Source organism: Carettochelys insculpta, chromosome 6, assembly GCF_033958435.1.
Source record: "Carettochelys insculpta isolate YL-2023 chromosome 6, ASM3395843v1, whole genome shotgun sequence".
In the NCBI taxonomy this organism is placed as follows: Eukaryota; Metazoa; Chordata; order Testudines; family Carettochelyidae; genus Carettochelys; species Carettochelys insculpta.
This window is the reverse complement of record NC_134142.1, coordinates 16,739,416-16,861,311: the sequence shown is the minus strand read 5'-3', so window position 1 is coordinate 16,861,311 and position 121,896 is coordinate 16,739,416. Positions and strand designations below refer to the sequence as shown.

The following is a 121,896-nucleotide window of genomic DNA, read 5'->3' as shown; positions in this document are numbered from 1 at the left end:
TTGCCCAACAAGTAATTTGGAAGCCGACTGCATTTATCTATCATCACTGCAAGTACAGGCTTGAAATCCTTACCCATGCCATCTTCCTTCTTAGGTACTGAGCTTCTAGCTGCCCCATGTCCTCCCTGCAAGCCCCATATTTTTCCCCATCTTAAAACTAATGCCACTTGGACGCTGTGAGCTGCTAAGGACGTGGGTAAATGTACTGCTTCTGCAGCTTTCCTTGTGTTGTTAGGACTTGATTGGCCAGAAGGTGGTACTGATGCACAGCTAGATGAGTTTCTCCCTGAGCTAAACTAATGGTTCAAGCTTAGCTTAGTTGAGATTGCTGACTTGTGTTTCATTATTATCAGCCCACAACAGTGAAGAGATCCAAGTTTAGCCCTCATCCTGCTTGCCCAATTTGTTCACAGCATGAGCTCAGAAAAGCTTGTTGTAGGGTTTACATGCATTATCTTGCCATCTGGTTATGTCAAGTCTGCGTACACACAGCTTCCTATGATTTCTTCTGTGTTGGGACGGCAACCACTTCAACATGGGGCAGGGGAGGATGGGGAGAGGCAAGCAAGTGCTGTTTTCAGCAAACCTGGGTTTTTCCACATCAAAGGTACAGCACACACACAGAAAGATGTTAAGTAACAGCCAAGATGAATATGCTCTGTCAGAAGGGACCATATTTTACCAAGGTGGCATGAATGGAAATGATTGACCCATTGAATTGAACAAATGAACCATTTAAGAAACCAACAGCTTGAAATGTACAGAAATGCTGTGATTTGGAAGCTGACTGCAAATATCTGTCACCACTGCAAGCACAGGCATGAAAACCTTACCTGCTCCATCTTTCTTGCAGACGTATGCATCTTCAGTAACGGGTGATCAACCTCCAGTTACAGCCTTTTTCATACTAACCCTCCGCTAGGTCCCTGGCCTAAATCTCCAGACAGCAATAAGCCTTGCCAGCCAAAAATTAAACTCCTATTTCCTTTTATATTGAACCTGAAAGCAACAGTACCAGTCACACAATCAATTTGATTTTACAACCAAAAGAACACTATTCCTGCATTTCAGCTGACTGTGCCAGAAGGGCTTGTTACCAACTGGTGTGTCTCTCTCAATGCAATAACCAGGTCTGAGCAATAAAAAAAACCTGGAGACAAATGCAATAAAGCTGGACCATGGTCTGACCTTTTTAATAGCTGGCTGTTTATGAGCAACAAGCCAGAGCTCAAAGCCCTGAAACATAATTACATCATTTGCAAGGCTGGGGGGCGTTTTCACTGCCCAGATAAACAGCCGGTGGCTCAGCTTTAAAGATGCAGAAATCTCCTAGCTGGCAAATTGCTGTTTCCATCACACATTGTAAAGAGACGAATGGTTCCTTGATGTAAACAGGAGGAGTGAGTCTCCTAGTTGTACTTTTATTCATTTTATACAAAATGCACTAAAGTGGCACTGGGAAGTGAATACGCCCAGGCCTCAAATCTGCACCATGGAATAGGGGTTACACACCTTTATGGGCAATGTTCACTAAACACCTGTTGATCAAATTATTGCTTGAACAATGGTTGTAAAGATTTTTGAACAATGGTTCCTGCAGTTAAGCCAAGCTGTGGAGGGAGGTGGATGCATGTTCTCCACCATACCTGTCCTCACCTGCATTGAGTGCCAACTACCCGTTCCAGCCTTTCCTCCCTTCCACAACCACTCACGCTAGGGAGATCACCCACTGGCCAGCGCAGTTATAGCCACAAATTCAGAATCAAGCCATGTCAGGCACAGAGGTGGGTCTGCTTCCATACCTCTCCCAGCCCCAGCCCCGCAAAGCAAAAGTGAAAGCGCCAACCAGATTGTAACATCTCAGGAGGGCAATCTCCCTGGTCAGCACTCTATTGATTAGCCACTGCTGGGAAAACTGGCAGAGTATTAATTTTCCTGCTGTGTCTGTGATAGCAGCCCTCCTTGCCAGCAGCCTGCAATGGCAGATCCCCCCAACCCACTGATGGTGCTAGGGCAGCGTCTGTTCTTTTCAAGACGAGAAGCTTGCGTTGCATTCTGCGTGAACCGAACAGTACAATCCATGCATGCATCCGTGGATAGTTCTCTGAAGACATCCACGCAGTGTGCAGCGGCAGTTAGTAAAGCAAATAGGATGTTAGGAATTATTAAAAAAGGGATAGATAATAAGACAAAAGATATCATACTTCCCCTATATAAAACTATGGTACGCCCACATCTTGAGTACTGTGTGCAGATGTGGTCTCCTCACCTCAAAAAAGATATATTGGCATTAGAAAAGGTTCAGAAAAGGGCGACTAAGGTGATTAGGGGTTTGGAACGGGTCCCATATGGGGAGAGGCTAGAGAGACTGGGACTTTTCAGTCTGGAAAAGAGGCGATTGAGGGGCGATATGATAGAGGTATATAAAATCATGAATGGTGTGGAGAAAGTGAATATAGAAAAATTATTTACCTTTTCCCATAACACAAGAACTAGGGGACACCAAATGAAATTGATGGGTAGTAGGTTCAAAACTAATAAAAGGAAATTTTTCTTCACACAGCACACAGTCAACCTGTGGAACTCCTTGCCCGAGGAGGCTGTGAAGGCCAGGACTCTATTAGGGTTTAAAAAAGAGCTCGATAAATTTTTGCAGGTTAGGTCCATAAATGGCTATTAGCCAGGGGGTAAAGTATGGTGCCCTAGCCTTCAGTACAAGGGCAGGAGATAAATCACTTGATCATTGTCTTCTGTTCTCCTTCTCTGGGGCACCTGGCATTGGCCACTGTCGGCAGACGGGATACTGGGCTGGATGGACCTTTGGTCTGACCCAGTATGGCCATTCTTATGTTCATGCAGTGTGCCTTGGCCTATGAATTTGAATGTTAAATCCAGTGAAAAATTGAATTGCAGAATGTTTTGCCATCCTTTCTCCTGCCTCCGACCTGTTCACGTCAGTGCATTCTGTTAATGATGCACAGCTGCTTTAGGGAAGCTGTCAAGGAGAATGTGGGAGCTCTATGCACTCAGGAAAGAGCGGGGGTGGGGGCTGAGTTTTTGTAGCAATGGGGAGATGATGCATCATTCCCTCTCCCTAGTGGGCAGGAATAGAGCTGCTCTGACACGCCGTGGGGGTTTGAACATTTTACTCCCCGCCCCCCCCCCGCCAGCCTCCTCAGCATTTCAGTAAGATCTCCCCCTACAGATCTGTCAGTGTGCCCAAAAACGACAGACACACGCCTCATCTGGAGCTTTCTGTTACACCCATCAGCAGTTTTAACTCTCGCTGCTGCTGTGTAAATTGTCAGATTTCAAGGTGCACATTCCTCTTTTGAGATCCACAGTTGATCATCTGCACAAACTGCCAACGCATGTCCAGCCACTGATCCAATGTGATGCCAGGACTAGCTCTACAGAGGTATAGCTGCCTAACCCAAAATTTAGATGCTCAAAGCTGAGCTCTGCTGCTGCCCAGCCCTGTAGGTGCCCACATTCCCTAGGCACTGAAATTTCCATCACTAACTTCCCCCAGACATCTCCCTTTCTGCTGCTGTGCCCTCACAAAGCTGCTCACCTCCTGGAGGTGCTGAGCAACTGTGCACCTCACTCACACAAACTCCAAGGAGAACCTCAATCCCGCCACCTCCCTGCTTGACTGCAGAGCTCAGTTCAATGGGCATTCTCTGAGCATGCCTAGGGATGGGGGTGCCATCTTACACTGTAGCACTCCTCCTTGGCTGTGAGACCCCCACTTCAAAGTCTATGCCTGACATGGAGCAGGGACCTGCACAGAGCAATCACCCCTCTCAGGAAAGGGCCAGAATCGCCATCCTGGAGGTATTCTGGAATGGGTTTCTCTCAATCTCTACTGTGAAAGGGGTCTGGGCGCTTTCCTCAGGTTCCATTCCCTGCTCCAATTAGTATTTAAAGTGGAACATTTGAATCTGGAACTTGGTCTCCCACATTGCAGGTGAATGCTCTTAGCACAGAGCTCTTGCTCAGAAAAGGGACATAAGGCATACCTCCCATGTCCTCCATTTTTTTGGTGAGAAATGAAGGACCTGGTTTAAGTGCTCCACCCCGGGAAAGAATTCACAGCTGTGAACACCAAGCAGAAATATGCCTCCATTCCACTCCAGCAGTAGGTGCCTTTGAGAGTGAGAGACAGCTCGTACCCAGTCAGAGCCAGCAGAACACGTCAGAGTTAGAGAGCTCCCTGAACAGCGTGCTAGTGTCAATGAATCCCCTCCTTAGGCTCCTAGCACCACCCATGCCTGGGAGAGCCCCAGAACCCAATTTGTGGATGAGAATTTCAGTAGGTGACCAGATGCCTAAACATAGCCTTTTAACGCCTCCTCTGTGGATCCAATCCTTGGTTCAGGTTGCCTGCAGACCAAGGTTGACAGCCTGGGATTAGTTTCTGCTCAGGGTTGTCTTTGCTACCCATACGGGCTAGAAATGTGAGGGGGGTGCTGACAAGAAGTGGGGAGGGGAGTTGAATTAAAGCTCATATTTTTCAGTGGGAATGGATCCTGCAGCCAACTGCACACCTCCAGAACAGTGGGAAATGTGCCCACTGTAAAGAAATCCTGTGCGCCCCCTGAAATGGCTGTCAGGCCTGAAATACTCACAGCTGGCAGAGTGCTGGGGGTGGGGGTTGGAGAGGCAAAGGGGAAGTGGGTGAAGTCTCACTAGTTAATAAAGGAATTTGGCTTGGGACTTTCTGGGAAAGTTCATTTTCTCAGCTGCACAAAGGTTTTCTCATTTTTAAAAGTGTTTAGTATGTAATACTGCGACTGAGCTGTCACTAATATAGACCAACCAGGTATCACATTTTAAAGTCCTACCCCCCCCAGAAGCTAGAGTAACAGCACGGATGGCACAAGAAGCCACCAGATACAGTGATCATTGACTGGTTTGTGTGCTTTTCTCCACTCTTTTCAAACCTAAGTCAAGTTCTCCCCCACTACTTGCACAAGTTATGCAGTGTATATAGTACCTTACAGCTCATTTGCTCACTGATTTGCCAGCAGTGCTGGCTCCTTCACCACCAGCAGGACCACACTGAGGACTGTCTCCAGAGGCCTCCTAAGAACAGGGTGCTGGCTAGCCCAGAGGGGTGCCCGAACTCTGCTGCCCAACTAGGGAAAATGAGATGGGACTGCAGCTACGCTCCAGGATCCACAGAGAACGGCCTACCTTTGCTTTGATGGGGTGCATGAAATACATCAGTTCCCAAGACACACTGCAGCACCATGCTCTCCAAGTCTACAGCCCTGCCTCACATGTGCCTCCTTTCTTGGAGTGTTTGGGGCAGGACAACAGCATGGGACGTCCTTCTCTCGCCACAGGAGAGGCAGTAGACCCTCCCTGACCTTGTGTGGTACCAGCAAGGACCCCGCACTTCTCTTTCCCTCACACCCCATGAGAAACAAGGATGGCAGCACTTACCTCAGTAACCAAGATATGGTTGCTTAAGTGAGTGGGCCAGGCCTACTGCACCGAGTTCTTTGCCTGGGGCGGTGTCCACAGGTCTCCTCAGGGCAGTGGGTCTTGGAGTTGCTGGTAGCAGCTCACACTTATCAGTTCTTTTGCCTCAGGCTCTGTGCAGGCATCCTTGCATCCATTAGTTGCCTTTTTTTTTTTTTAAATGAAAGCTGAGAGTCTGATATAATCACATGACTCCAGGAACTGGGGCCGTTGGCCAGGCCAATAATTCCTATGTGTTAACTCAGGAAGCAGCACTCTTACTGTACTAATTTATAACTATGAATGGTCCCAAATCATCTCTCCCAGAAACCTAAATTTGCTGCTATGAAAACCAAGAGAATACAGCAAAAAGAAATAAATAAAAGCCACAATTTGAAGATGAACATAGATGATTTCAAGATGAAGCTCACAGCAGCTTCCCTGACAGACACCAGTGGTCAGAAGTAATTACAGTACCTATGGATGACGTTAGCCGAGAATTGTTTCAATGAAAATATGGATTCCTGATGGCCGGGTTTGAAAAAAACGGGAAAATCAGACATACCAAATGCCCAGCTGGTGCAGATTGATGTAGCTCCTCATGCCACGAGAATCTGTCCTTATCCTTCCTCTAGGAAAGATTTCAGACTCATCACCTACTTCTGTATCATTTTGTCTCTGACAGCGTGTTCTGATAAAGCCACACAATCCTCTGAACCAGAACCAGGCAACACAACATCAAAACGCAAGCTGGAAATCCCAGAGCTGGTTGTATTAAAGAATTATGTTATGTTACTTGCAATACTTTTATAAAAATTGATGATCGTTTTGAGGAAAACCTAGCTGCTGGAGCTACTTTCCATTTACCCTAAATATCACATCCCTATATATTTTCTCTTGGATCAGGACAGTTTGATTCATATACGTGTATGTATTTGTGAAACAGTTCATGCCCTTTCATAAAAATGACCAGCAATGTCAAATTCAAACATTAGATCCCTGGATTTCATATAGCACTATAGCTCTGTTGATTACAATGGTGCTAAAGGGATTTATAACAACTGGGGACCTGGCCCAAATAGCTCATTTGTTTTAGCATCCTACTTACTGAACCATTTACTAGCCGTTTTCACCAGGATCATTTAAATTAACAAGCTCTTTTTTCTGCTTATTATTACCACAATACAATCATGCTTGGATGGTAAACTGTTGCAAGAGTCTCTGGAGCTGTTTTTGGTATGGTTTGAACCTGGATTCAGCAACCAAAATAGCCAGAAGAGCCCTTTTTTTTTTTTCAAATTCAGTAAAAACCTCAATAATTCAAGAGCTGCAATACATGCAAATGTGAGATGATCCTTAATAAAAAACATCAAGCCATATTTTTGTAACTGTCCTAAGAAGGGCGCACAAGCACTGATTTGTAATGCAATATATGTTTACTGCAGGATGCTTACAAACTTTTTACATATTTTATTTCCTCACACTTTACATGCGTATGTTTGTACCACTGCCTTCCTGACTGTCACACCTGAGCCCACTTTAATTATGCCAATTTTACTTCAAGTTTAGTTTCAGATTTTCTTTCTTAAAATGCATGTTGCCCTTCACAGCAGGAATGCCCCAGGCTTCCTTTTCCTTTCCAAGATTAAGACTTTATTAGCAACATGATCAAAACACAGATACAGGATCACATCCCACAATGCACTACACTTATTAAAGGGGTTGTTATCCAGTGTTTTGGGATCACATATTGTTTGCTATTTAGATCTAAACTGTTCATTGTTGGGCCTTTAGACTTCCTTTTATTGAAAATAATCAGGAGGGATGTGTGTGTGTTTTTTTTTTTTAAACTTTGCAATTGCAGCATTGGGAGCCACAAAGAAGTCTTTAAAGAGCTGCAAGGGGCTCCAGAGCCACAGGTTGCAGACCCCTGGTTTAGAACATTGGTGGACAACCTGCGGCTGATGGGCTGTATTCAGCCTATCAGGGTTCTGTGTGGCCTATGAGATTTTGTTTATCATTGTCCACTTGCAGGTTTGCCAGATTCCACAGGTTTCTGTACACATAGTTTTTTCCCTGACCGTATTACTAAAGTGACGTGCATGTACAGCAAGGGCACATGAAGAGAGATGAGTGCTGACTGCATGCAGCATTGACTGAGAGAGCAATTGTGTCCTCTGCATCCAGTCACAGCACTGTTACAGTTCAATGAACACCCACTTTGCAAATTCTAGGAACACAAGCGCAGTTAGCAAAACTATACTGTGCAGGAAACTGTCTTGGTTACAACCATCTTGAGGTGAAGGAGGGCTGCTCATGCAGCCCATTCTCTAACCTAGGTTGCCTATTGTTGGTTTAGATTAATGTGTTTAAATACTATTCTCTCTTTGTGGCTTATATTTTAAAAAGCTGTAGGAAAATGCAGTATCATGCCAAATGTTTTAAAATACCATTGGGCAACCTGTTGGACAACAAAGATGAGCTCTCCCTGCCAAAGCTCATGCTCAAAATGGGCAGGATGGTGGGGGCGGGGGGCGTGGAAATAAGAAGGACAGAATGCAAAGTGACTAGAGGGGAAAAAAATGCATCCATTGAGAAAAGCACCAAGCAGAAACCACTTCCATAATACAAATAGGCAGCAGACCACAGAATTCCTGATTCAGACTGGAGCAAGACAAGGAGGAAGTACTGTATCTGCTCCAAGTCAGACTGTAAGCATTAGAGGTTAAATTAGCATACTGATTTAACATCCAGTTAGATTACAGTCTTTTTTTTTTTTTTTTTAAACTTCACACAATACCTTATAGTTGTAGCTCTTGCATAGCCAGGCTGTCTATATGCTTATAGGTTTCATGGTGCCGTTACACCCACACAACTATAAAACTTACTCTTCTTTATTCGAGAGGCTGCCATTCTTTCTGTTCATAGTAAACTAACAATCCTTCTGTGGGGTCTTAACAGAGGGGACTGTGAAGCTTAATTCAGGTTTATAAAATTCTCTGTTTCGTGATGTCCTGGGATGAAAGTGCAAGGAAAAAAGAGCAGAAAAATTAGAGATACTTGTTATTATGTTATAGAATCCTCTTGTGAGAGATGGTAAATATCAGAAGAAAAGGTACTGGGGTTTGTTTGACCAGTAACACAGCATCTTAAACACTACTGTTGTTATGGGAAAAAAAGGGTCTGAAAAATAGGAGAATAGTGAGCCAATGCAGGTCTGTATAAATGGATGCAATCTGACTGATTTCACTAGTGTTGCACCTTCTTACACAAGGACTGAACTCAGCCTAGTATGTCAAACCCAACATGGCCTAATCAAATTATTAGTCCAAATGAAGCCACACAAATTATATCTAACACATTCAAAAATGGTTGACACATTCACCCCAGTAATGAAAAAGTTAAAACCTTAGTGTAAAAGACACATTTGCTTAGATAGTCTCAAAAGCTCTAGCAAAACCAGTTTCTACTCACTGTGTACGGATGCCTGGCTAGCTAGAAGTATTCCAGTCTGGACAGGTGATCTTTGTAGTAGATTACCTTTTCAGTGCAAACAGCACTATTTCCTGCAATAGCCACCTACTCAATCACAATGCAAGAAAACAAGAGGTATATTAATTTTTTCATTAAGTGCTTGTTAGTCATGTATCCAGCTATAACGGAAGGAAAGCTATACCACAAAAGGGTGGCTTACACAAACCTGGAACATGTATCAGTAATGAACACCCACAATCCCAGTGTTGGAGGAAAGCACGTTTGTCACTCCGATTGCAAATTTCATATAATTTTCTTTTAAATATCTACATTGGCCAGTTGGTCAACTGGTGTACATCAGCACGAAAGCCACCTGAAATCAATTTCAATGCAGCTCTGCTGACTCACACCAGTTGTCCCATGATGGAGTAACCTTTTATCCCTTTCACTGAACACGATATTCTCTTCCCCAGCCATAGCCACCAGACCTTCCAGGATTACACTGAGCTGCAGCTTTGCTCCCTCCAGGGCAAATCCATTAGCTTAAAAAGCCTCTTCCTATATCTGTACAGAGTTGGGAATGGGTGACAGGGGAGGGATCAGTTGAGGACTACCTGTTCTGTTCATTCCTTCTGGGGCACCTGGCACTGGCCACTGTCGGAAGACAGGTCACTGGGTTAGATGGACCTTTGATCTGACCCTGTACAGCCGTTCTTATGTTCTTACATGGCGTCTGAAACTGCGGCAAGAGTACCAATAGGTTACAATATTTGTAGGAAGCATTATAAAGCATGATCCAGATGAAAGCCGATCAAACACATTCATAGAAAGTTTAAACACATTTTCACGTCTCTGGATTTAAGACTTTTTCTGGAGCTCTACACCTATGGGCACACAGATGCATACCCTGGTGTTCATTGGTCATTTTCAGTGCGCGCCCTTGAGTGTGTATGAAATGACTGAGCAAGCACTATTTCCTGGGAAAGATTACTCTACTGCCCTGGGAAAGAAAAAAAAGATTCTTAAATTGCTTCTGCTCAATGCACAATTTCCAAGTGCGCTTACTATTTCCGCATCAGCTCAGAAATATGCAAAAGAATGCAAGTTCTCAGGAGAATATGGTTATTTATTTGGCTGCTGCACATAAGTTATAGCCCCATGACCCATATTCACTCTTTACAGATTACAATCAAAAGGCTACTTTTTAAAATGCTGATAATGAACAGGACAAATGACACACACACACACTTACTGTCTATATTATATAATATACAGAATAAAACAAAGCATTTTCTATTTTCTGCAAACCTGATTCAGGATTCAACTACAGTAGGTGTTTAAAGGTCTGCTCTGCAGGTTTTTTCTGATTGCTCTAATCGGAACAGGACTGAGCATGTCCACCTCAGAGCCACAGTCCCCAGCAGTTCAGAATACAATGCCAATGATAGTGTACTCCAGTGAAACTGCAAGGAGCAATCCAGTGGCATAATGCAGTGACACACAGTTGGGATGGATTTGTCTGCTGATGTTTGGAAGAACTCTGAAGCCTAAGAGTTTAAAAAATGCTGGCTGCACTCAAGGGCACTAGTAATTAAATAAAAAATGCTCAAGCTAAAACACACTCCTTGACTAGAGACCACTGCAATTCCAGGCGCTATTTTAACCCCGAGGCAAAACTGTACCACTAGTGCTCATTACTATTGATGCTCTATATTAAAAATTGTGCTAAAGCAAACGGTAGGCCTCACCGCAACAATGTTAGAAACAAAAGACGACGTCAGGAGAAGAGGTACGAGTAACTTGCTCACTTAGGCCCAAACCTGCACTACTGATGTAAGTCAGTTTTACCATTGGCCTTCATGGATCAGGTCAGGCCCTTCAGCTAGTAAAGCTAAACTGTTTCCTTGGCAACCTTAAGGGGCATGACTTCAATGCCATCTGAGACGCACAAGACAGCATGGGCAGTGGAACAGGCCACATTACGTGCTGCACTCAGTACCTGCCTCACCATATGCAATAATGGCACTGACATGTCAGTTGGGGACCGTAGTCTTCTTTTAAAACAGTATGCGCCTCTCGAGACATGGACCCGATCCTGCCAGAGTCTGAGCCTGCTCAACCTGCACTGAAGTCAAGGGGTCCAAACTTGTTTCCACTGAAATCCACGGCAAAACTCCAACTGCCCACGAGTGCAAGACCAGGCCCATCAGAGCTGAGAGTAAGCAGCAACCTCTGGGTCCTTTCACAGATACTGTATAATAAATAAAATGTAAACCACAGAAAAAATGTAAAGTATATCATGACATAAGAGAGTCCCCAAACTGCAAAAGAGGCACATTGAAACACGGCCACTAAAACAACTTACCTTTCCCACAGCTATCAACAATCACAATGTTTTAGAGTCCAATCCCCATGAGCCTATCAATGCTGAGTCCTTATTCTTGGATCCATTTTACATATACGCAACAACATACCCAGCATGCAGAAACACACTACACACAGATCCCAAACACCTGGGGAGCTAAGACTGTTTCTAGCCTTTCATCCTGTGGCTAACTGGAAGTTTAAATTGCTGCGGTTGAGTTGTACTGTATTTTGGGAACGTCTTGTCATTACAGAAAACTGTTGTGTTTACTATGGTCCAAAGCCATTTCACTAACCAGCTGCTCTATAGAGGACTGAATTGCCGCCTTAACGAGCGAAGCAGCAGTTTCTATCAGAAGCAGTTCATACTCTTGTGAAGTTCTGTGTTCCTGATCACTGAGACCTTCAGCAGGAGAAGAGACTTCAGCCTCTTTCTTGGGGCCACTGCCTGCAAACGAGCCCTCTGCGTGATTAGAAAGTTTACTGCAATTCAGGTTCTCGCTTATTTGTTTATCCCCTTTTTGGTTATGTTCACAGGAAATTGAGGCGAGATTCCAGTCATAGTCCAACTCCTCTTCATCAGGCTCATCTGCTTCAGTAACTGTAATCACAATGCCTGCTGTATTTGTGTGCTCGTTTTCTTCTAATTTCAATTGTTCATTTAAACAGCTCTGTGTGCCCCCTGCATCATCTTTCAATGAGGTCTGATTGAAACTCGTTATTCTCTCTCTGGAGTTACAGTCTTCACGAGCATTTATGTTCCTTTCAGACTCTTTCTTTTCAAGTTCATTGTCACAGATCTTATTTGTTTCTTGTACTTCTGTGGCTTCAGCTATGCTGTCTGGAAGGTCCTTAGAAACAGCACTGAGGGTGGCATTCAGATCAATTCCCTCATTTGCTGCAAGTGTCTGTTCAGGAGTTTCATGTTGGCTCTTCTGACATATGCTTTCCTGGACCGTTATAGCAGTTGCCTCTGAATTTGTTATTTCTGACTGAATGACACCCTGGGTGTGATCAACGTCTGGTCTGGACTCGTCCAAGAGTACATTCTTCCCAATGGAATTAAGTGAGTCCCTATCACTTTTATCAGAGGTTTGGCTGAAGGACTGATCCATGCTCAATTTTGCTGCCATTGATAAATTCTCTAGTTCGTCATTGGCTTTATTCAAAATGCCCATCATTTCATTTGCTTTAACACTGCAGTCTGACTCCTCTGTTATTTCAGAATGGCTAGATTTCTTCTTGCCTCTTGGGAACCGCATACAGGGAATTTTAAGCCGAGAACTAGCCCGATTCTTTGGAAAACTTCGCAAGCCAGCATCCTCAGCATTTAGTTCTAGGTGCACTTGAGAATCAGAGTGTTTCTTCTTCCTTGAAGATTTTGACCTTCTTCTGGTTGTCACTAGATGTTTTAGAGTTGCCCAGGTTCCCCCTGATGCCTGAGCTTGATGGGAAAGTTTCTCTTCTCCAGCAACTGCACTCGTGGCTTGGCTTGTATGTTTCAAGGTCAGAGTGTCTTCTTCACAGCCACCTTTCATGTCCAATGCCTCCTTGCAAGACTTCTTTCTTTTCTTAAAGCAAAACATTGTGAGTTTTTCTGCCTGTTCTTCAGTTGAAGAGCACAGTTTTGTTGCACTCTGAATTTCTGATGACCCTGTGTTTTCCATGTGAATTTCTTTAGCGGCCTTCTCCATATTTGCAGTCTGGTCTTTTACTTTCTTCATGTAATATTTTGCTTTTCTATTAACCCATCAGATAAATGAACTACAAGTAAGCTTAGAGTGTACTACTTTGAAATGTCATTCAAACACAGGAAACTGCTTTTGTGAACAAATGAGGTGCTATGCAAAACAGTGTTCCGATGGACCAGTTGCAGCACATTGATATTTCCCCTTTGATTTATTTATTTTTTTTCTTATCTCTGTTTTGAGAGAAATACTTTCTGGATAGATTTTTAAGCACACATTTTCCTGTATTTCCTTGAACAGGTTCAGTTTCATCTTAGGGATGGCCAACCTGAAATGCTCCTTGATGATATCATTTCAGCAATGGTTTGACTTTGGTTTGGTCTGATATTTTATCACATCAAGAACTGACCATTTTTCAATTTATGATGGGCATGCATCAAGAACTTCCATTTTCTAATATGTTCATTATTTCACATTCTTGGAACAACGGGGCTGAAGTGTTTAAATAAAAAACCACAGACGCACACACCAAGAGGCCTTATTTTGACTCCAGTGATAGGGTCAGCAGTTTTTCTGTCTTTCCTTCTCTGCATTTCACTTGGGTTTCAATTCATATTTTGCAAGGTTTGCCACATATGCTGAAAAGGATGGCATAGGCTCATCTCTCCAATCACTTCATGGGTATCTGCAACAGACCACACAAATGATGAAAAACAAGACAGTAAACATGGAAATGCAATTTGTTTCTCTCATGAACTGGGTAATTTTTCAAAGCTGAGAGTGTCATTTCTAAAATTCCATGCTCTGTATCCTGATACAAGTGTGTGTGCTATTCTATGCTCAGACATACCCTTCTAAACAGCTGAACTGTGTTTCAATATATGAAGGCAAAACAGGGGTTCAGGAATGCGGTGATAATTATATAGGAGGTCTACCACATGAATCTTGCTTATCTATGAATTTGTACATAGGCAGAAAGGGAAGGTTTCTTTTATGTTTCACTTACCCGAAAAATGCTTGTCCCCAAGAGAAACAATTCCCCACCTCTGACCCACATGCACTCATACTTTCCCCAAGGGAAATTCTGAAGTTGACCTATCAGATGGTTATATTCTTAATGCGCAAGATGAAAATATGCAGCTACTTAGGATATAACAAGAGGGATTTGGGAGTTAAACCAAACTGTATGAAGAAAGCTGATTCACAGCATGTGCATGTATTCCATGGCAACCCACTCTCACAGAACACATGTTCACCATAAAACGTATGTAATCCATCAGAACATCCCTGAATATAAATAGTCTCAGAGGGGGAGCTGTGTTAGTCTGTAGCTTCACAAAAAAGAAAAGATCTAAAGAAGCAGATCTTACCCACAAAACCTCATTACCTAATTAATAGATTTGTTAGCCTTTAAGGTGCAGCCTGAATATAAATATACATATGCACATGATAGCACACTGACATACCTCTTGGTGAGTACCTAGGATTCTCTCTTCTTGGACAACATTGGGCAATTCTTACTAAATATTTTCTTTTTTGTCCTACTTTAAAAATCACTATTTTTTGTTATAAAGTAAATTATTGGCTTTAGATGTTATCCAACATTATTTGCTGTGGTGTAGGATACAATAACATAACAATATAAGCAAAGAAACGTACCAATATTTTATTATGAATTCAAGTTATTGACCATGCAATCAATTCTTATGTGGACATAATGTTTTGCCACAATTATTTGTCAATCTTTGCTTTCCTAAACCAGGATCTTGTGTACCATGGAGACTACCTACAATCCAGTATATAGAATCTGTAATTGACTCAAATGCTGATTCTGAAAGTAAAATTAGACAAACATTCCTTAATCATCATTAGTTTTCCCCTGAGTCGACATCACCCTATTTCTGGTTGGAAAGATAAGGACATGGATTTGTCAGAAGAAAAGAGCCCAGAGAAGATTAGGTATGTTCTCCAATCTCTCTCTTCCTCTCTTTTTAAAAATAAAAGCAGGATGCCCTGGGATCACTTCATCTTCGGATCATTATTCAATTCTAGATCAAATGACACATTCAGCAACACATCTCACTGTGTTCACCTCTCGTACACTCCAGGTGCCTGGCTATTTCTTTCTTGAATGGATGCTAATTATTAGCAGTCTCCAGGCTACTGGTGTCTGAAATTGCAAAGAAGGACAACTACAATATGCCCAGATCCTTACGGAATTGAAGATATCATCAATAACTCCTTTTCTAAATTAATCTCCAGTAATTTTTTAAAATTGAAAAAAAATAGAAATGTTTAAATTTAAGGGGGAAAAAAAAAGCCCCAGGATGTCCATGCCAGCCAACAGATCAAGTCATAGGCACCCACTGCATAAATAATTTTGATTTAATTCTGGTTTCTTTATATGATCTCCAAGGGTTTTCTAAGCCATCCCATAGTATTTTCAATGGAAATGGAAACATTTCTGGTCATTTGCAAATACACAGTTTCCCAACATGTAGGATCACTTGACATTGGACTGGTGCTATGGCCAAAATTTTCCAAGAGTGGTTAAAAGCCCAGCTCCTACCTCATCATTCAGGCACTAAACAGGTGGGCTGACTTTGAAAGGTGCTGACCATACTCCAACCCGGTTATGATGAACAGATGTGATAGGGGTGCCCAGCACTTCTGAAAATCGGGTCCTTTACTTGAAAATCCTGCCTGTAGGTTGGTTTCTCTAACCTCAGGCCCCACGTTGGAAAATGTTGGCCTGTGTCTTTATAACGCTGCACTACTGGTCAAACTTTCAGCCCAAGCGTGCATCAGCGGTGACGTGCGCCTCTGCCCTCGGGAGCCGGGGAAAGGCTCGGGAGGGAGTGACGGCTAAGGGACAGTGAATTCCAGCCCCTTACGCGGGAGTCTCTTCACACCGATCTGGCCCCACAGGGACAGGGACTGAAAACTTTCGCCCGTGAGGAGCTCGAGCAGCCACCTGGTGGGACGGAGGAGGCTGTCACAAGACAGGTCACCTGTGTCCTCCACGTGCCGGCCCCGGGGACGGAAAATGCAGCCCGAGGCGAGGAAAACCCGCCGCGTGCGCGCTCCCACGCGCAGCCGGGCGGGCTGGCTGGTCACCCCCACCCGGCCAGCCTCCGCGGGGCTCGCCCTGGCGCCTCCCGGTGCAGGGACCTGAGCCTAGATGCGCTGCCCGCTTCTCCCTCTCGCAGGGGCGCAGCGGAGCCCCCCGCCGGCCAGGAGGTCCCAACCCCTCCACACACTGCCCCGGCCGCCGCGTGCAGACCGCGCTAGGAGGTTCTGCCGCGCCCCGCGGAGCCCGGGGTGCCGCCCCAGCCAGCCCCGGCTCGCCACGGGACCCCGAGGGACAGCGCACCCGCCCCAGCCCGCTCTCACCTGGCGTCCGCCGCCCGACCCGCTCCGAGCCGCGCAGCTCCGCAGAGCGCCAGCGGCAGCTGCCGCGGGGTGGGGCGGGGCCACAGCCAGGCCCGCCCCGGGGAGGGACACGCCCCCAAGGCGCACCCAGCTGGGGCGGGGCAGCAGCGTGGTCCGCCTGGGACTTGCTGCTCAGTCTCCTCCCCAGGCCGCACCGCAGCGCCTCGGACCAGCAAGTGCCGTGCAACCTGCTCCTACCCGAGCCGGCTTCCAGCCAGAACCGCCGCCGCCGGCTGCAGGCACGGCCCCACCTGCCCCGAGCGGGGAGAGCCCCCCGGCCCGGGGGCGGAGCTGCTCAGCACCCCCAGCGTGGCCGGCCTGTGCCAGTCCAGTGGGAATAGACTCTCCCGGGGCCGGGCGGGGGGACAAAGGGCGGTTCAGCGCTGCGGCACCGGGGCGGGTTGAATGATTGACAGAGTTCCAGCTCCCCTAGCTCTGCTCCATCTCCCTTAAGGCTAGCTGTGCTCGCGCAGGGCCACAGGAGCAAACTCCCTTACTCCTAAGGGGGAAGCACCAATACCAGGACCGGGAGGTGCAGCCGGTAAGTGCAATTTAACACCCCCCCCCCCTCCCAGGCACCTGAAATCAAACTCTGGGAGACTGACCGAAGGGCAGTTTATCTTCCCCTAGGGGAAGATAACACGCTGAGGCCTGGTCTACGCTAGGGAACAAAGTCAATTCAACACCGCAGGATCAACTTCATTTCCTAGTGAAGATGGGAGCACTTGGGGCTGATGCCAACTTCCTTTACTCCACTTCCTAGGGTGGAGCACTGGGTCAGGCGCTAGGTGAGAGCAGACAGATTGATTTTTACCATGTCTTCATACATGCAACATCAGCCTCCAGCAGCTTGGTCACAGCACATTCAATGCCATGTAAGTATAGGCATACCCTGAGTGCGAGGACCCCAGTGCCCAAACTTGGACTGGGTCCGGGTGAGCTGCAACAGCCCCTCCTTCCTCCATCCTCCAGCATCTAAGCTTCATGAGTACCTACAGCTGCTGCTGCCAGAGCTCCTGAGATAAGTTGCCCTACATTCCTATTTTCAGCCTCTGCACTATATGAAACCACACCCTGAGAGCTGTGAATTCCCCATTCATCTCAACCCAGGTTAACTGCTGATGAGAATTTAAAACACATGCTAGCAGGAGATAAGGAGAGAGAGGAGCATATTTCAAACAGCTGCACACACTGTGGTTGTCTAATGTGGACAAGGCTTAGAATTTTTTTTTTTTTTTTTGCCTCGTAGGCCCTGGGTTGTTATAGAATATTAGTAGGCTCAGGACCAAACCTGCCCCCTCCTTGGCTGAGAAGCTCACCTGGTAACATGATGGAGATGTAAAGCAAACAGAGCACTCATCATTGATGTATTTTTTCTTAAAATTCCATTTGCATTCAGTAGGCTCAGCAATGCATACTTGCCCAGTAGCCTCATACACACCAGGATTTCAAAGAAACTGTTACTGCTTAAGAAGAAACTTGAGTCCACCAATTTCTTGGGACTGATACCCTTCATACCTCTTCATGGTGAGACATGGGTTCAAATTACAACAGATTTTTATACCTTGTAGCTCAGTGATATCTGCTAAGGGTAAGTTTTATTGAGGAGGTGGCAAGAACAAAGGGAAAAGAGAACATAAGGCAACAAAAGCAGAGGATCACTAATTTAGGTACCACAAGAAGTCCTGTGGCACCTTACAGGCTAACATATTTTGGAGCATAAGCTTTCATGGGCAAAGACCTGCTCTGTCAGATCTGTTAATCTATAAGGTGCCACAGGACTTCTTGTTGTTTTTGAATATACAGACTAACTCAGCTACCTCTCTGATAATTTAAATACATCATGAATCTGGAAGTAATATGTCAGTCCTACTTAAATCAGGTTAAATACTGTTTCTGGAATACCATTCTCCCTCCAGCAGATTCAGAGCATGGTGATAATCCAAAGGGAATAATTTGCCAGAGGATCAAAGGTTGCCATGGATTCAGCATCAGTGGTTCAGGACAAGCTTTCTTGCTTCCATAAGGAGGCACGGTGATGCGGTGTGCTGTATGCTTGTGTCTGTTCCCACAAGGGGGAAGGTATTCAGGACATGGAACCCTATCTCAGTGCATGCTGCTGGCCAGCATTCAATCATGTTACAGAAGGATCTCTCCATATAATTTAAACACTTAGTGTAGCTAAGGGAATGATAACATTTAGTGCTTCAGATCCACAAATGCTCTATTGAGAATGAATGCCTCCATGTTCTCTCAGTAAAGAGACTCAAATGAGTCCTGTGGCACCTTAGGGACTAGTTTATTTGGGCATAAGCTTTTGTGCAAAACAAATTTGTTAGTCTTTAAGGCAGCACGGGCCTATGTTATTTTTGCTGAAACTAACACGGCAACCTCTCAGAGGCTTTGTTTTTGACCAGTCCTTTTTCCAAGAGGGACAGGGCAAGCTTCTGTTTTTTAAAGAAAGGCTGCACAAAAGCACCAGAAGGGTATGCGAGGGCTAGGATAGGAAAGAAAAGAGTGAAAGAAACAAGATGAAGTTGGCAGAATGGGAAACAGCACAGAGGAGATGCAAGAAGTGCAGCCATGAGATGAAAGATGTATGAAATGCAGAAACTGACACAAGATGGTCAGTTTGTAGCTCTGTGACAGCTCCAGAAGTGGCCGCTTCAGAATGCATTAGATGAAGTACCTAGCTGTGTGCACTGTTATATATGGGGAGTCAGTCTTCCTTGACCCCCTGCAAGCAGTTTGCTTATGCTCTAAAGCAGAGGTGGCTAACCAGTTAGGGGTGAAGACCTACAGATAGATTGCAAAGAGCCATATGGATAGAGTGCAAATAAACATTTATCAATCAATATGTCTATATAGAGAAAACATAATACATGGCTCAATGCCCCACCCGACTCGACTCTGCTCTAACTCGGTGCCAGCAACTCACTGGAGCCGCTGCTGTGCGCTTCTCCCACCAAGCACTCCATCACATTCACAGAGCAGCAGACGGCTCTCTCAGTGCACAGTTTGAGGAGGAGTCAAATTTAACAGCTAAAAGATCCACAGGTTGGCCACTCCTGCCCTAAAGTTTGACCAGCAATAGCTGTTCTCACTGGAATGATATTATATAAAAGGAACATTTAAATGCATCTCAGAGCTCTTACGACAATTTAGAATAACTTAGCTTCTCTCTTGTGACAGCCGTGTAATTGTTACATAAGTATTCTCCTCACTAGCTTACTATATATAGTGTATGTGTATTATGGATAAGACCATGTACTGGTGCATACACCTACATCAACTCTTCTCCCAATAAGAGCATGTCTAACGTATGTTCAGTCCAGATCTAACATAAGCAAATGGGTCTTGCAATTTTATGTGGAAACAATTATCCAAAAATATTTAGCTGCTTGCATGGGCAAGTTATTCTAGTCAACTGATAAATTAAAAGAACAGGTGCTCTCACTTCACTACAGCCGACTACAAGTACATCCCAATCCACTGAAAAATTTGGATGATTAATTTTCCCTACACGTGACATGCAGTACCCAGAAAAGAGAACTGGATTCAGCTTACAGATAGTGGTGCACTTCAGGTTCAATAGTATAACTGTACTGCAATAATCACTTATCAATACTGGCACTGCTGCTGTGTACAGTCCCCAGTTCACCATTAAAAAACCTTCTGCTTCATTAAACTCAATGGATACATTAAAACCCAGGGAACTCTAGAAGGATTTCAGCAATTTATTTGTGTTAATTACAAGTCTGGCATTTTCACATTATGAAATGACTTTTCTGGTCTATTGTGACAGATCCAGTTACAGACCATCTGATTCAGTGCTTGTGTGGTCTTTGCTCACCTAAAAATGGACTTTGAGAAGCATAAGTTGTTTCAACATCTACAAAACTCACCCTCTGACATTTATTAAAAAAAAAACGCACATGGAACAAATTGACCATCCCCAAGTCACCGCATGGAGATCCAGTCTCCAAAAAGGCAAAAGTCCATATGCTCCACTTCCATTCAACAATAACGACAGACAACACAGCGCATCCCAGGGCTTTTTAAAGAAGACTGGACAGCACGCAGGTGCCCTCAAGAAAAATTCAAAGCAGAAACCAGTGGCTTTAGGGGAAGAACAGAAACAAAGGTATTCTTCCCTACTGCCTACTTTTCACTGAATCAGGATGGTCTGATGAGACAGCATTTTCTCTTTTAGTGCTAGCAATGGAGAATAGAAGGAAATGCAGCGTAGGAAGATACAATGCTCATATTTTCTAAAATATATTTCAAAACAATCAATTAAAACCTGGACTCTGGTAAACACGAAACAAATTAAATGCCTGCAATTTTATTATTACATTTTAAAAAGTAAAAATCAGAGCTAGGAAGAGTATTAAAAACAGGTGGTATATTTTGCTCCCTCTGTTGTTATGAAACATAAGAGCAGTAAGTTCATGCAAGCAATATAATTAAAAACATCAGTGTATAAGACTTACAAGTTCTCAGCCTCACTGAACTAAAAGCTTGAAATAAAACATTTCTTTAAAATTAGATTAAAAAAAAATAAAGGTATTTCATTCATTTCCAATTGCTCCTTCCTCCCAGTCACGTCACACATTGCATTTTTTCAGCCATGTATTATTTTGGAATAAATCAGGGTATAACAGTCTGAATTACCCATCAAGTAATCTTCTGGTAGCTAGAAAGAGAAAAAGTGAAGAACTTACTTAACAGGTATACAGATACCAAAGACAACATATGGTTTCATACTTAGATGTGAGTGAATCCCTGAACTCAGGAACTAAAAATGTAACCCAAACACTCACAAGGCTCCTAGTCCAAGTAAGAGACTTACCTTTAGTTAGCATTTCTTTTCAAAACAGCCCATTCACCTGTTCTGACACTGGATCCAAGTCAATATCATAGAAACAGGGGCGAGTAGGAAGTCCTGGCATTGTACTCATCTAGCAGACAGAAAAGGTGCAAAAGACAGACACGTAAGTGTGTTAGTGGACAAAGCCTGGGACTGGGAATTATGAGGCGGCTTTGACTCTTCCACTGACTCAGTGTGACCACATGCAGATGATTTAACCCAAGATTCAACACAGCCCTTAAGTATGTGTTGAAATTTAAGCACGTGCCTAATTCTACTAAAGAAGGCACTCATACGCTTTCACACTAAGCTTTGCTGGATGAGGTGATAACTGTGCAGCAGTTTCCCTGTTACTACGATGGCGATCTCAGTACCTCACAGAAACGTTACGCGGCCTTCAAGTGTGCGCGTGCACGCATGCACATCAACCTGGATGTGTAAATTCTAGGTTCAGTTGGCTCTGATGGAGTGAGCAGATTAAAGAGTACAGCAAAGTGGTCGTCAGCAGAACATACTGCCCAAGGCCTACTCAGCATGGTTTGCCTTTCTTATTGCCATAGCTACAGTATTTGAACACACTAGCCCTGATCAAACTAACATGGTTACGTCTCCTCACGGTGGAATTTACACCTCTAGCTCAGAGTGTACACAAACACGATTAACGTTTCAGAATCACACCAAGAGCAAAAGATTAAAGGCACCAGGTGCCCAGTGCTGACTTTAAAAAAAAAAACAAAGAGATGGACTTTAAGACAGAAGCTGGGCTTGAACAGAGGAGGGGAGTGGAACGGAACACAGCTCCAATGGATGGAGCAGCCAATAGCACTTTAAACAGAATGGAGAGCGGTTCTAGGTCATACAGAGGTGCACTGGCTGAACAGAGTGGGGCGTCTTGCACTACACCTACCTAAACAATTCCTCCTTGAGCCAATGCCATCATTTGTTCAGTCACCACGCACCAACATGTCTAAATCCAAAGAGTGTAAGGACAAGCCACTGCTTCTCGTAGCCTGACCCTCTCTCCCTGACCGTCCATACCCAGTTACCCCCATATCAAGCGCAATAACTTGCATTTGATTCAAGTGTGTTACCCAAAAAGGCAGCCCATGCTGCCTGACAATATGAGGAGGTAGAGAAACCACCATTTCCCTTGGCAGTTTGCCCTACTGGTTAATCATCTCCAGTATTAAAAGTTCCCACCTCCTTTTTTAATTTGCATTGGTCTGACAGGCAAACACTGATTTTTATTACACCTCTCTGTGCTAGGTTAAAGACCTCTTGCTACTGTTTCTAATTCTAATTCTCATGGAAGTGTATGTGCACTGTAATCAAGTTAATTTTTCAACATCTTTTTAAAGAGTTAAACCTGAATTGTACATAGTATTCAAGTATCAATCACACCAATGACACACACAGGTAAATCACCAGCCTACTCATACTCACTACTAATCCTTTTCTGTACTCGAGGATTGCATTAGTTCATTTTGTGAAAGTGCTACACTGGGAGTTAAGATTGGCTTGTTTGTCCACTGTGGCCCAGAAATCCTTTCCAGAGAGGTACTGCTTTCAAGAACAGAGGTCAGCAAATTGGGGGGGTGAAATTTCCTAAGGGGGGCATAACACGATCCACTCCTGGGTCTCAGGCTCATTTCAACATTTTTAATGACATGGATGTTACTGTTTTTATGGGTGTGTATTCACATTTACATAACCATTTTTACATTCTACAGACTTATTTTCTTACATATGCTGAAAGGTTCTATTATATATGAACCTAACAAATTCCTGTTCAGTTGGAGTACATTAGATGCAGGGGGGGAAGGGGGAGGTAAGATGCTGAATTAGGAGTCATCAACAAAACATGGGCTCAACACCTGTTGGTGTCCGATGCCTCCCTCACTATTTCCTTCAGTCTTTCCCTGTCCAATGTGGAATGGCTTAGTTTCTGTAGACTAGCTCCGCACCAATCCACCCATTCTCTGAGGGGTCTGCCTCTCCTAGTTGTAGTTTTCTTTTGGTACCCAACTTATGAAACCAACCCCGCTCACTCGCTTGGTATCATGGACTTTGTTTATCTGGGCAACGTCCGAGCCAGCATCTTTTATCAGTGAGTGGTACTCACATGAGATGTCATTCGTATTGTTGTTTTATGATCAGTGCATCAAAGCTCATCTAACCATCCCTCCTCCTTTATCCAGCCTTGGGACTGGCATGGAACCCCTAGAGACTTCTTGGTGGAGTTCCCTGCTAAATGCAGGGATGAAAATTGAGGACGAAGGTAAAAAGTTTGCTCACCCCATTCTAGGACATGGCCCTCCATGCTGTGGGTCTGGCCTTGTTCCTAGATGTATTACATTGCCTTTGGCTGTATCAAAAACAGTTTGTTTGAATGAGCCCTCAGTTACCATGTAATATAGTCCACTGTGTATGACTGGCCCGGTCCTCACCATTATTTACCATTCTGCCAATGTGTGTGTCACCTGCAAACTATCTGCAGTCACTCACTTCCAGATCACCGGCTACAACGCTGAATACCGCTGGTCCTAGAACTCCTCTTATGAGAGCTCATTAGAAACGTCCCTATTTCATGAGGACTCCCCACTGATGGCTGCTTTTGAGCTAGATCAGCTACTCCATTTTTAATCATTTTAATTTGTTTATTAATACTGTGTAGAGCTATTTTTGTAAACTAACTGTCCTGCAGTACTAACTCAAACACCTTACAAATGTCTAAGTACAGGACAACTGTACGCTTGTCATTGATTGATAAACTTGTAATTTCAAGGAAGGACCTCTTGTGAAGGAAAAAACAGAAAACCCCATATATAGCTGAACAAGGTTAATCACAATCCTAAAAAATTACACTATACTGCAGTGTATATGGTATACAGGCCAGGCCCAGCCTGCCAAACCCCTTCCTCTGACCTAGCATTACCCTCCAGGCTGGGGCTGGATGAGTCTGTCCTGCGGCCCTACAGAGCGCTCAGGCAGCCTGCCTGTCTGCCCACTACAGCCCCAGCCAGCAACCTCCAGCAAATGTGCCTCTGCACACCCCTTGGGGGGCAGCAGGTCTCTGCATACTGCCCCCAAAGCCTCTGACCCATCCTTACTGCTCCCCTCCCTTTAGAAGAATGCAGACACACATTCGTCTGCCAACCGTAGCTGGCAGCTTTGGGCAGGGTAGGGCCATCGCATGAGTGCCCTGCTATGCCACTGGCCAGAAGCTGCCTATGGTAAGCACCAGCTGGCTAGGGCTACAGATGGGACCTTGCATCCTTTCCTATACCCCTGCTGCAGGCCAGAACGCTCTCCTGCTCCTCCTAAACCCTATCCCTGCCAGACCCTTGCCTCAAGTTAGAACCCCCACACTCACCCTGTCCCCAAACTCCATCAGACATCCTGGTTCCTCAGATCTTCATACAAGAGCTGCAGTGTGGTCTCTATCATGAAAGCACAATTCACATATGTAGATTGTTACATAACTGCACTCAAAGCCCAAAACTATATAAAAACTTCAGTGCTTACAAGTTCACTCAGTCCTACTTCATGTCCAGCTAACTGCTAAGAGAAACAAATTTGTTTACATTTGCAGGAGGTAATGCTGCCCACTTCTTATTTACAAGGTCACCTGAAAGTGAGATCAGGCATTCTACATGGCATTTTATAGCAGGCTTTGCAAGGTACTTACATGCCTGATATGCTACCATTTTGCTTTGGCTCTCATCACAGTACAGACTTTCATACTAATGATGGTTATTAAAAAAAATTAAGTTTGTGACTCAACTCTCTGGTGGAGAACTATATGTCTCCTGCTATGTTTTACTCACATTCTTCCACATATTTCATGTCCTAGAAGTGTTGGATGATAACCCAGCACGTTGTTCATTTTAAAACACACCTTCACTGCAGATTTGACAAAACACAGAAGAAGGTACCAGTGTGAGATTTATAAAGAAAGCTACAGCACTTGACTCAAGGTTAAAGAATCTGAAATGCCTTCTCAATTTGAGGTACAAAGAGAAGAACGTGCTTTCAAAAGTCTTAAAAAAAGAGCCAAGTATCAGAGGGGTAGCAGCGTTAGTCTGGATCCGTAACAGCAACGAAGGATCCTGTGGCACCTTATAGACTAACAGAAAAGTTTTGAGCATGAGCTTTCGTGAGCACAGACTCACTTCATCAGATGCTGGTCTTAAAAATCTGCAGGGCCAGGTATAAATAAGCCAGAGCAAAGGTGGGGATAACAGGGTTAGCTCAGTCAGCAAGGGTGAGGCTTACTACCAGCAGTTGATCTGGAGGTGTGAACACCAAGGAGGGGAAGCTGCTTCTGTATTTAGCCAGCCATTCGCAGTCTTTGTTTAAGCCTGAGCTGAGGGCATCGAATTTGCACATGAATTGTAGCTCAGAAATTTCTCTTTGGAGTCTGGTCCTGAAATTTCTTTGCTGTAGGATAGCTACTTTTAAGTCTGCTACTGTGTGGCCTGGGAGATTGAAGTGCTCTCCTACGGGTTTTTGTATATTGCCATTTCTAATATCTGATTTGTGTGCGTTTATTCTTTTATGTAGAGACTGTCCAGTTTGTCCGATGTATATAGCAGAGGGGCATTGCTGGCACATGATGGCAAATTATATTGGTAGATGTGCAGCTGAATGAACCCACGATGGTGTGGCTGATCTGGTCAGGTCCTGTAATGGTGTTGCTGGTGTAGATACGTGGGCAGAGCTGGCAACAAGGTTTGTTACATGGATGGGTCCCTGAGTTAGAGTGACTGTGGTGCGGTGTATAGTTGCTGGTTAGGATTTGCTTCAGGTTGGCAGGTTGTCTGTGGGCAAGGACTGGTCTGCCTCCCAAGGCCTGTGAAAGTGGGGGATCATTGTCCAGGATGGGTTGTAAATCCCTGATGATGCGCTGTAGAGGTTTTAGCTGAGGACTGTAGGTGATGGCTAGTGGTGTTCTGTTGGTTTCTCTCTTGGGCTTGTCCTGTAGTAAGAGGCTTCGTGGCACACGTCTGGCTCTGCTGATCTGTTTTTTCACTTCCTCAGGTGGATATTGCAGTTTCAAGAATGCCTGGTAGAGATCCTGTAGGTGTTTGTCTCTGTTGGAGCAAATGCTTGGTGTTCACACCTCCAGATCAACTGCTGGTAGTAAGCCTCACCTTTGCTGACTGAGCTAACCTTGTTATCCCCACCCTTGCTCTGGCTTATTTATACCTGGCCCTGCAGATTTCCAAGACCAGCATCTGATGAAGTGAGTCTGTGCTCACGAAAGCTCATGCTCAAAACTTTTCTGTTAGCCTATAAGGTGCCACAGGATCCTTCGTTGCTGTTAAGAGAGAGCAATACTCTGATGTGGAAACTACAAAACCTGCCCCCCCCCACCCAAAAAAAAAAAAAAAAAAATCAACCCACTGATGGTGGCATCTGATTCAGATGATAAAAATGAACACGTTGGTCCACTCTGCTTTGGATAGTTATCGAGCAGAACTTGTTAGCAGCATGGATGTTTGTATTCTGGAATGGTGGCTGAAGTGTGAAGGGCTATACAAACCTCTAGCACATCTGGCGTGTTAATATCTTGCAATGCTGGCTATAACAATCATAGAATCATAGAAGAGTAGGACTGGAAGGGACCTCAAGAGGCCATTGAGTCCAGCCCCCTGCCCTCATGGCAGGACCAAGCACTTTCTAGACCATCCCTGAAAGCCATCTATCTAACCTCTTCTTAAATATCTCCAGTGATGGAGATTCTAACACTTCCATTGGCAATTCGTTCCAGTGTTTGATCACCCTGACAGTTAGGAACTTTTTCCTAATGTCCAACCTGAACCTCCCTGCTGCAATTTAAGTCCATTGCCTCTTGTTCTATCCTCAGAGGCAAGGAAGAACAAGTTCCCTCCCTCTGCCTTAGGACACCCTTTTAGATACCTGAAAACTGCTATCATGTCCCCCCTCAATCTTCTCTTTTCCAAACTAAACAAGCCCAACTCTTTCAGCCTTTCTTCATAGGTCATGTTCTCTAGACCTTTGATCATTCTTGTTGCTCTCCTCTGGACCCTCTCCAATTTCTCCACATTCTTCCTGAACTGCGGTGCCCAGAACTGGACACAATACTCCAGCTGAGGCCTAACCAGCGCAGAGTAGAGCGGGAGAATGACTTCTCGTGTCTTGTTCACAACACACCTGTTAATGCATCCCAGAATCATGTTTGCTTGTTTTGCAACAGCATCACACTGTTGACTCATATTTAGCTTGTGGTCCACTGTAACCCCTAGATCCCTTTCTGCTGTACTCATTCCTAGGCAGTCCTTTCCCATTCTGTATGTGTGACACTGATTGTTCCTTCCCAAGTGGAGCACTTTGCATTTATCCTTATTAAACTTCATCCTGTTTACCTCAGCCCATTTCTCCAGATCCTTTTGAATTATGACCCTAACCTCCAAAGAAGTTGCAACCCCTCCTAGTTTGGTATCATTTGCAAACTTAATAAGTGTACTTTCTATGTCAATATCTAAATTGTTGAAGATATTGAATAGAACCGGTCCTAAAACAGACCCCTGCGGAACCCCACTAGTTATACTTTTCCAGCAGGATTGAAAACCATTAATAACTACTCCCTGGGTACGGTTATCCAGCCAGTTGTTCACCCACCTTATAGTAGCCCCATCTAAGTTGTATTTGCATAGTTTATTGATAAGTATATTATGTGAGACCGTGTCAAATGCTTTACTGAAGTCTAGGTATACCACATCCACCGCTTCTCCCTTATCCACAAGGCTCATTATTCTATCAAAGAAAGCTATTAGATTAGTTTGACATGATCTGTTTTTAACAATGCTATGCAAACATCTGTTTTCACTTTCAGTGACTTGGTAAAACAGAAGTGGACATGTTATTCCTAAAGAATATAAACACTTGTTTGAGTGGACAAGAAATAGGACTGAGTAGACTTGTAAGCTCTAAAGTTTTATGTTTAGTTTTGAATGAAATTATATTTTGTACATAATATTACACTTGTAATTTCAAGATAAAGAGATTGCACTACAGTACCTATTATGGAAGAAATAGGAAAATACTGTTTTGTTTTTAGTGAAAATATTTGTAATAAAAATATAAAGGGAGCACTGTACACTTCATATTCTTTGTTGCAAGAAATATTTGAAAAGACAGCAACAGCCAAAAATTAATAAGTGGTATTGTTTAGTAGTGCAATTCATTGCAATTAGTAGTGCAAATCACTTGAGAGCCCTAGAGAAAATTAAAAACTTTTCTTACAAATTTTTGTTCTTGTTTAAGATGATGTTAAAAGAGCAGCTTCATGTTTACTACAATATGTGAAAACAATAATGGGGTGTTTGAAAAAGGTTACAAACGAGGCAGGGGAAAACATTAGGTCACCAATCCTGCAATTGACGGTGCCTGCATGAACCCCGCTGCCCACTTGGAATGACACTGAAGGCAATGGGGCTTCACATAGCACAGATATTTGTGGCATCAGCATCTAAAATAATTCACTGCCTGATGCTCTAGAATTCAAGTAAATACTGTAGCTAACTTTCAACATGACAATCACTTGCTATCTCCTAAAAAGGATAACCATTGTTCCAGAAGAGGTCACCAATAGTGGCTTAATGCTAAGAAATTTACAAATCCTATCTTTTTCCCCTTAGGAGATACTAGTCTGATTTCATCCCAAAAATCAATTTAAGACTTTGCATCATCACACAGTATATTGTAATCTCATTTTAAGAGAATGATTCTCTCCACAAATGTTCATAATTAATACATTTTAGTTGCCATTGGGCTGCTCTCTGAACCAGATTTAAACGAAGGTGTGGGGGATAGTAACATATGGAATGAAAAACTGAAGACTACAGAGTGATTGCCATTGCTTAGTTACCAAAAAGCAAACCATACAGATGCAATGAATCCACTCACAAATTAAAAATAGCCCAAAAACAACAACAACAACAGAAGGCTCAACAATCAAGTACCTATTGCATATCACAGGGTAAAAATTTCAGAAGTATTTAGTAACCTGTTTTCAACAGTAATTTGTGGCACTTAGAAGCCTACATATCTCACTCCAAGTCCATGGGACTTCAGTTTCTAAATCTCACAGCTGCTTTTAAAAATTTCAGCCACAAAGTTCAGCCATGCAGTTGCCTAATAAGCCATGTGCAGGGGCTCAGGGTTGCCACACATGGAGCAACTGCCTTCCCTGGCTGTAACAGCTCCTTGATGGGAATGGAGGAGCATGCCTCTTCCCTGGCCCCAGCAGCAGGGAGCTGCTACAATCAGGGGAGAGGGCACTCCTTCAGCCCCAACAGCAGAGGTAGATTAAAAAAAGGGGTTTGGGGGCTGCAGCCCATAAAGCCCTTGTGTTCAGGGCCATCTCTGCCTGGTTTGGGGTCAGGAGGAGTGGTGGTGAAGGTGGCTTTGCTCAGCTGCAGCCACCTCACTGCAACTCCTGGGAAGCTCCGTCCCCGCAGCTCCCATTGGCCAGGAGTTGCAGCCCATAGTAATTAATTCAGCTTTAGGAATCAGTCAAGTTGAGCATGCCTGAGCCATGAAAAATTCAGTGAATTCTCATTCAAGACTAACCCAGAAAGGTCACAGTACAATGGTGACAATATTATCCCTCCAAAAAACAGAGAAACTCGTTTTCAACATGCATTTTTTTAAATTTCAGGGACTGTTTCTAGGTAAACAGATACTCCAACAAAAAAGGCATGAATTTAAAAAAGGAACATCCAGCTGTTTAGAGAAGCAGGCAAATTTTTGCTTGTCAGGAGTAACTGACTTTGTTTACTTTCCTATTCCATGTTGGAAAAAAATTTAAAGCATAACAAAGCTAGTTACAATGAAATGATTAAGATTCAAATTCAAGCCCACAGATCTAAAACATTACTCATCATTTCAACTGTATTAAAGTGATGTTTAATAGCACTAGCGTTGCATTTGAAAGGGAGGATTTCAATATTCAAAAATGACAACATCACCTACAATTTGGCACACTAGTGGCTTTACAACTCTAGTATAAACTTTCATCCTGACCTTCCGCAGCTTAACTGTTCTGGTGCTGGTCTCTACTAACTTGAGTGAATGGGCTCTTTTGCCAAATTATATTGTGTTTTTGCAATGTGGACACAGGTCAGATGAAGACCAAATTCATTTAACTTCTGACCCAGGCTAGATTTGAGCTCAGGTCTCTGGAAATTAAGCTACATTAATATTCTCACCAACACTTGCACACACAGCACTAGTTGGTCAGTGATATTCCACCCGGACAAATCAACCTTTGACTTCTGAGCCCACCACTCTTTGCTTCTTTTAAATTCATATGGTCTTAGAATAAAACTGTTAGCAAGCTGCTGTTGGCTACAGGTAAGAACATAAGACAATCATACTGAGTCAGACCAACAATCCATCTAGCTCAGCATCCTGTCTGATGATAGGGGCCAATGCCACTTGCTTCAGAGTGAATGAATCGAACAGGCAATCGTTGACTGATCCATCTCCTGTCATCCACCCCAGCTTTTGGCAATACCAAGACAAGTATTTAAGTAACAACACTAGCAGTGCAAAATTAAGTGAAGACGTTAAAGACTCTTTAGTCCTATAATGTGTTTTTCTATTTACAGCTGATAATTGACTTTACAGAGAGGGGCACCTCATTATCAAATGTGCATCTTTCTATTTGATATAGTTCTTCCTTACATGGGAGAGAATTCAACTATTACTGGCTTCCATGTAGCACTTGGACTTTCCCACGTCAAGGAAATGGCTATCAGCTTTCCCAATTAATTTTTATCCTTTATTTGGAAAATGGAACTTGCTTCCTCATTTGTGCATCACATTTGGTTTACTTCTCCTATCAACAGCAGCAATGATAGAGCATGAATCCACTGCTGCAAAGCTAAATGAGGAGTTTACCTTGCCTTTGATGAAGTCAGTATTTTAATAGGTTTCAGTTGTACAGAGTCCTTAGCTACAGCATTTCAAGGCACTTTCCAGTTAGAAACTTCAAGCCATACAACACCCTTGTGTGCTAAGTATTATCTCCATTTTTCAAATAGGGATGCCCAGAAAAGTTCAGAAGCTTGTCCAAGGCCAGTGTTACATAGCAAGGAAAGTAATAAATATCCAATTGCATCACTGACTATATTGTGTATACTGAGTACTACTTTTAAATAGACTAAATTACTTTGCAGTCCTATGGAAAAGTAATGACTGGTGTTTTAGGAGTAGTATATACAGCCACTGTGCTGGACAGACACTAATCACCCAAAGCCCTTTCAATGTAAGCGATGGGACAGCTAGGAGAGAATTCTGTTAGGGTCCTGGAACTTGGAAACTTATTTCTTCTCCAGGGCTTGTTACCCTAACAATACGTTGTATGGCCCTTCCTTTTTTCCATAGTTCATGAAAAAATTGGTATTGGTTAGTGGTAGGTGTGGGACTGGACTCATTTTCAATACTTGCTAAATCAGCACCACTCCAGCAGTGTTGATTTAATGGGTCTGGTGAAGACATGGTAAGTCGATGGGAAAGCATTCTCCCATCAACTTCAATATTTCACCTTCCTGACAGGCAAAAGATATATAGATGGGAGAGCATCTCCAGCTGGCACAGCATGGTGCTGACTCTGTTGTAAGTCTCTCTACACTATGGTGACTTAAAATTACATAACTTATGTAACTTAACTAGTGTGAATTAAAGCAATTTACATTGGTGGCGTAGACCAGGCCTCAGGGACCACACATAAGGCTAGTTAATCAGACACATTTATGTTGCTGCTTGATACTGGAATTATCTGGAGGAGCTGATGGGCCTATTTACTTGAGTGTATTTTAAACACCTGTCCAGGGCATCTAAGTGCACTGAATAGGCATGCCAATAAGAGCACTTCCTAGGTATACTATCAGTGCACACTGTAAATCTACATGGATAACACGTAGGAGATGCAAATTCCCTCTTGTAGTATACCTGCAAGAACCACCAATTTAACCAGCAAATAAAATGCAAATGCATTTTTTTCAAATGCTTCTCCTTTATGGAGCTGAAGCTTTACGTAGGACACTTACCGTTCCTACCAATGGATACAGGAATCCAGCACCTACACTGGCCCTGATGTCTCGGATAGGCAGGATAAAGCCTGTAGGCACTCCTTTCTTCTCTGGGTCATGAGACAATGACAGGTGAGTTTTAGCCATGCAGATTGGCAGGTTTCCAAATCCCTGGGGAAACAAAATATGACATTGGTTGTAAAGTGAAGAAGTAAAACTTTTGTCAATACAATCTGCTTTGCTTCTGCTGTTTTTTGGATTGACACACCAGGTCATCTCTCACTGTCTCCTCTCCCTACAATTTGAAACCTACCGTCAAATCACTTCTCTACCACCTCTACCTTTCCTCTGGTCTCCAGTCACTAAGGAAAAAATGTTGCCATGGCCAGATTCAATCAGAGAAGAGGCTAATGTTTTCTTAGGAATCCAATTTGCAACAGATTTTTATTTATTTATTTATATTTTTTAAACATTAATTTAGACTAACAGTTCTCAGCCCTCCGAAGTCTTCAGATTATCTGACCAATATAATGGCAGGATGTGAGGGAGCAGCAATTACACAGACATGATGTGAATGCACTGTGGAATATAAAAAGACATGGAAGAAATATGAAAGAGAGAGCAGCTATACAAATAATTTCACAAAATAATGTTCTCCAAAACCGACATCTTTCAAAACACTCTCAACACTGAGAAAAATATACGGCTTCAGCTTCAAAATCCTTAATAGACATTTATTCTCACAGCCTACTTGCAAGGGATGTCGTTATCACCAGCACCCTATTACAGAAGGGGAAAAAGACCAACTAGGTGGTATTATTTAAAAACACTGGGGGTGGCAGTATTTTGTACAGGATAAGTTCATACTCTGAACACCAAAGGCTCCAATTTGTGGGTGTATGGTTTGATTTCCACTGGGACTGCCCCCCACATGTTTTTAAAATGTGAATTTCATAACTGTATAGTGCAGATGTTTTCAAAGGAAAAGACAATGAATGGACAACAATGGCCTGGAGAACTCACCTGCTTGGTGTACACTACAACTTTCTGCTCTGCCTCTGGAGATAGCTCAATGTCTTCTGCCCCATAAATCTGCTGTGCAATAATTCTGATCTTCTCTACAATTGGGAGCTACAAAACAAAAAACAAGTCACTGATGGTGTCTGCCAAGAGGTATCACATCACAGAAGCTCTACAATTCCATGCTCATGTCAAGGGATGCTCAACCCTTGCATTACAGCAATTTCTAGTGGCAGATCCATAGAGCTCTACCTTAACTGAAGGTTTTCAAAACAGGTTTTGCTTATCACTTTACAGCTGTTTCTTTTGACAGCAGGAGCACAAGACTTGTGTATTGTTACCAGAAGAAAGAAAATATGCATAAATATTCTTTGTTGTGTTTACATGTTAACCATCCAACCTGGCTACAGCTTGGGAGGGGGTGGGGTGGTGGGAGAGAAGAGGGCGACTTTTGTAAAGAGGACATCTGAAGTAGTCCTAGGTACTCATGGTCAGGGAAACAGTATGTAAGAGCAAATAAGGAAGGATACTCAGCATCTGTTAAGGTGAACAAATTGATTCAAATACATCACATAGCATTTCACCAGATTTTTAGATGTCTGCTAGAGAAAGACCTGAAGAAAAAGTGTATAAGCTCTAAAGGTTGTCTGTCTCTCACCAACAGAAGTAGATCAGGTACAAGATATTACATGATCTTCTGCCTACAGAGCAAGTCACACTTGTTCAAGCCAGAACTGCGTGGTTAGCATTCAACACCAGATTTGAAGATCTACTGGGAGATGTGTAAGCCAGGCTCCTGGACCATTTAGTTGCTTTCACTGGAGCACTCTGCAATTTAGCATAAATCACCAGAGCCAGCTTTCAATGAAAGAATCAAACTTTGGCGCCTCAGTCAAGATTTTCCAAAAGTGGTGAGTGATTTTGATGCCCATTGTTCATGGGGTTGGTACTTTCTGGAAAAAAATTACACACACAAGGTTTGTCATGAGCACACCAAAAACGGATGTCAGTGAGGGACCCATCATCCACAAGAAAAGGGAGGGAGGCACATGTGTACACTATATATGAAATTCTCATCACATCAGTGTTTCTGGTAGGGTTCTCCAGGGCGTGTGCAAACACACAGTGACCCCCACCTTTTTCCTTCCTTCTTTCATTTTATTCCCCAGGCTCCTGACATATTCACATCCAGCAAGTTACTCTCCTTTTGGCTGACAAATGCCTGGGTCTCTCCTTGTAAGTCATTTGCTGCAGTGTGAAGCAGCAAAGGGAAAATGAAGGATAAAAAGCAAGTAGAACACGGAGATGTCCGACATTCTTAGAAGAGATACAGGAAACTCCAGAATGGGGAAGGTGTGGATGGAAAATAAACTATGAGAGCACATTACATCTACCATAATCTTGGTTACTTGACACATCCACCAACTCTATTTATAAACTCAATTTCTAATTGCTTGCATTATTTGTAATGTATCACTCAGCTTTCACTTATTTAGAACAGATGATTTTCAATCCTTATGAGACATGAAATGAGCATTTCATTGCTCTGCTGACTCAAGACAATAAAGTTCAAATCAAATTTGCCTTGAATATAAAATAAATTGCTCACATATTTGTTCTGTGGTCAGGAAGGCAGATTTCACTGAGCTCTGCCCCTTCTAATGCAAGAGAGACAATCTGAAGCTCTAAGAAAGGTTACAAGTTGAGCAAAACATTTCTCCAGGTCTCAGTTTCAGAGCATGGCCTGGAAAATGCATCTCCACCCCCTTGGATCCATGACTGTCTACAGCAGATGCATTTCATTACACCCATGGGAATTCAGTGCAGACAAGGAACATATTCCACTCAGTAGTGCAAACTGCAAGGAAAGGGACTTTACAAATTCACTATCCAGACTCAGAAGATCTAGGATCAAATGGAAGTCTCAGCTTTTAGGGTGATCTTCAGCGACTCAGAGCACGACCACTGATTGACAACTGCTGACAGAGCAAATAAATCTACATAACACCAACACGCTTTTGCAAAGTATCGCAGGACGCCAAGCATGGGTGTAATATTAATCTAAACTGCCCCTGTGCATTTCACTTTAATGGAAATGTTAAGTAAAATAAGCTTTCCCCTTATGTCAATGCAAATTCTCACCTGCACATCATAGAGAAACTTGAAGTTACTTGGTTCCTGTGAGGCTCTCTGAACTGCCTGAGCCAGAGCAACAGCTCCTTTCCCACCCTCTGCCCAGTGAGTGCACTTTACAGCATCATACGCTCCAGCTTCTTTTGCTAGTTGAATGACCAGTTGCAGCTCAGCCTCTGTATCAGTCCTGTAAAAACCACAACATACACACTGGTAGTACTCAGCTTATTTGTTTAAATCGTACAGCACTGATCTTCCCCCCAAAACATCCAAATATGCTGAACTAAGCAACTACAGAAGCCTGCAGACCCTTTGTAACAGTCAGGAAAGAGATTTTCACACAGGCGTTTTTAGACTTCCACTATCTCCGTGAAAGAAGCTGGTTCACAGCAGCACAGCCAGCTCTCCCCTACTCTGGAGCTACGTAAACAGAAATCTATGACTGACAGCAGCACCCTGTATGTTCAGCTGTTTCTGTCCTTTACAGAGGTCAGCATCACCAGCATAACTCTTGTGCTAGGAGGTAAGAGGCTACCATGAAAGCAAATACAGGTTGAACCACTCTAGTCCAGCACCCTCAGGACATGACTGCTGCCGAATGTGAGAATTTGCTGGATCACAAGAGGTAAATACTGTCTAGCACATTACCAACACTTCCACTGCTTACTGGGCTCTTTCATGTAAATTACAGCTAAACAGCAGCACAGAACACAGAGCCAGGACTGGTGGATGGAGACAAACTTTATGGGACCAGGGTAACTTGGCCACATGTATGATAAGAGGTCATTCAGCTAACTAAAGTCATGCTGAATTATGGATGTTGCCTGACAATCTGTACCATTACTGGGTCTATTGATAGAGATGGGATAGATATAATGCACTTCTCTCAGAAGCAAAACAAGACATTGTGCTACACATCATATTCATTTAGGTTGGCAAATCCTTAGCTGATCATTCAGTTTTAGAGTGGCTGCAACCTGCCACTGGAATCAGCTCAACACCAGTTCAAAGCTTGTTGCTTGTATAAAAATGGACAGTAACTCCAGTACTGCTTACTCTTCAGGACATCAGAAGCATCATCTAAATCACAATAATTTGGCTGGCAAGAATGAATTACTGGCTCAATAATCCACAATCATATTGTACAGTAGAGGAAAGAATCTAAGACTGACAAAGGAACTCTGAGTAATATTTACCAGACAATTTTGGTCAATGCAAGATATTTTTTGGTAGCAGTTTATCCATCAGTTGTAAACAAAACCTTTCACTTCACATTTGTGGAATGACTGCAAACACAGCTCTGACTTCAAACACAACCTCACTTACTTGAAAGCATTGACGGCAACTACTACAGGAGTACCAAAAGTTCGGGCATTCTGGATTTGTTTGCTTAAGTTACTACAACCTTTCGCCAAGAGCTGAAGATTCTGCAACAGTAAGAGTGAGAAACAAGATCCATTTTGTGAGGAGCAGTGTAACTTCAACTAGAAATCTGTGACTTAAATGGCAGATGGAACAGGTAACAACAGCATCAAAATGGAAATAAAGACTAAGAGGCAAATTTTCACACTGCAGCTTTCTATAAATACCTTTTTGCTGAAAGACAAATAAGTTTACTTAACGGAACAGAACGACCAAGTCTAACCAGAACGATAAAAAATCAAAAGGTTACAGGTGTAGCAGCTGAAGATAGCATCAGTTAGCTTTTGCTGCCAACTAGAAGTAGAAGGAATCAAGTTTCTGAAGTTCATTTCTTTTTAATCCATTCCCTGCATAAGCAGAGACAAACTCAGTAACTCCTACAGAAAGCCTCATTTTCATCCATGACACATTCTTGACAAGTGTTGAATGTCATTAGCACTGAATTTCGTGAAACTTTGAAGTTTGTTTTTAACAGCTTTGGGTTTATACATATTTACATTTTGGATAATTTCTGGATATCAGCAGGGGACTCAGGTCATTTGATTCCTAGCTGTGCAAAGGGAAATTCACACAGAAGCTCCACAAGCCAAGATGAGAGCCTCAGTCACACAAAGGGCCCATGCTAAAAAGCCAAGGTTACAAGTGCAGCAATGTAGACTTCGACCTATTTCCCTTCCACACTTGGAAAAACAATATTCCACTGATGCTCAGAAAGCTTGCAAAAAGAGTAATTACAAAGACATCTTGAATAGCTGAAGAGACAAGTGTTTCAGCAAGGCAATTAAGCTATACATGGCTTCAGCACTGAAGGAGTCAAAGGCAGAAGAATGGATATTATTACCATGAGGAAAGAAATCAAGCACTTGGATAATTACACAAGCTCAGGAGAAACCAAAAGTTCTGAACACTGGTCAGTTATAACAGCTTGAGAGGGCACAGCCAAATTGTCATTATAAAAATGAAATATTACAGGCTAAGATAAGAAACATTCTCTGACAGCAGCCGAAGTGGTGCACACTGGTTATTGATCATACATTGCATGACAATGGAAGCACTTGGTTAGCCGATGGTAACAACTGGATTAATAAATAACGATTACCTCTTCAGTGTATTCCTTTGGCAAGGGCACCCCAGCAGTTACCTGCAAAAAAACACAAAGTGACTCACAAATGCTAGCAATTTGCTCTGAGCCGTACCTCATCTCAGGTTAAGAATTACACCCAATATTTCTGCAGTTGTCTTTCTTCAGAAAAGATGCAGGAGCATTAGGAATACAAAGATATTTTAGAGATTACATGTCCCAAAGTGCAGAGGTTTCATTCTCATGATAAAGCAAGCAGGGCATGCATAGCTAACATACCAAAGTCATTTACAGCCTTGAGGGACACTTGATTAACTTCTACCAGTGCCAATCTCAGAACAAAATCATGCGCATGACAGGCTGTCAGAAGAGCCAGTGGGGGTGGGGGGTGTGCACACGCACACGCAAATAAAAAGGATAAAAGCTCTAAGGTCCAGGGCTGGAGAAGTATCACCCAAATGTGATTTACTTGGACAACCGCTATTTTAGCTTCTCAGATCTGGGAAGACTGGGCTGCGGAAAGACTATAAGGGGCAGAAGGAGAAACTAGTGTAAGGCACAAAGGACAGAGGAGGGGTAAGGCAAGGGCTGACAACTACAAAATTCTAGATTTGCTACCCACGTGGGTGGAGGATTCCTGTTCCTAGGAGAAGTGAGCTCTTTGGGAAACTGGCTGCCTTGCCTGAGCACTGCACTGTTATTTGGTAGAGTTCACAGAAACCACAAGCCAAAAAGACAGCGTAAAAAGGGTGTTGGGCACCAGAGGGAGCCACAGCTGACATACTACTTCAGCAATCAAGTGGTGTGTACAGCCTAGGGAAGGCCAGAAAACACAGCCTGACAGGGCTTCTCTATTGGAAGTTAGGGTGACTTGTTTGAAAACGTATCTTAGTGGCTCTGATCTGTTGAGCATCCAGTTGGCAGTGCCACACATTGGAGCCGGCAGGCTCCCTGTTAGCCTTTGCTCTGTGCAGCTCGTGGGAAGCAGCCGGCATATACTCACTCCTGATCCTACACACAGGGGCAGCCAGGAGACTTCACATGCCCTAAGAGCCACTCCTGCCACTACCATTGGCTGAGAACTGCAACCAACAGGAGGGGCAAGGCAGTGCCTGCAGAAAGGGCAGCATGCAGAGCCACCCGGATCCACCGCCACCTAAGAACTGGACATGCCACTGCTCCTGGTGCTGCTTGAGGTAAGCACCGCCCATAGCTTCAATCCTGCTGAGCCCCCCTCATCACACACCAGCCCCTAGCTCCAGCTCCAATCCCTCTCCTGATCCCTAACCCCTCAGTCCCAGCTTGGACTACCTCTTCTGCCCCAACCCACTAATCCCCAGCCCCACCCCGCACCCTCACATCTCAACTCACTGCCTGAGCCTAGACCCTACTCCCACACACTGAGCCCCAGCCTCCCTGCCCCCACCACTTGTCCGCCCCCCACTGCCCAAGCCAGCTGGGTGAAAATGAGTGAGCAAGCAAGGGCAAGGAGAAAGCGCGATGAAGGAGCAGGAATGGAATGAGCAGGGAGTGAGGCCTTGGAGAAGTACAATCAATTTTGCAAGAGTAAAAAGTTGGCAGCCCTGTAGGAAATATTTGCAAAACTGTCTCCCTGCAGGATGGCCCCCTCACTCCCCTGCCCCAAGACAGCAGAATTCTTCTGGAATAGCAGGCAAGGCTTTAAAAGAAACCCACAGAATCAAGTTTTCAGTATTCAGATGTATAAAACTGTGGGGTAAAGAGTCAGAAAGCCATGGAAGTCAGTATCTCAGCTTGCTTTTACTTCTAGCTACACACAGGAGTTTAAACTATTAATTTATCAAAATAAAGACTTGTCTCTTGGACCTACACAAAGTTTGCCCAGTACTCACAGTGGGTCCACCTCCATGCATTTTCAGAGCTCTGACAGTGGCAACCAACACAACCACATGGGGCCGGAGACCAGAATACCGGCACTTAATGTTGAAAAACTTTTCCATGCCAATGTCTGCTCCAAAACCTGCTTCTGTTACTGTAGATAGAATAAAAAATGCATTAAAATGGTGGACAGAGAAGTCAGCTCTCTTAAAAAAAAACCTCCCCAAACAGAAATGTCTTTTCCTAGAGGAAGACAGCAAATGTGTAAAATTTACCAACAAAGCCTTCCTGACCCACAAGCTTCAGGGCAATTTTATCTGCCAGGACGGATGAGTTGCCATGTGCAATGTTGGCAAAAGGTCCAGCATGAACGAACACCGGTGTCCCCTGGAAGAGAGAAGATTCAGTATCTTCTGAAACGTTGCAAGTCTAAGAATCACAGCATTTGAAGTTGAGAACACACAAATTTGTGGCATGCAACAGCTCTTAAATCCACCTGATCAAACACTCTCTCCCAGGAGTAAGAATTTGAGGTGAATAGGATTTTAATAATCCGCAGAAGTGGAGATGTTAACCTCCCCGGAAAGAGATGGCTTAATTCTAACAATACTTTGCACTTCTGCTGCACCTTCTCTCTGAGGCTCTCAAAACACTTCATATATTGTATCATCCAAGTATTACAGACAGGGAAACACAGGCAGAGAAAGATTAAGGCCCGCATTTTAAAGGTGTTTAGGTACTGCTGAACTCAGGTACATTTCTTACATTTCCCTGCAAAATAGTACTGATATATTCTGCTAGGGGCTCAGAGACAAGAGGGGCAGTACAGCCTAGAGACAGAAGCACATCTGGGAAAGGACAAAGGTCTTAAATTGGAGCAAGGAAGGCTTAAATTGCACATTAGGAAAAATCTCCTGTCAGGGTGGTTAACTACTGAAACAAATTGCCGAGGTGGTTGTAGAATCTCCATCAGTGGAGATGTTTAAGAACAGGTTAGATAAATACCTAACAGGCATGATACAGATGGTGCTTGGTTCTGCTGAGATGACTTGATGCCCTCCTGAGTACCTTTCCAGTTCTAGTATTCTGAGACTCTAGGGTTCTAATCCAAGCTGTGCTGCATGACACTGGGAAGTCATTAAGACCCCAGATCTGCCCTTCTGAAACTGATTTCAGCTCCAAAAAAATCTGGGCCTCAAACCATGTAGCATTCCAATCTCAGAGTTGGGATTAGAACCCAACAGTTCTTCCATGTCGCAATTAAAACCCTGCAACTAGTCAGTGCCAGCTGATGTGGGCTTGGAAGGCTAGGATGAGGGGTTGTCTAATGGCAGTGTAAACATTTGGGATAGGTGTGGAAAGCAGGGCCTAGGACCCTGCAAAATGGAAGGGTCCTGGATCTTAAACTGTAGCCCCAACTCAAATGGGGCTATACAGCAATTAAGTAATCCCTTAGTCCAAGCCCCATGGGAAAATAAAAATTTATAAATCTTGATTTGCCCCTTCCCAATCTCCCACCTGCCCACTCCCAGGCTTAAACCCCTTGCAGCCCCAAAACACCCCCTGCCACCTACCTCACACAAGCATCGCTATTGCCCATGCTGCTGTTCCACCACAGTCTCATCTGTGCAGCTCCCCCCGCAACCCTCCTACTCCCTTCCCCCACCTGCAGTACAGGCAGTTCCCTCCTGCTGGCCATTAAACCAACTAAATTGAGTTTCATTTTCAGCCTAGCAGGGCAGGGACTGCGAGCTGAAGGGGTGAGTGGCAGCAGCACTGGGAGCTGCAAATGGCTCCTTCAAGAGCCATATACGGTTCAGAGCCACCCAGCTGGCAACCCTTAGAAAAATCTAATAGTAACCCATGTTTGGGTTCTGACCCATTGGTTAGGAATCCCTCATCTAGACCATCCTGATAGATGTCTATCTAACCTGCTCTAAAATAGCTCCAATGATGGAGATTCCACAACCTCCCTAGCCAATTTATTCCAGTGTTTAACCACCCTAAATGTCACAAAATTTTGCCTAATGCCCAACATAAACCGCCCTTACTGCAGTTTAAGCCCACTGCTGCTTCTCCTATCCCCAGAGACCAAAAAAGAACAATTTCTCTCTCTCTTCCTTGTAACATTGTTTTAAGTACATGTAAACCACTATCGTCTCCTCTCAGTCTTCTCTTTTCTAAACTAAATAATCCCAATTCCTTCAGTCTTCCCTCATAGCTCATGGTCTCTAGACTTAAATCATTCTTGTTGCTCTTCTCTGTCAGTGAAAGAGTGTACTGCTCACCTCTAATGTCTGCATGAGATTTGGCTTAAGTGCATCTTTCATTAAGACAGCCAGCGCACCAGTCACTCCCTAAGGGAAAAAAAAGAGAACGGAACATCAATTCCCAAGCCCCAATAAGGCTGTGTTCATACCATTCTGAAATTCCTCGTCAACACCCAGGCGATTCCTCCATCACAATGATAATTCAAAGAACAGATCTAGCAGCACTTACTGAAGTACCTGTTTTAAGATTCAGTGGGGTTCACCAAAGAATGCAACATACCCCAGTCATGAAGCCAGAGTTGGGGGAAGAGGGGGATCACTGCAGCAGGAATAAGAGACATGTGGAAACAATGTACAGTCTTCCCCCGCCTTACGAGGGTAATTTCTTCCTGAAAAACAACTCTTAGGGCGAATTCTTCTAAGTCAAAAATGTAATTGCCATTAATTTCAATGGGAAAAAATTTTATGCGTTCCTGAGCCCCAAAATTTACACCCATTTACACTAAAACACCACCAAATCCCATTAAAATTAACACAATTACTTCAATAGTTAACAGTAGTTATAACACAACCTAACAAGGCATTTTCCCTTCATTAATTACTCTACAATATGTCTGTTTACCTGCAGAGACAGAGGAACAGAAATCGAGGAGCGCCTGGGAGCGGGGCGCAAAGCCAGGTAGCTGCCCGTGGCTGCAGAAGTGGGGCCGGTGCAAGGGGGTGGGCAGGGCAGGGCAGAGCATGGAGGGGTACAGGGAGGTAGCCCGGCCTGAGAGCAGCTTAGGTTAAGGGGGGAGGGGCAGTGTCAGGGACTGGCCGCGTGGGGAGCTAGGCAGGCACAGAAGGCCCCCAAGTTGGCAAGCGGCAATGCCTCGCTGATGCAGGGCTGCACAGCGGCCGAGGCGCTAAATGCAAAGGAATGCCATGGACGGCAAGCGGCGCCCGAGGCACAGCTGCGCAGGGCAGGCAGAGGCGGCCCCTAGCCATCCGGGCAGTGCACAGCAAGGGCAGGGCTGGGATGTGCTGTGCACCCAGCAGCCATGTCTCGTGGGAGCACCTGGGAGCCCGCGGTCGCCGGCTGGGCCGGGGCACGCTGCTGCTGCAGAGCTGAGGTGGAGACCCAGACCAGCCACAGGTAAAGGCTGGGCCAGGAGCTCTGGGAAACTGCTGCCGGGAGCTGCGGAGAGATGCACTGGGCAGGATGCAGCTGCGGGCAGCCGTTGCCTGGAGCCGCAGCCTTTTTCCCGCTGCAGGGAGTCTGCATCCCACCAAGGCGTACAAAACTGAAATCGGTCCTTGTAAATTAGAGGAAATGCCTCGTAAGACAAGGGAGGGGTTTTAAATCAAACTCCTCATAAACTTGAATTCTCATAACCCAAATGGGTGCGTCTCAGCATATGACTGTATTGCGCCAACTACATCAGCTTCTCTTTCAAGCTGCAGTATTACTTTCACTGATTGTACATAATCCCATTTAAGGATTAAAACAAAAGCTCAGTGTCTTTAGACACTAAAATAAAAAATACATTTAATGGCCTTGTCCAACCACTGCATTCTGGCCAGGTCTGTTTTTCAGAAACAATTTTTTAACACTACTTTTGATGCTTGGGAGAAGTGCCCGACTGTCCTTCACTGGAGACCGAAGTCTTGTGTGTATCCACGGGACAGGCTCAGCACAGGCAGCAGTAGCAGAGCTTCCCTTGCTCGTTGCTCCAACCCAGAGCCTCAAGCCTTCTGATGTCTGCAAAGGGGGAGTGAGGGATCTTACCTTCCTGCGCATTCCCCATTTACTAGAGTCACTGCAGAGGCAGTTTTTGTGACTGTTGCCAGCCCACTAGAAAGTGGATGGAGCCCACTACACAGCCCTGGCAGTAACAATTATAAGTCACTCCCAACAATGACTGGATTCGAACGAGTTATCTAAGATCTGATCATCAGTTCCCTAAGCCGTCTAGTCTCTTTCACTGAGACAATTTTCTTCTCAGTTGGATTGTAGTATTCAGTGAGGAACATGAAGAATTTGCAATTAAGAAAGAGACAACGGTTCATTTAATTTCTGTTTCAGCCTCACTCTGGGAAGGTTTTGTTCACACTTCTTGGATCAATTTTAATTTCTGCTCCAGAATAATGAAAATCTGCAAAGCAATATTAACATCCATGATAACTTCAGTTCTACAGATTTCAGTGGACACTCAGGTGTTGAAACATGGAGATACACATAGCTCAGAACTGAAAGAGACCTTGAGAGGTCATTGAGTACAGTCCCCTGCACTCACAGCAGGACCTACCACCATCCCTGACACAATTTCTTTTCTTTTTCTTTTTAAATCTAACCTGCCCCAGAGCCTTGAAAGGCCCCCTGAAGGATTGAACTCAGAACCCTGATCTTACAAGGCCAATGCTGAATTCTAATTATTCCCCTCAAACTCTCAACTCTTTGATCCAACAAGGAACTTGTACCCATTAAATTGTGCTCCATAATTTCTTTTCAACTTTTCAGACTACCAGACAGAGGAGTTATATTACTGCTACTGTCTGTGCTATGTCTGCAGGTCCAGGACAGACAAGGCACCCATCAAGTCAACTAGAGTTCTGGCTGCATAAGTCTGGAGTGGGGTCTTTATTGCATTAGCCTGTGAGTCTGAAGTGGCCAAATCTATGGCAAGACACTGGAATGGCCAAGAGAAGCAATGAGTTAGATTTGGTAAGATCCTCTAACTCTGCAACAATTAGGTAAAGGACAAGTATAATTCAAGGCTGATTAACCTTAAATTCTATCCAGTATAAAGCACCTCCCAGACAAAGTGCTGTCTGCCTGCGTATTGAGAACGTTTGCTGCCTCTTGCTGTGCTCAGCGGCCAGGCCTGTTTAACTGGGAAGGTCTTTAGGGGGAAAGAGTTAAGAGTTAAAGCCAACTGGTGGACTACTCACATCATTCCTATTCCTTTCAATGGGCTGTGTGGTTACATGACCAGTGCACTTTGAAAGCTCAACCAGGGCATTTTATGTAAAGGGCTTTCTCCTCCGCCTTCCAGTTGGGGAACTTAGCATAACTGTTCACCTACAGAACCAAAATCTGCTGCATTTGTGGACACCCTGCAAAGACCAAAATTTAAAGAGGGGCAGGAGGAGCTTTAGTATTAACATATTTGTGACCATTTCTACTTTGGGATAGCGTCCCAGTGGGTGGATTTTTTATTGGTGCATTTCACCGAGGGGCCCAATTTTCGAGAAGGGCTTACTGCAGACAAGGTGAAATAAATACAAACATCCCCCAGCATTTCACTCATGTTAATTTTTGCAGTTTTCAAAGGAGGCTTGTGAAAGATATTTACTAAGTTCAGCAATGACTCACACCTCTGAGTTAGCTCAGGTGGGTGTTAATGGGACAGCGTTAGGAAATGGACAGCGAGTGCTGTTTAGTGGGAAATAGTGGACTATTTTTTATTTTCCTTTCTTCCATAAAGATGTTTTCGGAGACCCTGTACTTATTCACAAATGGCTACATTTTTGTAGGGAGCACTTAAATCATTACATTTTTACCACTGTGTATTTCCCCATTAATTCCTAGGGTTTAAGCTTCACCTTGACTTACACAAGCTAGGGCTCCCCCCTCCCCCTCTCACACACACACACACACACACACACACACCCCCCCTCCCCTCCCTCCCTCCTTCTCACACACACCCCCTCTCCCTCCCCCTCCCCCTCACACACACCCCCTCTCCCTCCCCCTCCCCCTCACACACACACACACACCCCCTCCCTCCCTTCCTCCCTCCCAGCTGTCCTAGCATCAAGAGGATTCTCTCTCTCTCTCAGGATGAAATCTGAGCCTCCCTGAAGTCAAAATTCAGACTGAACGAGACCAGGATTTCATCCCTGATTTACAATAGATTACTATATCTCCAACACTGAACCATTTCCTCTCTAAAAACAAAGTCCCATGGCACCTTATAGACGGACACTCATTTCCCCTCTGTTTCACATCAGAGGGCTCTCGCTTGCAACAGGGAGTTTTACACCGGGGGAATGTAGCGATTATACGTCTCTTACAAGATCATCTGTAGTCACTGGCTCTCCTTTTTTGCTAGAGGCTACCACCATTTTGCCCAATCGTTTTCTCATATCTTCTAGTCCGTCAGTGAGTGCCAAAACTGCCATGATTTCACTTGCCACCGTGATGTCAAACTGGGCCTATAAAAGACAAGTGGGGAAGAAAGCAAGCAAAAAAAGTACGTCAGGGCTGTTAAGCAGAAATTTTAGCTGATCTGAATTATTGGAAACATATTTGTCATTTCAAAAGATGATCTACAATATCACAACCAAGAATGCTTAAAATTCACAATGTTTAATTTGGATTTTTTCTGCAATTTAAAGAAAAATGCACAGGTACCACATCAGCATCATATGAAAATGTATTTGGCACATTAGTTAGTAATTTAGCATCAGAAACCAGGTACAATGTATCCTGCCACAAGGTATTTTAAAAAGCAATCGAGTAATGGGTCTCAATTCTGCAGCATGTGAAAGAACTCCGATAAGTCTCTATAAGAAACAGTCTCTGGAACAGCTGCCAGTGGCTACTGCTGCACTAAATAAACGTATTTCCACGTGGTTTGGTTTTAGGTAACCAGACTCCACAGCGATCATTCCAGTCCTTCATGAAACCTGTGGTGACCAAACTTTAAAACCAAAACATGGCAGGGTGTGGGAAGGGAATCGTAACGCTGCTGTTTCATACCCTCTCGCCTGCATTTGAACAGGGAGATGGCAGAATGCACATCTGTTAATTCCTAATGGAAGAAACGTGAACAAGACCATTTTCTTCAAGGGCTGTTGTTCTCCAGCATCCTTTTCAAAGGGTTAACAACCCCAAGAGGCAGGAACCAGTTACCATTCGCGTGAAGCCCTTCTCTGTCGGAGATTGGCCGATGGTGATCTTCCTCAGGAACCTGTCATTTGTGTCCACCACTGCGTGGGGCAGAGGAAGAGAAAATTCAGGGAGTAAAAAGGAAAACACCACATGAAGCTAACATAAGGGATTTCAAACTCTGGAATGTCCCTGCTGTTGCTCAGAACACTGACATCACCAGTAAGTGAAGCACCAGTGGTGAGAAACACCAGCCTCTTTTAAAGAAAAACTAAAATACTACTTCAGGTGGAACCTCCCTAGTCTGACACTCTTTTGTCCAGCAACATCCATAACACTATATTCAAATATTAATAAAATGTAGCTCTTATGCTATGCTCTTCATCCATACTTCTCAAAGTATTTACAGAGGATTTCAGTATTGCCCCCATTTTACATATGGGGAAACTGAGGCACAGAATGACAAAGTGACTTGTCTACGGTCAACCCAGTGGCACAGCCAGGAACAGACATTCAGGTTTCCTGTGTGCTGGTCCAGCATTCTACCCACCAGACCCACCACTTTACAGGGGGAAACTGAAGTACAGAAAGCTCAAGTGACTTGCCCAAGGTTGCACAAAGACACTATAGCAGATCTAAGTATCAAATCCACAACCACACCCCCAGGCTGGTCCCTTGGCCACAAGGTTATCCCTCCCTGCTAAAGTCTCATCCCTTTAGGGAACAACAAGGGAATGGAAAACACTAAAGGGATGAGAGGGGAAAAATAAGGACCCTCGAAGAACTGCATAAAGACAAGCTCAGACACTACTGTTTTAGTATTAAGCAGTTCTTTCTCACTGCTGCATTTTACAAAATAACCGGGTATGAGAAATAGTCATTCAGTATTCACTACAGACTTGTAAGTTTAACTGCTTCAAAGTATGCTGTCAGCGATCTTAGTCCCTCTAAGTTCTGGGAGTCAGATTTGAGAACACATTTCACTTCCCATTGCTGATATAGGATACTTTCTGGATTTAAACAAATATATTAAAATGAATCAGTCAAATAAATAGCTTTTTTGGTTTGCTTTTTTTTTTTTTAAGTAAAATTCTAATTTTCTTAATGGGATACACAAGAAGTTTAATATTCACTTCAGAAAAGAGTTATTCAGGCTGCATTACTCAGTTACCCAAACATTTCTTGTCATAAATAATTAAATATAGAAAGTTAAACCATCTGTTCCAAACTATTCTAGAGGGAGTAAAAGTCCAAACAATGCTGTTTCTGACATTAAAATTACTCTTAATTAATCCAGTTTAATTACTTGTTGGCAGCTGCAACTAGGATGGAAGCGACATTGGTCCATGAAAAGATTTAAAATCTGCCAAGAGAACGACCAGATTAAATTCTACCACAAAATTTGCACAGACTAAAGAATTGAAATTAATGGATCGAAACATGGAAGTAACAGGCAATGGTGAAGCTTCACAGCTGGTGCTAAGGACCTGACCCATTTACTGGCAATGCTGAAAATCCTGTCAGTTTCACAAGGAAGCAATAGAATCATACCTACCATGGGAATTTACCAGCATACCATCTTAATGCCTCACAGACTTTAATCCATTTATCCTGACAAGACCCACATGGGAAAAGACACACTTTGGAAATCTGGCCCTAAATGACCTGCCCAGGGTCACACAGAAAGTCAGTGTCCAGAGCATGGAAGTGAACTTTCTTCTCACAAACGCCAACCCTAAGGACTTCCCTTCCTCTCAGACAATCTTTGTATTCTCTCACACTGAGACTGGCAAAGTAATACAGCTTTGGAGCAATTAACTAAATCTCCCCCGTGCACATCAAAATTCGAGCCATCTGGTTAGCTGCTCTGGGACTGAGACTGAAATAAGAGCCCAAAGGTGACCCCACCTTCCTAAACATCCACAGTGTCAGACCCCACCCACACTGCTCCCTGTGCATTTACAACTCCTCTCGTCACATACTTCTCATGTCCATCATCTCAGCTGTCTATTGCTCTAGTACCTCTTTGCCATGTTATGGTGGCTGGATCAATATCCAATCTCACAAATTTGTTTCTCTCTTCATTCACCAATGTCCCAGGGTCAGTTTTCTCAATACCCAATCTCTGTCCAGGAGAGGAGAGGGGAAAAATAAATAGTAAGAAGGTTGAAGGAAATGAGCCTTTATCAAAACGATAAACCTTTGCCCAGCAGTTTCCCCCATTTTCAGCTATAACAGGAGGGAGAGGGTGTCTCCCTAGAGCTATTTCTCTGTGCATAAAGCAGCAGTGAAGAATCTGTTTCTGAATCACAGCGTGATACCAGGTCATTTTAAATTCTGTCAGTGGGCAATGTGTATAATACAGTCCCTCTCGTCAGAGCACGTCAGTATCAACCCAGGTACAAGACAGCCAGCAGCATTTTAAAAGGGGAAGGAAAGCCCCCTCCCCAGCCTCCTCCCTAAGGTAGAGCTTTGTATGATTTCTTATCTATTCAGTTGTAACCATTAATCTCATGTGATCGCCCATTACTTGGCTCGGAGTCATTGCACACAGCATAAGCATGCTTAAGACAGTGCATAAAGGAGTCATTGAACAATTCAGTTACAAGACAGTCAACATCTCAGAAGACCAGGAACATACTAAAGATGGGCAATCTGCTAAGATGCTTCACTGAGAGAGGCATTATCTCAAGGAGCCCAATTCACGTACAAGCTTAGAAACAAGTGAAGCGATGGAACTGATTGAGGAACAGCAAGTATTTTATTTAGACAGCACAGTCCTACACGTTCTCAGAAGACAGGCAAGAGTTCTGCTCAGTTGGCCACCAAAGCACCAGAGGTTCTCAGAGCCAGCACGACTCTTTTTGCAGCTTTAGCATCTCTTTCACACCTCCACATTATAGCCAGTAGAGAACTGGTTATGGCTCTCTTCAGAGCTGGTCAGTAACTCTCCATATAAGAGGACCCAGCATTGATGTGTGACAGCCCAGCAAAGGAAGAGAGACTAAAACTGTCACACAGTAGAGACATTATAGTCAGTTAAGGATAGAAAAGTTTAGTTTCCCCATAATCCAACTAATGTTCTCCTCTCGGACACCCATTGTGAATGTACAACATAAAAGCAGCTGTGCAATTCTGAGTGCCTGAGGCTGTGTTCACAGGTAGGATTAAGAGCAACTGATTAACGAGCAGACAACTCCAGTAAGGGTCCTGGAGCCTACTGCCTAGATGATGTTGCTTCTATGAAATGGAATTGCCAAATATCAACCAGAAACTCACTAGCCCTATGGTTTTTTTTTGCTGAGCATTCAACAAAGACTATTTGCATACCAAGCTCTAGTCATTTAAATGATCTTTGAACAGCTGTGTATTTAGATTAGAGCAACCCAACGGCGTATTTTTCTGTGTAAACCAACAGAAAGAATGTGCAAATCAATTAAGTCTTCCCTTTTTTTATGCTCAGTTTGTATTATAATAATTGCTAGTCGCTCACGTCTTGAAGGCTGTTTTCTCATGTGCACTTCCACAATCAAAACCACAGCAGGAAATTTACATCTTTGGTCATGACTGTGTACTTACAGGCTATCTAGGGGCAGGGACCATATTTCTGACTTATGCTATGTGAAGGACAGTGAAGTAACAGTTGGATATTTGTAAAAGGGCCCTCCTTTCTTCGTAACTTCCTTGTATTTGACTCATTCACCAAACAGTACAGTATATAAAGTTGGACAAACTTCTTCAGGGACAGGACTGTGACAGGTCTTTAGCTGGATCATGGGATAGTGCATTTTTGCATGCTGAGTAAATAAAAAACAAACTGACCAAAATAAGGTTTTTGTAATTTATCTTTTCACAAGGTAAAGATGACACATACAGAACAGCACTAGAAACCTAACAGGCTGGATCAACTCACCTGCAGTCTTCGGATCTGAATATCAGAGAACTTTCTAACACCATTGATCAGAGGCACCAACCGGTTATAGAGAGCCTAGTAGAATGAAATACAATCAGCAGCTGTGGAGTGCCTAATAAATCTTGGCAAAACAGACTGTGCTCAGCACAACGCAGAAAGAATCAATTGTATCATCTCTTACCTGATCAGACTGAGTTAGCTCATGGAATATACGAGCATCGATAGCTGCAGCTACTAAATTATTGGCTGCTGTGATGGCATGGATGTCACCAGTCAGGTGAAGGTTAAACTACAGGAAAAAACAGACACCAGTTATTTCACACCCCCACCTCCGACATTTTTTCTTTTTTTGGTTAAACTTTGTTATTGCCAGATGGAAAGGAAACTATTAATAGCAACGTTACTGGGGGAGTGGCAGGAGAAAAACTGCTCTGTGCAAATGTGTGGAACAGAAGATGGAATTTGTGTGAAACAGAAACACACCACCCCCACATTTATGTCATTTACAAACTTCCTGAACGAAGTGTTCAAAACGAGTTTCTCATACAAGAGTCAGTTCCCTCAGCTCTGCCAGGATCATCAAGAGACAGTTCATACAGACAATGGAGAAAAAAACCACGGATAAGATGCTTTGTCGTTACTTTCATTTCAGACTACTGCTTTGATTTGCACAACACGGTGGGATTACAGGTTGGGATTTACAGCTGTGCTTCTGTTCTTGGCATATGAAAATGGAGGTTGGCAGGAATAAGGGGATGCAATTAGTGCAACTATGCACAGCAGGCTTGAAATGAGCAAGTCACAAGAGATGACAGCAGATCCATAAAATCTTAAACCCATATGCTCCAGAAACCTCAATTACTAATGCCTTAAAATGGGCAGAGGACTGAAAAACAGTGACATTGGACACTCATGAACAAATCACCAGAACATCCAATACACACAAATATATACTGTTACTTATTGCTTTATTTTGCACCTCTCATTTTAATGTTCTTTAACAGATAAGCTCTTTCTGGGGGGATGACTGCTGGAAAGAAGCATCCACCAACAGCTCAGAGCCTGTATTGTGATGAACGCCTCTGCAGACTTGCAATTTAAAAAAAAAAAAAAAAAAATGTATTTTGATTTTAAAAAAATCCCATAAGATTGGAATTCATCTTAATACCACAGAGATCAGACACAGACCTTATCTATCTTGCCTGTTTTCCAGTGACAGAAGGATCGTTCCTTATTCTTGAGGGCAAGAGTTTTGGCCACTCTAGTTAAGTGTCCCAAGTGGCTGGGCTTCCACAGCTTCCTTTGGCAGATCATTTTTCCACCCCTGAATTCACTAATACCCCTCACCACCATTCTAATTATCTTTGTTCTCCTTCACATTTACACCATTTGTGGAGTAGACACATGAACCTCCTCCTAGAACCTCATCATTTCTGCTTATCTTTCTTGAATGGCCACTGATGTGTCACTTTACCTCTAGCACATAGTTTCCCAAACTGGGCGGCCAAAAATCCTGGGGGGCGGGTGAAAGGCAACCGAGCCCCCCCACCCAAGTCATTCCCCACACCCAAAGAAAAAGCCAGCCCTTGCTTTCTGGCTCTGAGCCTCTGCCATTTCATGTGGGTGACCCAGCACAGCTGCTATAAAAAGCAGGCAGCCAGCAAAGGCACACAGGGAGCTAGGTACTTCCTGCAAAGGTGAGTCAGTTGTGGGGGGGGGGAAAGAGGAGGAGGAGGATGGAGTTAGATGAGTGGCTGCTGCTGCCTGGCTTTGGGGGAGGGGAGGGGCAGGGCTCAGGCAGGTGGCCCACAGGCTGCTAGGGTGGCTGGCTGGCCCACAGTTAAAAAAAGGAGGGGGGGGCATGAGGGTTTCTCAAAAATCAAAAAGGCGGGGGGGGGGGGGGGGGCATGATGCCAAAAAGTTTGGGCACCACAGCTCTACAACACAGAGCAAATATATTTTGTGTGCAGTAACACAGAAGACACTGCCTTCTCACTCCCTGCCTTGCAATGCTATAGGTATTCAGTCCCTCCCTCTCCCCTGCCACACACTCAAAACCAAAGGACACATTGGTTTTGCTGCTGCCCTAGATCATTGCATATTCCAGCCTCATGTGCTGGCTGCTAGCATTGTAACATCTTAGGCTTACTGCTTTTCAAGTTTTCCTTAGCCCAAAATTGAAGCATTTAAAATTGAAATGATTTGCTTATGGTCATGCAGAGAGTCAGTGGTAGAACTAGCAAGGCAATCGAGTCCTCGTGATTACCATCCTACACCCTATCAACTGACCCACGCAGCCTTCCATTTAAAACAATGAAAGATTAACTCCCTCTGTCCTTAACGTAGCTTTACTGAAATAAATACCCATTCTCACACTTCAAATCTCAGTACAAGCAAGTATCAGAGAGGCAGTCGTGTTAGTCTGTAGCTTAGAGAACAACAAGAAGTCTTGTGGCACCTTATAGACTAACATATTTTAGAGCGTAAGCTTTAGTGGGCAAAGACCCGCTTCATCAGATGCGTGAGTTCATCTGATGAAGCGGGTCTTTGCCCATGAAAGCTTATGCTCCAAAATATCTGTTAGTCTATAAGGTACCACAGGATGACTTCTTGTTCTCAATACAAGGAAGATTTCACAAAGTTAACCAACTACAGCAGCTCTTACTACTATGAGCATTCCAGTCAGGAAGGTCGTGTGTTAAAATTACCTCCTCCATGGGGATAACCTGCGAATATCCACCACCTGCAGCTCCACCTACAAAAAGGCACAGAAGCCAGTAAGCAAACCACACTGCCACCTCCTTAGCGCTGAACACCTCTGCCTAGCTGGTTTTAACTTGCCTTTGTTATTGAACCAGGGTGACTGAAATCCAGCCCAGCAGTTAGCATATCCAAGAACTGCTTTCTTTCTTAAGAAATATGATTCTCTCCCCACCCGTGTGTGCCACCCAAAATGCCCTCAGCGGGGATTATGCACATGAATAGAGAAACAGAAAAACCCTCTCTTAAGAGTCGAAATCTCTAGCCTGCCCATGGGCTGCCTGTGCCCTCCCCGCTCCTCTTCAGTCCAGCATGAAGAGTGAGCAATATCACTCTGCCAAGCAGGTGAGCCAACAGGCTCAATGGACCCTCTGGGCAAGGTGTGTGTGCGGTGGGGGGAGGAGAGAGAAGGAAAAGGGGTGGTTCTGCATTCTTGGAAAGGGCAGGGCCAGGACAACCAGCTCTCAGCATGGAACCGTGACCATGATTTCCTCCCCGACTCCCCCAGCTCCTAGCAATGCCTGGAGCAAGCTGCATGGTGCTCCAATGGCAATTTCAAGGGCCTGGGGCTCTGGGCACTGGTGTAGCAGCAAGAGCCAGAAGCCCTAGGACCTTTTGAGTTGCTGGGCCATGGGGCATTTGCCCCCTTCCCCAACTACCAGCAGGCCTGCTGCCAAGTCGTACCTTTTATCCCGAAGGTTGGTCCCTGAGAAGGCTGTCGAACACAGGCAAACACATTCAGACTGAGATGTGCTCCTAAAGCTTGAGCCAGGCCTATTGTAGTGGTGCTTTTCCCTTCTCCCAGTGGCGTAGGCGTTATGCTGAAATACACAATGCAGCACAAACTATAGAACACTCAAGGCCAAGAGCTTAGCAAGATTCAAAACGGGACAGGATGTTTGCACGGAAGACAAAGAAAAACCAGTTATCAGAGTAAACGCTAACACATTTTGGAAGGGATACAGAAAATTCATGCTTCAAGGCTCAGATCAGCCTCTTGCTGTCATAATTCAGGATGAGTCTTAGGGATTGCTTACACTGATGTAAATTAGAGGGGTGTAAGTTTTCATTCCCACCAGCATGTCACACTAACTGGCCTTTGTGCACCCACCTGGTGAAACACCAGAAGGTAGTTGGTATGTACTGACACAGTCCCATTTCAAACAGCACTATATTAACACGCACGAGGGTACATCTAGCACCCACACTGGCCAGTTAGTTCACACTAGCATGTAACATACTAAAATTTATACCTCTCTGGTGCAGGCTAAGGTATGGTATAGACAAGTCCCAAGTGTGGGGCGAGCTTATCTCACTGCAGGGGTCTTACACCATCCTTCGAACCCTCTAATGCATGCCACTGTCAGGCAGGTACTGTACTAGATGGATTCTGGGTCTAATCCAATTCTTGTGAATTGTTCCAAGTTGCTTGCAACATTCTTAAACCGTAGGACAAAGCAACAATGCTCCAACCTCTCCGAGAAATCCTGCACTACGTTCCCCAACATCACCGCTGAGGAAGGAGCAACCTACCCTGTTACAACAACATATTTGCCATCTGGCTGGTCCTTCAAGCGCTTGAGAGTTGATAGCAGGACTTTAGCTTTGGTCTGACCATAGAGCTCCACCTCTTCGGAGAGCAAGCCGACTTCTCCAGCGAGCTGATGGATGCACTTGGGAATGCAAGATCGAGACACCTCGATGTCGCTAAAGAAAAGAGGAGGTGATGAAGCTAATTTGCTGGAACACAAAGCTGCCCGACTTCCTGACAGATATATCCCACCACCACCCAATGCAGGATGTAAAAACTGCAAACTCTCAGTATGAAGTCAATCTGCCCAAGGAGATCCTCTTAGCCTGCTGTAGTATAGGTAAGGACATATCCCAAGGCAGCTTAGCTACTGATGCCTCTTATGTGGGAATTTTCTAGTCTTTCTTGTGACATTTCAAACATTTTCCAGTGCTTGTTATTAGCAGCACTTCTAATCCAACAACTTAACTCAAAGCACTCTTGCCATCTCAGACCTTGGCTCTCCTGAGACAAAGGAAGGCATCTGAGAGGCATTATGGCTGAAACAGCAAGTAACTGGATTTAGCAGTCTCTAGCTTGCAAGAGGGCTAAGCACACTGACATTTATACAGAGTTGTGAGGCCCCGATGCAGGAAAATATTTACACATATGCTTAAGTCCGGCCGAAGTTCATCAGTGCAACCTGTACATAATACTTGGCTGAACTGGGGTTTGTGTGTGTGAATGGCTATGGAAGTATTAATAGCTCTGCTCTCTGATGCTGTCACTGCCCTTAAATGCAGCTTGTCATTATCATTCCATTCTCCATGGTGCTTCCAATTGCATGCTGGGCAGTACTATACATCGCACCACTATACACAACAACATGATGTTTGGAGGTGGACCTGTGTGCCTGTCAGGAGCCCTGATGCCACCAATGGGGCTCAGCCAGGCAAAGGAGCCTGGTTTTACATGCCACCCTGCAGGACTGGACAGGAATGCTCCTCTGCAAGATGCTGGGAATTTCAAAAGTCAAGACCAACTCATGTCGTCACTCTCCTGCGTACAAACCTGCCATGGGACCTCCCACACACGGTCTTGGAGAAGAGAAAGAACAGACACATGACAGTGCTAAATCGCCAGCAGTAATGTATTTGAAGTGTTACCTAGGCACAGGTGTTCTTAAGCTGAGCTGGTTGTACTGGATGTTCCATTTTCCAGGCTGGAACTGCTCTAGGAAACGTTGTGCGCTCTCTACTGTACTCTAAATGTGTACAAAAAAGGGCTCAGTTTACAGTCACAAATGTTGCAGCATGGTGGTTTATAAAAATAGGTCCAGATAGGACTGCCCAGCCCCTCCCTTCTACCTCTGACAGCGACCAATGCAAAACTTGGATTAAAGCCATTTGTTTAAACTTCTGAATGCTCACACTGGACTTGTCCTTCCTCTCACACTCCTCCCCGCCTCTGCCCCCTCCCCCTCCCTCTCCTTCCTGTTTCCCCTCCCCCACTCTCCCCCTCATGCCCCTCCTACTTTCTCCCTCTCCCCCACTCTCCCCCTCATGCCCCTCCTACTTTCTCCCTCTCCCCCACTCTCCCCCTTCCTCTCCTCTTCCCCCCACAGGTAGATGCCGCTGTAGCTGAAGACAAACTAGGCAGCAGCCTAGAGTGACCAGGCCAAACCTCAGCAGCACGATGACCCTGTACACCAAGTGGCAATCTCACCTCACACAAATGTGACTCAGCTGCCCACCCGTCTTGGCAGGGTGAGGACAGGCCACACTTACATGTCAGAGACCTGGCACTTGCTCCCCTACCCCCCATCATAGTCACCAAACCATCAGAAGCTTGCTGTACCCTCAACTTCCCCCGAGAAAGTCCTACACCCCAAGTCCTCTCTTGCAACTGTCAATCCATGTACCTGGCAGATGGAGGAGAAAACCGCCTGAAAGAGCATCTTTTATGCTCCACCTGCCATTTTGCAAACCTTTGAGTTACCATATCTTTTACTGCATTTGTAGCCCACTGAATGACTTGGATGCACAAATTTGTACACATAATTCATCCCTCATGTAAGACAATAAATTTGCATGCCACAATCTGAAATGCTGTATTCATTCAAACCGCATACAAGCGAATAAAAATACGTCCTTTCATCTTAGCTTATGGAAACACTAATTTTAAGAATAACTGAAACGCACAAAAAAAAAAAAATCAAGAAAATGAACCACGCACCAAGGTCAGGTGGACCAGTCCAATAAATGGCGTATTATTCGTCATTTGGATATCCAGCACTCTCAACTAACCAGTTCCACCACTGGCTGCCTGGCTCGTGACAGCTTTAGAATGTCAACCCTCACCCGTTAGTTCAAAAGATCACTCTTCCTCACCTTTGCTCTCCTGAACTGAAGTACAGCTTCTCATTAAACACTGTCCTTTTTATTAGTTCCTACTTACACTCTTCAAGTCCTAAAACACAAGTACCCTTTCACAATTACACAATAAAACAAGGCTCATGATACCACAGCTGAGGCACTTGCCCTGTTCTTGCATCCCACTGACTGGTGATGCCCTACCCCTTATATTCTCACAAAGCCATGTCTAACAACACTGTAGGAGGTTCAAGGAAAGTGTAGTTCTCAAAGTATGGAAGGTTCCATGAGATTCTACAAAAGGTCCAGAACATTCTAGGAAGTTAGTGAAAAATAAATCTAAATATAGAATACCTGAAACATCTTCCCTTTCTTTGCTTATGAACACTCCCCAACACCCCCCTACCCCCACCAAAACACACAGAGCTTCCTAAGCCTGGCACCCCCCAACCCTGATGACTCAGACAGTCATCTACCGCTACATCAGGCCCTGTTCCTGGGACTCATGAGCTGGCTTCCAACAATCCGGAGCTGCAGCCCCCCTGAACTGTTGCCTTTCCCCTCACGGTGGGAGGAAGCTTTCCTCTGTCAGACATCTGTAGAGAATTAAGCCCATCACAAACCTGAGATTGCTTTGCACAGGGTCGGAAAGGTGCATACAAGGTGCTACGGTACTGACCGGTACTCCCTCTGATTGCTTCCATCCACATGGGGAGGAGTACATTTTGTTATGTGTGCTGAGACATGCACAGATGTGCGCCACCAGCAGACAAACGCTGCTGGCTGTGGGCACACTGCTAATCAGCTGGAGGGCATTTATTTGATGCTGTCCTGGGTGGCCAGCCAAGCACTCAGCTTACAGGGAACACTGCTATAGACACTGGAAATCACGCATCTCTTGGGACAAACTCTCTTAGGCAACTTGAGTGTCAGTGGTGTCAGGTGCAAAGATACAGCGACCACAATCTCAAATGCATGCACGTAGGTATACACAAAGCAGCCAGCATTTCTCAGAGATGTCTGAGCAGTGGCACAAGGCCTCACTCCTCCCAGAAATGCCCACAATTATTTACTGCATGTCAGTTGGCTGGTCCTACACAAATACACGAGGACGGCAGGGGAGGCCCCATTCTGTCTGTTGTTCACATACCTGCATGAGCATGGCTACGGTCATAGGTCCCACGCCCCCAGGGACTGGGGTGATGTATGAAGCTCTTTCCTTTGCTGCACTGTAAGCCACATCTCCTACTATCATATTCCCGTTGGGCTTTGAGTCATCTGGGAGGAGGAGATAAAGTTATACACAGAGCATTTCACTGAAACAAGAGACTGGATGAACTGCCACAGGGTGAGGGCTTTCACACAGCCCAACCAAAGTGCAGCCACAAGGCAAGAAGCAAAGAGATAACATGATCAAGCTGGAAAAAGTTGTGTTTCTCTGTTTGCCAAAGCGCAGTTCTAGGGCTTGTGAGGTCAGGGCACATTAACAGCACGGTCTACCCAGAAATCAGGCACAACACAGACAGTCTCCCCTTCCTTGAGGGTGCAGGGAGCTTCCCTTGAAAGGGACATGTCCTCTGGAAAATTTTCATGGAAGGCTCCTGACCACATTGTACTTCAGGAAAGGGATGCAAGGGACCAAGTGGGCGCAAAGGCCTGACTCTGTGGGAGCATAAAGGTACAGCTGACACAGAGCTGAACCCACTAAATCATTCAGCCCACCACAGAGCCATCAGAGGCTGACAGGTGTGGGAGCACGAGCACCTGGTGGCCAGGCCTCACTCGCAAGGCAGAATGACCACACACACTCCATCTTGGAACGCTATCACACAACGGCGGGAAGGCCTGAAGTCAAGCGAGGAGAAAGAAATCAGAAAGTTGACAAGTAGTTGGAGAGTCCCCAAAGAGAACATGCTGACAAGCAGATAGTAAGCCCCCAAAAAGAACAGCTGGGGCTAGTAGCTGGAAGCCCCCCAAAGAGAACATCTTGGTTGTGCAATATCAGAGGGTCTCGGGGGGAGGTTCAGAAAAAGACCAAGGACAGAGGAAATCTTGTAACATGTTCTGACAGGCCGGGAGGATAGAAAGCCCAAATTAGGTAACATACGCTTTAATTGGCCAGGTATCGAACCCCCAAGTAAGAAACAGTATAAAAGGTGTTTTAGCAGGAATAAGGGTGCGGGCTCCTGGACACAAGGCAGAGGCTAGCAACTTCCAGTCCAGACAGCAGAACCCGGCCTGATCACCCGGACGTCACCACCACGAAAGGTCCCAACCAAGCCGTATCTCTGACTTGAAGGGCTGCTGTAACGGAGTTGTTGGTGAGATGTGGGAACATTGGATGTTATTGATAAGTCACATGTAATCATATACAGCTATAAGTAACCTAGTGTTTAGCCTAAGCCAAATAAATAACTATAATATATATAACAAGTGTTAAGTAATTGTAGTTACGAATAAATGAATCAATCACTATCGGTAAATACCACTAGCTAGGGCTGTATAGAGAATCATTGGGACTTAGAACAGCCACAGGGCATTGTGGTGTTCACAATCGGAGTGTTATTGTTCCTGGTACTCATAATACTGTGGAAACCTAGGTTTTGAAGTAGATACACCAAATCACATATTGCTGCTACACTATATAAGGCTGCTATAAAAGGTGGGGTGGTCAGTCCCGGGCCACCCAACTCCCCCCCGCTGTATCACACCCCACGCGCACCCATAGGACCCGGAGTAGGTCGGCACATCATCAACAGGAAGCTGTGCTTCCAATTCAGGACTGACAAACTAGTGAGAGGTGGGCAAGGAACAGGTTTTCCAGTAATAAGAAGTTCCATTTCCCTTTGCTCTTCACTTTTACATTAAATTGAATTTCCTGCATTTCAGAGCAAGCTCAAGTTCTGATCTGTTCTGCACTTAAGTAATTACAAACTATGAAATGTGGCACATGACTTAAAAATACGTGATGGAATTAGGCAGAACATTTAATCTTGCCAGCATGCTATAAATAACTACACAGGAGCTGAACTTGAATACTAATAGCCTGGTTTATAACACAAGTTACACTTCAACTTGAACCATCATAAGCAAGTATCACAGTGCCTTATGCAGAAGGAAAACCACCACTCTTTAGACAGAGGTTTTTGGTTTCTTGCTTTGCTCAAATGATTGGCCAGCAATACTGCAGGATCACTAAATCAGTGTCCAGTCAAATTACATCTGAAATACAACTCAGTCTCCCCTCCTCTATTTAAATATCCTGAACTTGTACTTCTCTAGTAAGTCTTCTTTCAAAAAAGAATCATCAACCCCCTCCTTTGCCACAAGTAAATGGTCCAGAATATAACATTTGGCAATTCTATAATTCACTCTGGATGAAGTGAGGTTGGTGGGGAGGCTTTTGTGTCTGGAGATACAACTCATTCATCTACTTAGCTGAAGACCTCCGTTTTAGGTGTAGCACACCAAAGTGGTGGCTTTCACTATCTCTGCAAGAGCGATGGATGTTTACTTCAGTGCTTTCGAATGCAGAAGACATTACATGAAGGATGGAAGGATATAAACATCTGGTCTGAAAGTAGTTTACACTTCCAACTTTAATCTCAAAATAAGACACCAGAAAAACTTAATTTTAATAAACCCAAAAGAAATATCTCAGTTAAACAATATTTTATTTTAAGCAGAGGGTCACATTTTGCGCTCGGTTGGCCATGGGAAGCTCCATTCACTGCAGTGTGGCTGTACAGTATTGATGTCAGGGCAGAACATACACAAAAGCTATTATATAAATACTATGAAACCCACCTCCTCCCACACAAAAAACAGGTGACTGAAAAATTGGAAGGGATGTCAAAACAAAAGCAATGAAGTCAACACTAGCTAAACAACCATTGTTTCTGACAACAAGCAGTTTAAGTTTTAATACATCTGTGTAAAGTATTCAGTGAAAAATTTCCATCTTGGGCTCAGAGCCTGAACCACATCACTGTTAAATTCTGTTTCTACAGCAACTATTAGTAATTTGAAAGCTTGCTGCTGGAGCTACAATATAATTTAGCCTCCCAGCCTGAAAAGTAACTTCATTAGGCATGCAAAAAAAGCAAATAATGTAATTGTATTTTCTTCTAAGGACGCCAAAGACTACACATCATACCAGCAATAAAGGCTTCAGTCCCTGAGAACAAATCACACAACTGATAAATTATGCATTCAACACACAACATCCTACTCTGGGGCTGACACACAGGCAAGCCAGAAAAGCAAATTTTGTTTTGTGCAGCTAAGTCTGCAAGATCAGACACAGGAAGAGGAAACCATGACTATCTGACTAGCTTTAAAATATTTTCCTGCTTGTGCTCCAAGAAGCCGTGTCAGAAGGTCTTGTTCTTTCCCAGTTGTCCTCTAATCCAGTGTTTCTCAACAGGGATCTTGAGAGCCCTTTCATTTGGGGGGGCAAGGGGGGCAGCACAGTACCCTGTGGCTAGAACTCAGAGCCTCAAGGCTCTCCGACTGCAGGGCTGAAACCCCAAGACTTGCTCCCCCTGCTGTGGGGCTGAAGCCTGGAGCACCAATTGCTCCCCTCCACACAGCGCCAGAATAGAGCTGTCCCACAGGCAGCTCCACACACCCCCCCTACTTCCTTCTTTTCCCTCTTGACTAGGTCACAGGCAGGAAACCAGAGGTGGACCGTGCAGGCAGCTGCCATGGTGTTCCCACCTCCTGTGGCTGGCAGAGTCATGGTGCATCTGTGACGACAGGGGAGCCCTCCTAGGGCCCAGCCCACAGACACCCCTTCAGCTCTTGCCCAAGCACAGCAACTAGCTATGCCCCCCACCTTCCACACAGTCCCTAGCTAGCCACTCCCTGAATCTTCAGCTCCTCCCACCCGGCCACATGCAGACCCTAGTAACCAACTCCCTGAACAGTGATCAGTTTTCACATTGTTTGGGGTGAACCCCCCACCACACACAACATTGACAGGCTGAGGTAAGTCAGGAGGTGGAGCTGCCTCCCCTGACCCTGCTGTGCTGAGCTGGCCCAAGGCCCCCAAAAGCAGATATCCCAACTAGGTCTACGCCCAAGGGATTGCCACCAGCCCACAGCGCACATCTTTTCCCTCCCCTACCGGGCCCTGGAGTTTGTCTAGCCTGTTGAGCAAAGGCTTGGAAAGAAAAAGGCTGAGAACCCCAGCTCTGTCCCACTCCAACACACTTCCCAATGCACACACAGTCACACACATTAAAAAGTGTCCAAGTGCTGTGTTTTCCTAAACCTACAATGGATTTTCCTCACTGCTAAAATATCGGAGAAAAAAAGTTCAATGGCTAGAACTGGTTAAAGAAACAAAATGGCAGCATTTTATAGATCTGAGACTACAAGGTTCCTTCCCTGAGTACAGTCCAATGTGCACACTTGAAAGTGAACCACTCGCATCAGCATAAAAGGTGAAAGACTCAAGAACCAGAAGCACCAAGAGGGGAAAGCAATATCTTTTACTGGGCTAACCTCTATTGGTGAAAATGACAGGCTGTTGAGCTACAAAGAGCTCTTCTTCTGGAAGTCAGCTGTACAGGTGTTTGCCCCTGCTGTACAATTTCACAGGGCCAGACTGATTCCCCAGTGGGTTAGCTCTGCACAGGGACATGCAAGCATTTACTCAAGGTTTCCTTGAATTTCTTTCTAGCAGGCCAAGGCAAGGTCTTGATTAATCTTCTTTGCTGAAGCAACCTGGAATTCCAATCCCTAAACTCTCGGATTCCAAGTAGCCTACGGAGATTCAAGAACACCCAACATGGCATCATCAACCTGTGGCCCACCCTCAGTACCGCACCAAGGATTTCTACAGGGCTGGAATGACGCAGATGAGGTAGCACTGCCCTTTCTACATCCCCTGGGCCGGGATTTGCTGCATTTCAGCCCCCTCCACCTAAGGAGACCAGTTATAATACAAATCACAGTACTCAGCCAAACAGCTCTCTCTCAGTCCAAGAGCTGAAATTCACATTCTGTGCAGCTATCTACTAGCTAGGAACACTTAAAGCCCTTGGAGGTCTGCTTGTGCTACTTTCAACCTAGGGTTTAGAGCACAGGACTTCTGTTAATCTCAGATGACAGACCAGCAGCAACCTAACTCAGGGAAGTAGTCTTCTCGGAGAAGCTGACAAAGCAGCTGTTTATCCCCTTCTAGTCTCAAGATTCCACACTCCCAGGTCCTGGTTTCCCAAAGGTTCCACAGCATTTTCCTGGGATTATTTCCATGAGGAGGGGAGAAGCAGGGAGAAGCTCCGCAAAACTCTGTAGCTTCCAAGACAGAACGCTGGTATTTAAGACAGAATATTTCCACAGGATACATTTTAAGGTGCTTGTTTGCTAAGCCTCACATCTCAAATGCATCAGCATCTGTAGTAGAGCTAATTAGATATTCCCACTAGACAGACCACTTTCTAAAGTCAGTGAGACAAAAGTGATGATTATGGAAATTAGGGCTAACTTCTGATATACTGTCCATACAAGCCCTTGAACCATTGAAAGACAGTGGATCACTGGGAAAACAGTGATATTTTTATTTGCACCATGCTAACAGGGGAGGCTGCAATCTGCTTGGTTTTATGCAAATCAAAAATGGCTCTTTGGTTCCTGACAAGTTGCCAAAGTTTGGGTGGTCTGGCACAGATCTCTCAAATAACAATAAACAGCAAGGGCAATTTTACATTAGGCACAGGACTTAATGTTTTTAACTACAACAACTCAGATGTCATCTGCAAAAGCAAGACAGCTGAGCTGTAGGCGAGAAATGTCTTTACCTTCCATTAGATAATTACATTGCAACAAAATGATGGATCAATTATAAAGCTACCTTCTTAAAAGCCCTGGGGGCGTAGGCATGTGACAGCTTCACTGTGACTAATTTCCCATATCATGTAATACCTGTAACTTGGATTTAAAATGAGGAAGAAAAATAAAAGAATGAGCCAGACCATCTGTTTCTTCTTTACAAGTGATAAAATAGTTAAATTAACCCCTAGACAAAAATCAATAGCTTTATTTTATGCCAGACCTCCCAGTGGTTTGCAAAATATATTATGCTTCGAGACAATAGCTCAAGATTAAGAAGAGGTCTCCAATAAGATGCAACAACAGTGTAATACCTGCTCTCCCACACCTTCATACACACGCACGCTTACCTGGTATATGGTTGATTCCACAGTCTATTACTATAGCACCAGGTTTAATCCATTCACCTTTTATCATTTCAGGTTTACCCGCTGCAACCACCAGGATATCAGCTTTACTAACCTGTCAAAATAATGCTGCATCACTACAAGGGATACATTTTCAACTTACTTTTAATCACCCACATTTTCAAAACAAGATAAAAGAGCAACTCTGTCCCCAACACAAGAAGAAAATCCTCCCTGAAGCCAAGGAAGGGGTAAGAAAGAAGTATTTCTATGGCTGCTTTGAAGACCTTGCAACCGTGAATTCAGGCACCTGGAGGCCACCTTTCCACCTCAAGCTGACTTCTTTATAGCTATTACTCTTCGTTAATGCAGATCAGAATTCTACTGATTATTATTGTTGGCAAGCCAATAGCACAAGGAAGCTCCAAATCAAAATGGGGACTCCCTTGGGCTGGGCACATATACTGTGTACACAGTGAGACCACCCCTGCCCTGAAAAATTTATGACAAAAGGAGAAGAGCAAATAAGCCATGTGACATGCTCAAGGCCGCACATCAAGCCAGTGACAGAGAAATGAGTAGCGCCCATGGGCCCCCACTCCCAGACAAGAACCTTATGCACCAGCCCATGCGTAACACTTCTGTACACTGGTTTTCTCCTCAAGTTAACCCCTACAGTTTCCTTCAGCAGAGCTGCTCCTTTTGGAGCAGGTTGGTTAGAGACTCAACCACCACATCTCAAAGCCCGCAGCCATACCTCCTGCACAAGGCCCCTAAATCAGTGGTGGGCAACCTGCAGCTTACTGGGGATCCATCTGCAGCCTGTGTACCCCTTCCGCCATGCTTCTCATGCACTGGAGCCCCATACTTGCATACTCCTCTCCCATTCCCTCCCAGCACTTTCAAAGCACCATGAATCACCTGTGCACAAGAGGATTGAGGGAAGGGGGTGTGCAGGCCCATGGGCCACACGAGGACTACAGGCCATCCACCACTGGATTTCAATCTAGCATTCAAATGAGACAAGGGGGGCCCCACTCGTGTGATCCACTCATTAGTTTTGGTTGCCCATCGCCGCGCTAAACCATTGGGCAGTTTTAGCAATGCAGTCTGCTGGCTCAAATTAATTATGGATTTATTCTTTTAACATTTACGAGGTCAACACACACCGCCACTGTAATTTGGCATTATCACTCGCTCAGATTACGTCGATAAGTCTGGTAGAGCATTTGCTGCAGAAATGCTGGGACAGAAGGGGAGGAGGGTAGGAATTGGCCCAGTGGGGGTTTGAGGGAAGGGATGAAATTGGGGTGGGGCCTGCAGCAGAGGGGAAAGTCAAGCAGCCCCTGCCAAAACAAGTGATACACGCTTAAGCAAGGACAGATGTGAGGTACATGCTGACAACACACAACATAGTGAAAGCTACGTGCTCCCTCTGGTTCTTTATGTCACTTTTACAAGCAATTTCACTTGCCTGTAATAGTGGATCACTATGTTGAAAAGGCAGGATAAAGGAGAGCCAAGTGCAGTATATTTACTCTTATTCTTGGGGTCACGGCTAGTGCACATGCCCGATTTCAATCCTGCAGTTGATTCAGATGAAGGCACACCACTGATGTGACTCAAGCAGTAGCCTTGGTTGCCCATTGCCAGGGGTTGCAAGCAAAATAGCAAGAAGTGCCATTTTTTCCAATTTGGTTTAAAAAAAAAAGTCAGTAATTCAAGAGCTGTAATGCATCTGAATATGAGATGGTCCTTAACAAAGAGTGTCAAACCATTCTTTTTGTAACCTCTATTTCCAGAGCCGCACTCTCACAATGATTTGAAATGCCATACATGTTTTTGCAGGATTACAAAATGTTTACATATTCAATTTTCTCACACTTGATGTGGGTGTTTGAACCACTATTTTCCTGACTTCACTCCCAAACCTTTTCCCTACCTGGGGGATGCCGGGGAGTTATCCAACGTTTCAAGAACACACATCATTTATTATTTACATACGAGTTGTTCATTGTGGGATTTTAAACATTCACTGTTTATCAAAAGTAATCAGGAGTGGTTTTTTTGTTTTTGTTTTTTATTTAAACTTGGCAATTATAGTGTCAGGAGCCACAAAGAGTCCTTAAAGAGCCACATGTGGTTCTGGAGCTGCAGGTTGCTGACTGCTGCTCATTGTTGACTTAAACCATTAATAAGCCTAGCACCAAACTTATGAGGTTGCTTCTGTGTTACCTCCACTTTAAACACCATTGGAATTCTGGTTTACAGTATCATGGAACAGTGTTTCTTAAGCTTTGAGACCATGGAACACCAAACAATAATATTTTTTATGTGGAACACCTATGAAATTTTTTTTTAAAATAAATAAAAACAAGCAGCAACACATACAGCATAACCAAAATAAAGTAATTCAACCAGGTATCGCAGCAATGAAGATGTAACATTTTATCTGGTTCTAATAAAAGAAAATATATACCACCAGTGTATTTTTCCAAATGCTTGCAGCACTCCTGTGAGCTGTTCACGGAACACCAATGTTCCACAAAACACCATTTAAGAAACACTGTCGTAGAACACTGCAGCCTGTCTGATTTGGCATCTGTGTTACATTCACACATACCCACTCTTTTGCCTGGTGGCTGAAGCACATTATTTTTCTGGAAAAATCCAAGTCGGTGGCAATACAGCCAACACACCATTGCTGTGGGGTACTCTGGTTGTGGAACAGGAAGATGGGACAAGTCTGAGAAGCAATTTTAAAGACCCGCACGAAAAGCTTTTTTAGGAGTTTATCTTAAGAGGCTGTTAAAGAACAAGCTTTTTTGTTTGTTTGAAAATTCACGGCAGAAGACAAGGATGTATATGTTGTACAGAGCCTAAATAAAGCAACCTGTCCTTACCTCCTCAGCCAGTGCAGCAGTCCTTGTGTGGCAAGTAGTCACGGTTGCATGGTTCCACAGCAGCAGATCATGCATTGGAGCACCAACAATCTTACTGCGTCCGACCACCACTGCTTTTTTACCTGCAATTTGGATTCCTGAAAAATTGCAAGATTCAATTTTAGGTTAGCCATCCAAACAACCTGGACACATCCCAGCTGCCAACTAATTCAACTTATTCTAGATCCATTAGTGAGCACAGATCTAGCCCAGGCTGTCAAGAAAGTCCGAATTAGTCATTCTTGGCAAGAACACACAACTGTCTACGTGATGGTGCTTTGAAGGTCATCTTGTGTTCTAATCACACTGGAGAACATAAAATATCATTTGGAAGTACAAAAAAAGTGGAAAGTTTTAAGGCGTCTCCTCCTCATCCCAATAAGAAAGGACATAAGGTGGCACCTTGAGGAAAACTATTCCTTTTAGAAAAGGCTGTGATGTCCTGTACACCAAGCATATTTTTTTTCATCTCAAGGGACTGACTACATATTTATCTATAATGAGGACAAGAGTAGGGAGAACCATCAGTCTCCAAATACACTCTAATTACTTGCCTGTCTGTCTGATAAGCTCCATGCATCCTTTGGGTGTACAAGGGATGAAACAGTCTCCAAGGTCACCTCTGGAGAGTTTCCCAGCATTGATGCTAGTTAACCTAAAGTATATGAAGGGAGGGGAACAAAGGCACGTACAGGCCAGGATGAGAAACCTGGATATGATCAGTTTCCCTATCATCAGTATTTACACATTTTAAAGCTATTTGTTAAATTTAAATCACTAATTTCAGTGGACAGTTTTAACAGAAAAAGAGCAATCTGTATGCAAAAATAATTACCCCAACTGTAAAATCTGCTTACCCATCTATATCCTTTTCAGGCACAACAGCATTGGTCACTTTCTCAGTACTAATGGGTTTATCTGTATCTAGAGGCAGTTGTACTATAAATCCATGAATGGCAGGGTCTTCATTCAAAGCAGTGATGCACCTGAGCACCTTTACATTGAAAGCAGAAAGAGGATAAAAACAGTAAGAAAGACTAAATGTAAACAAGTCTGGAGCAAGTACTTGAATGTCACATTTTTTGGCTGGCCAGAATTTGGAATGAACACACACCACCCCTTTAGTTCTCTCATAGAAAATACAAATTCAGTGTGGTGTTGTCTTTCTGGAAACATCCAGGTTAAATTCTTTAAAAATTTTCAGTGTTTGGGAATCTGTGTTCTCTTTGCACATGCCACCCGCAAAAGGCAAATGTTTACGTAAAACTGTAAATCAAAGAAATATAATATCAAATTTCATTTTTAAGAAGCCCTTCATTTTTATTTGAAATGGAAGTAACTGACCAAGTCGCTTACCTCAGCTTCTGTCGCAGTGTTCGGCAACTTAATGTGGCGGGCATTGATCCCAATCTGCAAGAGAGAGAGTGCTCAGAAGTCGTCTGTTTTTTTAATTGACATACAAATTCATATATAAAAACTGTGGCAACTCTCATTCCAGCCCAGGCTTACAACAGACTTCATCACGTGATCTAGTCACACCAAAGGACCGAAGATACTAATTGGAAATACATATGCCAAGGACAAGATCATGTTTAACACCCTGCCCAGTTAAGTTTTCTGGAATGGTTTTCATTACCCTGTACTGTAACACAGTAAGAGACAGACAGTCCCTAATTATGGGAGGGCAATTCAGTGTGACAGCAGCTGCCATAGGACTGGCAAAAATGACTCTGCTCTGAAATGTTAGACAGCAACAAGACATCAGCCATCACCTGGACCAAGTTGTATGCTACGTAACACCCCGCTGGCCATAAGGCAGGGTGTAATATATCAGACAGTGACTGCATAGTAGAGTAGAAATAAAGCAACTAATGAGGTATATAGGTGAAGGCAGGAGTCTGGAGACTGGCTAGGGCAGTGAACAGAAGAGCACAGAAAACTAAAAGCTTCATTCCAACCTTACTAGATTTGTTTCCACATTAGTCGAAGACCCAGTGCATCTCAATTCAGCTTGTTAACATTAGAGAACTGCATAGGTTTAGCCATACTAAGAGCGTTAAGGCATGCTTTTGCTACATGGCATGTGCATGGAGGTGGGTTTGTAATATTTTTGAAGAAAACAAAAGTTGTGTCCCAGGCATTACCTCAGCAGCAGCCTTCAGCTTCATACTAATGTAGATATTTGAATCATTCCGATCCCCAACCTTGAGGGTGAAAGGACAGAAATAAGTCACAATGGAAATCAGAGTTAGACAGAAATATTCATCTGAATTTAAATGACCGTTCCTTTGTACTGCTGTAGTTATATTACAAGGACGGTCTGACTTCAGAGTTTTCCTGTGGCACAAGAACAGCCAGCCAGAAGATAATGGGAAATGTCCTTTAACATGAAACATTGCTAGAGAGGTTGGTCAATTTTCTAAACAGCCATTTATGGCATTTGCCAGCCTTTAATATGGTGCATTCAAAGCAGAGAAAATTACCCAGTTTCTTCCCTGAAAAGTTAAATCTAGAATGTATTAATGTGCTACACAGTTTGATCCCAATTCCTCTGCCAGTATTTTTCACCTTACTGCTCACAGATCAGAACAGAGCAGCCTTTCCACAATGCAGAACTCACTACAGTTAGGACCCTAAGATATGTGCACTCAAGTTGCGTGAATCTTTGTTTAATGCCACTCTGGGAGCCAGTAAACTGACCAGTGCTGCTATGAGTGGGCCAGCCAGGAGCCAGGCACCAGCTCCCTACCACTCACAGGAGCTGGGAAACTGACACAGGCACTGCACTGGTCAATTTCCCGGCTCCTGTCAGGGGCAGCAGTGGGGAGCCTGACTCTGGGCTGCTGCCCCGACAGGAGCGGGGAAACCACTCCTGACAGAAGCAGGCAGCCTGACTCTCACCATCCCTGACAGGAGCGGTTTCCCCCCCTCCTGTAAAGGGCAGCAGCCTGACTCTCGCTGTCCCTGACAGGAACAGTTTCACAGCTCCTGTCAGGGCGGTAGACCGACTCTTGGCTGTTGCCACTGACAGGAGATGGGAAACTGACCAACGTACCAGTTTTGTGGGAGTAAGGGACTGTCGAAGCGAGGCACTTATTTTGAAGCTGCCCACATCTACACCGTCAATTTGCAATTTGAAGTCTGCACTTCGAAATTCATACAGCTGCCATTATGCTAATGAGGCACGAAATATGCATGTTAGTGCCTCATTAGCCTGCTTCCCTTGTTACCATGCCACCTCTGATGGGAGGAGGCAAGCGTAGAAGCAGCCAATATAAAACTTTAGAGCCTGCAAGTTCACTCAGTCCTACTTCTTGTTCACCCAACTGCCAGGACAAACAAGTTTATTTATATTTATGGGCAATAAATGCAAACATATAAGAGGCTACCCTCTTATTTACAATGTCACCTACAAGTGAGAACACACATTTACATGACATGTTGTAGCGAGAGTTGCAAGGTATGTACTTGCCAGATATGCTAAACATTCATATTCCCCTTGACATGGCAATCTTTTAAACTGGTAACATGTTACTGTTTAACAATGCAATTAAAACTGATTAATCAATTTTTTTTTTTAATATCTAGTGATAGTGATTTTTTAATTGTTTGACAGCTCCAGTGCAAATGTATTTATGGGTGCATTTCTACGGATCTTCAAAGGCATAAAGGGCAGCAGGGAGCCCCAAGTAAATAGGAGTTGGACATCTTATGACTTTGTATCTTTGAAAATCTCCACTGATGTAATTTTCAAACATCATCGTGCAATACATAACCAAAAAGAAGCACAGACTGTAGGAGAAAGACTTGGGACACAAGCTTGTAATTTTCGATATAGATATCAGGTCATTACAATTCTGCCAGGTTTCAGCAAGCAGGATGTATACTCCAGCCTATTTTGTCAAAAAAAGGACTGACTCCCTGTAGCAAGAACATCACCAGGGAGAGCTGGCAAGATTCCAGGAGACAAGAGTGAACTCCAGAAATGCTGCTGCCTAATGACTGGATTACAGATGACTAACTACTCCCCGTATGAAACCATACCAAGCAATTATTACTTGAATTACTGGAGCACCCAAAACCTGGCATCCCCTACAAAAACAGTGTCCTTGCTTGAAAGAACCTACTGTCTTCAGGAGAGAGAGGAAGGGGCATGGAAACAAGGAAAATGGCCAGGGCAAAGTGTGGCACTAGTCAGGTTAATGTTTATCAAAGTGTATCTCCAGCCAGGGTTCCCTGTAAGTGGCATGCTTGGGCAGCCACCCAGGAGAAGTTCAGGTGCTACTCAGATGATTAGCAGAGCACCCACAGCAGACAGCATGTTTCTATTGGTGGTGCACATCCACACATCTGGGTGCACAGAAAATTTATTACACCCATGGATGAAAAAAAAAGTTAGAAGGAACACTGCCTCCAACTCCCATCGCTAGCTAATGTCTTGTAGTGAAGCTACTGCCGCAATTGGTCTTAAGAAAGGAATTGTTTGGGGAATAGCCTTGTAAACCAACTCAGAAAAAACACATTTGTAAGTGGGCGCAGCAAGGAAAAAACATGGAGGTGGCAGTGGCGGTGAGAGATGAAGAAATAGAACATCATCTGTTTTTAGTGTTGGAAAGAGGGTTTGGTCATGAACAAAATGGGTATGTATAGAAGCCAACATAATTCAAATGAACAAAGAGCTGTATGCGAATCTACAGAGATCAAGAAGATTTTTCCCTGCCATTATGCTGTATGATCAGGCAATGAAGAAACGACAACCCCCTCCATGCACACAGAGACCTGAATGTGTCTCAGCTAAATTTAGCCTTTTAAAAAGGAGAGATTACTGTCCACCTTCCCACCACAAAAGGGTAGTTTTCAGCATGTTAAAAGAGCATCTTGGCTACGACAGATGTGGAGGTCTTTGTACATGAGTGGTGAAGATATTGGATCATGGCTGTAAAGTATATGGACAATGTGGATTATGAACTACTTCCTATATTCTTCAAAGGCTTACTTGCACCTGAGCTTGTGGAAGACCCTATTTTGTGCCTGTACCAAGTACAGGTGTCACTACACAGGTCAGCTGTGTCTGTAATAAGAACAGCCTTCCCGGTTCAGAACTGCATACGTACCCAGGCAACAAAGATGGTGGGAATTCACAAGCACTCAGTGATCGGAACAATAACGATGACTGAAAACGTCACCAACGCTATTACATTTCAATGATCCCTGTACACATTTATTTTTGGAGTTTGCTTTAATTTTTAGATGATGTTTGTGATGCTTTGAGATCAAATAATACATAAAAATTAGATTTTTTTGTGAAGACAGTATCGTTAAATTAACAGAAACAAAAGCAAACTTTTTAAAGTGGTCATTTAACATGCTGATTGTGTCCTTGTTTGTCCTTGTTTCTGTAACAGCACCACTTACCAAGCAGACATAACAGGCTTTAGCTTTCAAATGCCACATGATGTCCATGCTTATAGGGAGGTTACATCAAGCTGACCAAATCAATGACATCTTACTCGCCTATAATGATGCCTTTAATAAAGTCACCCAAAAGAGAAGTGACTTAAATTTCTCAGGCTGTCAATTTCACTTCTTTCCCAAACATTACAATGTCATTTACAAAATTTCAAATACCTTTCCCTTCTCCTAATTATCAGAACACAAAACTTCTGCAAAAGTTTATGAAGTTGTTCATGCATAACATTTAAGAGCCTTATCAGGTCTTTCAAATGAAAGATGAAAGCATTCAGTGTCTGTTAAGTGCAATATAACTCTCCGATTGCCAGAACTGACAGATAATGGCAGTGGAGAGCTATTCAAGAGATAAATAAGGGCAGGCAAGGAAAGGGACCATTTCTACAAGCATTTGTTTAAAGTTCCAGCAGTTCTCTCCAGCCACAACATCCATTCCTGCGCCATGACATCTTCTCTTTACAGCTATTCAATAGACTGAAAAATGATTTTGACCAGACTTCAATTTTTCTCAGTGACAAAAGACAGTGCATTCTGCAAAATGTATAAGCCTGCACTTCTAGTTACATTAATACTCCTGTTCAGGTTTGCAGGATACCTTTTGTGTTTGCATCAGTGTGAAGGAAAAGAACTACAGCTTGCAGGACTTTATGACTTTCAAAATGCCTTAATTTTTTCGGGTTAGATTCTTTTTCACATTCCTTAACAGAAAGAACAGGGTCAAATCACCCACAATACCGCTCACATTATTTCACTGATTTCTGGAGCAACGTGTGTTGTGGAAATTACAAAAGGTAGGTGTACCTTGGGTCATATAAAGGTAGAAAGACACAGAACAGAGTCTAACAGCAGGGTTTGCTGCTAGTAGATATTACAGTAATTGTGTAGCACTCTGTAGTTGCCAAGTGTTTCCACATGAAAAGGATAAACAGGACAAATCAATCTAGATTGATGGGAAGGTCAGACACCAGTAAAAGACACACCGATAATTATATTGCTGTAACTGAATTAAGGATTTTTGTTTTAAAGCATTATTACTTTGAGTAATTTCAGGTGAAGACAATCAGATGTCCATGGTTTTACAGTTAGCATCACAGATTAGGAGGGATTTTTTCATGCATTTGTTTTTAAAAGAAAGCAGTAATACCTGCAAAATTGCAAGCCCTGGTCTGAATCCAGGCACCCTCTCCTTCATCTGAGCAACCTGAGTCTTCAGTCTCTCTCTTATTTGCCTGGGGTAGGAAGTGGGGGGAAAAAAACAGAAGTTAACCAACAAATTGAATTGTCACGAAACATTAAGTCAAGACCTAGAAATTTAGTTATGGCTAAAAGCCATTGGTGGGATTACCGAAAGCAACAAGTGACTTGAGGCCTTTTCTACACTAAAACCCTGCCTACCTCCCCTCAGTTGATCTACCCTGCATAGCTGAAGTCAACATTCAACAAGGCACTTCCACATGCTAAAGTTGGTGAGGGCTGCTTCCCTGTCGACTCCGGCTACTCTTCTTCTCCTACTGGAGTACCACAGTTGATGGGAAAGCGCTCAGCAATCGACTGATGGCGTCTAAGCAAATGCAATCAGTCAATGGTTGAATCGATCGCTTCAGCATCCATGCTGTGGAGACAAGCCCTTAGATGAGCAAGTTCCCAGTGACTTCCATTTGGATCGGTGCACTTCAGTCCTTTCAGGCTTTCAAAAATCCCATCCGATATCTAAGTCCTCTCATCCTCACAGCAGTTTCTCGGCACTCCAGAGATATAGGGAAAACAAAAAAGTTTCAAGTATGTACCTGAAATTCCAGAGAGGCATGAAGGCATGTTGACTCCCTTTCCCAAAATGTACGACCACATGATGCAAACCACCATACCTCCCCTCCCTGCAGTCTGCACCATTCCTTAGCTTACCAACCCCTTTTAGGGAAGAAGATGATCTGAACAGTTTAAAGCAAATCAAAATACAAGGAAGTATTGGAATTAGGTGAGGATCTGGTCTAAGTATAGAGCTACTGGCGATAGGATTGGTACCCCAGTTTCTCATAGCTACTAGGATGGTGATTCAGCTACCAAGATCTACTCCCATCATCATTATGACTTTAGTCCTTCATCCAGGCCCTAGACTTGGGTCCCTCCTCAAACTTGGAGCCCTCCCCAAACCTCTCATCCCTGGGCTCACTCTAGATCCCATGTCCCTTGCTGCACGCAAACGCTCTGCCTCAACCCACAGCCCCCTCCTGTGTTACAATCCCTCAGCACCACTCCCCAGCCTAAAGCCCCCTCCTACACCCCAAGCCCTGCGTCCTCATTCCCACCCCAGAGCTTGCACTCCCAGTTGGAGCAGGCACCCCCTCCTGTACCCTAACTACCTGCCCCAGCCCAGAATCTCCATTTAGAGCCCTCGCCACAATCCCTCAGCCCTACCTCTGCCACAGACTGTCCACATGTGGAACGACTCATGATGTGTCACCTTTGGACTGGTGCACATCACAAGTCATTCTTCCCATGGACATAAAAAAATTAGAGGAATCACTGCTGCCTGGTATCTATTTCTCACCGAGAACACATTTATGATCAATCCAGTTTTCTCAGAGGGAGGTCTGTGTGAATGTCAAACATCTGATGGATTAAACACACAGAACTCCATTATGCATGCGTCTACAGCCATGAATATCACACTGGACAAAAGAATGCTGCTGCCATTCCCAAACTAGCACCAAAACTTTTCTAGCTAACAGGCTGTTCCAAGAGTCAGTTTGTTCATGTGTGCGAACTGCACAGAAATCACAAGGATGGGTAGTGCAGAAAGAATGCTAAATATAATCAGGGACAAGGTCACTCTTAAGAGGAAACCTAATAAGGCTCAGACATGTGACCATGCAAGGCCAGAGCCTAAGCCACCGCTCCAGCTGCAACGCCCCACTCCCCTGGGAGAAATGGGAAGGCACTCACCCAACGTGGCAGAATGGGATTAGTGCTGAAGGGAATTCCAGGGTGATCTAGAGCCAGAGAGAGCCAGCACTATGCCATCAACTTAGCCCCAGGGGAGGCAAGAAGGGGCCTGGCCAGAGCATGCTGCACCCCAGCAACTCGGTCCGTTCTCACTTGCACCAGACGGAAACAAGCCAACCTGCTGTCTGCTGCCTCTCAGACCAAGCAGACAGAGGCAATGTTGCAGGAGGGCAGGTGCACCAAAAGGTGGGGCTGAATTTCTGGCTGAACTAAAAGCCTCTCAAAAGGAGGCTTTAGTATGAGAGTTTATTTTCATCACATTCAAAACTTACTCTAGGGCCTGGCTTTCACACAGGCCTCAGCACAGCCTCTGTTACCACCTGTAGCATTTACAAAACACTCAGCTATGGTTAGGCCCTGGGCTGCTGCAACATCGCTTTTAGGCTCATCAGCATCACCTCATTATTTCCTTATGCTTCATCTGTTTGAGCTCCCTGGGACCTACTTGTACAGCGAGACTGTAGGCTCTTCGGGGCAGACATTTTCTCCTTTTTATACAAGACACTGACTAGTAAGGATTTTAATATTTACAAAGTTGACCATTTAAATGAGTAAAGTTATATCACTTAAGTGGTTAAACAATTCAAGGGAGAAGGGCTGGGGGTTAATAGTTTGCATAGGTTAACCAGTAAGACTAATCCTTACTAGTTTACATCCCTAGTGTGTAGCACAACTGGTTTCTAGGTGCTATCATAGTAATAACACTGCTGGCACATTTACACTTGAAATTGCATGGATTTATATGCCTGTTCACCTGACTGTGGGTCTCCTGAGATCCAGGTGGTATCAGTTATGTCCACAGAACAAAAAACAGATTTTAGAGAGGCTAAGCTTTAGAGTTACTCATATCCTCCACCGATGGATGGCAACTTTAAAGAAAATCCAACTGAACATTCATCCTTACTATGGGGAAGAATGTTTGCAGCTATTAGGAACCTTTATAGATGTCACAATGATCATAAGACTAAGATTATGCAAGCAACCACCAAGCCTAATCTGATGAGGCAGCATGTCCCAGTGGTTAGCATATTAAAATGGAACATTCAGGAGATCTGGGTTCTATTCCTGGCACAAGCATGGACCGGGAAAGCTGACCCTGGGCAACTCACTTCACCACTCTGTGCCTCAGCTTCCCCTCTAGATAAAAAGCCAGATCCCCTTTGAGACCTACTTATTAAAAAATGGTATATAATAGCTAGGTTTTTCTACTTTAATCCCACTGTAGGTTTACAAAGCAGCTAATCATTGCATAATCAGCTCAATACTGATATATATCAAAGTATTTTAAAGATGTAATGCTTCTTGAAAGGAAACACCCCTAATGATTACTTTTGCTGGAAAAAAAAAAAGGCCAATGAACCCAAAATGCTCTGAAAGTCAGGAAGCTAACACAGGATGTGGTAAATTACTGACCTGGCAAACAGCTCGGCTCCTGAGCCTGCAAAAATGTAAGAGCTTAATTTTGCACATCCAAGAAGTCACCCAAATGAGATTACTCCTACATACAGTTAAACATGTACAGAATGAGGAACTAAACTGTACAGAACATGTTAGAAGTGTTCAGTGTGGATGTTAACTTTGTAAATTTATAACCCAATCCAACTCTCACTGAAAACTTAATTTCCCTGTACCTCCCTAATAAATGGACTTCAGACTAGCGTGGCATTCATACATTTAATACAAAATCCTGAGCCATGGCTCACCTCAGCTCATACAGCATTCATTTAAAAAAAATTAAGTTTTCCACCATGGGTATATATAAAAATGACACGAGAAAACTCCCTTGTTTGCCAGTTCCCATTGCTCCCTAAGCATAAAAAAAAAAAAAAAAAAATCATTTGTTACAAGGCCATCTAGTGTTTGCTAAAAAGTAACTGCACTCTTTTGGTTGCAAGCAAAATTAAAGGTATACATACTGAAGTTTAAGAAATAAAAGTTAGTTAGGATCAACTTTAAGAAATATTTTTGTGTTTAAATCTGCAATTAGAAATAAATACTTTTTAAAATATTTGAAAAAACCTCTTATTGACTTCTCATGTTACATAACAGCAAGGGGAAATGATTTTAATCTCTGTTTTTAATGAATGCTGTTGAGGTAAGCCTCATTATAAGAAAGGCCGAGGCTGAAAGACATTCTCTGTGTGGAATTAGCGTCTCTCAAATCAGAAATTATCCTAGACTGCTGAGTTCCAGGGTCCCTGGGCTTTTGGGGAACAGCATTGACTGAGCCAGTAATTTGAGGAAGACAGTAATTTGTTGTGCTATACCAGGCTAAGCTGATCTCACATTGTCATTTGCTGTGGGTGTTTTTCATGTCACAACAGGCATTTCTCCTCTCCATCTTACATGGCCTCTCTTATTTGATCTTATAAAGCAAAATAATAAAATATAAATAAGTCTTGCACTTGGTAAAATAACAATGGCATGATTTCCTACTCAGTAAGATTGTGGCGAGGACTGGTAAATTCTTCATCTTTGACAACTGTGAAAGACTACAAAGGGACGTCAGCACTACAGCAGCACAGCTTTTGAACTGCCCCACTGCAGGCCACGTGGTACATGCTTCCAACCTTAATGCAGATTATCTGCCTCTCCAATAATTCTTCCATAAACATAGATGCCTCTACCCTGGGGGTTTCCTCCACCTAATTAGAGCAAAAAATTATTCACAGTCCTCAGGGAGGTAGCTAGGGCAATCTAACATTTAAGCATAACCCAGAGCTAAATCATTTCTCAGACAGAGGGAGAAAACTAAGCAGAGAGACAGAGCCTGTGACTAGAAAAGGAGGAGGACAGCATTGCCTCTACCCTGATTCACTCTGATCTTCGGCAGGTCTCTCTCCTCTCCCTCGAAGCAGACTGCTATTCTCTAGGTGGAAACTGTTCCCTTCTAAAAGGACTGATCGCTCACCAGTCTGGAGTAAAGTCTTTCACCTTCTGTGTTTAATGACTCATTAGCACAACAATTTTAATTAGGAATTTCGCTCTTTTTTTTGGGCCAGGGGAAGGGCACATCCATGTCGGACACTAATATACCTCCAAAGAAGTTAGTCTGTCTGTATTGCTTATTTTGCTCATGGAACTAGCATCAGTTATACTACCTAAAGGATATTTTTGCCAGTACAAGCTGCATCTACAACAGAAGGTTTTGCCAGCATAGCAACCCTCTGAGTGCAGACACAGCCTCAAATGTCTTTAGGTATTATAACAGAGACTGGCTCAAATTACCATAGTTATACCTTGCATGAGAGCAGTGCCTAAAAGGGTTTCTGCGGGATTGCAGAGCTATGATTGATTTAATCTGCACCACCACAGGAAGAAAGATTTTAACTCTATGGATTAAGTGATACTTTGGAAGGGAAATTCATATACAGGGTTGAAAAGTCTGAGAAATCAAACTAATTTCAACATGATTTCTAGATCACAGGGACGGGGTGAGGAATCACATTCCGCATTCCCCAGCTGAAGAAAACAAGACAAAAAAAACAGAGGAAAATAGGGAGGTAGAAGGCAAGAATATGCAAGCGCTGAAAATGAGAAACCCATCCCTTCAAAATGTTTGGGCCCATCCATATTATAAAACCGACAATGTTAACATAGCTTAGATGCCATCAGTTTATCTGGTCAGATCTCTACAGGGATATGACTGAAGCACGGTGTTTTTAAAAAGATGACAAAACAAGAACAATGAGAAGTCCTGAGACACCTTATAGACTAACAGATTTTTTTGGGCACAAACTTTCATGGGCAAAGACCCACTTTATCAGACACATGACTTCTTGTTTTTGTGGAGACAGACCAAACCAGCTATCCCTCTGATACTTGTCAAACAAACAAAAAACAGTTACACCCGGGGTGAAATCCTGGCCCCACTGAACAAAATGGGAAATATGCCAAGCTGGCCAAGATTTCACTCGTGGCATAGACACGTCTGCATAGGTGCAGCACACAGTTACAACACAATTTGTTCCAAAGTACGTTAACACCACTGTACTTTAGCACGGTCAGTTTTCTAGGCTGTAGCTTCAATCACGCTAGCAAGGGCAATCTTCAAAAATGGTTGCAGAGCACTGTTTAATCACTGCATAGTTAAAACAGTGTTAGGCATGGTCCTCAAACTAATCTACAACCAACTTTTTCTGAAGATCCCCACTGTTCGGAATACAAGCCCAGAACCTGTGATTTTTGCGACCGTGTCACTCAGACCTGCTCTGAACACGACTAAACCCAATGCAGTGATAAAAACGTCATCCGTCAGCACAGCTAGCGCATGTAGGAGATTTCAAACAAGCTCATGGTAGATAAAGCTTGAGTTGAAGTGATTTCAAACACAAGTTGTGAATCTTATCCAAAGCGATCTTAAAGAATAATTAAGGAAATTAGTTCTGTGCATTTGTTTTTAATTACACTCAGAGCACTTTCACCCCAGGAAAGCATTCAATATACTCAAAAATTTCTAGTTGTTACTGTTCACAGGTGTTTTTCAAGCATTATCCCTGCCCCCCTTGCTAGCTATCAATTATTTACAATTTAAAGTAGTTCCATTTTACACCCCATCATTCCTCTCTTGGCCCTTCTGCACTACCCACATCCTGCAGTAAAAACAAAATGGAACATTCTTTCCCAAGAACCTCAGAAGAGCCATACTGGGCTAAACCAGTCTAGCCCAGTATTGTGTCTTCCAACAGTACCAGATTTTAAAGAGGGAATGAACTAAGGCTGTCTACTCTAGACACAGAAGCTGACTGATAATATGCAATTTTAGCTATGCCAATTGCATAGGTTTAAAAAAAAAAAAAGACATATGAGCAGTCGACTACACTGGCTGGTGACACAGAAGAAGGTCAACAGGAGCATTTCTCCCACAGACCTTCCTTAATCCCCACCGCTCGCGTGGGGTTTTGGTGTCGACTTTGACCATAGAAAGCACCATTTTACTCATGTAAAAACCAAAACCCTGGAAGATCAACCCTCAGCAGGCTGATCTTCTGCGGTAGTGTAGACATAGCATAAGTGACAGACACTTCAGACAAAAGTCTGTACCCCTCAGGCACACAGAAGTGTTTCACACACAATGCTGGGCAGTAGAACTTGTTTTATTGAGAGACAGCCAGAAAGAGGTGATCCTCCAGAGGGATTTTACACCACCAATCTACCGCCTGATTTTTTCCACTTACCAGGAGACAGTAACACCTAAAGTTACAAAACCTAACAGGTTATTTTCATTTCCTTTGTGTTTTTGCCAGCATTCTGTTTCCCCTGTTGGTAGGCACAGAACCTTTCATATTCAAAATGAAAATGTGATTTTAAAACCAAAATAATCTGCAGGAGGATTTCAAGGCAGCCATAACGCCTGAAACTAATTTACTTGGATTTTTTTCTCAAAAACTGGGCTGAGTGTTTTTAACTTTCACATTTCACCGTCCTCAGCAACTTCCATTAAAAACAGAATTGTGTAGCAGACATCTGATTCTCCTAGTCTGTAAATATTTGACTGACATCCAGATAGACTCTCTTCTCTGATAAAAGGATAAATCCATGACATAACAAAAGCTGAGTGACTACCTACCCCTCTTCCCCTCCCACACGATACACAATCCTGACTTTGCAGGTTGCAGTAGAAGTGAATTCCTTACACAAATAACCATAGCTACGTCTACACATGAAGCCTACATCAAAGTAGCTTATTTCGATGAATAACGTCTACACGTCCTCCAGGGCTGGCAACGTCGACGTTCAACATCGATGTTGCGCAGCACCACATCGAAATAGGCGCTGCGAGGGAACGTCTACACGCCAAAGTAGCACACATCGAAATAAGGGTGCCAGGCACAGCTGCAGACAGGGTCACAGGGCGGACTCAACAGCAAGCCGCTCCCTTAAAGGGCCCCTCCCAGACACAGTTGCACTAAACACCACAAGATCCACAGAGCCGACAACTGGTTGCAGACCCTGTGCATGCAGCATGGATCCCCAGCTGCAGCAGCAGCAGCCAGAAGCCCTGGGCTAAGGGCTGCTGCACACGGTGACCACAGAGCCCCGCAGGGGCTGGAGAGAGAGCGTCTCTCAACCCCTCAGCTGATGGCCACCATGGCGGACCCCGCTATTTCGATGTTGCGGGACGCGGATCATCTACACGTGCCCTGCTTCGACGTTCAACTTCGAAGTAGGGCGCTATTCCCATCCCCTCATGGGGTTAGAGGCTTTGACGTCTCACCGCCTAACGTCGATGTTAATGTCGAAATAGCACCCAACACGTGTAGCCGTGACGGACGCTATTTCGAAGTTAGTGCCACTACTTCGAAGTAGCGTGCACGTGTAGACATGGCTCATAACTACCTCTTGTAAAAAAAATCCTGGAGAAAACACACACCCACACATCATCTTCTATTGCCATGTCTTTGGGGATCTGAGATTACATGTTTTGATTGCCTCAAGAGACTTTGCCCCATGCCAAGGGTGATCGGAATCCTTTGATATAACATCTCTCCATAGGATCCAGATCAGAAAGAGAAAATAAGACACAGAATTAGTTCTCTCAAATTCTTTCAATTGAGAAATTCTAGCTAAAATCTGATCCTTTTCATCCTGGGATGTACACTGCTCGTTTTGTTACATTTGACCAAGCTCAGGGCAAGAGCAGGGGAAATGGGAAAAAGGAGAATGGTTTCCAAGTACAGCTGGAACTACTTGCCATAGTAATGCTGGAAAATCATTTAGGCTGGAAGCCCATGTATAAGATGTGAAAAGATGATTTGCATTTTTCAGTCTTTTCCTATGCTCGTTAAGAGGACTAGTTGCCTCATATACATGTAGTTTTAAACCTAGACAAAATAAAACAAAAGAGTGGCATGCGAACAGTGAGAGTAGGAGCACCGGCTGCCGCTCCTCCTGCCGGCCGCCGCTTGGGGATCACCCTGAGGCAGAACCCTGTGATTTCAGCTCTGCATGGCCTCAGCTGCCACTCCGTGATTTCAGCTCTTGATATCTCCAGTGTGGAGTTTCATGAAAACCCTATTATCCAGCTCTATCTTTCAACAGGTGGGAAGGGGTAGCGAAACCAGGCTTATAGCTATATGGCCAAGGCACTCAGCAAGGTGGCTCAGACTAGTACTCCCCTCCCCGCTCCTCCCCCCTGGCCTTACAATGCTTTAAACCAGGGAGCCCTGTGTAATCAATGTCTTATGCAGCTGTGGCAACTGCCCTGTCCCCCACAACAACCCAGGGCATTGGTGAGATCCCACAACTCCCACACTGAGTGTCAGCACAAATTGTGATTTTACAACAATGTGTTTACAATAGACAATCTCATGGCTTACTTGCTACCCATTAGGCTTTGCCGGAAAGGTATCACACATGCACACCTTTGCATTCTCATGCAAATGATCTCTGGGAGACACATTCCTCCGAGCCTTGAGCAGCATTGCATTCCTGCTGCCACATTCCTTACACTAATAAAATTTGCTGGTTTGATCTTTCAGAATACTTTATTATTGTTAATGCACAGAGGGCAAAAAATACTCAGTGTAATCAAACTGGAGATCAGCAGAATTGTTTTAAGTACACCACTTTTTTGTGGACATACAAATCTATTTAAAGCTGCAACAAATATGGTCCGTGAGGATCTGCTATAATTCAGGACCAGTTTTTGTGCCAAAGGTAAGAGCAGTCTGCCACAGTAACAGAGTGCAAACTTTCCTAGTTTTACCAACAAATTCTGTGGCCATTAAGTGTAAAATTCTGAGAATGCTGCAGACAGCCATAACCACAACACACCGTGGTGTAGTGGACTGGATAAGAGTCTAAAACCAGAATTCCAAAGAGAGCTCCAAATTGGCTACTGACTCAAATGGATAAGTCGCCTATGTCAATATCTTCTGAAGCAGCATCTGATTCTGGATACTCGATCTGAGACATATAGTTTTCAGAAATACTGAGCACACCCAATTTCAGTCAAAGTGGAACAGCAACTGCTTAGCACCCGGAAAAATCAGGCCCAAAGTTTCACCCTAATCAGAAATGTTCGACTTCTGCACCCAGGTCTTCATTTTCCCCACTGTAAAATATGGCTAATATTTTGCAGCACTTTGAACAGGTAAACATGATAAACTGTTTAGTACTAAGCCTTTCAAGGAGGAAAGGAGAACATTTCTCTCTTTCATTCCACTTGGATATTTAACAACACTAAAACAGACAAAGGATACCTAAAAAAAGCAAACAGAAGACACAGTAGTCTTGCACCAACCCCACATTTCCTACCTTTTGAAATTTAGCAGCAGAGGGGGGAATTTTTGAATCCAAAAAGAGATTTCACCATACTGCAAACATTTATGCTGAGATAAGTCGTTTACCTAAGACCTGATACCAAACAACAGATGTTAGTAGGGCAGGGGTGAGGAACCTTTTATGGGTCAGAGGCCACTCACCCAAAGAAAAACCAGCCAGAGGCCACACACAAAAGAAGGAAACCTCCCCTCCCTCAGGCCTCACTGACCTGGTCCCTGACTGAAAAACTGGAACAAAAAAAGATGCTCCCCCTCATTCTCCTCACACACTAGCCCCAGAGGGGACCATGGGTTTGGGTTCCACACCCCTGCACTAAGGCAACACTAGACCAGTGTTATAATAGAGAATGAAAGACACAAACATGAAGTGATTTTAGAAGACAGAAACAACTGTACTAAGGAGTTTAGAAATTACCTGTTTTTAAATACTTCTAACGATTCTTCAGTAACTGTTCTTCTCTGTACAATACTTTCCATTCTCTCTTCCCACAGACCATTGCACTAGTTCTACAATGCTGTAAGGGGTGAGAAAATCTACAGTGCACCATGACTTGGTTTACTGCTGTTCAATGACAGCAAACACCAACAGCCATTTAATAAAACTACTCCTGCTTTTCTTTACTGGCACAGACGGTCATGAGTTAAAGGGGAAGGGAAGGCAGCTGTAAAAAAATAACATAACAAATGGAAGAAAGGGGAAGTTGATAGCAATGGATACTATCCATAAGATAGGAATTGTCGAAAATTGACAAGGGAAGCCAAAGGCATCAGAAAAAATCTGTGACCAGCGCTAACATATGAAGGGGCTTGTCTACACTACCTCCCTACTTCAAAGGGAGGATGTTAAGCAGGGTGTTGGGAGTTTATTAACGAAATGCTGCGCTGCATATGCAGCACTTCATTAAGCAAATTTCCCCCACAGCAACTTCGAAATTTTAAACATTGAAGTGCCGGCTCACATCTAGCTGCGGCTCATCCACCGGTACTTCGAAGTCCCCTTGCTCAAAATTACTCAAAATCCCCCCTTCCGAGTAGGAAGTTAGCGTAGACACAGCCAAGGAGTTTTTAAAATGACATTAGCAACAAAAAGAATCCTGACAAGGTATTGGCCCTTCATTACTATAAATGGTAAAAATTATCAATAAAAAAAAACTCTGATCTGTACCTGGAGTAGGGGGAGAAACAAACAATGAAGTCTCACCATATTCCACTAGTATTTCTGTAGAATGTTAAAAAGAAGCTACTAAAGTTTGACATCTTGAAGGCCCAGATTAATGAAAATTCTTATTTGCAAGTTATTTTCCTTTTCTTCAATAAGTTTTAGAGCACTTGAGAAAGTCCAGAAAACCAAACGCTAATATTCTAATTTTTATGAAGGGTAAATGGAATGATCCAGGTAATCATAAGCCTGCCACAGCTTGATATCGAATGTAGACAAGATAATAAATAAAAAATTAAAGTACAATTAGTGCAAATCAGTTTGAATTCATGGAAAATAGATCCTGTCTAACTTGATTTTTTTTTTTTTGTAATGAAGTCACAAGTTTGGTTGCTAACATTAATAGTGTGGATATACATCCTTACACTTCTGCAAAGTCTGTGTTTTGGTACCATACATTCTGTTTAAAAAATGAAAACTATTCACAGTTAACACTACATGCAATAAACGGGTTCAAAAATGGCTGAGATCTCGAAAATGTAACTATAAATGAGAAATCATGAAATATGCTTTCAGTGGGGTCTTGACCCTGACCTTACCCTACTGAACATTTTTATTTTTAAATCAATGAAGAGGAAGAAAATGTGAAATAATCAAGGATAAAATTTGAAGATGACTCAAAACTTGGGAAAGTGGTAAATAATGGAAATACTGATAATTGATTCAGAGCTGTCTGGATCATTTCATAAACTGGGTACAGGCAAACTCTTTGCTTTTTAGTAAACGCTGAACATCTCTAATCCAGCACACACACATCCAGCAACGTCCCTAATCCAGAGTGATTTTAGTTAGCTAGACAACCACTTATCATGGGCGTGGCCAAGTTTCCCATGGTCCCATAACATGTTTCCAGCCTCCAGTCATGGCTCTCAGTGTTCTGTGCTGTTATTTAGCTGCAGTTTACCCCTAAATACCTTCTAAGGGCCCAGTGAGCAGAAATAGTGTTCGTAATGCACTAGACCTGGGTTCAGCAATCACCAGCACACATACCAAGAGCTGATTTTCACTGGCAGGAGAGGCATGAGCTCAGCCCCACCCCTCTTCCTCCATGCAGTCGGGAGCATGCTCAAATCCATGCCACTTACGGATTAAAAGACCAGCTAATGCTACCAGCTGTCACCTAAACGGTAAAGCTCTGCATCTTCATTTATTTATTAAGCAGTTGTAAATACTAGTATTTAAAGTATCACTGACACTTGGGCACTACATAGAGGTCAAAAGATCAAATTTTGAAACTATCTCAGAAAGGTTGCTGACCCCTGTGCTAGATGACATTGACCTCCCATGGTCTGGAAAATTCTCTCATCCAGCACTTGTCAGATCCCAAGGATGCTGGATTAGAGAGGTTCAACCAGTACAAGTAAATGGGTAAGTCTAGGAACAAAGAATGAAGGCCAGACTTAAAGAAATAGGGGATTCCATCCTGTGACACAGACTCTGAAAAAAGATTTGGGGGTCATGGCGGATAATCAACTGAACGTGAGCCTACCAGTGCAATGCTGAAGCCAAAATAGCTAACATGACCTTGGAATGCATAAACAGGAAACTCAAGCAGGAGCAGACAGGTTATTTCACCTCTGTGTTTGGTGCAGGTGTGACTGCTGCTGGAATACTGCATACAGTCCTGACGCCAACAATTCAAGAAGGATGGTGAAACAATTTATAAAGTTTAGAGAAGAGCCATGTGAATGATTAAAGGATAAGAACACGTACCTTCCAAACTGATTGAGTTCCTTGAGTCTATTTATTTTAGTAAAGAGAAGATTAAGGGGTAACTTGATCAGATATTGTAATTTATGTGCATGGGAAACAAATATTTAATAATAAAAAAATTACACCACTTCAGTCTACCAGGGAAAGGTATCAAATATCATAGGTGTAGTTGTTTTCGTCTGTAACTGCAAAAACAACGAGAAGTCTTGTGGCACCTTATAGACTAACAGACTTATTGGATCATAAGCTTTTGTTGGCAAAGACCCACTTCATCAGATGCACCCTTAAGTATTTTTTCATACAACACAGACAACCTGTGGAATTCCTTGCCAGAGGATGTCGTGAAGGCCAACACTAGACCGATTCATGGAGAATAGGTCCATCCATGGCTATTAGCCAGAATGGGCAGGGACTGTGTCAGAGAATCAGAATACTAAAACTGGAAGGAACCTTGAGAAATTATCATGTCCAGTTCCCTGCAGGATGAAGTAGCATCTAGCTCATCTCTGGCAGGTGTTGGTCTAACCCGCTCTTCAAAATTTCCAATGAAAGAGATTCTACAACATCCTTAGACAATTTATTCCAGTGTCTGGCCACCCTGACAGTCAGGAAATTTTTTGTAATGTCCAACCTAAACCGCCATTGCTGCACATTACATCCATTGCTTCTTGTCCTATCATCAGAAGCTAAAAAGAATAATTTTTCTCCCTCCTCCTCGTAACGCTCTTTTGGGTATTTGAAAGCTGTTACACTCTCTCTCAGTCTTCTCTTTTCTAGACTAAAACTCAGTTCTTTCAGTCTTCCCTCATAGCTCATGCTTTCTACACTATTAATGATTTTGTTGCTCTTCTCTGGACCTTCTCCCATTTCTCCACATCTTTCCTGAACTGTGGCACTCGGTACTAGACACAATACTCCAGTTGAGGCTCAATCAGTGCAGACTAGAGCTGAAAAATTATTTATGTCTTGTTTACTATACTGTTGTTAATCCATCCCAGAATGATGTTTCTTATTCGGCTTGTGGCCCACTATGACTAGATAGTCCTTTCCCAATTTTGTATATGTGAAACTGATTATTTCTGACTAAGTGGAAGAATATGCATTTGTCATTATTGAATTTCATTCTATTTTCCTCAGATCATTTCTCCAGTTCGTTCAGATCTTTTTGAATTCTGATCCTATCCTGCGAACACTTGCAACCTCTCCCAGCTTGATGTCACCAACAAACTAGATAAACACACACTATGCCATTATCTAAATCATTAGTGAAGATACTGAACAGAACCAGTCCCAAAACTGATCCCTGCAGAACCCCACTCATTGTGCGCTTCCAGCATGACTGTAAATCATTGATGCATACTATCTGGAAATACTTAACCATCTAGTTATGCACCCACCTTACAACAGCCTTGTGCATGTTATACTTCCCTAGTTTATTTATAACAAGATCATGCAAGATGGTATCAAATGGTTTACTAAAAATCTAGGTATGCCATATCTACTGCTTCCCCAGCTTCATCCTCAAGGCTTCTTAACCTGTCAAAGAAAGCTATCAGGTTGGTTTTACATGATATGTTCTCTACAAATCCATGCTGTTACTTATCTTTAAGATGTATGCAGATGAATTCCTTAATTATTTGCTCCATTATCTTTCCTAGCACAGAAGTTAAGCTGACTGATCTGCAGTCTCCTGGGTTGTCCTTATTTCCTCTTCTTATAGATGAGCACTATATTTGTCCTTTTCCTGTCTTCTGGAATCTCTCCCGTCATCCATAAATTTTCAAAGATCGTTGCTATGAGCTCAGACATCTCAGTCACCACCTCCTTGAGAATTCTAGAGTGCATTTCATCAGACCCTAGCCTCTGTGTGCCAAGCTGGAAATGGGTAACAGGGGATGAATCACTTGTTTATCACCTGTTCTGTTCATTCCCTCTGAGGTAGTCGGCTCTGACCACTGTCGGAAGACAGGATACGGGTCTAGATGAACCTTGTGTCTGACCCAGTTTGGCCTTCCTTATGTTCCCACCCTGTACCCCTTACAATCCAGATAGACCATGAAAGACAAGAAGAAAATGGTGGGGACAACAGCACAAGGAAACAGTGATTGTCAGTGTTAGGTTTAGTGGCTACAGCATAGTAGCTGTCAAGGCAGGCAGTAAGTGCCTGAAAGGAAGCGGGGGAATCTACCAGAAACCATCTGGTCTGCACAGGTCAGAGATCCACCTTAGCACTAAAGGAAGACCATCATTTGGAGAGGGCAAGGTGGTGGGATGGGGTCGGGGGTAACAACCGTCCTCCTGCCAAACCCTGCCACTGTAATACATTGGCTCCTCCCTCCCCTCTACCCAGCAGCGTGAGGAATGCTGGACACTTTATTTATGCATTTCTCACTACACTGTTTTTCTGGCTACATGCCCCCTCCCACACTGACTGAAAAGCTATTAAAACAAAAAAGCAGTTATGTAGCACTTTAAAGACTAAAAAAAAAATAGTCTATTAGGTGAGGAGTTTTCGTGGGACAGACTCACTTCATCACATCTATAGCCTCACCAGAACAGACTCAATATATAAAGTACCACTCCCACACCCTCCAAGCTGGCTATTTGCACTATCCCTCAGGAATGCTTCACTGTAAGAGCAGCAGAGCTAAAGAATAACCACCTGCTGGGATCCTTCCCCGCTGTCAAGAAACAAACATGCTGCCATATCACAAACACTGCTTCAATTACACTTAAAACTTTCCTTTCCACCCCAACAACTCTCTAGTCGGGGGGGGGGGGGGAGGGGGGAGAAGACAGTACCCCCATGGTGGGGCATTATTCTTCCATTTAGTTCCACTTCACACGTGTCTGAGAGACTCCTTCCTTTCAGTGGACTGGGTGAGAAAACCAGGTAGGGCCCGGACTGTTATATATATATATACACACACACACACACACGTTGATGTCTCTGCAGGACAGCAAACACACCTGTGAGTTCTAAGACCTTTTCCCCAGAGCCCCTTTGCTACTGGTGACCCTGCACAAACAACCTAAGCCTGCCCCCCAAGCACTCGGCCATCTGAGAGCCAGGCGGAGCAGATCACAAGCGGGGGGAATAGCGTGTGCCTCTCTGCCAGCTTAGGAGGGGGCCTGAGGGCTGAGTACCCTCAGCTGCTCGTCTGCGGGCACATGGAGCCAGGCCTCCTCCCGCCTTGCCCAGGCGGGGGGGGGGGGGCTGCGCCAGAACCTGGAGTGACCCCGCCAGAGAAGGCTGAAGCTTGGCCAACGTTTAAAACGCGCAACAAGAGAGCGCCCGCCCTTGTGCCGCACACGCCAGCTCCAGCTCCAGCTCCAACTCCAGCTCCAGCTCCACCCGGCACAGCACGTGGGAGCGAGTCTCCGAGCCTGGCTCAGCCGCCCAGGGGCAGGGCCGGGCCACGGGTCGGACAAGCGCCTGGAGGCTACCGCTCTGGCTCCGGCAGCGCCCGCTCCCTGGGCCCGGCCAGGCCAGGCAAACGGGCTGGGGCTAGTCCCCAGCCTCCGGGCCCGCGGGAGCACAGGCAGCGGCCCGGCCGAGCCGCCGCTGGGGGAGGTGGGTGTGTACGTACGCGGAGGCCGCCTTGCCGCAGATGACCTGGGCGGGAGACATGATGACCGCCCGGACGCCCGCTATCGCTGCACTGCCGGAGGCTCCGATGGTGTGCGCCGGCTCTGCCGCGCCCACGTGGTTCTGCCTTCCGCGCCGACAGCCGGGAGGGGCGGAGTCCTCCAGCCGCGCTCGCTGATTGGCCCGTCGAGCCGAGTGCCCGCCCCTGCGGCGGAGGCGGGAAGAGATGCGCGAGCTCCGGGGCCCCAGGGGAGCGGCGCGGGAGCGCGCGGTTCTGTTCCTGGGACCCGCGTGTCTCCTCTGCACGGGGCCCAAGTGACCCACGCGCCCGCGTGCACTAGCTCGTTACCATGCAGCCTGTCCCCTGCTGAGCCTATGGGGGTGTTGGGGATCCCGGGCCCATACAGGCCCTCCCTAGGGGGGAGGCAGTTGACGCTAGCAGCCTTTGGTAAACTTTTTGAGACCACAGAACATCAAACAATAGTATTTTTCATGCAAAGTCAACATGAGCGTTTCCTTCAGAAAACCGTTGTCAGACCAAACAAACGGTACAGAGCAAAACCAAAATGAAGCCGTGTAATCTGGGATGGCAGCAATGAAGGTGTAACATTGTACCTGGTTTTAATAACAGAAAATACGGACCATAGGTGTGTTTTTCCCACGCTCGCAGCGCACCTGCAAGGTGTTCACACAACACCAGTGTTCCACGGAATATAGTTGAAGAAACACTGGACTATACCATCCTCTGCCCACCTGCTGGGCCCTGCTGTCAGTGTGCTACCTTGGGCCTGGTCAACTCCTTGGCCCAGCCTTGCCCTACTGCTGGCAGTGGTTTGTATAGTGAACACTCCAGGGGCTGAACATGAAAGGCCAGAACTGGGTAGTTTCTGACCATCCAGGCCAGCCACAGCCCTTCCTGTAGCCAGGATGCAGCACCACAAGGGTAAAATATGGTACAGGACGGCCAGTATGTTGTTGCTTCTATGTTCCTTTAAATGGCAACTATGTTCCACTCCAGAGTGGGCTGTTTTTCAGCAATGAGTGAAATGATAATTGTCCAGGCACACTGTGCACAGTTGTTTTTTCAGAGAGGTGGGTACCACAGGCATTGAGCAAGAGAGAGATGACACCAACCCCCATCGCTGCTATTTACAACAATGAGACTTCTCTCGTGAATAAGGGTTGCAGGATTACTCCTTCACAGTCTCCATTAACCTCAAGATGTCATAATATTTGACAAATAATGGAGTAAAACAGTGACTAGTTTAAAGGGTGAAGATCTAGATATCTAAGCCTGTTCTTCTGCTTTGGATTTTTACCCCCTAGTCACACAGTCTCTTTCATCCTGCTTTTGTGCTTTGCTTTCTTGATACTGTGTTATAACTTCAGTATTTCTTGACACTTAAAACAATTTCACTAAGAAACAATGTTAACTTCATAATACATTGCAACCATAGTGCTAAAACCCAGACATTTCTTTAAAAGGCAACCTGTATAAATTGAATTGTGCCATTTTTTGCCTCTATGTAACACATAAAGCAAGAGCTTTTTCTTTCATTCTTTAAAATTTGCCAACTCTCCTTTAGAAATTCAGGTACCCTTTTTCTCCCCTTGGATGTCCCTAAAGTAAACTGGTGGGATTGTATAATTAAAACCATTTAACTGATGGAAATGGATTTTCTTAACATTCTGTCTTTTTTGCTTGTGCTGATGTCTGTAATTCAGATGACTGAATCAACAGTAAAGAGAGAATATGGCTTTGTAAACAAGATAGAACACACCCCACTCCAACTAAGGCTGAGAAAGCTCACACAAAACACTTGAAATAACCCATCTGGCAGTGAAACCAGGGGGCTCCAGACTTGGCATCCCTAAAATTGCTAATGTTAAAAAATTAACACAAACAGGATTAAACAAAAAAAATGTTCAGACCTTTCCCCACACATCAAAAAAAGAAGCAGGACAATTCTGTTATAAAAATGTTTCAGGTAAGCTCTCCTGGAGAGTGTAGCAGCAGCAACCACCACCTTCAGCATAAGTGGGTACTAATCTATTTGTAGTAAGATGAAGGCCTGAAACATAAGGCCATGCATCACAGGCCTGGTGTGAAGCATGAGGCCTAGGCCACAACAGTCAGGACTTTGCCAATATAAAGCTAGGTGAAGTGAACAAGAGGCAGGCCCCTTGCTCACAGCACTTAGCATGAACAAGGGTGATATTGCAGAAACACTCAGATTTAATTGGTACTAGGCAGAGGCTGGAAGTACATTGCAGAGGGATCATAACAGAGCACCTCATGAGGAAACATCTTGGAACCAACACTGTCCCCACAAGTAGAAGACATACCAACCCATGTTCAGGTCAGGGTCTAAACTGACAGCATAATGGATAAACGCATTTTATACAAAATATCAAAAGTACGTGAACACCCCAATACTGAAACACTCTCCATAGATAATAAAAACTCAAAAAGTAATAGCAAAGTGTTTTTGAGTCCACCAGAAGCAGGAAGCCTGCTAAATAACCAGTGGGACCACTGCACAATTGAGATACTAAGGGAACGCTCAAAGATGATAACGCCATTGCAGAGAAACAAAATTAATTCTTTGCTTCAGTCTTCACGGCTGAGGATGTTAGGTAGATTCCCAAACCTGAGCCATTCTTTTTAGGTGACACATCTGAGGAATTGTCCTAGACTGAAGTGTCATTGAGGAGGTTTTGGAACAAATTGATAAACTTAATAGTAATAAGTCACCAGGACAAGATGGCATTCACACCAGCGTTCTGAAAGAACTCAAATGTGAAATTGCAGAACTACTAACTGTAGTTTGTAACATCCTTTAAATCAGCTTCTGTACTTAATGACTATAACATAGCTAATGTGATGCCAATGTTTAAAAAGGACACTAGAGGTGATCCTGGCAACTACTGACTTAGTTAGTCTAAAGTCAGTATTGATCAAGTTAGTTGAAACTATAGTAAAGAATAAAATTGTCAGAGTTATAGATTAACATAATTTGTTGGGGAAAAGTCAACATGGTTTCAGTAAAGGGAAATCATGCCTTACTAATCTACTAGAGTTCTTTGAGGGGGGTCAATAAGCATGTGGACAAGGAGGATCCAGTGGATATAGCGTACTTGGATTTGCAGAAAGCCTTTGATAAAGTCTGTCACCAAACGCTCTTAAGTAAAGTAAGTTGTCATGGGATAAGAAGAAAGGTGCTCTCATGGTTAACTGGTTAGAATACAGGAAACAAAGGGTAGGAATATCTGGTAAGTTTTCAGAATGGGAGCTATGAGTGTCTGTTCTTGCAGATGCATAGGTAAGTAAAGCATCAGGCAGTCCACCAGCGACTAACCCTGGCAAACCAAGTCCAGACCATGGGCCACTTATTTGCTGGCTCTGTGATAAGAGGTCAAATTTCCATGAAATCATGATGCATCAGTGGAGACCCACTGCAAACATGGGCTCAGCTATTAATGTACTAGTACCACTGAAGCTGCAGGGCTGGTATTGATTTTGTGAGTTTTATGGCTTTTAAAAAAGCAACATCTCTGACTTTTGATATTTTGTGTAAAAGGCAAATTATCAAACTTTGGGAGCTGCCAAGTTAAACCCTGGATTTCATGGAAGGCTAACAGATCAGAAGCAAAGTAACAAAACTGTGACAATACACAAGATCAAAGCAATAAACTCTCTGTGAAAGCTTTACATCCTATCTGGATGAAGTTTCCCCATCCATAAGATGATAAAACCCTAACTTAGGTCTATCCACAGTCAGTTAACACACTTTTTAAAATGACTGCCCTTCACAGTAAAAGCTAAGCTGTGTTTCACAGAATGGTAGAGAGTTGTCACCATTTCTCACACCATGCATTTTTGCAGTATAAGTATACTATTACTTATTGAGCATTCTAGTTTAGAAGATTGCTCATGAAACTGTAATCCAGAAACCCTGAGTGTGCACTCTGGCTCTGCCCCTTCGTTGCTAGTTAGACAACTTAATTAATTGTTTGGTATATCAGTTTCCTCCTTTGTTAAGTACACCCCTTGCCTATCTCATAGTGGTGTTGTATTTAGTTAAAGTTTCTACAGAACACTGAACACTGAAATAACTAGGTTTCATCTTCTGCTCACCCACTACAGGTTGAACTGCTCTGGTCTGGAATACTCTCATCTGGCAAACTCCGTAATCTGGCATGATTTTAGTTAGCTGGATAACCACTTATCACGGGTGTGGCCAAGTTTCCCATGGTGCCATAAAGTTTGTTTCCAGGCACCAGCCCTGGCTCTCAGTGTGCTGTGCTGTTATTTAGCTGTAATCTACCCTGAATGTCTTCTGAGAGCCCAGTAAGCAGTGGAAGTGTTGGTAATGTGCCAGAGAACGTTATCTTCCCATCATCTGGCAAATTCTTTCATCCAGCACTAGTCAGGTCCCAGCTGTGTTGGACGAGAGAGGTTCAACCTGTATGGTGTCTAAAATCAGTGATCCATATTTATAAATAATTTAGTATAATACATTTCCCAATTATTGTTTTTGTTGCTTTATTTTCTCCTGTTCCTTTACAACCAAAATAGCAAGAAGAACCATTTTTTCAAATTCGGTTGCAAAATCAATACTTCAGGAGCTGCAATCCGTAAGAATACAAGATGGTCCTTAATTAATAATGTCAAAACATACTTTTTGTAACCATTATTTTAAGAACAGCACACACACACACACAATGGTTTGTAATGTGATATATGTTTACTACAGGACATTCACAAACTTTTTACATGTTCTATTTCCTCACACTTTACATGTGTATTTGTATCACTGTCTTCTTGACTTTCACTCCAGAACCCACTTTAATTATGCCAATTTTAGTTCACATTTAATTTAAAGTTTTCTTTCTGAAAATGCATCTTGTCCTTTGCAGCAGGAATGAAGCAAGATACCTTTTCCTCTTCAAGATCTAGACTTTATTAGCAATATGATCAAAACACAGATACGGTATCATACCCCACAGTGCACCGCACATATTAAAGGGGAGTTATCCAGTGTTTTGCGATCACATATTGTTTGCTATTTAGAAATTAGTTTGTTCAGAATTTTTAAAATAATCATTAATATTTAATTGTATTGAGTTAGTCAGGGCTCCTTGGGGTCATTCCCTGCGGTGGTGGAACAGGGAGTTGGGCTGGGGAAGCAGCAGGTTTGGGCATGTTCTCCCCCAGTACCCAGGCCGCCATGCGCCCCTGTGAGTTCTGTGGCCAGGCCTTGCCCCAGGGGCCCGGGGGGTGGGGTGGGACACTCGTCACCTGCGACAGAGGCAGGTACAGGGGCTGGCGGCTACATGGGAGTGAGACGCGCAGCAGCCCAATTCACCCTTCATCTCCCTGCAACCATTCCACCTTCCCCTCCCCTCTCAGCCCCCAGATCTGCCAGCCGTACCTGGAACCCCACTGCTGACCTGCAAGGAGGGATCTGGCTGGAGCTGGCCAATGTGAAAGATGCAGGTGTGTGCAATGAGGGGAAGATGCAGAACAGCGCCCCCTAGTTCTCCCCTCCCAGGCCAAACAGACTGCTCTCTCCCAGGGCTCATGGAGTCACAGTGCCCCTGCTGACTCCCCTGTGGCTCCTTGGCCCCTGCCATGGCTTTCTACAGGGCTCCCCAGCCCCTGCCACAGCTTTCTCTGTGACTCTCCAGCCCCTGCTTTCTCTGGGGCTCCCCACACCTCTGCATCTCCCTGGGCCCTGCCATGACTTTCCCTGGGGCTCTCTGGCCCCTGCTTTCTCTGGGACTCCCTGGCATGGCTTCCTTTGGGCTCCCCAGATCCAGTGTGACTCCCTGACCCCGGCACTTTCTCCAGGGCTCCCCTGCTGCGGCTTTTGCCAGGATCACTGCCTTGCCACTGCTGACTCCTCTTGCGGCTCCCAGCTTGCCCCTGCTTAAACAAAAAAACTAAATTCAGTTAGTTTAAACCATCCAAATTAAGTGTTTTTTGTTTGACGCAGCAGGGCCAGGAGCCACAAGAGGAGTCAGTGGCAGCAACCTCCAGAGCCACAACTGGCTCATTAGAGAGCCGCATGCGGCTCCAGAGTCTCAGGTCACCAACCCCTGCTCTAAGCAGTGGAGGTCAAGACCTTGGCCAGTCAGCCCTGTGGGCCAGTGGCAAGAAGTAGCATTGGATATTCAGTAGGTGGCAATTCTCCATATAGGTTCAGAGGGCATTGTATTTCAGAGATGTCACCTTTTAATGGAGAAATGAAACTAGGATCCTGATCTCATATAGTGGTAAAAGTGAAGATTCGCCCCTGATTTTTACATCCACCTTTTGTAAAGAAGTAAAATTTCTGTGATGACCTGCTCCCTGATATTGCAGCATCATGCTAGAGAACCGTTAAGTGCAAACAACTCTGATATGAAGCCAAAATGAAATTACTTGCTCTGTTAATAATTTAAGATGGGTCATTAGTAACACGTAAGGAAATCTTTGGGCTTTTTTCAAGAACATGTGAATCTTAATCTTAGCGTTTTGCAAAGTTCCCTCTCACTTTTTCCATCCGTGTGCAGAATAAATTGTCTTACATGCACTGGAAAGTGTGGACGTTCACCATCAGTGGAAACACATGCTGCTGATTATGGGTCCTGTGGATGTTTTGCTAGTCAGCTGGACGGCATTTGAATCTCTCCTGGGTGGCCACCTAAGCTCTCAGTTTACAAGGACTAGGGGTGTCTATTGAAGTTACAGCTTAAATACATGGCAGTCTGGAATAAGGGGGTGTGAACTGTAGAGTGCTCTAACACAATGTTTCTTAAACTTTTTGAAACCACAGAACACCAAACAAGAATTTTTTTTGTTGCTGAAGTACTATAAAAATTTTCCTAAAAAAATTGTTGGTTAAAAAAAAATGAACACCAAAACCAGCAATAGATACAGTAAAACCAAAATGAAGCAATTTAATCAGGTAAAGAAGTAACCTTGTTTCTGGTTTTAATAAAAAGCTACATTTACATGTCTGATGCAGCAGGTCTTTGCCCAGGAAAGCTTATGCTCCAAAATATCTGTTAGTCTATAAGGTGCCACAGGACCCTTGTTTACATCTACACTAGAGTTTTGTTGACAAAACTTGTGGAGCATCCACACTAAAAATGCATTCTGTCGATATACTGTTGACAGAACTTGTCACTTTTGTTAACAGCCTTCTGTTTCTGCTCCACAAGGCAGAATGCCTTTCTCGACAGAATCTGTTGACAAAAAAAGCAGAGTAGATGCTCGATACACAGTATTTCCAGGTCACAAGGCAGTCCTGTCTGCTGTGCTTCCAGTTGGCCATTCTGTCAACAGAGCAGTCAGGCAGTCCAACTGCTCTCTGTTGACAGAGTGGATTGACAAAGCAATTTGCTCTCATGTGTGACTGCAATCTGTCAACAGAAGTTTTGTCAGAAGGTATCTTCCAACAGTAACGTCTGTCAACAGATCGCTGTGGTGTAGACATAGCCATAGAAAATACATGCCATCAGTCTATTTTTCCAAATGCTTATGATACATCTGCGAGTTGTTCCTAGAATATGTATTCCGCAGAACAGTTTAAGAAACCCTGCTCTAAAGTGTTACTAAGTGCCCCACGTAGGCCCACAGGTGCAAACTAAAAGGTACTTAGTTCACATTGAGGTAGTCCTCTTTCAAACAGGACCATGCTAATGTGCACTAGGAACTTTTAAGATGTGCAAACGGGCATTACATGGGACACTTAGGCCAGTTCTACACAACCACTTAGTTTGGAATAATTTTACATTATTGAGGAGTGTGTATAAGTCAACCCCTTCCCTGAGCAACATAAATTAAACTGCCATAAGCCCTGGTGTGGACAGCTCTCCCTTCAGCAGAGGTCTTCCAGTGACATAGCTACAGTGTCTTGTGGTGGAAGAGAAGAAGACTTCCACCAGCATAGAGTGGCTTTACCAGCCACTCTGTAGCAAGCACAGCTTGCTTCTAGAGTGCAACACCATAAGGTGCTCTGTATGTCATAGGCTACGTCTACACGTGAAGCCTATTTCGATGAATAACGTCTACACGTCCTCCAGGGCTGGCAACGTCAATGTTCAACGTCGACGTTGGGCAGCACCACATCGAAATAGGCGCTGCGAGGGAACGTCTACACGCCAAAGTAGCACACATCGAAATAAGGGTGCCAGGCACAGCTGCAGACAGGGTCACAGGGTGGACTCAACAGCAAGCCACTCCCTTAAAGGGCCCCTCCCAGACACAGTTGCACTAAACAACACAAGATACACAGAGCCGACAACTGGTTGCAGACCCTGTGCCTGCAGCATGGATCCCCAGCTGCAGCAGCAGCAGCCCTGGCTAAGGGCTGCTGCCCACGGTGACCATAGAGCCCCGCAGGGGCTGGAGAGAGAGCGTCTCTCAACCCCTCAGCTGATGGCTGCCATGGCGGACCCCGCTATTTCGAAGTTGCGGGACGCACAACGACTACACGGTCCCTACTTCGACGTTGAACGTCGAAGTAGGGCGCTATTCCTATCCCCTCATGGGGTTAGCGACTTCGACGTCTCGCCGCCTAACGTCGAAGTTAACTTTGAAATAGCGCCCGACACGTGTAGCCGTGACGGGCGCTATTTCGAAGTTAGTGCCGCTACTTCGAAGTCGCGTGCACGTGTAGACACGGCTATACCCTCCTGGTCCAGATTGCAGGGCTGTGTAGACAAACCCTGAGAGATAACAGATGTAAGAGAGCAGTACCACAACCTCTTTCACCTCCTGCTGTCAGGACTTCATAACTTTTTGAATCTGTGTCCCCATGAAAATTTATGCCAGGATACAGCTGCTGATGATCTGCTTTTCCAGATAAATGTTTAACTTGTTTTAATGTTCGTAGCTCCCTACAGATTTTCCTTTCAGAAAAGAGTGAAGGCGATTGTGTCATGTGGCATCTGAAAGTGAAATCATTTGACCAAGAAGCACAAGACCTTTGAATCAGACAGTTCATTGGCTCCCATTAAAGCAGTCCTATTTCTGAGATGACTTGATAGCATTATGAAATCTGAGAGGTGCTTTAAATGTGTTAATGGAGCAGGAAAAAGGTTTTATGCTGACAAGAGATGCTTTGAAAGTACATGATTAGAAACATAGACCGATGTGGCAATGAGCGGTTTCTAATGAGCTGTCTCAGAAAGTAGAAGAGCTTTATGGGCAGCCCAAGAGGGTGATAAAACTGAATGAAAAATGGGGCCGCCTTATTAATTATAGCCACACTTTACTTTTACAGTGTGACTTTTAGCCACAGATCTCTAAGCACTTTAGAACCCCTAACTAAGCTGCACAACACCTCTATGACGTAAGCAAAAATTATTTCCACTTTATAGGCTGGGAAATACAGCACCAGGCTTTATCTAAGGAGACACAAGTCAGTGGCAGAGCTAAGAGTAGAACCCAGCTCATTCTCCCCTGGTCTAACCAGTAGACAATGCTCTCATTTAATCAAAAGCTTTCAGGTATGACGCTGTCTGCCCATTAATTTAACTGTCTGGCAACTGGATTCCACTGCAGTTTCTGCACTATGCTGCAGTGGGTTGCAGTAAAGTTGGGTTTGTTTTTATTTTATTAGTTTGAAGTGCTGATATTCTCACTGGTGTGTGGAGTACAGTACAATCTGGCAAAGAAACCTCTCTGAATAGAGACCACTTGTTATGAGTGACTACTGAGGCCACAGAACATGACAACTCTCCGGCTCTTGTGCTTTCCATATTGTTCAGGGGGTAGCTTTGGGTGGGCTTAACAGATAGAGAGGAATTATTGGAATCAGCATTTTCTGCAAAAGAGAAAAGCAGATTTGGAAAGAAAGTGAGAGAGCAAGAGATTAATTCTCAATATTAATGTTGCGTTTATGTGCTCCGTCCCTTTCCCCCCAAAATGGTAAAAAGTAGAAGATACTTTGTTGTTAACTTAGTAATAACTATACTTAGGGCTAATAAACTGTTTTAGGCCAGTTTGCTCTAGTAATCTTGACCTTTGGTCTTGGACTTTATTCAGCACAAGAGATATAGCTAGTTATTGCTTTGCAAGCAGGAAGAACACTCAAGTTTTCATGGAAATATAGCTACAGATATCTATCAAATGCCCTTCTCTGCTCAATGTACACCACAGTGACCAGGTGAAGATACAAACATAAGCCTCCTAGTTCTATTACTTGCTTTATTTCTGTGCAGTAGCTGTTTGAGTGCTGAGTTGTAACTCCTCCAGGTACGAAACCATCAGATCATGTGGGCCAGAACGTCAGGATCCGTGTAGGAATCGCTGTTGGCAAAAAAGAAAGGGGACAGGAGTCTCTACAGCATTGTTTCTTAAACTTCTTGGGACCATGGTACACCAAACAATAATATTTTTTATGTGTTCCACATAAAAAAAATCAAAACAAAATTTAATCAGGTATCATAGCAATGAAGAAGCAACATTGTATTTGGTTTTAATAACAGAAAGCAGTAGTACTTTCACTCATTTCTGGCTTTTTAAAAATTTAACTTACTCTGTTTACTCATGTCAGCAGAAAGAATAAGTTAAATAAATCACCACACACCACACATGCATTTTGGCTGACATCAAGCAGTTGACTGAGAGTGTAGCTACCACGTCAGCATAGTGCATGCACTGCATGTCATTGCTAGTTGCTACATTGCCACATAGCTAGAAGAAGATTAGAGGAGCGGGGAGGTCAGCACAATGGTAGTTAACCTTGCTGTGTTGCCAGACTACTACAGCTCTCATGAGTAGTAGAAATAAAATTATGTTTCAGTATTTTCCATTATTGTTATCATCGTAAAACAGTTATTTATTGTAAAACTTTGAATTATTTTTCCAAATGCTCGCAGCATACCTGCAAGTTGTTCATGGAACACAAGTGTTTCGTGCAACATAGTTTAACAAACACGGCTGTACAGCATGGCGTTCCCCCAATTCTCATATCCAAGCCAGCTCTTGCAGCTTTCCCAGGGGAATGGTGGGCTGGATGGGTGGCAGTTTCCTGCACCATGGGAAGAACTGGAGGAAAACCAATACAGCCAGAGTCTGTGTTTGCTGCCCTATCAAGACCCCTTTGCACTAAGAAACATCCTTTAAACAGGAGGTCCTATTCCACCACTGACTTCCTGTGTGACTTTGGGTAAGTTGCTTAATTTCCTTATGCCCTTCAGTTCCCTGTCTGCACTATAGGGGAAACATCACTTCCTTAGGAGAAATACATGGAAGACTGTGAAGTGCTCAGATACTATGGCAGTGGTGGGAGCTCCACCTGCAGCTAACAGACTCCATGTCTCCCCACCCCGTACCCACCTATCAAGCAGTGGGGCAGGGGGCCTGCAACCTGAAGCTCCAGAGCCACATGCTACTCTTTAAGGACTTCTTTGTGGCTTCCAACACTATAACTAGGGGAAAAAAAAACCCTCCTGATTATTTTTGGTAAATGGTGAAAGTCTAGAAGCCCAACAATGAACAACTCATAGCTAAATAGCAAATGACATGTGATCTCAAAACATTGGATAACTCCCCCTTTAATATGTGCAGTGAATTGTGGGATATGATACTGTACCTGTTTTTTGATTGTGTTGCTCATAAAGTCTTGATTTTGAAAAGAAAGCTTGTGACATTCCTGTTGTGAAGGGCAACACATATTTTAAGAAAGAAAATGGAAATTAAAGATGAAGTAAAATTGGCATAATCAACGTAGGTTCAGGAGTGAACTTCAGGAAGGTAGTAGTACTAACACATGTAAAGTGTGAGGAAATAGTATATGTAAAAAACTTAGTAAGTGTCCTGCTGTAAACACATATCACATTGCAAATCATTGCCTGTGCGCTGTTCTTAAATGAGGTGTTACAAAAAATATGATTTGACGTTCTTTATTAAGGACCGTCTCATATTCACATTCATTGTGCCTCTGGAATTATTGAGTTTTTACCAAATTTGAAAAAAATGGCTCTTCTTCTTTTGGTTGCCAACCCCTGCACTGGGGTATTGGAGCCCTGTGCTTTCTATTCCTTTCCCTTTCTCCCTCCCAGCACTTTAGGGCTGTGTCTACACTGCAAAGTTATTCCGAAATAACAGCATTTATTTTGAAATAAATTTGGCAGCATCCAAACGATGCACTCACTCTTTTGAAATAAATTTGAAATAGCGGGTGCATCAGTTCAATTCCAGTAAACCACATTGCACGAGGAATGATGCCTATTTCAAAATCACTATTTTGAAAAAGGCACAATTAAGACAAGCTGGGTCTACACATGCCCCCTCCTTTTGGAGGGGGTATGTCAATGAGGCAGTTCGGAAGGTGCTAATGAGGTGCTGCATGAATATGCAGCACCTCATTAACAGAGTGGCGGCTGTGCGTGAATCAAAAGTGCTGCTTTCGGAACGTATGCCACCCATGCAGACAGGGCCCTTTCGAAAGGACCCTGCCCCCACGACTTTGAAAGCCCCTGAGGAGAGGGCTTGTGTAGACACAGCCATATGGAATAGCACTATTTCAAAACAAGCCACAATGGGTTCCAGTGACTCTATTTCGAAATAGCGCTATGGACCTGGAAATGCTATTTCTCAACGCCTTTTGTGTGTGGAAGCGTTATTTCAAAATATTGTATTTTGGAACGGCACTGCTGAGTAGATGTAGCGTCAGAGCACTGTGAGCCCTCTGAGCCGTGCTCTGTCCCCATTCCGTCCCCTCCCTCCCAGAGCTTACAGAGCGGCAAAGAGCTGAGCTACAGCATTTGGGCTCTGTGGGGGAAGGAGGGCAGGCAGGGAGCAGGGATGGAGCGTGAGTCAGCAGATTCATTGGACCTCCGAAAGTGCTGGGAGATTAGGAAGTGTGGTCTCTGGTGCCCTGGAGGCGTGTGGGGGAGGGGACAGATGGGATGTGTGTGGGGCTACAGGTGGAACCCAGTGGGCTGAGGTTGCTGGGCCCACTGAGGTGAAGGAGGGCCATTCATATGTCTCACTCCTTATTTTTGGTGGCCTATCACTGTATTGTGGTAATGGGGGACAGGCTGTAGGATTACCTTAGAATACCTTTTCTCTCTGGTGAAAGTACAGTGGAGGTTGAGTACAATGAATTCGTTTACAACCAAAGGCCATTATAGCAAATAAAAGTGAAAGTTTAAAATTATTTCAGGGCACACTGTTATGTGCAACCTACCTTTCCTGTTACTGGGACATCGTTCTGTGAAAAAGTGACTTCACCGGAGGAAGATTCCACGTGCTAGGAAGGACACTATGAGCTTGTCCCTGGCAATGCACTTCCCTGGATAAAATGATCACTATGCGGCATGTCCAGCACAACAGAAATCCTGCTCCCCCTCCTGCAAGCAGGAAAGCACACGCCAGGGTTCCCCTCTAACAATAACAAAGTTGTTATTGGTCCTAGGGCAGTTCCTCTGCTCAGATTGGAATAAACCCTGTCGTTTTTGGTGATAGTGTTACAGAAGTCTGATGGACTTTCATAAAGCATGGCATAGCACCTTCAGGTTTTCACATGCTGCTGCTTGAACATAATTAACTCTGGCCACAGACAGACAGGCAGCACAGAATGGGTGGAACCTGAATACTCTCCCACCAAAATCACAACCCATTCCTATCTGTACTAATGGAGAACTTGTTTTAATGTGACTAAGCAGGAGGCTGTTATGGTTGCTGGAACCAGCCACTAGAGAGAGACAGAACCATATGAACTAGGTGTTAGGCATTACACAAAGATTTGTGGCTGTTTATACATTTTTAACTCTTTGAGCCCTGAATATGTAATTGAGAGCTTTGTAAATAAGCAGTATGGACCTGTTGTCGTGCAACACTATTTAGGAGGAAGGTAACTGTCTGTTTAAATGACTGGTAAATACAAGTTAAAAATTCAATACAGTGTATTTGTGTTTTTATAGATGTAAGTCGTACTCCATCTGTTCATACTATGAGAATCAATGCACCTGGAATGATTTCTCTAAGAAATTTGATAGCAGGGGGTACAATCTGGTGGAAGTTCATAGACCAAAATGTCTATAAAACAGTTCCTGTGAACGCTGCTTGGACATTGCTTCACCTGTTGAGTTGCCAGCAGATGTTAACTTGTATTATTACAAAGTCAGCTTTGTGCTCCTTGAGTTATTCGAGATCCTGAGTTTTTAAACCACTGAGGCCAGGTCTGCACTAGGCAGGTAAGTCGATTGTAGAGACGCAGTTCTAGCTACAGCAATTGCATAGCTGTAATCGACTTACCTGGCTGACCTCCCTTTACTCCTCACACTATTGAGGAGTACAGGGGTTGGCTGCTGACCCCAGACAGTTTGATACTGGGCACAAGAAATCGAACTCCAGAGGAGCAACACTGACTGGGCTGACTTTCTGCGCAGTGAAGACATATCCAGAAAGTGGGGTGGCAGGGACTATGTTCCCCTTCTTCTTCAGCTGTGCAGGAGCACCAGTGTGACAAAAGACTCTTGTAATTCAAGGCATTGGCTCTGTATCAGATACTACATGCAGAGTTAGGGTATATTAGAAACTAAGGTAATGGATGGGGCCTAAGAAACGGTATGGAATAAAAATCTCACACAGAAACTTCATTTTATAGCAGCCATTCTCTGCAACCCACAAACCCTTCCCTAAATTTAAATAATCCTGGTTGCATGACTTGGTCAGGCGTCACCACTATTGCTAGGCTCCCCAAACGGGGATGTGGAGTGGAAGTTGGGGTTGAAATCTTGCCCTTCCCTCATACCAGGTGTTAGTAATCGCTGGATGCAAGGCAGAGCACGTTATATCCACATACAGAGCGATGGAGTTTCAGCTGAAGCTTCCACTCCTGAGAGCCTCAAGAGAAATACTGGCAAAGTGAGTCCGAATCTCTCCTAGAGCTTCAGCTGCACCACCGGCCTCTCTGAATTTCCAGGCTGCGGACACACTCCCTGTTACAGAGGACAGTTAGGGCCGCACTGTTGCACAAGATCTCTTGCGCCTCCGCTTCACAAGAAACGTGATTGTCAATGCACTTTTTCAGCTTGGCACCAAGGGTGCTGGGCGCCTCTCTGGAAGAAGAACGCTCGATTTTGTGACTTCATTGGCTATATGAACAATCCCAAGTTTTCCTTAACACCGGGAAGACATGTTGAGTTAAACTGTGCAGCTCTATCACATGTTAGTGAGCCCTTGTCCCATGAGCAGCCCTGCTGAGATCTATGAGACCATGTTCACTAACATGCGTGAAAGTAACAAAGTAATGGAGCTGGCTGAGCAACCCCAGGCCTGCTGGCTGGCAGCTGTGGGCCCCTGGAGCACTGTGGTTATATAAAGCAGCTGGTAAAATGTAGAAGGGGGAGTACAGGAGTGCTAGAGAGAGGAAGAGGAGGAGCCAGGGTGTGGAAGGCTCTGCTCCCCTAAACTGGCTAACCACAGGAATTACTGTGATCAATTGTACATAGGAGCTGGTAGGAATTTCACACATAATAAAACCATGGGAGCCTGGATCTGGAGTGGTCTCCACTGAGTTTAGGGACAGAACAGGGGCCTGGGCCACAGGAGTGCAAGAGGCCCTGCTACATCCATTTGCAGCGGTCATTTAGGCTGTGTCTAGATGGCACCCTAACCTTGAAATAAGCTGCGCAAATTGCGTAGCTTATTTTGAGTAGGTTTCCAAATAGGCTATTTCAGCATGTGGCGCTGTCTAAACGGTACCATATGCCAAAATAAAGCCCTGTTTTGAGGCATCCCTGCACTCCTCCTGTGATGAGCTATGCTGGAACAGTGCACCCGTTATCATGGAAACTGTTGCAAGACCGTGGATAAATCGCATAGACACAGGCAGCTATTTTGGGGTACCATTGTATCCCAAAATAGCGCCCGCCAACTAGACACAGCCTTTGGCTTCACATATAGGCTATATGTCTCCGTATTATTGTTCAGTCATCTGGGTTTATACTTCTCTTCGGAAAGTACGGCATAGTTGTAACATGAGAAAATATGCAATGGATTCATTTGTCCTCTGATCTATCCCAGCTTTACACTGGTGTAACACCATTTTCTTCAATGGATATACTGTGGCTTTACTCTAGCAAGAGGAGAATCATGTTGAGAGTGTGCAGAATACAGGCAAATTTTACAGCTCAGGCAGTGCTGTGCTCACCTTTAACTCCAGAGGGAGCTTTGTAATAAGGAAAAATAAACTGAGACTTGTGGTTTTTTTAATGACAGGAGTCAGGGCAGGCAGAGGAGCTGGAACAGTTTCCCTAGTGTGGGTGCTGAGTGCCATTTAACCAAACTGTAAACCCTCTGTATAAAGGGAAACCCCCTCACGCCCAGGGTACTATAGCACTCTCAGCACCCCTGTGAGGGCAAGAGAGACTCTAAGGCAGGGCATGGTTTAAGGTGAGCCTCATGCCCTTAAGCTGTAAACCTCAAGTGGGTTTGAGTCATTTGACTGGAGAAGGAACACTTGCTGAAGAGTCAACTAAATTTCATGCAACCAGCAAAATAATAGGAAACACCTGCTTATTACTGACCTTCTTCTGCCAGCTAAACTGGTAATCTGTGTGGGTTTTCCAGTCACGAAGTTACAGTCACAGTTACATTTGGGTTGGACAGAATGATTTTCACTTTAACATGCGGCAGAGCTGCCTCCATGCATGTACAATGAACAGCATAGTTAAAAAAGAGCAAACCTTGCCTTCATATGAACAAAAACACTCCTGTTTTCACCTAGCATTTTACCTATCTATAGAAGAGGCAACCAAACTACAGAGCCACTCATTCCATGCAGTTATCCCATGGGCAGGGATGAAAGTAGTACAAAAGTGACAGCTTTGGCTCAGATTTTGTTATGGGGACAGTCACTCAATACAGGAGCATTCCACACTTTGTCCAACTCTGTGTAAGACCCTCCACGTGCTCTGTAATCAGGGACATGCACTTGCATTTAAATTTGTCCCCTTTTGGGGGGGCATTTTCCACACTCTCACCGCAGTCAGAGGAGCTCACTGTCCCCACTACAGCACTGGGGGCTAGAGAAGCTCTGTGATGCCACTGTGGTATGGCCCTTAGGCCTGGAGGACCTAGTATCCAACCACAGTCCTAGGGCTGGAGAAGCTTTATCTCCCCACCGTGGCCCTGAGGGCTGGAAGAGTCTGCTGTCCTCTCTGTGAACACAGAGCTGGAGGAGATCTGATTTGTTTCCGTGGCCCCAGGGTCAGAGAAGCTTGCTCTCTGCCCTGTGGCCCAAGGGCTGCAGACGTTCTGTGTCCCTGTCCATGATTGCAGGGATCCATGCCTCTGCTTGTCCCGCCTTGAGTACACCCCTGTCTATAACATTTGCAGCTTTGGCAGACGAGACCCTAACTGCGGCAAAGAAAAGTAAAGCTCAGGAGCAGCCATTCCTCATGTCATCATCCCCCTCTGCACACTTGGAGATTTCCTCATATACAATAATGGAGGTATCCTCCTGAGGGCTCCCACAACTGCCCAACCCTCAAAAATGATTTTGGCCCAGACACAGGTGGGTGGCCATTGAGACCACCACTTACCCTTGAGCCATGCTGCACTGGAGGAAGTGGCGGACTGGGAAGTAACACTGAAGACCTTCTGTGAATTCCTTCAGCACTAGAATATTTTCCCATTTGTCATTTAGTTGCATTCCATCTCCTGTGCAGTCCCTACGATTCTGTCCTCCGCCACAATGCCTTGCTTTGAACGAAATGCCATGGCCTTGAAGCCATGGAAGTTTCCAGGTGGCTTTTGCTCTCCTGCAGTTTTCACATGCAATGGCACAATTTGGTTTATGTCCTATAAAAATCCTGGGAGCTTTTGTACAGGGTATGTGTGGTATGGTCAACTGCAATACATCCAAGGATTACCAATAATTTTGTAAAGGAAACATTATATTTAAGCAAAGAATTACCCAGTGCCTAGCACACTTTTATTGTATGTCTAATATGGTCAGTTTTTTCATATATAACTATGCAAGAATTAAGTTTTTCTCTTGAATAATTTTCATTAGGGTTGAAAGCGAGCATGTACATTATATGCCCTTTCCAGGTTTCTCTGAGTGCATTTCTAGAAGTAGATGTCTCCAGAGTCCAGTTGATTCACTTCAGAAAAGCAGCTAAAATAGCGCTTTGTGAATATGCACTTCTGTTGGTGAAAAACAGCAGCCTTCAAACAGCCGTGCAGAATAAATGAACTGTGTTACTGTAGCCTGTGGCTTACAGTTCCCTTGTTTCAATCACTGGGAAAAATGAAACAGTGCTCATCTGGGGCTCCATGAATTTAGTTTTATGGCTGACAGCTAAAGTTCTGATCACCATTAATTGGCATTGGTCTGAATCAGTCATTCTCAAATTTATTTGATTAGGCCTCTCTTCTTTGTGTCTGGGTGCCCAGTTCTGAAGGCAGCGCTGTGTCAGCCTTATCACAGAAGTAAAGACAGCAATGTGATATATTCGTCAATATCACATTTCACAGCTGGCTTAGCACCTGGCTGCCACCCTTAGTTGTACAAGGCTGCACCACCCCTGGGCTGACGGCTGGAGCCCTGCTGCCTTCAGGTGGGGGACGGATGGGGGACAAGGGCCTGAGCCCAAGTTGCGGGATTCCAACTATCCTCTTTATCCCCCACTTCCAAGTCTTCACACCCTTCTGCAGGAGCCCCAATCATCTGGGGGCTAATATTTAGAACTGCGGTGTCCAATATGTTCGCCATTTGCCACATGTGGCCAACAGGACACCATGTTGTGGCGAATAAGTCTCTGGAGCCACATGTGGCTCTTGGAGCCTTTAAATATAGCTCTTCCTGAGAGCCACACATGGGGACTGTCGTCTGGCTGCTCTGTGCACACCCCCCTGCTTGGTGGGAGAAGCACGCAGCAGCCCCAGTGGCAGCGCCGGTGATGGCTCTGGTGAGTCACTGGCATTAAATTAGAATGGGGGGCACTGGGGAAGCCTTGTTCTGAGGGGGAAGGGCATTTATTTAGGGCAGGGGGCTGGGAGTCCCTAGCTCTGCGAGAGGGGGAGGGCATTTATTTACAGTGAGGTGGGGCGCTGTGGCGAAAATGGAAGGATGACTGTAACACGTCCCGTGACGCCCAGCCCCTTGGTCTAGGGCGGGCAGCAACAAAAAAAGGGGGTTAGGGCACCAGCCCGTACTCAGTTTGGGCAGTCAGCGGCTCACCGCTACCACCATACAGGCCCCCAGCCCTCTGTCTAGGGCGGGGCAGCAGTTCAGAAGAGTTGTATAGTTCTGGGCCCAGTCCTCAGTCCAGGGCAGGGCAGCAGTCCCACGTAATAATACAGTTCTGGGCCCGGCCCTCAGTCCAGGGCGGAGCAGCAGTTCACAAGAGTTAAGCACCGGCCCAGCCCTCAGTTTGGGGCGGGGCAGCAACACAAGGGTTAAACACCGGCCCAGCCCTCAGTTTGGGGCGGGGCAGCAACACAAGGGTTTACAGACAGACTCAGCGGAGGCTGGCCCTGTCAAGGAGGGGGTAGGGGGTCGCAGGCCCTCCCACTCCACTGCGACCCGGCCCGGGGCCCTGGGGGTCGCTCACATGCAACCCCGGCAGTGGGGATCCAGACCGCAACACACTGCCATTGGTTCGTGAGCGACGTTCCCCGGGCCACTTCCTACCTCACCCTCTGTTGGCGGCAGGTCCCAGTCCATCTGGTCGAGGGGTCCTCCTAGGTCGGTCTCCTCTGGGTCATCCACCTTTGGGGGCTCCGGCCAATCGTCCATAACAACGTCGTTAGGGTAGTCAGGCGGCGGCAATACAGGAGACGCAAGGCAGTCCTGGGTCTGAGCGCTGTAAGGATCCGCCGGGACTCTGGGGCAGCCTGCTCCCGGGGGCCTCTTCCAAGGCGGGGGGTCTCCGCCGGCGGGAAGGTCCTGGTAGGTCCGGGAAGTCCGGGTAGTCTCCTTGGGGCATACGGACCCGGGATTGCGTGGAGCCTCTGGGGGCCTGCTCCTCTGGCCTGGCCGGGCGGCCGCAGGCCCTCTCCCTTTAGCCCCGAGGAGCTCGTGCAGGCACGTCCTCCCTGCCCGGAGGCCCAGCCCCGAATGGTTCCTGAGTCCCGCCTTTGGCTCTTCTAGCCCTTGGCCCTGCCCTCTGAGGGGCGGGCCTCTGGTCTCCTGACTCCGGCCCCGCCCACCAGGGCCTCTGCATAGCTTCCCCTGCCTCCGGGTCTGCAGGAAGCCATACTGACTCACTACGTTCCCCCCCGCCTCAAGTCCGTCTCCCATGCCATGGGGGCGGGCTCTTCCATTTCCCCCAGGCGGGACAGGAAGTCTGCATTTATGTGGTCCTTACCTGCCCGATGACATATGTCGAAGGCATACGGTTGTAATGCCAAATACCACCGCATAATACGGGCATTCGTATCCCTCATTCGCGCCAGCCACTGTAAGGGTGCATGGTCTGTAACTAGGGTGAAGGGGGCACCCAGCAGGTAGTACCTAAGGGCGTCACAGGCCCACTTCACCGCCAGAGCCTCCTTTTCTATCACGGCATAGCGCTGTTCCCTGGGGAAGAGCTTCCGGCTGATGTAAACTACTGGGTGGTCCTCTCCGTCCACCTCCTGGGACAGGACAGCTCCCAGGCCTACCCCCGAGGCATCCGTCTGCAGGATGAACGGACGGGTGAAGTCAGGGCTGTAGAGAACTGGTTCCCGTATTAGGCATTGTTTCAGTGCCCGGAATGCCTTGTTGGCAGCCGCAGTCCATACCACCCTTTGTGGCTGGGTTTTCGTTAACAGCTGCGTCAGGGAGGCTGCAACTGAGGCGAATTAAGGGATGAAGCGTCGATAATATCCTGCCAGTCCCAGGAACTGTCGTACCTGCCGCTTGGTACTGGCGGGGGGCAGGCTGCTAAGGCCTGTACCTTGCCCACGAGGGGCTTTACCCGGCCCCCTCCTATGGTATACCCAAGGTAGGTCGTCTCCCGCCATCCAATCCGGCACTTCTTTGGGTTCATTGTTAGGCCTGCGGCCCTCAGAGACCTAAGGACCGCGGCCACCCGGTCTAGATGTTCCTCCCAGTGACAACTATATATAACGATGTCGTCAAGGTAGGCCACGGCGTAGTCCCGGTGGGGCTGAAGGAGACGGTCCATAAGCCGCTGAAAAGTCGCCGGGGCACCATGGAGACCAAAAGGCATCCGGGTGAACTGATATAGGCCTGATGGGGTCGCAAAGGCGGTCTTCTCTCGTGAGGAAGGTGTCAGGGGGATCTGCCAGTACCCCTTGCTGAGATCCAGGGTACTAAAGTAGCGGGCGGCCCCCAGACGTCCCAGCAGCTCATCGACGCGGGGCATCGGGTACGCATCGAATTTGGAGACTGCATTCACCCGCCTGAAATCGATGCAGAACCGCTGGGTGCCGTCGGGCTTTGGGACGAGCACCACGGGGCTGCGCCACTCGCTTTGGGACAGCTTTATGACTCCCAGGGCCAGCATCGCCTGTACCTCCTCCTCTACTACCTCACGCATCCGAAAGGGTAGTGGGCGTGTGGCGTCGCGAACCACCTTCCCTGGCTCAGTGCAGATGACATGGCAGACCAGGGAGGTGTGTCCTGGGAGGGCCGTGAAGTTCTCTCGGAATGCCTGGAGGAGGCACTGGGCCTGTTTCCGCTGCTCCCCCGTTAGCATTGCCCCAAGGGCCGGTTGTACAGGTTCCTCCCCATGAGGCACCTGGGGTCCTAGTTCGGGTTCCGGGGGGCAGGGGTTTATCATGAAGCCCTCCCGGTCCCGCCATGGTTTTAAAAGGTTAATATGATACCGCTGTGTCTTCTTGCGGCGGTTGGGTTGGTGGACTTCATAGGTGACTGGCCCTACGGCTCGAACAACCTTGTAGGGTCCCTGCCACCTAGCCAACAGCTTTGATTCGCTGGACTGCAGTAGGACCAGGACCTGGTCACCTGGCTCGAAGCTGCGGCTCCGTGCCTCCTGATTGTACGATCGAGCCTGGGACACCTGCACAGTTCTCAAATTTTCCTCTGCGAGGGTCCCTACCTGTTCCAGGTGCTTCTGGAGCTGGAGGACGTATTGCAGCAGTCCTTTCGAGGGAGAAGCGGTCTGTTCCCAGACCTCTCGCACCAGGTCGAGGACTCCCCGGGGAAGCCGTCCGTATTACAGCTCAAATGGCGAAAACCGCGTAGAGGACTGGGGAACCTCGCGGATGGCCAAAAGCAAGGGGGGCAACAACTGATCCCACCGTCGCAGGCCTTCTGGGGGGAATTTGCGCATCATTTCTTTTAGCGTGCGGTTGAATCGCTCGACCAGGCCATCCGTCTGAGGGTGGTACACGGAGGTGCATAACTGTTTGATCCCCAGGAGGGCACAGACCTGTTTCATCAGGTGTGTTGTGAAATTAGTTCCCTGGTCCGTGAGCAGTTCCCGTGGTAATCCTACCCGGGCAAAGATCTTCATTAGTTCCCCCGCGATGGTGCGGGCCGTGATATTGCGCAGTGGGATTGCCTCCGGGAAGCAAGTGGCATAGTCCACGAGGACTAACACGAACTTATAGCCAGCTACGCTCTTAGGGAGCTGGTCCACTAGGTCCATAGCCACCCGCTCGAACGGGGTCCCCACCACTGGCATTGGAATCAGAGGGGCCCTAGGGACCCGCGGGGGCGCAGCAAGCTGGCACGCGGGGCAAGAACTACAATAGTCCTTCACATCTTGGTAGACCCTGGGCCAGAAGAATCGGGACAGTATTCGGGCCACAGTTTTTTCTTGGCCCAGATGGCCTTCAGCAGGGATGTCATGGGCCAGCTTCATCACGGCCCGTCGGTGGCACTTTGGCACCAAAAGCTGTGCCCATTGGCCCTGGGTCTGGGGGTCCCGATTCACCCGGTAGAGCCGATCCTGGCGTAGCTCAAAGTGGGGCCACTGTGTCATGATCTGGGGGTTTGTCGCCACCCCGTCGATGGCCGCCACCTGAGTATAGGCCCGACTTAGTGTGGGGTCGTCTTTTTGATCTCGACAGAAGTCCGAGGTTGCCCCGTCGTCGGGGCTGGTCCCTTTTGGGCCTTCAGCAGGTCTTTCCGCTGGGGACTCCAGGCTCGGCTCCACACTCTCCTCGGGTGGGTCCTTGGGCGTGTCCCCTTCTAGAACAGGGGCCGCCTCTTCGTTGGGTCCCATGGCTGGCCGGAAGATGTCTGTGAAGCCTGGCCAGTCCCGACCCAACACCACAGGGTACGCTAGTTGGGGGGCTAGGCCGATGACCAGATAATGGGTCACCCCTGCCACTGTCAGGGGCACTCGTGCGCTGGGGTAAGGGCACACATCGCCATGGATACATTGGAGCCGGATAGTCCCTAGAGCGGGGTCAGCCTCCAGGCCGGCACGTTGTCGTATTAGAGTCTGGCTGCACCCCGAGTCCACTAAAGCGATCATGGCTTTGTTTCCCACGAGGACTGGGACTGTAATTGTGGGTGCCTGAGGGGGTCGCGCCCTCTTTTCAGCCGCCCACACTCGGCCAAAACTACAGATGCCTTCCAGGCAGTCCCGTTGGAGGTGCCCCCATTGACCGCAACTGAAGCAGGGTCCTACCGCTGGTTGGGCCCGCCCCTGGGTTTGGCGCCTCTTAGGACCTGGTGGTCGCGTGCTAGTAGCCCCCTCCATTCGTCCCTGGGGTTTACCGGGGTCCTGCTTCAGGGGTGTCGTCCGACATGGATTGGGTGGGTCCCGCAGCTGGCCGGACGATTTGGAGCGGGGCTCCTCTGGCTTCCCAGCTCCCCAACGCGGGGGCCAGGACGATGGGACCAGGCCCGTGGGTGCCTCTGGCTCCTCCGCCGCTAGGAAGTCTTCCATGAGGCCCACAGCAACTTGCACGGTGGCAGGGCGGTGGCGCCGCACCCAAGCCCGTCCTCGAGGTGGGAGGATGCAGAGGAGTTGTTCGAGCACAACCTGCTCCATGACCTCTGCGGAGGTTCTCAACTCCAGCTGCAGCCACCGCCGGCACGCGTCCCTCAACTCCTGTGCCACGCACCGTGGCCGGGCTCCCGGGGCGTAGGTCAGGGACCGGAAGTGCCGGCGAAAGGTCTCCGGGCTGACGTCCAATGCGTCTAGGACGGCTGCCTTTACCCGGTCATAATCTCGGGCGTCTTCCACCGACAAAGCCCGGTAGGCTCTCTGGGCCCCCCCGGTCAAATAAGGGGCCAGTAATGTGGCCCACTGGCTCCGGGGCCACCTGGCCACCACTGCTACCCGCTCGAAGGTGACCAGGAAGGCCTCCGGGTCATCGGCGGGGCCCATCTTCGTCAGGCGTACCGGTGGGGCCAGCGCTGGGCCCTCCCCTGGAGCTTCTTGCCGTGGCTCGGCGGGTAACGGCACCAGGGCTGCCAGCTGCTGCAGGCACCGTTGCTGGTGCTCCTGGCTCTGCGCCATCAGTTCCGTCAGGAGCTGCTGCTGCTGGGCTCCCAGCTGCTGGATTAATTGCTGCTGCTGCTGTAGTTGGGCAGCTTGCTGTTTTTGCTGGCTCTCCGCCAAATACTGCAGTAACCTGTCCATCTCCATTGGGGAAGCAGAGTTAGCAGCAATACAAGAATCCACAAAACAAGCACCAGAGGAAAAGAGGAGAGAGAGAAAAAAAAAAAAAAAAAAAAAAAATGATAGCGGACAGTTGCCCTCACTGTCCAGGGACCTTCCCCTCCGTGGGTCTGCGCCCACTTCCTCACCCCTTACGTCAGGGGTGGGGACCAGGTACCCACATTCTCCACCACGTGTAACACGTCCCGTGACGCCCAGCCCCTTGGTCTAGGGCGGGCGGCAACAAAAAAAGGGGGTTAGGGCACCAGCCCGTACTCAGTTCGGGCAGTCAGCGGCTCACCGCTACCACCATACAGGCCCCCAGCCCTCCGTCTAGGGCGGGGCAGCAGTTCAGAAGAGTTGTATAGTTCTGGGTCCAGCCCTCAATCTAGGGCGGGGCAGCAGTTCAGAAGAGTTGTATAGTTCTGGGCCCAGCCCTCAGTCCAGGGCAGGGCAGCAGTCCCACGTAATAATACAGTTCTGGGCCCGGCCCTCAGTCCAGGGCGGAGCAGCAGTTCACAAGAGTTAAGCACTGGCCCAGCCCTCAGTTTGGGGCGGGGCAGCAACACAAGGGTTAAACACCGGCCCAGCCCTCAGTTTGGGGCAGGGCAGCAACACAAGGGTTAAACACCGGCCCAGCCCTCAGTTTGGGGCAGGGCAGCAACACAAGGGTTAAACACCGGCCCAGCCCTCAGTTTGGGGCGGGGCAGCAACACAAGGGTTAAACACCGGCCCAGCCCTCAGTTTGGGGCGGGGCAGCAACACAAGGGTTTACAGACAGGCTCAGCGGGGGCTGGCCCTGTCAAGGAGGGGGTAGGGGGTCGCAGGCCCTCCCACTCCACTGCGACCCGGCCCGGGGCCCTGGGGGTCGCTCACATGCAACCCCGGCAGTGGGGATCCAGACCGCAACACACTGCCATTGGTTCGTGAGCGACGTTCCCCGGGCCACTTCCTACCTCACCCTCTGTTGGCGGCAGGTCCCAGTCCATCTGGTCGAGGGGTCCTCCTAGGTCGGTCTCCTCTGGGTCATCCACCTTTGGGGGCTCCGGCCAATCGTCCATAACAACGTCGTTAGGGTAGTCAGGCGGCGGCAATACAGGAGACGCAAGGCAGTCCTGGGTCTGAGCGCTGTAAGGATCCGCCGGGACTCTGGGGCAGCCCGCTCCCGGGGGCCTCTTCCAAGGCGGGGGGTCTCCGCCGGCGGGAAGGTCCTGGTAGGTCCGGGTAGTCTCCTTGGGGCATACGGACCCGGAATTGCGTGGAGCCTCTGGGGGCCTGCTCCTCCGGCCTGGCCGGGCAGCCGCAGGCCCTCTCCCTTTGGTCCCGAGGAGCTCGTGCAGGCACGTCCTCCCTGCCCGGAGGCCCAGCCCCGAATGGTTCCTGAGTCCTGCCTTTGGCTCTTCTAGCCCTTGGCCCTGCCCTCTGAGGGGCGGGCCTCTGGTCTCCTGACTCCGGCCCCGCCCACCAGGGCCTCTGCATAGCTTCCCCTGCCTCCGGGTCTGCAGGAGGCCATACTGACTCACTACAATGACAACCACAAGTGTGGCAATCTTTGAATTCTTATTGGACACCACTGAGCTAGACTGTTACCTAAGGCTGACAACAGGGGCTAAAGCCATGTGCTCTACCACATGAGCTAAAAGCCAGCTGGCCCTCAGCTACCGCTGTAGAGAAGACTCTTTCTTTCCCTGGGTAGACAGGTGCGTGGGTTACAGTGAGAAAAAAATAAACCACAGAGCTTGTGCCTCCCTTGGGAGGCCTACCCGATAGCTTGAAAACCACTGGTCTAAATAGTTATGCCAAAGAAAGGGTTTTAAAAGTACATATGCTGAATGGTGGCCTGTGTCTGACTCTGGAATAAAAAGCAAAGTGGAGAAATTATTTGCTTGCTTGCAGCCAAATTGAGACCTCGTTAACTTAGTAATTCATGTTTGTATTTACCAAGAAAAGTGTGATTAATAAAACTTGTTTGCATCCATGGAGAGAAAAGCCAGGCTTATGCAAAAAGCATTTTATTATCAAGTAAGGCACCTTTATACCATCTCTCTCAACCCAGGAAACATACAGTTTGGACAGAGTGATATGTAAGATGTGAACACAAGGTTAGCCTGGAAACTCGTTTATAGCTAGATGGCTATTCACTTGCAGGATGCTCAACTGCTGTCATCTTGATAGTAGAACTGCCTCAAGTTTGGAAGAAATTCCTGCAATTTGTAGCCATTTCCTTCAGTCTTTTCCTGGCTGTGAGTATGAATTTTCTTGTCAGAGAATCAAAACTTCTTAGTGTCTAGCTTCTCAGATGAATTAGAATTTTGAAATTACTTTCCCTGTCAGACCACAAGCTTACATTTACACTGGTACCAGGCCTGTATGAAGGAATTTCTGTGAGGGGGGTGTATGCTTTTTTTTGTAAATGTGGACTGCAATTCTTTAAACACAGAGTTCAAAATAGTCATGCAATCAGTGTGCGTAAGGGAGATGAAAAGTTTAAGTGGACATAGTGACTGGTAAAATGATTTTGTTATACTAAACATTATATACTAACAAAGGTTTACAGAAATTACTTTCTGCGATCTTGCTGTAGTATTGGAAGTTAAAAAAATATGTTCCAAAATATTTGTCCACTTTCCTGTTGGTAGCAGCCAAGGGCATGACAGGAAATGTAGTCCATTCCCTAATGTCTAGGAAGGGAGATGACCAAGGAACTACAGCTCTGTTGGTGCCTTGGTTTCTGCCATCATTCCCTGCAGGCTCCTCCTGCACAGCCCAGCAGGGAGGGAGAGAAACTGGACATCGTGTGTGTGCGCATTTGTACCCTTCACACAATCCCTGCGCACAGGCCAGGGTATCAAGTCCCTTTAAGATGAGCTCTTGGGTGGCCACCAAGGAGAGATTTAAGTGCCACCCACCTGATTAGCAGAGCACCACAGCTGCCCACAGCTGGCTGCACGTGTTTCTCTTTGTGGCGCACATCTGCACATGTCTCAGTGCACATAAAATTTATTCTGCACATGGATGAAAAAAGTAGAGGGAACATTGTGCTGGTGTCTCTAGTGTTCAAAGCAAAGCTTGTGAAACCGTTACTAATGTCCAGTAACACCTGACTTCTCTGTTTTCCTACAGAAAACGGTCGAGCCACTCTAAGAAAGAAGCATTACTCAATGTGAGTAAGGGTATCGCAATATGAACCAAAGATTTCTGGCTCTGGAAAACATGTCCAGGTCTTGTAATCAGCAATTAGTCATAGTTGTATTATAAGCTGGTGAAAGCTTCTTGTGTGTTGAATTAAAACCCCACTGAGACTTGTAGGTGTGAATTCATCTTAGACAAGAACAGATGGAGTAAGAGAGGTAGCCCAAAGGAGCAGCTGAAAGCATGAGGCTGACCCTGGAAGAAACCTAGAGGAGAGGATTTGAGGGCAGGGTTCAGGCTGAAAGGAGCCCCAAATTTTGACAAACCACTCAGGGCAAAAGGGTGCAACAGCAGCTTGTTTAATTAGCATTGTTTCCCATCTTGGAATCTCTGCTACCATTTTGCTTTGGGAATATAATCCTTTTTCCATATGAGACAAATATACCTCCAAGGTGTATTGTGTAGCATTTGCCATGTGAATTTGAATGTTAAATGTATCAGAGCTTCCCTTTGGGTACAGTTCTTTGTATTATGTCCATTTTAACTCTCAGTGCTTCCAGTAAATTACAGACACAGACCTCTTTTGTCCTAAGACAATACCGTGGAGGTCAAATCAGGGTATTCTGTCACATGTTACAGAGAAGGGAGATCTATTTAGAAAGTAAGAGATTTATTTCCCTTCCATCTGTCCTTGTGCTCTTTGGTATTATTCTACTATTGACATTGTCTAGGAATTATTTGGGGGAAGTTCTATGGCCTGTGTTACACAGGAGGTCACACTAGATGGTCACAATGGATTCTTCCTGCCTGGGAATCACTCTCGATAGTTAAGAAGCTGTCATAAAATCAGCCTGCTGGAAACCTTTAAGCCATACAATAAGTTTACATTTCAGTGTAGGAATTGGAGCTTCACAACTTTTCATTGTTGCTGGATAGTCATTAGATTGCGCCGTTATCCAATTTCTTTTAAGTGACCAATTATGGTAGCACATTGCTTTTAAAAATTGTAAGCCTGAGAGGCCACTGATTACTCATCATGCCAAAGTTAACATGGGTCCCTGGTGTCTATTTGTCATTGCTGTAGCAAGCATACAGTTTTGACAGTCACTGTACCAAACTTGCTAAAATCTTGTTCAATTGACCCACACACGATACAAAAGTACTAGAAAATCTGTTACTTCTGTATAGCGAGCGTTTCATACCCTTCCTATATATGACAATGATAAATGCTATATAAATACCTTAGACAGACAGCAAGTAATTGGAAAAGCCAGGTGGGCAAGGTAATATCCAACAGAAATTGGTCCAGTAAAAAATGTAATTTCACCCACCTTACCTGTTGTGGAGCGAATATTATGCCCGGACAAAACTGGCTTTTGCTGAGGGCCTAGCACAGAGGTCAGCAACCTTTCCAAGTCAGAGTGCTGAAATTTGACCCTTGACCTCTATGTATGGTCTGAGTGCCAGTGATACTTTTTAAAATCACTAATAGTCCTATTTACAGCAGCTTCATTAATAAATAAATTAAGATGCAGAGCTTCACCCTTTCAGTGGTGGTTGGTAGCATTAGCTGTTCTTTTGTTAACCCACAGGTGGCCTGGCTTTGAGCAGGCTCCCAGCTGCATGGGTGGGGGAGGGGGAGGGCTGAGCTTCTGCCTCATGTGCCAGTGAAAACTGGCTCCTGGCACCTGTGCTGGGGGTTGCTCACCCTCAGCCTAGCACATGTGATAAAATATGCACACTGACCACATTTGTTGAAAATGGCTTCAAGAGAAACCTAAAAACAGGTGCTGTTGTCATGGACCTAACAGTCACATATGGCATATGACAGTATGGCATGCTCATGAAGGTATCATGGGTCCTGTTACCTTGGGTCACAGGAAGTGTTCCCTGTAGGCTGTGCACTTGGGTAGCCACTCGAGAGAGACTGAAATTCTTCACAGCTGATGAAAATGCCCACACCTAGTGTTGTATTTCTACTGTGTGGTGCACATTTGCACATATAGAAACGTTTATTCTGTGCATGGATGGAAAAGAATCCGCACGTGTATGTAAAAGGTTAGAAGGAACATTGGTCACAGGTGTCATTGAACTATTCCGCCGTGACAGCCAGTTCAGAGTCCATATGCGGGAGGAGACACATGCTTGAAGACAAGAGCTGGGAGATGACAGAGAAATGGGTTACCCCAGGGTCTGTGCTTTCTCTAACTCTGTTCAACCTTTACATCAGTGACCTGACAACAATGGGGTCTCAAAAGTTCATTGCAGTACCCAGGCCTGCACATTTCATGGGGCAGAGGCCACCTTAACTCGGGCACGGGAAAGTTAGCTGATTATTGTAGGACGTGGTATCTCCAGCCAATCGCCATTAAAACTGTCTCCAGTTTGTTCCATCTTTGGCACACCAGTGCAGTCTGAGAACTGAATATTTATCAGGTCAGAAGGCGAACCATGAAAGGTCTGTCTAGGTTGGACCATAGCCTGCATACTGAGTTACCATGCCCGCCTCAGGAAAACAGCAGTGACGGTAAAGACATGCACCAATCTTCTTAGCAGGTTTATCGGGGCGCTCTTGCCCCGACCCTGCAGACATCATCTCTTCCCGCTTCATATTTGGTGGCCAAGACTGTGCACCCGTGTGGAATCAATCATCACACACAAAAATGTAAGTATGCCGCTACATGCCACCATGCACACCTTCCCTGGCACTCTGTGTCTGACTCCACTCATGGCTCCCAGTTCTGAGCAATATTGCTCCTCCTCATACCCATGAGAAGTTGTGACTGGCAAGCTATAAGAGAAAGTATAGGCCAACGCAAGCCTGCCGCATGCTTACTGTCATGTCACCCATTATGGTCTCCTCTGCCATGCCATGATGTTAGGGCAGAAACATTCTGGCAATAGCAATGGATGTTTGTTAAAACTTCCAGTCAGTCCCTTTTCGCCAACCTGCTCTCTGCCTGCATGGTTTTGATCTGCCCCACAGTAAGTGGTCCCTGCTGTCCAAATGCAGGACCCGGCAAGGTCACTTTGCAGCCAGCCAATATCACTGGGCCCTTTGTGCCAACCCTTCGTGCAGCTGTGGTGCAACACAGATGATGGTGCTCATTGTTGATGAATGCCCACAGTGTAGGTTCAGTGGTGGTCTAGAACAGTCGTTCCCAACCTTTTCAGTAACAGGGCACAATTCAGTGAGACAATTCCATGGCACACACACTTTGTCAGCAGACTTGATTGCTCATAAAT

General features: G+C 45.2%; 2 protein-coding genes across 5 annotated transcripts; both read right to left on the bottom strand.

Moving 5' to 3' along the window:
- Positions 1 to 10,060: 10,060 nt before the first annotated feature.
- AKAP5 (A-kinase anchoring protein 5) lies at positions 10,061 to 16,468 on the bottom strand. 2 transcript variants are annotated; one of them, XM_074998683.1, is made up of 2 exons: positions 16,389 to 16,468; positions 10,061 to 13,680 (listed from the first exon to the last, which is right to left on the bottom strand). In XM_074998683.1, exon 2 carries the CDS (start codon positions 13,029 to 13,031, stop codon positions 11,556 to 11,558), a length of 1,476 nt encoding a protein of 491 aa, XP_074854784.1. In that variant the 5' UTR covers positions 13,032 to 13,680; positions 16,389 to 16,468; the 3' UTR covers positions 10,061 to 11,555. The 2 variants fall into 2 exon arrangements, with proteins under 2 accessions (XP_074854784.1, XP_074854785.1); XM_074998684.1 differs by lacking the exon at positions 16,389 to 16,468 and adding an exon at positions 15,088 to 15,168.
- A 3,680-nt stretch (positions 16,469 to 20,148) lies between these two features.
- Positions 20,149 to 91,097, bottom strand: MTHFD1 (methylenetetrahydrofolate dehydrogenase, cyclohydrolase and formyltetrahydrofolate synthetase 1). 3 transcript variants are annotated; one of them, XM_074996359.1, is made up of 28 exons: positions 90,977 to 91,097; positions 74,311 to 74,395; positions 69,842 to 69,901; positions 69,054 to 69,107; positions 68,555 to 68,691; positions 68,252 to 68,352; positions 67,659 to 67,795; positions 64,759 to 64,870; positions 58,722 to 58,849; positions 56,366 to 56,463; positions 55,223 to 55,396; positions 54,374 to 54,510; positions 53,638 to 53,684; positions 51,111 to 51,218; positions 50,930 to 51,004; positions 49,039 to 49,141; positions 47,041 to 47,117; positions 46,200 to 46,340; positions 42,162 to 42,230; positions 40,149 to 40,260; positions 39,888 to 40,027; positions 38,035 to 38,076; positions 36,840 to 36,940; positions 35,523 to 35,700; positions 33,384 to 33,491; positions 32,379 to 32,531; positions 21,280 to 21,388; positions 20,149 to 21,123 (listed from the first exon to the last, which is right to left on the bottom strand). In XM_074996359.1, exons 1-27 carry the CDS (start codon positions 91,015 to 91,017, stop codon positions 21,299 to 21,301), a joined length of 2,808 nt encoding a protein of 935 aa, XP_074852460.1. In that variant the 5' UTR covers positions 91,018 to 91,097; the 3' UTR covers positions 20,149 to 21,123; positions 21,280 to 21,298. The 3 variants fall into 3 exon arrangements, with proteins under 3 accessions (XP_074852460.1, XP_074852459.1, XP_074852461.1); XM_074996358.1 differs by lacking the exon at positions 90,977 to 91,097 and adding an exon at positions 84,870 to 84,946; XM_074996360.1 differs by lacking the exon at positions 90,977 to 91,097 and adding an exon at positions 84,429 to 84,443.
- Positions 91,098 to 121,896: the final 30,799 nt, after the last annotated feature.

Bases quoted from the DNA above. Each gene is read 5' to 3' on its own strand.
- AKAP5 (XM_074998683.1), bottom strand. From the start codon at position 13,031: ATGAAGAAAGTAAAAGACCAGACTGCAAATATGGAGAAGGCCGCTAAA.
- MTHFD1 (XM_074996358.1), bottom strand. From the start codon at position 84,931: ATGGAAAGTATTGTACAGAGAAGAACAGTTACTGAAGAATCGTTAGAA. The intron at 68,692-69,053 runs GTAAGCGACTTG...TTCAATGTAAAG, and splicing joins ACACTGCGACAGAAGCTGAG to GTGCTCAGGTGCATCACTGC. The intron at 64,871-67,658 runs GTAAGGACAGGT...TTATTTTGACAG, and splicing joins CTGCTGCACTGGCTGAGGAG to GTTAGTAAAGCTGATATCCT.